At 40.2% G+C, this 143,391-nt stretch overlaps 10 protein-coding genes across 15 annotated transcripts in view; 7 read left to right on the forward strand and 3 right to left on the reverse strand.

Annotated features, from left to right (window-relative positions):
- The first annotated feature begins 1,153 nt into the window (after window positions 1-1,153).
- Window positions 1,154-45,344, forward strand: pitpnc1a (phosphatidylinositol transfer protein cytoplasmic 1a). The gene is made up of 9 exons (XM_029437712.1): window positions 1,154-1,542; window positions 29,384-29,532; window positions 32,228-32,316; window positions 33,599-33,606; window positions 37,379-37,450; window positions 39,066-39,161; window positions 41,177-41,332; window positions 41,906-41,969; window positions 44,045-45,344. Exons 1-9 carry the CDS (start codon window positions 1,495-1,497, stop codon window positions 44,353-44,355), a joined length of 993 nt encoding a protein of 330 aa, XP_029293572.1. The 5' UTR covers window positions 1,154-1,494; the 3' UTR covers window positions 44,356-45,344.
- An 837-nt stretch (window positions 45,345-46,181) lies between these two features.
- On the reverse strand, window positions 46,182-50,227 carry slc25a19 (solute carrier family 25 member 19). The gene is made up of 7 exons (XM_029437959.1): window positions 50,068-50,227; window positions 49,126-49,287; window positions 48,679-48,834; window positions 48,427-48,597; window positions 47,814-47,994; window positions 47,584-47,714; window positions 46,182-47,009 (listed from the first exon to the last, which is right to left on the reverse strand). Exons 2-7 carry the CDS (start codon window positions 49,255-49,257, stop codon window positions 46,794-46,796), a joined length of 987 nt encoding a protein of 328 aa, XP_029293819.1. The 5' UTR covers window positions 49,258-49,287; window positions 50,068-50,227; the 3' UTR covers window positions 46,182-46,793.
- Window positions 50,228-50,799: 572 nt separating this feature from the next.
- On the forward strand, window positions 50,800-56,172 carry mif4gdb (MIF4G domain containing b). Of its 3 annotated transcripts, XM_029437275.1 has the most exons (7): window positions 50,800-51,725; window positions 52,184-52,220; window positions 52,459-52,578; window positions 52,706-52,815; window positions 53,079-53,234; window positions 53,663-53,755; window positions 54,121-56,172. In XM_029437275.1, exons 3-7 carry the CDS (start codon window positions 52,500-52,502, stop codon window positions 54,346-54,348), a joined length of 666 nt encoding a protein of 221 aa, XP_029293135.1. In that variant the 5' UTR covers window positions 50,800-51,725; window positions 52,184-52,220; window positions 52,459-52,499; the 3' UTR covers window positions 54,349-56,172. The 3 variants fall into 3 exon arrangements, with proteins under 3 accessions (XP_029293135.1, XP_029293133.1, XP_029293132.1); XM_029437273.1 differs by lacking the exon at window positions 52,184-52,220; XM_029437272.1 differs by lacking the exon at window positions 52,184-52,220 and having other exon boundaries at window positions 50,800-51,695.
- Window positions 56,173-56,265: 93 nt separating this feature from the next.
- Window positions 56,266-59,074, reverse strand: mrps7 (mitochondrial ribosomal protein S7). Its single transcript, XM_029437271.1, has 5 exons — window positions 58,978-59,074; window positions 57,804-57,995; window positions 57,649-57,712; window positions 57,387-57,554; window positions 56,266-56,647 (listed from the first exon to the last, which is right to left on the reverse strand). The coding sequence occupies exons 1-5, from the start codon at window positions 59,019-59,021 to the stop codon at window positions 56,426-56,428; spliced, it is 690 nt and encodes a 229-aa protein (XP_029293131.1). The 5' UTR covers window positions 59,022-59,074; the 3' UTR covers window positions 56,266-56,425.
- Window positions 59,075-59,251: 177 nt separating this feature from the next.
- On the forward strand, window positions 59,252-70,387 carry gga3b (golgi associated, gamma adaptin ear containing, ARF binding protein 3b). The gene is made up of 17 exons (XM_029437270.1): window positions 59,252-59,312; window positions 61,261-61,345; window positions 61,449-61,524; window positions 61,599-61,697; window positions 61,790-61,913; window positions 61,991-62,094; window positions 62,354-62,434; window positions 62,973-63,110; window positions 63,682-63,763; window positions 63,859-63,978; window positions 64,110-64,358; window positions 65,186-65,268; window positions 65,375-65,514; window positions 67,300-67,586; window positions 67,695-67,864; window positions 68,328-68,438; window positions 68,655-70,387. Exons 1-17 carry the CDS (start codon window positions 59,273-59,275, stop codon window positions 68,763-68,765), a joined length of 2,100 nt encoding a protein of 699 aa, XP_029293130.1. The 5' UTR covers window positions 59,252-59,272; the 3' UTR covers window positions 68,766-70,387.
- A 48-nt stretch (window positions 70,388-70,435) lies between these two features.
- Window positions 70,436-80,044, reverse strand: nup85 (nucleoporin 85). Of its 2 annotated transcripts, XM_029437724.1 has the most exons (19): window positions 79,852-80,042; window positions 79,002-79,095; window positions 78,751-78,907; window positions 78,538-78,608; window positions 78,409-78,452; window positions 78,137-78,206; window positions 77,888-78,009; window positions 77,634-77,768; window positions 76,636-76,758; window positions 76,392-76,523; window positions 76,181-76,287; window positions 75,980-76,063; window positions 75,811-75,876; window positions 75,381-75,532; window positions 75,154-75,271; window positions 74,625-74,725; window positions 74,254-74,405; window positions 71,413-71,511; window positions 70,436-70,639 (listed from the first exon to the last, which is right to left on the reverse strand). In XM_029437724.1, exons 1-19 carry the CDS (start codon window positions 79,882-79,884, stop codon window positions 70,541-70,543), a joined length of 1,959 nt encoding a protein of 652 aa, XP_029293584.1. In that variant the 5' UTR covers window positions 79,885-80,042; the 3' UTR covers window positions 70,436-70,540. The 2 variants fall into 2 exon arrangements, with proteins under 2 accessions (XP_029293584.1, XP_029293585.1); XM_029437725.1 differs by lacking the exons at window positions 70,436-70,639; window positions 71,413-71,511 and adding an exon at window positions 71,521-72,512 and having other exon boundaries at window positions 79,852-80,044.
- A 667-nt stretch (window positions 80,045-80,711) lies between these two features.
- On the forward strand, window positions 80,712-85,902 carry LOC115012235 (small ubiquitin-related modifier 2-like). Its single transcript, XM_029437726.1, has 4 exons — window positions 80,712-80,847; window positions 81,564-81,695; window positions 83,945-84,016; window positions 85,182-85,902. Exons 1-4 carry the CDS (start codon window positions 80,827-80,829, stop codon window positions 85,242-85,244), a joined length of 288 nt encoding a protein of 95 aa, XP_029293586.1. The 5' UTR covers window positions 80,712-80,826; the 3' UTR covers window positions 85,245-85,902.
- Window positions 85,903-86,740: 838 nt separating this feature from the next.
- LOC115012397 (jupiter microtubule associated homolog 1-like) lies at window positions 86,741-95,812 on the forward strand. Its single transcript, XM_029438003.1, has 5 exons — window positions 86,741-86,933; window positions 89,355-89,494; window positions 92,615-92,763; window positions 93,475-93,505; window positions 95,248-95,812. The coding sequence occupies exons 1-5, from the start codon at window positions 86,878-86,880 to the stop codon at window positions 95,391-95,393; spliced, it is 522 nt and encodes a 173-aa protein (XP_029293863.1). The 5' UTR covers window positions 86,741-86,877; the 3' UTR covers window positions 95,394-95,812.
- Window positions 95,813-101,882: 6,070 nt separating this feature from the next.
- LOC115012459 (uncharacterized) lies at window positions 101,883-104,456 on the forward strand. Its single transcript, XM_029438082.1, has 4 exons — window positions 101,883-102,062; window positions 102,204-102,539; window positions 102,689-102,825; window positions 103,643-104,456. The coding sequence occupies exons 1-4, from the start codon at window positions 101,996-101,998 to the stop codon at window positions 103,727-103,729; spliced, it is 627 nt and encodes a 208-aa protein (XP_029293942.1). The 5' UTR covers window positions 101,883-101,995; the 3' UTR covers window positions 103,730-104,456.
- Window positions 104,457-126,033: 21,577 nt separating this feature from the next.
- The window catches only part of septin9a (septin 9a), a 70,535-nt gene continuing 53,177 nt past the window's right edge, over window positions 126,034-143,391 (forward strand). Inside the window, exons 1-2 of one of the 3 annotated variants that reach the window (XM_029437319.1) lie at window positions 126,034-126,152; window positions 141,287-142,051. In XM_029437319.1, the coding sequence (XP_029293179.1) occupies window positions 126,131-126,152; window positions 141,287-142,051 (787 nt within the window). In that variant the 5' untranslated portion in view covers window positions 126,034-126,130. Of the gene's footprint in view, window positions 126,153-132,882; window positions 133,198-140,379; window positions 140,638-141,286; window positions 142,052-143,391 lie in introns of those variants that run through there. The other 2 variants (XM_029437317.1, XM_029437318.1) reach the window with 2 other exon arrangements.

The following is a 143,391-nucleotide window of genomic DNA, read 5'->3' on the forward strand; positions in this document are numbered from 1 at the left end:
AGCTTCAGGGTTAACCCTGCAGGGTGTCCAGTTGGTGGTTCACATTTTACCGGGGTAGATCACCTTGGTAACTTATGCTGCACATATAACATGCTCAGGATAAGAGATCAACTCGTGTAAAAGCAGCGCCAGCTGACCAATCACATGTTATAGGCTATATAAAGTCATAATCCACTTTCAATCCATAATTTAAATTGACAAATGCAGGAAGAAGGTCTAATATCACTGCCCCACAGGCCTATAGGGCGTGTAACAGAATATGTATATTTTCATGGCGTGTATGACAATATTATAGTCTTATTTTTTAGCTAAGAACACATACAAAATAAAATAAGACTATAATTCAAAGCGGTCAATAGGTTTACTTTCATATCTAATAAACACCCACAGCATACATAAAAGTACCGAGAGCAAATTAACTTAAGGCAATGCATACAGCCTGCGGGACTGTAAGCGCACGACTCCGACGTGTCGCACTTATATCAAATCATATCATATATATTCACTTTGTGTCAGCTTCTTGAGCAATGTGTTGCTGTGTGACACGTCGGAGTCTTGTGCTTACAGTCGCACAGACTGTATGCAGTGTTTTAGTGTAGGCGTATGCCGCGGGTGATTATCAATATATGAAAGAAAGTCTGCTTACCGCTTTGAATTATGTTTAAAAAATAATAATAATTTGCTCCCACGTTCGTTTTACACCGCCGGAGTTGCAGCGGAAAGAATAATACTAAAGTATTATCATACACGTCATACTTTCCCCAATAGGATGAATGAAGCATCTACATACATTTAAAACAACACCTTCGTTTAATGGCATACACACATGTAATAATATTCAGATCTACTTGTGCCCTAGAAGGGCAGTGATATCATATATCTATAAATTTACACATTCACACATGTCGGATAATTTTTTGCCAGCTGTCTTTCCTTAATTTGACCGTTTAAAGTGTGTTACTTTTACCCTGGGCTATGTGTTTAACTTCCTTGTGTTTGTCTATTAAAGTAGTTTACTCTTCATTTGTAAAATATGACGCTCCGCTGACAGCACACGTGTCCATATTTGTGATTGGTCATATGCTGCAACCCCCGCCCCTTTAGTGTGAACGCGCTCATAGCCAGATTGAGAAACCCTGGGTTCACTCAGCGAGTTGATAACCACCTTCGCTTCGTAGGACCGTTTAGCGTGATCGTGGTTGTTAGGGTTAGTTAAGCCAGATAACACACAGATATCCTGGGTATGTTGAACTCGCTTCGTAGTACAAGCCTCTGGTGTGTAGAGACTCACGTGGGCAAAGCGGAGCGGTTGCAGAAGGAGCTGCTGATGCAGGTGCAGAAGTGGGGAAGGATTTAGTGAATTTGTCAAACTCAGTACTCTTGTTTCGGACAAATTATTTCTAATAAATAACTGACTTGCATCATCGCCCCCAAGACTGAAGCCAGACCACCGTACATCTTCCTCCGTGTTGCCATCACCATTGTGCAGGGACTATGCTGATGAAGGAGTACCGCATCTGCATGCCTCTTACAGTGGAGGAGGTAGGTGAAGTTGTTCCTGACTTGTTATTGACTTGCTTTGTGTCTGCTCTTCCATCATCAATGTGTGTATAACAGCCACATAGTTGCAGATCAGCACGTTTTGGTTGATTTACTGTGGAAACGATTATTGCAAAGTTGCCAGTGATGCGATTATCATTTTGCACCAAAGCACACTCCACCGCCGGGTGGAGCTGCTGTCGTCTCTTTTTAAGCCTACTGTTTTGTCTTCAAGAGAAGCCATGTCATTTAAAAGATTGTGATGGGAATTGTGTTATTATTTGTAGTGACGGACAAATCATGCATATATTTTACTTTTGGGTTTTTTGGATTGTGATTGCATGCTTGCTTGGTGGTTAAAAGTCATGTGTGTAGACACAAATGGCTTTCTATCTGTGTTCCCAGCTAATTTTCAGTTTCTTCTCCTCCAAACACGACTGCATTTGTATTAATATATCTTCACACATTATGAGGACTAATGTGTTGTTACTGTGTAATTTTGTGAATGCAGGAATTGGTGCATGCATTCTCTATTACTCTGTCTCAGAGCTAGATGACAAAAATGCAGGTTTAATGCACATTTCTTATCACGTTGTATCTGTAGAGACACATGCACGCACAGTATTTGTGTTTGCAGATGTGTAGTGTGAAATAAAAGTATGAGGGAGAGAAGCATCTGCTGGCTGGCATGGCCCGGGGTCACAGTGACACAGAAAACAGCCTCAAAATCAAGTAATGTTGCTGTGTTCTGGCAATTTAGGATGCAAATAAGATGCAACATTCAGTGCTCAGCTTAGTTGTGACTGTATTTATTTGATTCTTCGCTTGGTTCCACTCCTGTCTCTTCTTTACCCGCTGTAGTTTTACCTTTCTATGTGTTTCATGTCTGCACCTAAACAACAGATGTTCCAGCTGAAGTGTTTTATTGAGATTCACTGTGTCACAAAGGTTTTACATGCCATTTAAGCCAATTTATGATGTGACATGATACTGCCACTACTACTGGAGTCAGTGCACTTAATAAGTGTGTTATCATAGAGGTCCAGAGAGTCCCTACTATTAAATTGTATCTTAGTCAGCTGTGTTGTTTGTGAAGATTCAATCCTTCACTGCAGTCGAGCTAAGCCCCTTCATTTGTTGTGTTCTTAGGTTCGGTGAGGAGGAAATCTGTACATTTCATTAGAGAGCGGACTTAAACAGCCTCTCTTGAAGTGTATTGATCCTTATCTTGCTCGGTCTTCCCGCTTTGTTTCTGCGAGTTTCATATTTATAATTACCAGGATGCTGCTTTATCACACCATGTCCTAAGGCTGATTGGTTCTTCTCCTTTGCTTCGCTCCAGTGGTGATGGAAGACACTGTTGTCCTTTTTTGGCCAGCTGAAGGCTATCACAGCTGCTGTTGTAATAATAATGACGGGGTCCAACCGGATCTATTGACCTGTTATTGACTTGACGCAAGAACATTTGTAATCTATTCATTTTTGCTCCATGCAAGTACACGCCTGCACACACAAAGTCACATAAGTCATAGAGTCATCACTGTGTGTGTGTGTGTGTGTGTGTGTGTGTGTGTGTGTGTGTGTGTGTGTGTGTGTGTGTGTATGTGTGTGTGTGTGTGTGTGAGACTGCTATAATCTCAGAAGAGTTAAAACATATATGAACTCTTAACTCGAGTGGAAATGACAAAACAGTTATTTTAAATGGATCTCTGTCCTTCTGAAACAGATGCAAACCTAAAGTAAAACATATAGGTTTCTGCCATTTCCTAATTCAACGCAGCAGCAACCAGTGACATTTTGACACTTTCAGTGGTGCTGTCATCTGGACTGGTACACATTGTACTGCTATGTGCGCCATTGTTTCATAAAAGACATCTTAATCTCACAGTCAGTATAAAGGATACATTATACATGATGGGAAATAATTAATTCAGTGCTTTGGTGTCAAGGTTAAATCGTATGCATTGCTCACTCAACACATCATAACAGTCACAAATCCGAATCTCCTCAAAAGTCATTGCAGCATGAGGGAAAAAGGCTCCTTTTCAGATAAATATCAGTATGTTAGTGAAGTAGACAGCTTTGTTGCACAAGAACATGACTAGACAACCTAGGAATTGTATCACCAACAGTATTCAACAGGCTTCTTCATGAGGCGATTGAGTTCAAGCACTGCTGAGATACGGAGATGCTGTCATGATGATCTCCCCATCGTATAAGTGCAATTCAAGTGACTATTACAAAAAAATGATGTAACTGAAGAATAGCTGCTGTAGAAATGGAACAAAAATAGAAAGCTGCACAGCATTAGATGTTGGTTTGGAATTTGAACGTCAACGTTATGAATCGAGCTTCGAAGCTCCAAACTATTTGGTAATGCCCTACATTTAACTCTATAATGTTACATGCATACAACATAGGAATGTTATTTGTGAAATAGGCATATGATGCAGTTGATGAGGGGATTACATTTCCACAGTCACTTTAGATTGTGTCTAGTGTAGTGTAGGGATGGGAATTTTCAAGAATTTGGTAATAGGAAACATATCATCATACAGGGGTCACAATTCTGTATATTGCGATATATTGTGATACCGTAAGCAAGGCGGTAAATTGTGATTTATTAAAATGTAATAAAGAGTATAAAGAACACACCAACATATATGCATAACATCTGAAATAAAAGAAGATGAACCACTGTCTGCCTTGAATCTTTGCATGGTAACTATTAATTAAAAAATTCTATATTGTTTTTGAGAATCAAAACATAATATTGCGATGCTCAAGTGTATCTGTATCTTCTTTCCCCCCAAATGTAGTGTGTACGTAAGTGTAAGTGGATATGCTTTCTGGAGCTACACTGCATAGCAAACCATTCCTTTACCTAATATGAGGTCAAAATATTCAGTGCAGGTTCAGTGTGTTCTCAGAGCTACATTATCCATCACAGTTAAATTGAAAAGTTTTTTTTTGTCTCTGTTGTACAGTTAGTACATCGTGTCCAAGTTGAGTCTCATTAAAAATAACCTGCCTTTGATCAGAAAACATTTCAGACACTTTACTATGATTAGTGAGGCCAGGGGACGTATCTGTCACAAAGTCAACAAAGCAAACACAAACCCATTCTTTGTTGACATCCTTTGTGATCATGTCAGTCAAGTTGTAGCCACAGGAAGAAAACAAAAGTCTAGCAGTCCGTCAAAACATGTCACTTCACATCATTCATTGTCACATTCATTTCTAGTTGTGTTGGATGTCTTTGTTAGCTTGGAACCAACAAGCCAGGAACTTCAAAAAACGATGAAAATATGTCAATCCTAAAGAAATCTAATTAGATAGGGACTTCATTGAGCAAAATACTAAAGACATGTACAAAGCTTTCTCTATTTCCCTCTTCTTCTTTGTATTTCTGAGTGAAGTTTGGGCTGATTGTACGAAGCCACCGCTTCTCCTGCAGCATGAGAGACGGACACTTGTTTTGATTGAGGTGACATCATCCAGTCAGTGTAAGGTCAGTCTTCCATACGTTTGTTTGTGTCCCTGCATACTGAGATGCATACTGAGACACTAATAAACGCGCTATATCGGGAGCAGTAACTTTCCTAGAGTCTCCAATGGTTACCTGGCAACGCTCCCACCCACAAAATAGTGTGGCACATGTCCCCACGTAACACGTCAATTTGTCTAATTTCTTTCCATGTTGGTTTTTGTACTGATTAAACAAACAAGATGGTGAGTTTTAGATGTGCTGGTAGGTGGATTGTGTTCCCTTTGGACCGAGACACACTAGCTGTTTCCAGTTTCTAAAATAAGCTAAGCTAAGCTAGCCAGCTGCTAGCTCTGACTACGTAGGCTATTTACTATAAAGACTGCTATCGATATTGTCATCCCAGTAAGAAAACAAATAAGCGTATTTCCCAAGATTCCTTTAAGTCTTAGTTTAACAAAATGTATTACACTCTACTTCTCTGGTTTGGTGTACTGCTCCTACTGTAACTTGAATATGTCTGTTGTCAAGCGTTCTCTATTTTAGTTGCTTCTATTTGATTATTGTTATTCTATGCATCTTTTTCTAATATGCCTCAAAGCTAGTACACTGCAACTAGTTGCCCCATAGAGATACATTACTACACAAGATTGTTTTCTCATGATATCTTCAGTACCCCGTAAATCAACTATCACATAAAGCTATGGAAGATTCCTTCTCACATTCATTTTCAGAATAAGCTGAGCAGAGCTTTCACTGCCTCATCAATTACCACGCAGTTTCCTCTGCAATTAATTAACCATTCACTGGTAAAAGAGCGAAGAGTGTCTTTTCTGCACCTAAGCAGCAGTTGAATTACGCTTGCTTGATGGGCTCCTGAGTAACGAGCTTTGGAGAATGAGTTAAAGGGAACAAGAACACCTTCTTTGCTCTGTTAATAAATCTTACAATGTTGCCGGGTGGATTCAAATATTAAATGAAAGGAGAAAGAAAATGCATGACAAGAGTACAATGGATTGGTTCTCTGCCACCACTTTGGTAATTCCTTCTGTACTTTATGTTTTGTTTTATGTCACAAGTTGTATTAGTTGCTCTCTGTGGGACAGTCGGTTCTATATGGCTTTGTTACGTTCCGACTCCGGTTGTTACTGATAGAGATCAATCATTTTTGTTTTTTATCCGGATAGCATACCATTACTACATTCGTAGGACAGCACTGAATGAGTCATCGCTGTGGAGATGGTTGAAACCCTAGTGGTATTTTCGAGGTTGCAATCACAAACCTTGCCTAAGATTATGGCTTCTCTAATAAAGCTCATTTTCTGCGCTTCTACAGCTGAGAACCTTTCTTTCTGAGTCAGACTGTTCCTGTTTTCTCTGTAATACAATATGTTGTAATCCTGCAACATTGGCATTACATTCATCAGTGCATTACATTGTGGTTGTCTCGGCTAATCTTTCGGGGAACTATTAGCAATTGCAGACAATCAATGCAATATGGTTTGTATCCAAGCTCCTAAATAATCATTTTAAAGTGCTACATCACTGTGTGTGTGTGTGTGTGTGGTGTGTGTGTGTGTGTGTGTGTGTGTGTGTGAGAGAGAGAGAGAGAGAGAGAGAGAGAGAGAGAGAGAGAGAGAGAGAGAGAGAGAGAGAGAGAGAGAGAGAGAGAGCTGGCATACCCTTACATGCACTGGATGTCTGCTGTGTATCTTTGGTCTGTCTGACTCTTCTTAACAGTTTGTGTCTCTGTCTTTCTGTCTCTTCACATTTTAACCTGCAGACTTTATACCTTGCAAGCTTTTTCAACTACACAACTACAGATTTGAAAGGCAATAACTTCGCCAACTTGATTTAGCCAGTAAATGAATTGTGTAATGCAGTTTAAAACTGTAGCACTTGTTTTGTATAGGGCCATGTCTGTTAGTTCCAATGCTTGTGGTTGGAGTTTAGCCGGGCAACTCTTATGCGTCATTCTTCTGTCATGTTTTTTTCTCTGTTTTCCCAAAATTTGTATTTCCCTTAAATTATGATTCATTATCACTGCCTTCTTTGCTGATGGCCACGGGGAGGGTTCAGACTAGAGCTGACACCTTCTGGTCGGTCGGTCGATTGGTTGGTCGATATGCTCTTCTCCGACCAAATTTGCTTTAGTTGGACAATCTTGTTACTGTTATAAAGCGAAACACGCTTCTCAATCCATTATTCTCGGGGGTGGGAGGGACGTGTGTGTGTTTGTCAGAGTTCATGTCTTTAATGAAGAGTTACTTATTTTGCTGTTATTCAATAGAAAATAATAACTTTAAAGCGCTACTGTGGCTGAGGATTAAGAGAGTGCTCTGGACTGCTCCAGCTGTAGGAGCTCCGTTGGCGGTATGCGGGTCCTGATTGGTTGATTAATGCATATTTTTGCAGGTTGGGCGCTGTGGATTGGCTCGCATAACAGGTCGGGTGGCTCTGCGTGAATATAAAAAAAAAAAAAGGCTTTGAGTGTGAACATATGAGAATTGGCATGTTTCAATATGTTGGGTCAAATAAATATACTAATTGTTTTGTTCATAATATAACTGCTTCGGCAGGTCGTATCATTTAACTATAACATAATTAAGTTCAAAATAATTGAATATACTGCAAATAGCTTTTTATGTTTATTTAGACCAGGTAGAGTGCACAGCGCACTGTGGTCGATTTAGTTAATATAGTGTAAGAGACGGACCTTTTTTTTCCCCCATCGACCAATTGATTGGTTGAAGAGTAGGTAGAACTGCAGTCTTTGGTTCGATACAGCCCTCTTGTAGACAGACATGCATTGCCTTCATGACAAATAGTGTTGCCAGCTGCTTCTTTTCACCTGCCCGCCAGGAGCTGCATCGGACATGCAGGTTCCTCTAATCAAAGCAACACTTACGTAATCTTGGTAAAACATACGCAACTTTTGTAGCCTTTTCTTTAAACAGAGCGTGGTGGAGTAAATCACATACATTCCAGAGTAGACATGTCTGAAATAGTCACAGGGAAAGAAGGGGCGATAGAGCCACGGACGTTCAAGGACGCTGCAAGGCTCAGTTTCACATGTAGATACGGCAGGCAGAGTAAAGTTTATGAGGCAATTTACTGAGACAGCGTGGCATTAATGATCTGGTACAGGTCTAGGGTCAACAGTTTTCTATTTATAATAGCGAGCTAAGGACTAAATTAAGAGCAGTTGTGCAGGAACAGTTGGTCAGGTGACTGGAGGTTGTGGGAACCGGAGTGACAAGTGGACAGGTGAGAGGGGAGAGAGAGAGTCCGTGCATGTGCCACCATTACACAAGCACAAACATTTAAACATGATATTTAGCCTAGTTAGGCATGATGCAACCTTAAATACTGACGGGAACACAGTAGACCTATCATTATTTAAAGGCACACGATCAATAAAGGGCAGACACAAAGACAGGGTGATTAATCGGGTTATGTGCCAGAGCCAAACAACAAACACAGATGCAAAGATGCAGCAACTGGCGCACAAATGACCAAAGCAAGTCAATGACATGGTTAAGAAACACATCGAGCAGCCTCAAACACACACACAGAGCCAGAGAGTGTAGAACAGGGGTGTCAAACTCATTTTAGTTCAGGGGCCACATACAGCACACTTTGATCTCTAGTGGGCCGGACCAGTAAAATCACAGCATAATAACCTGTAAATAACGACAATCTTTTTACAAAACATTATGAACAACCTGACATTTCTTATGAAAAAAAGGTGCAATTTCAACAATAGTATTAGTTTATCATTTACACGTGTGTGTTACAACTTACAGATCTACGAAGGCACAAAACATTTTGTCACAGGTATCTGGAACAGTATTTTACTTTAAGATCAAAACATGTTTGACACCCCTGGTGTAGAACTTTAAGAAAGCTTGATTGACAAATTATCCAGTGGAGGAATATTTGTACCAAGGCACTATATAATTATTTTCTTCTCCTTAGTTTATTTTTCATTATCTAAATCTGTACCTGACAATTAAGAGCGGAAGACTGAGAAATAGGGGAGGATATCAATTTTGATTGATATCCATCCATTTATTAGCTATACCCTCTTATTTTTTAACAGGGAACTAAAGACAATATGATACAATATTGAGAAATAGAATTCCACAAGCACTGTTAACAACAACATCACTGCACCCCTAATGCTGGGGTTTTACAGCTGTTAAGCAAAATAACAGCAAACCAGGGTGTGGGATCTTTTTTTATTTATTGACAATTAAGATTCTAGAGAGGAATCGTCAGGGAGCCAGCAACTGTTGGTCCGAGGCCTAACCAATACAATTTTTGATTTAAAAGTAATAAATCAATGTTAAATAAGGGACAAGAGGATCACCAATGAGATAAACCAGTTGAAACAACAATGAAAAATGCATAAACTGATGCATGATTGTTGGGGAAAGTACATAAGCTGCAGTGACCAGAAAGCTATATTTGTGAACAATGTCTTTCAGAAACAGCACAGCAGTGCACAAAACGACACACACACAGATCCACCATACATTCACTTGAAAATGAACTCGCATCTGTAATCACGCCAGTAACTCTGCCCGCAGCCCGCATTATAACATTGCTTGACATCTGTTGTGCCCTGTTACTGCTGCCTCTGGCTCTGTGTTTGAAACTCCACACATTGCAGCACGGGGGTCCTGTGGGGTTAGAGAAGCAGTGTCACATTTGTAATGGTCCCCTGCACGCACGCACACACACACACACCCACACACACACACACACACACACACACACACACACACACACACACACACACACACACACACACACACACTGTACTGACACTTCTTAAGAACCTGGGTAAACCACTTTAATTCCAGTAAGAAGCAGCCTCATAGATGTTATTTATGTGTGCACCATCAGAATGCTGCTGAAATAGAGGCAAAGTGAGGATATTTGATCTCAGATCAGCGCTGCTCGCTTTGCTTGTACCTGGACAATGTGAGGACATTTCTTTCTTTAATATTCCCTTATACATAATGTCAAGTCCTTCTAAACATTACATATTACTACAAACGTATAGTAACACATTACTAACACCCCTAATTGCCCTACTTTACAGAAAAACACAGTAAAACCACCATAGAAATGTCTTTTCATATTAAGCGACAGAAAATGTTGTTATGGTTTGCTGAGGTTAGGGGACCTTAGTTGTCATGGCTACAGTAATGAACACTTGGCTAAGGTTCTGGGAACGATCGTTAAAGATTACCAAACATTGACTGTCAGTTTGAAACAGGAACTGGACAGCTGTCTCCCGTGTTAAAGTCCAATATTTTGTTGGCCCCCAATCCATCGACCCCAACCTCCGTACACAGACTTTGCTGCTCTACAATAACATCTCCTTATTTCCTCTTTTGCTCCCCTCATAATTACTGCGCCCGCTGGAGGGATTTGTCACTTGAACGTAAAAATATAGTCGTTTCAGACAAAAGTAACATTTTGATGACATTGTGTGGATTTACAGTCCCAGGATTGATTAGTTCCTGGTAAAAATGTACCTTTTTATGGTTCACTTTTAAAGATTCCTATTGGTTTGAACTACTTCTAAACTACAGATGACAACTCTTGCCTTCATAGTTCAGTTTGTTTGTTGTACCATGGCAGATAAGGATTAACTGACTGAAATCTAAATCTGCAATCTTAACAATATTAAGACACACTTTAATCTCCTTGCTGACAGTTATATGTCATAAATACAGCAGTTTTGCTTATATTGACGGCTGACCTTTTACAGGATACATTTCCGAGACACTTTTCAAAGGAATAATTCCACATATGGTGAAATACTCTCATTCGCTCTTTTGCTGAGTTGGATGATATTGATACCACTCGTTGGATTCAGAAGCCGGGTAGCTTAGTTTAGCACAAAGACTGAAAGGCTGACTTGGATTATATAGAAAATAATTTGGATTCAGATTTAGACAGTAAAGATGTAGACGTTGAAGCACTGTCAACACGGGTTACACATCTGTTCAGCATTACATTACGTTCATACCTGATTAACTGCTTGTTTAAATAGTGGGCTCCTAAAACATTTTAAGCTTGTCCACATAACCTGAGTTTGTAGCACTGGACAGATTAGTTAAGCTTGTATATTCTTTGTTGTAGCGTGGACGGTTAAATGTAAGCATGTCAAACTTCCTTGGACTCAAGTACCAATGATCAGAGATGCGAGTCACATTTGAGTTTAATGTTTGGGGGCTACATGCACGCTGCACTCCCACCAGTTTAATCGGACGTTATCATCATTCACTTTATCAGAACTGGAAACTCTTAATCGCTTGTCCCTCCATTTCTCCCTGTACCCCACCTCCTCTCTTCCTGTCCTCCTAAACCTTACTTACTGTCAACATCCTGTCAAAACAAGGAGAAACAATGGCTACTGAGAATAGAAGCTGTGCTGACACATTGTGAATGTGTCAGTAGAGTTATGGGACAGGTGGTAGGAAAGATGCAGCCTGAGAAGGGGAGCAGCTGGACATGTCACACTATAATGTGATCACAATGTATCATTGTGCAATCTGATTGGTTATGTATTGCATATGTGATGACTCATTATATGATAATTGGGAGTGATATTGGCTTTTTTTTAAATGACATTGATTCCCCCAAATGTGTTTGCAACAGGACATCCATTTTGCTCTCATATTCAATATCGTGTTAAAATGGGAAACCAACCAAAATGAACGCAGGTTGCACAGGCTCGCAAAGGGGCCGGCGCTTGGGAGTACATTAAAACATAGTACTACAACAAGTGCTCCATGTAGCAAAGTAATAAGAAAATAAATTACTCTTCTAGGCACTTAAAATCGCTACCCATCGTGTCATTGTCCCATCCATTTATGTTGATAAATCCATGTTCTGTTTGTTTTGCAGTTGTTACACTGTCACCGGGGTGTAATTGATTTCCTGATTTCTCTTTCTCCGCATTGTAGTTGATTGAACGTGACACTGCTTCCTAGCTGACACATGCATTATACCCCTATCCGTTAATTCACACAGATGCAGACACAAATCATTATAGCACTCTTATTCTGTTGAGTTGTGGTGAACTAATATGTTTGCCACTAATACAAATATTTCCTTTAGCAACTCAAAGCAAGAGATTCAACCGATACAGTTCATGAGCCAAATTATTATCGTCTGATCCTTTGAAAGTTTTATTTCAAAGTGTAATTAGGAGACTTTCCCCTCCAATGGGATAAACCCAATCATCTCCCATACTGGCCCTCACAAATGCAATTACAGTAACATGTGAATGTCTGCATGTGTCATTACCCTGAAGCGACTCTATAGATACTGTGTCAATGCCATAGCATGTCAACGGGCTGCCTCACAGTTTAACTGCCCTGCTCTTGGTAAATCGTGAAGCCTGCAGCGATACAGCATATAGCGAGTTTAATGAATCGACCATGACACACACCCACACAAACGTCCATATCCTTCTACAGTTTGTGGATGTGGGATGCATGTGTTCACACATACACGGTGTACAAACCAGAATAACAGGTACAAGTGGCCCTGGTTGCTATAGGAACATCAGAATATCACAACTGATTAAAAATGTCTGTGTGTGTGTGTGTGTGTGTGTGTGTGTGTGTGTGTGTGTGTGTGTGTGTGTGTGTGCGTGTGTGTGTGTGTGTGTGTTTTTTGAGAGTCAGATTCTTTGGAAACAGAGGAAGAGAGATGGCTGAAGGGCATTCATCTCACATTAAGTTATTGTAATTCAAATATTCACGCATCTTTTTAATGTGTTTTGAAAGAGCTTGAAAATCTGGTGAACAGCCGTTGAAAATAGGGCAGTGACTACAAACGTTCAGTGTTTCAACATGACAATAGAACATCATTTAACACACCAGATGGTCTGAGTTTGTATGTATTAATGTGGGTTTTCAGGGATTTTATAAGTTGTGGTGAGTGTGTCTGTGTGCTGTGTGCCTTTTCTGTATTTTAACACCCCCATATCAACTAGACAGGTACACCATCAGAAAAAACCTTTTTCTTTCTTTTTGAGGCGCTAAAGTAATTAATATCTTTAAGAAACACACGACCACACAAGGACATCATTTCCATCAAGTGGACGTGGACCTATTTTTCCTTCCATGTGTAATCATGAACATTGTTGATTTAACTCATAAGGATGTGCTAAAAGAGTTGTTTAAGTTATTTAAATGACTTTACATGACACTTTGTTTTTTAAACCACCCATTCAAAACAAATATAAATCCTCGAGGTGATTATGCCATTCTTCACGTTGTATGTCCTTTTGTATTTCCACAAACTTTCTGTCACACTATTTTATTTCTTGTTTATTTGTTCTTGCCTGGTTTCTCTGACTCAACCTTCCTGGGCAGTTAGTTAGTGCCATGGCTGCAGGTGGCCAGCAGCATGGATCCTCTTCTACCTCCCTCTGGCGTCTGTTGCTTTTGTCAACCGGCCCCCAGTGATCTTAAGTTGTTCTCTGTCCTCCAAACTGCTTTCTTAATTGCAGTGAAGTGACTTTTCCAAGAGCTGCTTTCAGTTCTATTTTTCTTGTTTTCTTTGCTTATCGCGAAGTGATCTACGGCTGAATGTTCATGTCTCACTGTAAACAAACATAAGACACGGTGACCTTCTGTCCAAAATCCTCCTGTGCTTGTAAAGTGTAGTTTAGTGTGTGCTGCACATGCATTCACAAAAAATTGCTTAGTATTCACATGCACATGTACATACTCAGTTTATGTTAGCTATTGTAGGCACAGAGGTCACGGCCATGCTCTCATAGTAATCATCATTGACTGCCTGCCTGTAAATACCATGTGAGGGAGAACCTTTCTGCAGCTGTTGTGACGTAAGCTTAATTTACACATGTACGTATTTATATCCACATCTCCCATGTTTCTCTCGTTCACATTACAGTTGACTTTGTGCTGTTAAACGTCATGAATATGATTTCCATTATCATTTATCATTGATTTTTACAGCTAGATGCTACAGTATATGCGTAACTGGGTTTCTAATTGGTTAGTGAGTGGATGAAAGCAGATAATTAGATGTAGCTATGCATTGTTTTATTTAAAGTACCCTCCATAGATTGTCAACTAAAACCGCAACTGTAGAATTCTGATTAAGCCTTTTACAGCCATTTTACAAACTTAACTCACTTCCAATATGTTATTTCTTTAGCGTAACATAAAGGATTTTCTCTCTCAGGGCCCTTTTATTTGACAGAGAGATCACTTCCAACTGAGAGTCTCTGAGAAATACGCTAATTGAGATGCTGTTGATTCAAACTTTATTTATTTTTATTTAGTGAAGTCACAACACTGTGCCAAGGCTGTGACTGTGCGGTGCTAGACATTTAAATTCATCCACTTCTGATGTGGAAAAACATCGCACAATGGAGGTCTTGACACCGTCCTTGAAGTAGTTTTATGATCCATTGACTGTAAAATATTTTTCTAATCCTTTTAGTGAAAAAAGTATATTGTTACAAAGAACTGTTTCAAAGAAGGGAAAAAATCGTGAATCGTTGTAATTTGGTTTAATTATACAAACACACATACACATTACCTCGGGCAATGCACACACATTTTGAATCTAGCAGCTGCTGAGTGCAGATCCAAAGAATAAACGCTTGGTGTGTCTTAACGGTTCATCTCCTCTCTCCTCTCCCATCAGTGTGTTCGCTGTGAGCGGGACAGGGCGTGCAAACTCATGTAATATGAAATAATTTTCGACAAACACAGATACATGTGCTTCTTGTTTTTAGTTCACCTCTCTCTCTGAGCTGCACCCATACTGTGTAAGTCTTCTCCCCTGGGTGCCTCCAGTGCCAGCCTCCAGCTGTGAAGGGAAGCATTTCAGTGCCGATGAGCCTCAATGAGCACCCTTCTTCTGTCATCGATTGTCATTGATCAGGTTGCACATTCTGAGCCAGACCATAAGTCCTGTATGGTCCACAGCCACACTTTGAATGAAAGAGGGCTGCAGGACTAAACCTTAAATAATCCCAATTATTTCTCATGATTATTGAATTGTTGATTTTGTCTGCTGCACATCATTTTGGATCAAATGTGTTGTGTGTAAAAACTGCATATAATTCACTTCGATGTTAATAGACATATGGACAAGCCTCCACTAAACAGACAATTCACATCTTCTGATCAAAATTATAATAATTATGATAATAACACATTGTTATTGCAGTTATGTGATTTATTGTGCACCTGGAGCCCTGTTCAATTGACACTATTTTCATAATATTTGTATTACATTGAGTAAGATTAAGTGAAGTGTAATAAAGCAATATTTCATTTTGGATGATTTATTAACTTTTTTTTAAAAAAGCATTTATAATAATATAAATATATCAAGAAGGAAATATGATCTTGATGACATTTTCACCTGTTCTGAATGAGGAAACTGCTCTGATGTATTAACCTGCCAAACAAAAGAACTGTGAAACTATGAGGGTGTGAAGAGGGAGATGTCAATCATGAGGAAGAAACCAAACAACGCTTTGTGTTTTATATAACAATAACATCTTTTTATAGTTAGAGATCAGGGATACACACAACCGGTTTTAGTGAGTAATACTGAATATATAACTTCTCCTCCCGACTTCCCCTTATTGGACTTAACCTTGTGATTTCTTTTGTTTGTTTTTGTCACACATTCCGATTATTTTTTAGATATGTGGAAGGTTGCGTCTAACACAGCCAACCTTGACAAGTCTCATCTTTCTCAAAGACTAACCACAGAGAACACGAGAGCTTTGACAGCGCACTTACGCACTGAAAGACATGTGCTTCAAAATGATACTTATTTTCTCTGGAGCCTTTTGCTTCTGTGCACAGAGTAAGTATGGCTATTTCCTGTTACTTTTGTATCTGGAAAAAATAGGAACCTAAATGACAGATTTACATGTTTATTTGTGAATCTTTGTATGAATTTGTTGCTGAATTGAAGTATGGTTTGTTACATTTATCTAGGAATTCATAAACTATGTCAAATCTATGGGTGCTTTGACTCAAGTGATACGCAGCTTTGTCTCACACTGGGTAATGACGAAGTCTACTATGCAGACTTTACTAAAGGAGATCTCGTTTGGGATAGCAGAATCCTTCTTGCTTTCCATGTGGCTTACACATTTGCAGTATATTACAGATATTTATGCAAATGCCATTTGAAAGCATATTGACAACTGATCACAGTTTATCAACTGTTGACAAAGATACAGCAGCATTTTAAAAGTATTCTTTACAAAAGTATGCACAATTGAAGTTATCTAACCCTCAGTGGCACCAGAAATCATCATTTACCCCAGAGATGAAGTGATAAAAGAGGAAGAGTATACCCTCCTCTGCCACATCAACCATTTCTTCCTATCAACATAAAGTGGACCATGAATGATATAGAAGTAACAGTGGAAGATCCTTTCATCAAATGCATACCCAATCCTGATGGGACGTTTCATGTTTTGTCCACCCTGGACTTTATCCCAAAAGAAGGAGACATCTACAGCTGCACTGTGGAACATGAGTCACTGGAGAAACCTCAGACCAAGTTTTGAGGTAAGAACAAAGTAGCTTTTAATCATTAATTTCCAATTATTCATATTCCCTTAAGATGGAGAGTATTTTAGATGTGCAAGTCAAAAGGAGAGTTTGAATGTGGAAGTCACTTGTGAAAGACTAACCATGTTTTTCCCCCCACCTGTCTTTTCAAAACAGTTCCTGCTGGTAACTGCTTCACCACGAGATAATAATGTAAGTTTTAAGCCAAGTTTAAAAGCAAACCATATTGGTGTGTATGTGGTTTTGTGTTAGCATTATTATTGTTTTCCTTTTCACTCAGCCAAAGGGCGGTGCTGCTCTTCATCATTGTGTCATTGTATTTATTTCCCTATACCTGTAAACTCATAAATACTGTGTGGTAGTGAGGCTTTGTTTTGTGGATTTCTATCTATGTAAAAACATGCACATTCCTAATTTTCTTTTTTGTATGCTTTTCTCTCCTCTGGGTCTGGGTGAGTAACATCACTCTTCTTTTTTAATGAACCAGTGAAATGTCAAGGTTTTCTTATTATTATGGTAAGTTTTACATGAATGTGTTTCTCTCCTTTTTATTACAGTTTTTATCTGAGGATAATTTTTTAGAATAATAATAATTTTAGCAATATTCAGGATGTTGTACTTTCAAAGGTCCAGGCTTAGAAGACGTAGAGAATGTGAATCGTGTCAACAACAAAGTATTTATAGAGTTCAACAGCACAAGAGGAAACTGGACCTATGCAATGGAAATGGCAGAAATGTTTAACACACTCTGAGTATGCAATAAGAAGAGCATTTGAAATGAAGGTGCTGTGCATAGACTACATAAGCTTTGTCAAACAAATACGTAAGTATTTTACTTACTTCATTACTGTTACTTCGAATGGACCAAAAACACAACTGTAAGACCCTGTAGTTCTTCCACAAGATCATTATTTGCAATACACCATTAAATATATTAGCTAACATAAGTAAAGACAACTCTTAGATTTTATAATGTGGTAATCAGATTATACGTTCAGGTTCACACAGCTTAAACTAATGTTGTCTAAAACAACAGTCCTTCATGAAGGTTATAATGTTTGTTTTAGAGAGATGTTGATTCAGTTGTATGATCATATTGGAGGATATAATTTGTGGTGCTGTTGAGCTGTACGCTGTTATGCTGACTAGGTTTATTTAATCTATTATTTTGTCCACCCCATTTATATCAATGAGGAGATATGCAGAGGTACAGCATATAGCGAGTTTAATGTATCGACCATGACACACACCCACACAAACGTCCATATCCTTCTACAGTTTGTGGATGTGGGATGCATGTGTTCACACATACACAGTGTACAAACCAGAATAACAGGTACAAGTGTCCCTGGTTGCTATAGGAACATCAGAATATCACAACTAATTAAAATGTGTGTGTGTGTGTATAAAATGTTTACTTCTTTTTTTTCCAGGTAATCTCACCTCTGTTCCCACAATCAAGCTGAATTCAGTGAAGCACCCATCTGTGCTTGTGTAGTGCCTATAACCTTTACCCAAAACAAATCCGAGTGACGTGGTTACAGAACGGGCAGGAAGTGACCTCAGCTGTCAGTTTTTCTGAAGTGATGCCTGATGGGGAATGGTACTACCAGGTTCATCCCTACCTGGAGCACACCCCGACTTTAGGAGAAAACATTACCTGCATGGTTGAGTCTCTCTGAGCCAATGTTTCAGGTCTGGGGTGAGTGGACCAGTGTGACGCTAGTTGTACTTACTGTAGGCTAAGAAAATGTAAGATGTAAAAATAAAAGCATTTTTTCCTGCTCAATTTTGTAGACCCCTCTCTTCCTGCGTCAGAGCAAATTAAAATAGTTATGGGAACACTTGTACTTGGTTTTCTCCTAATGAGCTCTGGATTCATCTACTACAAGAAGAAGTCTGGAGCACACGTCACTCTCTGCCAAGGTGAACCAATAATAAGATACAACATTTGTTGCAGTGTTATTAGTTGTACCCTAAGTATATATTTGCAACAGCAATAAATACTTCTCGTTCTTATGCTCATTTTTAACAGGAAGAAGTTTGGTTCCTGGGGAAGACCTCCCTGCAGCTGGAGCAATGTAGCAGTCAGAACTTAAATTGTATAAAATACAGTATGTGTAAAAGCTGGTGGGGGTGGGTGGTGTAATTTCTGATTGCAGCCTGTAGCCTGTGTTGTAGATACTCTGGGAAAATAGCTTCTGATGACTTTTCCTGCCTGAGCAACTGCTATGAGCTCCGTGTCAGAGTAGTTTTGGTAGTTGATGTTAAATCTTACCGATGGCCATCCTATAGACAGACTACATGTTTTGAGTTGGTAAGTTGGTCCAGTTGTGGTTCCTGGTCAACAACAATTACCATAAAATGATGTGCCCATCAGGGACATCAATCTTCATTTGTCCTTTACATTGGGTTATGACGCCCTCATGAAGCCATTCACATGGCTGTAGATCTCATGAGCCTATTCCTGTGTCAAAAACTAAACACAATTGAATCACAAGTCAAGGAGTGACCATTGCGTTTAAAATACTTTCAGTAAACCATTATATTGTTGGTTAAAGAAAAGACAACTTGTGACTCAGCAATGCACTTTCTTGACTGAAACAGACATTTATGAAGCCGTTTGGTACATTATTGATTATCTGATTCAGCTGATTAGTCCAGTACGTTTGATCCTCTGATTACAGCACTGCCTTCTTACTTTGTTGTGAATTATACAACTCTGAAAAATCTAAAAACTTGTGAAGAGTTGTCCTATTGCTGTCAATTCAAACTGTATCCCCCTCTGCTTAAAAAATCTGAGTACTAAACAAACTCATTGCACTCCATTACCTAAGTTTACACTTACAAAACAATGAGGACAAACAATCAATGTAATCCTTGGGTGTTGGCGTATTAGTACAATACCTTCTTTGTCTTAGCAGAGTGAAATGCAATAATATTGTGAGTATGTTTGGTAATATAGTTTTACTGTGTTTATTCAAAACATTGGAAAGTTCCTATTTATCAGGATTACACTTTAAAATCTGCCAAAGTCATCCATCAAAAAATGGCGGGAGTATCCGCTGCTCTTTCTGCCTTGAACCGAGGCTCCCAAACAGCTCTTTTTGACTGAGATGCCAAAACTTAAAGATCTAGATATAAATATAACTTCCGATTCTGATTATTCCACACCTCACAGTTTCTTTCATGCTACACTTCCTTCATATTCTGTTTCCCAAGAACAGAAAAACCTTACATTTGTAAATATATAAGCTCCACAACCATCTTCTGTTTCTCCCACAGCACCGCCCTACTCCAAAAACACATTGCTGCATCTGCATTACCCTTTCCCATCAACACTGGGCATGCACAACGTTCCCAAGTTACAGTATGCTCCACCGAGGCAGAGAAAATATGAGGGAGTAGAAAGTAGATGGAGAAGCTGATATTATATGCAAGACCAACCAAGATGACACTTATGGTCAATCCTTTTGTTCTCTCGTTCTTTCTCCCCTGCTCTACTTTTCGTGCTCACTTTTGTCTCTCTCTGTCTCACCAGGGCTGTATGAAATACACTGTGCTCTCTCTCTGTGCATAATATATTAGATGGTTTTCCACAAGCAACCGTACAATTCAAGTTGTACCAAAACAAAATACTTATGTAACTGTGAGGTAGAGTTGTTTATCAACCAACTGATTGAGGTCTGGGGAAAAATAATGGCCTGTTCTTGCTCAAGACTCAAGAAAGATTGACAAAAAATATTGTATGCTAGTAAAGTAAATGATGCAGTCAGCTACACATCAGTGCAGCTTCAAAATGAGTTGAAACAACATGTATAGTGTGTGTGTGTGTGTGTGTGTGTGTGTGTGTGTGTGTGTGTGTGTGTGTGTGTGTGTGTGTGTGTGTGTGTGTGTGTGTGTGTGAGAGAGACACAAATGAAGTCAATCAACAATCCCTTTGAATTCATCTTTGCTGGGAGTGAGATTAAACAAAGCCTGGATGGCAAAGTAAAGGACATTTACATTTGTTCTCAATTTAATTGCTCTATTCAACATGTGCGTTGACTCACATCATGTTCATCATGTCACAACTGTTCCAGAATGTGTGTACCTTTTATGATTTGTATGAGGAATAATATTGAATCCAGCATCACCATTTGACAGTGAATCAAAAATATTGCACCAAATAAATCAAGAAGGTGTGAACTAAGACATTTATTAGTTTCTAAAATCTGAGAAAGTACTATATCTACTATATCTCTGAACTAGCTCTTTAACCAAATATCACACAGTTATGCTATTCTATGTGATTTTCTTTTGATAACCAATGTAATATTTGTTCCCTTCCATTCACCAAGCCTCCCCTGAAACTATTAGGAGCCCTCCAGGGAGGTCCGCCTCCCACTTTGAAAACCAAAATAATCAGGATTCATCGACTGAGGACCATGAAGGGCTGTACTAAATGTTGTGCCAGTCCATGCCTGAAGATGAAAATGTTCAACCCTAATGGTGGCTCTAGATATAAAGACAGAGGTTCACCAAAGTCACGAGGATTCATTCTTTGGTCACCCTGAATTTGTACAAAATGTCTTTAGCAATCCATAAATTGCTGAGATGACATGGCTGAAAATCTAAAAGCCATAATAAAAATGTGTTTACACATTCTTCTAGTGGACGACAACCAACACATATAAATACTTAAACATGCACAACACTTACAGTAGGGAGGAATAATGAGAGAAGGTGAGAAAGCACATCATTAGAAAAACAAGATATCGCATATAAATTCATCGTATAAATGTGTATTGCATATACATGTTCACATAAACACACATTATGATACACAAATATTTCCTTGTTATGCATGCATAAGTATGCATGAGTAGGAGGGGGAAAAAACACTAGGATGAGAGAAATAGTTAGTAATTCAAAGCAAAAATAATGTCTGCAGAACAGCTTGAAGGAGAAAGTGACAGGCATCATGTGAATGAGAAGAGAAACAGGGTTGTGGGGAGGGAAAGAGAAACAGATGTCCTCAATCAAGTCCTTTTATGTAATAGCTCAACACTGTCAGTTTCCTGAACATCTTTCTTCAGCAGCACTGCCCTCTTTTTGCTGTCATTCCAGCTCATCATCTTTACCTCTCTTTGACACTCCACCTCAATCATATCCTCTCCCCACCCCCATGTTGGTACATGCATGCATATAAACACATAGCTTGAGTAGGCCATTCAGTGGGCTGCCAGGCAGGGAGTAAAAAATGATGCATAGTGGAGTGATCTGTAGAGAGTGATCTTGATGTTATATAACGTTTGGTTCAGTGACCTCAGACACTGCAGAGATGCAGGATGAGAAGACGAGTGGGGAGGAAGAGAGGGAGAAAGGGGTAGAGAGGAACGCGCGAAAGGAGAGTGCTCCCTCCCACCTGCAACGATCAGTATTCATAAATCACTCCTCTCCACATGTCTTTGAAGTAGTTTATGTTATGCAGCCTTTTGCTCCTGTCACTTGTCTTTAAGAGCACCTTTCTATACGCATCAGGACTGGTGTCGATTTCTTTTTCAATCCATTCATAATGGAAGTTGGACATTTTATTTGTTAACCACTACTAAAGTGCAAGGGATTTTCACCCAGTGTTGCTCATTTGAGAAAAAACGAATTAAACTCCTTTCTCCTTCATTGTAGTGAAGTGTAGGCAGAAATTGTATCTCAAAATCTGGTAACAGTAAACCAGTATCTGTACAAATGTAACATTGTTGCTGTGTGCATCAAAAAGGTAATCCTTGTACTTGTACTATAATATATGATATGTCGGGGAATACATGTCTCTTAAAGAAGCACAAACAATTAGTAAACTGCTAGTATATGTTGTGTTACATCCATATTTTACATTGACATGGAAACATGAGTACCTCTGCATAGTTTGTGTAAGAGCAATAGCATTTTTTTCAAGTGTCAATATTACAAAACAAGTTTGGCATTATGAATTCCTGCAGTTGTAGAAAATACAAGCGAACACAATTCAAAACGCAAAAGGCGTACTCTGGTCGAATCTGAACCTCCTATTCCAACGGAAGAAAAGGCACTGACACTCGCTAATCTTGCTCTCACACCTGTCACACTCCATTGCTCTCAGATCCTGCGCTGACTGACTGAGTTCTTGAGTAAGGCCATGAAATTAAAAAAGGCAATGTGTGGCACCGCATACAGCGGTGTTGAGCTGCCACGACACATGGCTTCCCTGAGCCAGCTGCCATCCATGGCATCCTCCTGCACTGCCCATATGAGCGACACTGCTGTGGCATGTGAATGTTTCAAACCGATACAGGGAGCTAACACTCACCTTCACATTCTGCTGAATCAGCGTGAATGGAGCATAAATGCAGTGACTCATAAGCACTCGCTCTCAACAGCATGCCCACGTTTCTGCTGAAACAGCAGTGTGTGATGTGTGTTGTACTTTTTATTTTTTTAGAGTTTGAGACTGAAGGATTTTTTGCAAAGTAAGGTTACCTTACTTGAGTTAAGGTTAGAAATATGTCGGGAGAAAGTACTCAGCTTAGACGTGTCGTCGTGAGGGTGAGAGACGGGTTAGGAAATTGATTTCTGTGTCCTTGTGAGTCCAAGTCGATGTGCATTTGTGTGAGTTCCTCTCTCGGACTGGCTGATTGTCTTGATTAAGTTGAGCTGGTGATATTAGCACTGTGTTTATTATTTATTAGATTCTATATAGTGGACTCGAAGTATTACAGAATGCATCGTGAAAAGTAGTGAATAACAGATGGTCACTAAACAAGCACTATATATTGATTGTATTGCTTTGATATATATATATTTATCTTACTTCAATTTCCAGAGAGCTTTCTGCATAATTGTGCAAACGTTGAATAATGTTTTTGCTCTTGACATGCTGTCTGCAGCTATGCACAGATTTATTCTCTTAAGATCTGACAAAGTCTCGTTGTCACTCCTTTTCTTTCGACAGGCTCTTCTCTCTCTTTCACTTTAACTTCCCTTAAATTTAACCAAATTAGACTTTCTTAAATCTTTCTGTAGATTCATCCTGTTTGCAAGTTTCTTCATCGCTGAGGTCTTGTGTGGGACTCCCACACTCCTGACACAGCTCTGCCTTGGAGCACAATGTCATGGGTGCATGAGCTCGTGTACCTCTGTGCCAGCCAGCAGGTGGTATTTCTAACGTCTTTCTATGATCTGTACGTATGATACTTAGCAGTTCTCTGTTCACAATGATGCTGGTTGGTTTCATCAAGTCTGTGAGATGAAGAAGTAAATGGAGGTTGCTCTCTCACACTGCCTGAAGGCACAATGCAGTGTTGCAGTAGGGTTTTTTTTTTTTATTTACCACATGACCTGGATCATGTTTTGTGTATTTCATCTGCTGGGGGATTTTTGAGTCAGTTTGTTCCATCTGAAATGATAGACGTGTGCTGTACACATTCAGGTCCAGTATACATTTAGATTATAGTTAGATTACAACCCACAATGTAATTCTTCACAATTTGTAGAGTAAAGCTTTTGTGTGCTGTGTACCAGTCCAGTATACAGATATACATGAAGGTACAAGATGTGAGTGGAAATAACTTTATTGTTTCAAGCTTAAATGGTGAATGTTTTTCAAATATTAATTATTTAATTAATTATGCTGCAGATTTATTCCATGTTTTGAATGTATTTGTAGTCCAAGTGTTAGAACATGTTTGTTAGCATATGGTTTGATACATTAGGATCAACATTTGCCAACTTAAACAAATATGGCTGTTAGCAATTTGCAAATGTTCATTTGGACACTGTTTGAGTGCATCTGCTGTGAGAAGCAGGGTGTTTATATCTCCGTGCGCCCTCTGATGTCAGAATAATTCATCCACCATATGGGCAGATGAGATAAAACAATATGGATGGATTTCACTAAGATATATCTTTGTGACAAGTCTGAAAGTCTGTGATATAAGGAAGTAAATGGAGGTTGTTTTTCTGTGTGAAATCCACTGCTATGGTACATAACACTTAACAAATGACCTGGGCCAATAACTGTGACAGTAAGTGAGACTTTATTGATCCCCCTTGTGATTGTACTGCGTTTGATTAAGGATGATCTGCCGATGCAGATAGACCATGTATTTCTCTCCCTCTCACTCATTCACACACACAACACTAAAACGCAGAAGCTATTTATGTCGATAGGAGCAAAGTCAATCATACAAGAATACAGAGCGTTCAAAGTAGTAATTACTCTGTCTGCGGTTGAATTTTAATTACATGTTAGCATTGGGCCCATTATTGTCTTATGTGCAAATGTGTGTATGTGTGTGCGCGCTCTGTCAGGATTCTTATCTTACACTCACACTAACACACTCCTTGGCTTTAGCACAATGACCACAGCTCCCCCACCACCTGCTGTTGTGTGAGAACAGAGAAGCAGAAAGACAGAAAGAGGCACAGTTTGATCCCAGTATTAGCTCAATGCTTTCATCTTGAAATGGTATTTTACTTTTCATATATGCATTTTAAGCCTTGTTGGTTCAGTGGCATGTTTTAGTTACAACTGGCATGTTTCTTGAATGCACTGTAGGTTTTTGCTTTTGTGTGGAAGACTACATTTAAATTCAACCAAGACATTGCTGCCATTACTGTGGACTGCAGCCAGAGGAGTTTCACAAAGGGATTGAAAGAAAGGATATAGAGGGACCAAAAGCAAGATGTATTTTTGGTTTCATTATTTTCTTTGGGTCAGTTCATTCTGACAGTGTCGCTCTGAAGAATGGTCTTTTAGCTCTCAAACTCCCGTATTAACTGGCACTACGAGGAGCTCCACGTACGATGATACTGAGCACAATGGAGGACTGAGTGCTGAAAGTGACTGAACTGTATGTGGCTTTAACAGACTTCACATAATGAGGTAACTGCAAAGTTTGGAGGCAGAAAGTGAGGAGTGCAGTTCACAAAAGGGACAGGTTCAGATTAGGCAGACACATAGAGGTCGTGAGAGGATAGAGAAGAATCAAGAAAGAAGGAAATAGAGGAAATGGTGGAAGAGAAATAACTACATCCGAACCTACGATAGAGCATCTTTTCAGCTTGCTTTCAGCCCTTGATCCTGCCCAACAGCTCTACTGTCGTTAGAGAGAAATGGAAAGAAGTAATAAAAGATTATTCATGGCCACTCTAACCTCAGCAAGGGCCACTGCTCCCTCCTCGTCATTAGAGCAAGATTTCCAAAGACAACAATGAAAACATCTTCTCATTCATCATCAGCAGCAGCCATCAGGTACACAGCAGACGGGGGCTGAATATAATGGCAGGTAGTAGGAACATAATAACAGCTGCCATGTTTACACAATCGGTCTGAGCCCTGAATGAGCCAAGGTAAACATGAAAGATGTTGCCTAATGTTAATACGCGGTTGCTAGCCATCAGTGTGATCAGAGTGGCACTCAGTGGTCCCACTCGATAGGCTATTCTGCCTTGATGCTTTTCATCTAGCAGGGAGATTTATGTATGCCGTTCATCGCCTTTCATCTCTGTTTTTCCCAAACAGGAATCTCTGGAAATGTAATTATTGATCTGTATGGCAACCTCATTCTTCTTCTTCTTTTAGCTGTCTGGATGTCATGAACTGCATCACTCTCCATCATAACGACAACAACAGTAAATATTAAATACGATGCATATGAATTAATCTAATGTAAATTTATTACACCAATTACTTTGCCTTTGAAATAACTCCCTTTTTGCAAACACAGTGAAAAAGTTGGTTCTTAGTTGTTTTGGATCAGTCGCTGATTTCTATGAAACTGCTTTAGACTGCTGCTGTATGTCCTTAGCATATCCCTGGTGGTTAGTTTCACCATGTGACTGCTATTCCTGTCTGTCGATGCTGTTTACACAATGATTTTTCTAGGTCAATGAACGTTGTAGTTTTGGAGGGATTACTTCAATCCAACATGACCCCCCTGCAGGAATATAGTAGATTTTATAATTGTTTAAACCTGCATTCATTTATTTCTTGGTAGCAGAACAAGCTGTAAACGCAACGTTGGCATATTATCACCCTATAAAGTTTATATGGAGAACATGTTCGCACGGTGGCTTATTAACACATCCAAGACATGGCGCAACAGTAGTATTCATTTAGGGTCCTTTTTGTGTTCACTCTCGTTTTATTTTGTTTTGGTCTCCAACTCCTGAAGGAAAGATCTGGCTCTTTAGCTGCTTAATGCTCTGCAATGTCTGTCTGCTGTTTGGTGCTGAGCAAGCTGCCTGCTTCTTCAGAAATCACTACAGTGAAACTGAACCAAAACAGTGATGGTTATCATAGGTAATCATTTGATGCATTAGTAATAGTAATATTGATTAGAGCGGCTTTAATTTGTGGAGATGAAGCACCTTTCATATGCTCAAATCATTCGTTTTGACTGATGCCACTGCGCCTTGTATGTCTGTCGTGTGTGACCACACAGGATTCTTCTCAATTATGCCCGGCCTGTGACTTGCAGTGGAAAAATGATGCTAGACTCCAACAGCTGTTCAGTCAGAAACACACGGCCATTAACATTCCAGCTGGGAATACTCTGTCTCAGCCTTTTGGTTTTTCTCTCTTGGTCGGCAGATGGAAAAATGTGTCATTGTGATATAAGAAGTTACACCATGAGCTTTACTGTTTACTGTTACATGTTGGCTCTGCTTTTTTTCCACAACACTATCAAATTTCCCTTCTCTCCATTCCTTGCTTTTTGTGGTTGGATTTACACTCACAAGTCAACATCCCAGGCAGACCTTGTTCTTTTTCCCCCCATTAGCTTAACACAGCTATCCTTGGTTTGTGTGTGTGACGGTTGAGACTTTTATGACCCCTTGGCATTCCAGCAGAGTGGAACAAGTCACCATCATGGCCGTATCCATTTACCCTAGCCCGGAAATAGGCCTACAAGCAGTCGGAAATCTCCGTCCAGGAGCACTCGCACTCCAATGCTGGATGTTTCCTAAATGTATGGAAAATAGTTGCAGTGTGATGATCCAGCCTGTCAAGGCGACCAAAAGTGACAATGTCATTGGGCCAAGTGGGTCATTCGGTGATGAGTTAAAGATGTGGGTGTTGACTGGTGTGCCACAAGGGGCCGTGGTATAGGGTCACTTCCCTGGCTGCTGCTGCTGTGACTATTGTTGTGCTGCTTGGACCTGATCTGATATGAGGCCTTTGTCACTATGCTGCGGACAGCTCATAATACCCCAGCTTTCTTTCGCTATGGCAACTGTCCCCAGGTGTCAGCACCATGCTGTGGTAGCAGTAATCCTGGTATTTTCCCTTCTGCGTTTATTTTTATGGTTGCTATAAAAATATACCGTTGAGTCTGTTGTTGGACTTCAAGCAAGCATTTTGTTTCCATTCAGTAGCCTTATCAGAATTGTAATAATAATAATAATAATAATAATAATAATAATAATAATAATAATAATAATAATAATAATAATAATAAGCTTTATTTGTATAGCACCTTTCATACAAGAATTGCAGCTAAAAAGTGCTTCACAGTGTGGATGTAAATGAGTCTGAAGTACCATTATAAAAATAGAAGAATTAAGATAGTGTGAAATAGCAGATGAAATAGCAGAAATGAAATAGTATAAAATAACATTGGCACACCATTCTTGTAAATGTTTTAAACTATCAGGGCCATATTTTGAAAGTATGAGATCAACAATGGGCCCTTGTGGCCCTTCAACTGGTTTACTCCCTTTGCTACCCATTATTTACGTTTACAGTGTCAACGTCTTTATTGACCTTTTAACGTATAAAACACAGACGTCTCCGTGAGTCCAGATTCTTTTGGCAAAATCTTGGTTAAAGCCCGCTTCATAAACAAACCCCTGTTTGTTAAGTTTTATGAAACCTATCAGTTAAAGCCAGTTTTTCTCCAATACATTCTTTAATCTTTCACTTTTCCACAAATTGTGTAAAGAACATGCAAACACATTTATCAGAGAAACTTCCTCTTTTTCGAGCTGGCTTGGCATTTGTAGTCACCGGTCTCTCCAGTGTGCCTCGGATTGGAGAGCCGGAACAGGTGCACACCAATCCTAGCTTGTCTTCATCAATGTGGGAGGAGGAGGTGTCGCATCTGCATACCTAAATAGGGACACAAGGTGCATGCATCCACAAAGTAATCCCCCGCAGATAAATAAGGCCGTGGCCGTAACAGTAACTATACAGGCTGTTCTCATTCACTGTATGTACTCATAATTACGAAAAAGTAATGCCCTCCTGTTTGTACAACCCATGTAATCGGGGGCCAGGAGGAAGAGCTGCATCTAAGGAAGTTGGGGGCTATAGTATAAAGAGCGACCAAAAAATGTTTACTTACTTTTGTTACGTACTTAATTAATGACAGATGCGTAAAGTTATGTAACAAATGTACGTCTTTCAACCCAAACCACAATATTTTCTTAACCCTAACCAAGTAGTTTTGTTGCCTAAACTGGTTCTGCATTGCAGGGGCTTGCGCAGGCACACCAATGGCTTTTGTTTCTGAACATTCGTAGAAGAAAAATTACAAATTAACTTTTTGTAGGATGTCATACAAACCGTTGTTTGAGGATACGTTGACCTATAAGGACAGTTTGTTGCTATAACAATGTTAATATGTCAGGGTGACCTCCTCCTCCTACCTTCATTATCTAACTAGATTCAATAAAACAATCAATCTAATATCAAGCTTCTCTGTTTGTTTGTCTCCTGTCTGTCTTTCAGTACCGGATTGGCCAGCTGTATATGATCAGTAAACACAGTCATGAACAGAGTGAACGTGGGGAGGGGGTGGAGGTGGTCCAGAACGAGCCTTATGAGGACCCCGAGCACGGATCAGGCCAGTTCACAGAGAAACGAATCTACCTCAACAAGTGAGTGTCTTCCTCTTGCCGTGTAAAATGTGTTCAACTTAATTGAATAAATGATTTACGATGTGTATAAATATGTGTTTTATATTATACTTCATTGCTGTTGTGTTTCAGGATTAAGCAAGGGGACAATGTAGCTCGGTGTCCCTTTTCATCTCTCTCCAAGCCTTTCTTCCTGTGATTTGTTGAACTTGATAGGCGTGATATTGAATTTAATTGTTGATGTTGATTATAATTGATTTAACTGCAGTGTGCAGTCTGAAGCATGGTCTCCTCATTCTCATTTGTGAATTTGCTCTGAATTTGACCCCTCATCACACTCCTTCATCATGTGTGTGTGTGTGTGTGTGTGTGTGTGTGTGTCTGTGTGTCTGTCTGTCTGTGTCTGTCTGTCTGTGTGTGTGTGTGTGTGTGTGTGTGTGTGTGTGTGTGTGTGTGTGTGTGTGTGTGTGTGTGCGCGTATGTGTGCATGCGTGCGTGCGTGCGTGCGTTCGTGTGCACACATGGATACTTATTATGCAGAATGACGTCATTGGACTGACAATCCTTTGTCATACATGACATTACACATTAATATGTGTAACAAATGAACACATTAGGTTAAGCCGGTCTCACACTACAGGAGTTTTACAACAAAAGCCAATGAGAGAGACGAGCTGGAGCAGCTGACGGTGTTGAAAAGCAACGGAAAACATTCTAGACCTTGAAGCTAATGTTAGCAAACTACTGTTGACAGATATTAAAACTGACGGGCTTCCGTAACAAACAGAATGGAAGCGTTGGATAAAATATAAAGCTCTGAAGTAAATGGATTTTAAAGAGTAGCCTGCAAGTCTATGTCAGGGATATATTTTGAATATTCTATACATCTTTATTAGGTACACCTCTACAATCTACTGTGATCTTATTAAGGCAACCTTGCCATAATGTTTATCTTCAAAAACCTCATAATGCTTTGTTGATATTGTCCAAAATGTTTATTACTGAGATCATAGTTAGTGGTGTGTTACCAGGACTATCACACTGTCAGAGAAAAAACTGACAACAAACAGCACTGTCGAGACTATACTTACACGAAAAACAGCTAGAGAGACAAAACAGGAAATATTAGTAATGTCCAAGTTGAAGTTATCATATGCACACCTATTACATAGAAGCCTTAGTCGATGGCTATATGGATATCCATTTTAGGTGCTAACTACGTATTGTGTGTTACGGCTATAGGGCAATGACATAACCCACCCTTATGATAAAGGGCCCTTTGGCTCCATTCGTCTTTATCTCTTCAAAGCTCAAATTGAAGAACGATATACGATGATGGTATTACTGATAAGATCCACTGAAAGTCCACATTAATCAGAATTTAATACTATCGCAGGCAACTGGGCCAGCTATTCCCAAAAAGTAAGACAATGAGACAGAGATGAAAAGAGAGCCTCATGGAGAATAGCACAGTGAGAGGCAGAGGGGTATGTTTTGTAGTCAAAAGTGACAAGTAAGTGGGCCTTTGGGAAATGTGAAGTGTCATTGACAAACTCAGAGGACAGAAAGGTTTAGTGTGTGTGTGTGTGTGTGTGTGTGTGTGTGTGTGTGTGTGTGTGTGTGTGTGTGTGTGTGTGTGTGTGTGTGTGTGCGTTTGCGTGTGTGATTACTGTATGTGTGGGCAGAGAGAGATGGGGTCAGTAATGGATAATTTGAGCAGTCACTGTCGGATGCCACGCCTGCCTCTCTCCACCCACAAACCACCTGTTACCATGTTATAGCTGCAGTCTGTGAGAGTGTGTGAGTGTGTGTGTGTGTGTGTGTGTGTGTGTGTGTGTGTGTGCGTGCATGCGGGCGGGCGGGCGTGTGTGTGTGTGGATGGTAGTGAAGTCATGTCACCAGTCTGCTGTGTCTACACACTCCCCTGGCTGATTGACAGTCAGTATAATCTCCACATTCAATTACAGCTGCTACACACAGAATAAGAAGGGAAGAGGGTGATAATGTGGGAGTTAGAATAATCAATGGCTGGTGTAAAATAGAATTACCCTGCGAGTGAGAATGGGTACAGCTTAATGTTGTCTTCATGTCCAATTATGGTGCAATTTGCCTTGCTTGATTGGCTGATATTCAGTGAGCAGAAATCTGGACCAACTGCACTCACTTTTTCTCTCTATTGCTAATCAGGACTTAATGTTCCATTGCTAAAAGTATCACTGTTTCAAAAAGAAATCAGTTTTTGTTACCTGTGAATTCATGCATTTCTCAAATATTTGGCCATGGCAATCTCCCTCCAGCTAAGCAAAGTTTGGTCCCTGCTGTTCCTCTTCCTCTGTATACATTTGCATTTTACTGGCCCGTGATAGGACATGGTTATCTGACTAATGTTCTGAATCTCTAACATTAGATAGCTAGCAATCTGAATATGTAAAGAGAAGCTGTACATACTTTGAGAAACTCCACTGCAGGGGGGAGCGTGTAATCAGTGTAATCAACTTCCCCAGAGGGCGTCATGACGGTCTTGTATGGCCTCCATTATGGCTTCACACAGCTGGATGCTTGTGATTGAATTTTCTGGGTGATACGGCCACTGAAAAGAGTGGAGCAACGTTTTAAGAGAGGGCTGCTTTGACTGTACAGCACACAAACTATTTATCTCATCAGTCCTCTAACTTTTCTGCCTTTTCTTTTTTTATTCTTTTTCTCTGTGTTTCAGCAAGCTGCCCAGTTGGGCCAGAGCAGTGGTCCCTAAAATCTTCTATGTCACAGAGAAGGCTTGGAACTATTACCCGTACACTATCACAGGTAACGCTTCAACGCTTTCCTCTTCAATGTACACTTAAAAAGTAAACACATTCATGAAATAGCATGTGTTTACATTCACATATGTCCCGCCATTATTACCTACAGGACATTACATTATGTAACAAATATTAACATTGGTTTCAAAAACTTAAAGAGCTCTCCCTCTGTAAAAGCATGGCTTTCTGCGGATTTTTACTAGAACGTGTATACACACATAAAACTCCCATTCTCTTGCATTGCTGTGCTATTAGTATTAGATTAATATTTGACTAAAGGGGTTAGCTTGAGTTATATAGTTTATCGTAATTAAATACAACTTATATCAACCCTTCGTGTGCATTTGAATTGTCCTACTGTTCCTACCACGTCTACCGGCATAAAAACAGGAAGGAAGTGGTAAAAACCCGCCTCTTGCTTCATTTGATTGGCTGTCTGGGCCAAGTGTGACATTGACGAACGGAGCGACTTTGCGCCTTGCGCTGAAAAGTTGAGGATATTTGATCTTTTATGCACGTCTAAACACAGCGCCATACCAAAGGAAAACAGTAGTTTTGCTGCTGACGTGTTTCTAGTGACCCGTCTCGGTGTGATCGAGGCTAACACAAGTTTTAAACACCCTAACGATGTGCTTTTTGATTGTAGTCTGTCTGACAACGATGTTTTGACTATTTTCTCAATAATTTGCATCACTATTTTGCTGCTATTACATTTAAGAGGGACACTTGAAGTACAGCAGTAGCTAGTGTATGACATGAACCATGCACATGAAAGTAACAGTTTATTATTTGCATTTTAGTTTACTACTCGTGTTCAGATTTGAAGGTTCCACAAGAAACTTGACACAAAGATGGAGTCAGTATTTGAAAAAGAACTGTTTTTGAAGTCATCCTGAATGTGTTGTGTAGAGCGATTCCTGTAAATTGTTTAAAGTTTTATTTAAAGTGTCATCATTACTGTCAACCACCTTTGAAAGTGTAACAATCGTTTAGAAGAAGCAGAACTGCCTAAATGTTACAAAAAATACTGACAGGTAATAAACCATTAGATATTACATTGCCTCATGGTTATGTTGAACTTTCAATAACTGGCAGTTCTCTTCACGTGCTGGGACTCAAGTGCGATTGTTTTGGCTCAATCGTCCTTTTTTCCATTTTGAACTAAATTGTTTTGTTCTTATCTCTCAAACATTTTCATTCCTTTGTTCTCTTCTACCTTTCTGCCCCCTCACTCACCTCCTATTTCTGTCCATTACACTGATGGTCTCTAATGGGAATACGGTCAGAGTACACGGTGAGTACTTTCAATGTGTCTGCACCCACGCACATGCACACACAAGATCACACGTGCAAAGAAAACAATTTTGATCCAAATTGAAATCTTTGTGTTCGAGGTTGAAGGTGAGAGTGGCTACAATTTCTGAATGGATTGCAAATGTGTGTGAAAATCTAGTCTCCTTTGAATTGTGACAAACAAATGTCTTACTGCAAGATCTGTCGCATTGTGCACATCTGTATGCAGCAACACACTATTGTACTGTGATAGCATTTCTTGCAATACACTAGCCCCAATATCACCTGAGCAGGTTTCCTTCTTCTAATTATTTTCCTTTCTTGAAAATGTTTCTGACAGTTCAGTCTTTTGAACATTTGGCAGCTGGTTGAATGTCAGACATGATACTGATACAGCTGAGAAGGTCATAAAACTCTATGAGAATGAAGTCACATATATGTAGAGGCAGGGTTTATGACTTTATAACTGACTGCTATTTAAAAAATAATATTTTTTAAAGGTGTGTGTGTGTTTGTCTGTGTGTTTGTATTTGCGTGCATGACTAAGAGAGAGAGAGAGAGAGAGAGAGAGAGAGAGAGAGAGAGAGAGAGAGAGAGAGAGAGAGAGAGAGACCTGTTTATGTGTTTGTGACATTATTCTGACCTTTATTTTATCAGATTTTGCCCACAGCAAATGACGTCTAATCCAAACAGTAACAACATCTCGTTTCAGATTTGAGCTTTTTCCATGCAGTGACATTCAACTACAACCATCCCATCTTTGAAACACGTGTAATTTCATATGAGTCAAAAATTGTGATCTGGAAAACTCGATTAAATCCAAACAGATTGCTTTATTTATTTATTATTTTTTTCTCCTAACTTTGCATTTTTCTGCATATATAAAGGGTACCCAAGACACAATAATAATCAACATCACCTATTCATTAATCTTCCACTGAATCTCAATGTGTTCCCAGGCCAAGTGTTAATACCTCCAGTGGGTTGTGGGTCTACCCTGGGGTCACCTCTCTGTTGGATATGCCTGGAATAACAGGGAGGAGTCCAGGATGAATCCTGATCAGAATTCTAATAAACTCTATTCTTCTTCTTTTTTAATGCAAGGTTGCCCCATTTCCACTCAAAGCTCCTTCTTGATAGCTCCTCACCATGTCCGTAAGGGTAAACAAACAAACAACAAGACAAAATAATTAATTTCAGCCACTTGTATCTGAAATTAAATTGTTTAATTGACTAACTCCGAACCGTATATGAAGGTTGGCATGTGAAATCGACCTGTAAGACCTTCAGGCGCAGATCTTTCTTCACCTTTGGTCTAACACCTGTATCCCTGCTGCACCGAGCTGCATTTCAATATAAACCAATCAAGATCATTTTCCTTTAAAAGAAATGTAATCCCAAAGCTCTCAGCGGTATATCTGTTTAATTGACTGTTGCCGAGAAAAAGCACTAATGATTTGCTCTGGGAGATTAGAGGAACATTAGCCAGCCCACCTTATGTTTAAGGCAGCTAGAAAACATCAATGAAGCACGAATACAATCAACAGTAGGCTGATCTTTTCCCCTAACACTGTACAAATACATGGAGCATCCGGATGTTTGAGGAAGGTAATGGTGATTTGAAAGTGAAAGAGTAACTTTTTCTGACATAACCTTAAGAACTTGCTGAAAATGAGCATCACTTTCCTGGAAAGATATGCTGTAGGTGTACAAAGCTGCTCACAGTATTCTCAGAGCAGCAATCCTCATGGGGCAGCAGTAGCTCAGTCTGTAGGGAACCGGAGGGTCGCCAGTTCATGTCCCAGAACAAACCAAGTACATGTGGACCTTGAGCAAGGCACCGGACCCCCACACTGCTGGATACAGCTGCCCACTGCTCCTAATACTAGGATGGGTTAAATGCAGAATGTATATTTGCTGTGTACATGTGTGACAATAAAAAGAGGCTTCAAAGTCCTCCATTTCAATTTAGACAAGTGCCGTCAACAAAACTGAGGTCCACTAGTTAAACAAGTATTCATACTCTGCGTTGATGATGCTTGTGAAGTCACGCTGCCTAATGGCCATGGAAATGTGTTTTTATGATTTGCCTAAGGTGGGTGTTGATGAGGATAATGATTGATAGTGGCATTGGCAATAGATTTGTTCTTCAAAATAAGCAATCATGTCACAAAGTCATGTTATACTTTCTTCTGTCTTCCCGCTCCCAACATAGTTGACATTTGGGGCTTTCAGAAAAATATCTTCATAACTATTTGATTGATTATCATTCATTTTGTACAGGTGTTCATGTCGCCCTCAGGGTGAATTGTAATCATCTTGGTTATAATCTGACTTTTCAACTAGCACCATCATCAGATCAAATCTAATACTTTGATTTATGACCAAATGCACATTATTTGCACATATAGTACTGTATAATTAAAGTTATAAGTACTCCTAAGTATTGATAATGCTTTATAAAAATAGTCATAACACATTATAAAGCATTTTATAATGACTTATAAGGTCAAGTATCATAATACTTCATACTTGCTGGTCACTCACTGACGTTTCTTTTTTGAAAAGATCATAGTGTATTATAAATCCCATAGTTTTAATACATTGTAATCTTTTTATAATGCATATAGTGTATGCAGTATAATCATATGTTATGGCGATTGGCTTGCAAAGAGTCAGTAAGTGACCAGCAGTTTGGAAGTATTGTGATGCTTGACCTCATAAATCATTATAAAAAGGCTTTTATCAGTGCTTATAACTATAATTATACAGTGTTATAAACAGATTATAATTAATTAAAGTATGTTTATAATGCATTATGGACATGTGCTTCACAGAAAACAGAACTTTTGTAAGTAAGTGTGCAAAAAGCACATCTCGGGCTCTACACACACTGCATGAAGTGTGTGGTTGCATACGTTACTATACTAATACGATGAAGAAATTAATAACAAAGACACAACCTGATGTCAAATAAAAGCAAATTCAGTCTTCTATGATTGACAATATGTTTTCCAGAATGAGTGTGTATCCTGTGCCTTCAGTCTCTTTCACACACAAACACACAAATGCGCACACACTTTTCTTGTTGTCTCCGCCAATAAGAGTCACAAGGCCAGTAAGACTCGGCAGCACCGACTTACTGCACTGTGCACAACAATTACCATAAGAAGAATGCCCCCCCACTCTCTCTCTCTCTGTCTTACGGACACACACACACACACACACACACACACACACACACACACACACACACACGCACACACACACACACACACACACACACACACAAGCACACACCTAAGCTTTCACCATGGGCTCCCAGCATCCAGCCCTGTAGCTCATTCTTTCCTCATCCCTCCTGCTGTCTTTGTCCTGCTGTGGCACACACACACACACACACACACACACACACACACACACACACACACACACACACACACACACACACAGCAGCTTGTACATCAACAGCTTATGTAACCAGAATTCCACCATTCTTTTTCGGGTTTGATTCTGATCAAACTGCTGTGTTTCAGAGCTGATGAACGGCCGTCAATATGGAGCAGCAAATTCACAAAACGAGAGAATAATCATTATTGCTCATCTGGTTTGGGTGATATGACACAGACGTAGAGACACACATCTCATCCTGTGAATAAGTCAACAGAAATATGTGTGATGTGATCCAAACCTAAGCTATGTATTTATCATCTGACAACTTGATCACTGTTCATATAAATTCTTCACCGTTTTGTATTTTCTATCCACTCCAGTGCTCCTTCCTGCCCAAGTTTTCCATCCACATAGAGACCAAGTACGAGGACAACAAAGGGAGCAATGATAATGTGAGTAGAGCTCAGAGTGTCGTGTGGTTGGGAGCGGATTGTGTGGGTAGATCTGACAAAGAAAAATAGGGATCTTAAAATGGCTTTTCAACAGATTTGTTATTAAGTGTTTACCTGAATATTCTTTCTTGTACTTTTTGATAGTCCCCCGTTGCACAACTGTTTGTCTATTTTATTGCCCATATTTTCACTGACCTTCTTGCTTCAAAGTCTCCAAATCAGAACTGGTGAATTCTACTGCATCATTGTGCCACCCTTTAATTCTGAGTTTTGCTCATAATTTAGAGGATTTTACTATGCTCTCAATCCTGCAGAGGTTTTACACATCAAGTCTTTGGGTACCATAATTATTTTTGCACATATTTGTTTCCTTCATTGACACAAGTGACACAGTTCTCTTTTTCACTTACACGCAGCTTATATCTTACAATGTCTAAAATCATGACGTTATGGCAACTAGCTGCAGTTAGGGCAAAACATCAAAAGCAAAAACTTAAAGAAATCACTAACAATCCACCGCCTGCCCTGTTGCTATAACTACATCACAATCACACAATCACAAAACCATTTAATCAGTTCATCTCAATATAATTATCTTTATTAGCTTGAAACTATTGAAACATTATTGCCAAAGCACGTAGGTACAGCACAAAGGCATATATATAAATCTAATACTAATGGTAATAATAGCTAAATGTTGTTGAGTCTTTCATTACTGCTAGAAGTACTTAGCTTGATACCCACCTCTCCCTCAGTACCACTTAACACTTTGCTGGGAGTAGGTGCAAGTCTGAAGGTTACGCAATACTGCCTCGATCCGTGCTGTAGCTGAAAACAAAAGCCGCTGCTCCCCTTAGTGGTGGCTCGTGGGAGTTGCAAACCCAGTATGATGGATTCACAGACCATCAGGTCATAATTTCACATTTGAAGCTGATCGTAACAACCGGGGGTGTTTGAGAAGCGAGGGCAGAAGAGTTAAATAGAAGTGTTTGCTCCGTCCACTCTCAAGTTTACACTTCCCCTCCGCCGCCTTCACCACTTGTACGGTCTTTAATTTGTCTTCTTCCATTCTCCTCCCTCGTCACTTTCAATAACCTTTTCATCCCTCTCGCTGCCCTTTCTTTATTCTGCTACACCTGTATAGAAGTTTAACGTAAGTATAAAGTACAATCAACTCTCTGTGACGCAGGAGAGGTGAAATTGTTCTGAAAGGAGCCGATGAATGGCCGACACTGTTTTGCAGTTCCTGCGTGAGTCAGACGCAGGAAGAAATCACTGACCACACGGAGTGAGTCACATTAGTCCTCACAGTTTGTTAAGTGTATTGTCTGAGGGTAAAGGCAAGGACATTGTATCATCTGTGCTAACAGCATATTATGTTTTTCAAACCACTAACCCCTTTTGTACCTCTGATTTCCTTTGAAATATTTCATTATTTCTTTCCCCTTCTGTAAGTACTAGGTGTGTGAAGCTGCCCCATCACTGCCTTACCAAGTGACAGGGGAAATCACATTGCCCAATCCCACTACATTTGTCAACCCGTAAAGCCTCTAAAGTGCATTATAGCTGTATCTGTCCTCCTCCTCACACTTTGACTTCCTCCCTTGATCCTCAGATCTTTAGCAGTGAGCCCAGAGACGGGGAAACAGAGGTTTGTTCCGTGGACATCGTCTATGATGAGATCCCCGAGCGCCACTACAAGGATTCAGAGGTGAGGGGAGACAAGTCACAGACCTCAGGACACACGTGTTTATGTTTGTATGAGTGTAGAGTAGCACAGAGCAAATGAAAACATGCACTCATGGCAGAGATAGAGGAAGGAAGGATGAAAAGGAGAGGGAGCAGAGAAGTTAACACATGATAAATGAGGAGAAGGGATGGCACGTGAGCAGATACACACAAGAGAGTGTTATCTTTCTCCAGCAGCACCGGCTCATTTCTGACCACCGGCCATCTGCCTCCTCAGAGTGATGCATGGTTATGTGAGGGGGAGGTGATGGACATTAGCTGTGGTGATTTGACATTTGTGTGTGTGTGTGTGTGTGTGTGTGTGTGTGTGTGTGTGTGTGTGTGTGTGTGTGTGTGTGTGTGTGTGTGTGTGTGTGTGTGTGTGTGTGTGTGTGTGGTCCGCCTATAAACGTGCAATGGTCATAAAAAGCTGAGCTATTAATAGTCAAGAGGGGTCATGGTGTTTTATTATTGACACCTCTACTTACACGCGCATACACACCTCCCACTGAGCTTTATGCTCTTCTTCTCTCAGAGCTAGAAATATCGCAGAGACACTGTCCAGAGCTAAAAGTGGATGTCACATGGTTGATGTAAATATCGTTTGATTTTAAAGACTGATGGGTTTCAGATAAATGAGAATCACACCCCACAATGCATCACAGAGACCAATTTCATTCATGGATGAAGTCAGACACCTCGAACTCATCAACGCACTAATAGCATGCGTGCTGTTGTTTTTTGCTTTACGTGTTGGACACATACATCACAACAGAGCTTTCTTGTTCAAATAAAACACAATGGTCACAGACATACTTCAAACTATGTACAGGCAAAATCTATATAAATAAGAAGAGGAAGAAAAAGAAACTTTATAAAGCAGCTGCTTAGCTTAGCTTAGCACAAACACTGGTAACAGGTGGAAACAGCTAGCCTGACTAGGTGACAAACCAGAACCTCTAACATGTTATATCTTGTTTGTTTAATCCTTACAAAAAGTGAAATGTAAAAACATGTTCTGGTTTTAACAGTGGTCGGGTGCCAGACTATTTCTTGGCCCTCATTTTCTGAAGCTTTGTCGTCTCTGTAAGGTTGCCAAGCAACCAGCAGAGACACCAGGAAGTTACTGCGCTGGGCTTATTATCCCCCGGAAAAAAAACAAAACACAACCTGCTGGTTGTTTCCCCTGATTCTAGACTTTATGCTGTGCTAAACGAACCAGCTGCTGCTAAGCTGATGTAGCTTCATAATTGGATTCATGATTCAAGTTGTTTACATTCATACTCACAACAATCACAGCAAAGCAGGCGTTGGCAATTAAATACCTATTATTAAAGATTTAACACCAGCATATTCATTCCAAAGAAAATGATTCAACACATCTGGAAGCTGTGAAGTTAAAATATAAGTTGACATGGTATTTTATAAAAACATTTTAAAAGGAACCAGCTCTCAATAACATTTCTCATATTGTCCCTCGTTGTCGGCCACTTTATGACACGTTTTATGCGCAGACAATTGCAACAGGCCTCTTCCACCTGCACTGCAAGTGTTTTCCCAGCAGGGATGGAGAGAGTTGTGTATCACCCCCGTACACGTTCTGTCACAGTCAGACACATGACATGAGCAATACAGCATAATTACTCCATAGGGAGCCGTGATTAATGCATGTGAAGCTTGTGATTAGGGAGTCCCTCCGTGCAGCCTGGCTGAACTCTGCATGAGGCTCGTAATGAATGCAGGTGATCCTGTCCTTAAGACAGGGAAGAGGAAATGTGTGTGTGTGCGTGTGTGCGTGTGCGTGTGAGTGTGTGTGTGTGTGTGCGTTTGAGAGAGAGAGACGGAATGAGGGGAAAACATTTTAATAAGGTCGAACGGCTTGTATGGGTTGAACAGTACTTTTGTTCTTCCCTTTTTGCAGATCTTAACAGAAATAATAACAGAAGATATTTGTTTCCCTGAGGAAGAATTATTAACTGGTGTCTCATGACCTTGCAGGACCTGCGGTATTTTAAGTCAAAGAAGACTAACCGAGGCCTCCTGAAGGAAGGATGGATCAACAACCAAGAGCCCATTATGTGCTCCTACAAACTGGTCACGGTGAAGTTTGAGGTCTGGGGCCTGCAAACACGTGTGGAGCAGTTTGTGCACAAGGTCGGGATAACATTTTTTATTTCCTCTCAGAAATACCCTTACTTTTTCCTTTTACTCCCACATCGATGTTAGTGCCTTAGGCGTTTCCTTTGCTTCTCTCAAAACATGTGGCACACGACCAGTGGACCATGAACCAAATAAGATGTTCCATTGCTTCTACAATATCTGCCGTATTCACATCCTACAGATTACCTTGTGCCACCGCCCTTTACCTTGGCTGCACAGTTTAAACTTCATATCTCCTATTTCCCAAATCCATTTGGCCTATAGCCCTTTACAGCATAAGTCCTTGTGTTCTCACACACATGTGCACACACACAGACAGGGCCATTACTCACATGGTAACACCGGGAGGGACTTATATTAATCACATCCCTCCAGGGTTGAACGGAAACATTTAGAATTGAAAGATGTTTTAAAACCTTAACGGCCTTCAGAGTTGACTCATTCTGATTCACATCCTCTCTCCTTCATCTCCCGCCCTGCTTCTTTCCCTCTTTCCCTTTCTTCCTCTGTGTTCTCGCTCCTCTTTTACACTTCCTCTTCTTCTCTTTTTTTTATAATTCTGCTCAGGTGATTCGAGATGTCCTGCTTTTAGGACACAGGCAGGCGTTTGCCTGGGTGGATGAGTGGATTGGTAAGTTTGTTAGAGATGGCAGTGCTCTTGAAACATGGGTTCGTTTTGTGTGACTCGTTTCAAGATTGCTGTCTGATAATGTGACCACTGCAGACAAATAGATGTATAGGCAGGGTGTCAGTGGAGCGTAAATCAGTATACCAACAAGTGGAATAAAGTGTACTTGCCGTTTTAGCCCAATCTCTATGACTGAAATTCAAAGTATATCTCATAGACAGTATTATAAAATGGATACAGCGAATGAGAACATGTCTTTTAAGGATCTATTATGTCCATCTTTAGATTGTAAGGCATCTTTGAGTATGCTTAAAATCACTATCGTTCAAATGTTTATACAATACAGAATAGGTTTTAGCTACCACACTGTTGTATACTGTACAAAGTGCACACTATTCACTTGTGTATGGCTTTAAACAATAATAATGATGGCAATCTCTGAATGAATAGAGGACTCTACAACGTTGTGTGCTGTTCTATAGCATTTAATCCTACAAAGACAAATACAACAAAGATAAAGAACCAAAATACCAAAACACATTTATGTTCAAATCCAGGGTTTTCTTCACCTGTTGCTTCAAGCTAACATTTTTATAATTACATTTGGGCTGTTGGACACAATTCATAGCTGAATCTGTACATGTTGTTTTTGGTAGTGTTGCTTTCTTTTGTATTTCATAACAGTGAAGCATCTTCACAATAAATGAGGCTGAATAAATGGCTTTTATTTTATTATTATTTTTAAAGTTTTCAACTGCGTGCCTTCTTTTCATCTCCACTATCTGATGATTTATTTCACGCCTCCTCTGAGCCATTATTATTTAATTTGCTTTTTAACCAGTGTGCTACAGGCAACCTCTCGTAAAAGTTTGGATTATTATCTCCGTGTTCATTTGATGGGTGTTGGTTTTGAAGCGCACAGTAGGAACCTTCTCTGATCTTTATACTCACAACAGTTTGATGCTATGAAGCTTCTAGGTTTATGTAGGTTTTAACAGAGATGTGAGAAGGATCACTGTAAACGCTGACTGAGTGTGTAGCAGATACTGTAAAGCTAATCGTCACTGCAATGGTGCTTTCAAGTGGTTTAGCACAAATATTTCAAAAGACTATACTGGTCTTCTTAAATGTTTCTTTGATTAGAAAACTTAACTTAACTTAAAGCAAGCAAGTCAATGTTTGGTTGCTTTGGTCAAGTTTGCATTTGTTCTACAACAACTTGCTGCAGATGCATTTATCAAATACTTATTGCTTTCTATTCCCACATTATTTATTCATTAGCATTACTTTTAGCAAACTATTTTAACCACTCTGCTTGTTTGCTAACTATTTCTCAAGCACGTTGCGGTGCATTGTTGGCTCAGCACAACACAAATATCATGAATACAAGTACTGCTGGTTGGGAATCACTGTTCTACAGTAGGACATCCACACTAAGCTAAGTTGTGTCATATCATCATATGGTCATATTTCTATCTCAAACAATATCCTCTTTCCCAGCTTTTCTTATTACTTGGCATGGAATTGATACAACAATTATTGAACTGTTTAAGTGTACTTCACTATAGCCAACGTCCATTTAATTTCCTGAGCAATTGACTATTTCTATGTAAATCACAAGACATTGGATAATGTTTCACTGACTTCTGATTAATGGTTCCTACTATCAAATTATACATTACATTTGGCAAGGATAAGATATGTCTCAAAGGGAAAACTCCCTCCATATAATACAATTTGGAAAACCCCTCATATCACACCTTGCACATAGAAGTTTCTGAGCCTAATCTTAGACACAGTTTAATTGTATTAAGTGGGTTGATGAGTGAGAGAAGGGTGGGGGACGGGGAAACAGGAGAGGTTTAGGAAGATAAGGAAGATAAAAGTAGAAATCAATGTTCCCAGACTGCCTTATCTTAGTTATTCATGTGTTCATATAAATGGAAATCAGCATTGACGCAACAATATTCTGTCTGTAAAAATCTTCTTCTGCTAAAATATAATTGTAAAATTATGAAGCATATTATTCTTTATTATCATGAACTCTTTCTAAGCATGTAATGCCTCCGTCCCAACAGACATGACCATGGAGGAAGTCAGAGAGTACGAGCGCGCCACACAAGAAGCCACCAACCTGAAGATTGGCACTTTCCCTCCTGCCATCTCCATCTCAGAGACCCCCCTGCCATCCTGCACCCGCAGCGGCCCTAACAGCGCCCCGACCACTCCCCTCTCCACAGAAGCCCCAGAGTTCCTGTCGGTGCCAAAGGAGCGTCCCAGGAAGAAGTCGGCTCCTGAGACCTTGACCCTGCCGGATCCGGGCCGCAGGGATTCACTCTTCAAGCTGCCGAACTTCTTCTCCTGGAACTCCAGTCCGCAGCCAGAATGAGAGCCAGGCTGCGCCACTGGTGAGCGCCCTCGACCCGTGGATCAGTGGAGGATGCCTACCCAGCACATCCCACAATGCCCCCTCAGCCAGCTGAAGTGAAGGAGAGTTTTCACTGTCCTGGTGATCCCAGCCCCCTCAGCAGACCCGCCGGTGTTACAGCAAAAGCCAACCGCTTTCAGACTGCCTTTACAGGTACAGACAGGCAGCCTGATCTCCATAGCAAAAAGTCCTGCGAGGTGTAAAGGTATAGTACGTCCCACTGAGAGCAACAAAAGCAGCTGGAGGCTCCTCATTCTTCTCTCCTCCTCAGAAAAGCCAGCACCATGCATCAGACAGTATTAGTCAGATTGAGTGTAGCGTACATTCCTGAAAATGTTTTATCCCACAGATTCTCGCCTGTGTTGACAAGATATGTTAATATTCCGTCACCGCACATCAACTTTACATGTACATAATTTGTTTATTTGTTCTTCTTTCAGCATCTGAGTCTCTGGCTTTGTTAACTGGAGGTTGTGGTTTGACGTATCTGTTTATGTGGTTGGGACTTTTTCGACAGATTCTTGTTGGCCACTGTATCAGTTGAGTATTATGGTTTTCACAGTCAGGTGTAAGGTGATTGTGTATTCTTGTATATACTGTATGAACATTATTTAACCGGTAAAATGTCAGTACTTAAAAAATAGTAATATATATCCAGTGATGATGCTGCTATGAAATTGCTCGTGTGTTTTAGGAACGTGACTCTCTATCATCTTTAGGTGTTTATTAAAGTGAGGTCTGTAAATGAATTATGTAACCGCATGATTTAAACTGCAGAGGCTGCTTTTAAATATTAAATGTTCTCTTTTATCTCCGTCATCTCGGTCTCACACTTGATGCTGTGTTTTAACAGACTGGTCTGTGGTTTGCATGTTGCTTTGCTGATTTATTCTTTTCAACTGTATTCTTTTTTTTTTTTGTCATACTGTTGATGAGTTTTGTATTCAGTAAATTTAATTAAAATCCAATTCTGTTATATCCATAATTGTGTGAGGAGTCTTTTTTAATACCATTTATTTGAATGGAATTAAACATAACCACTCAACACAAATAAACTCATTAACCAGATCTAATAGACAAGCTGTTCTATTTTACCCCATTTACCGATCGTGAATAGGGCTGGGCTTTATATTGATATTATATGGTTATCGTATAGAATTTTGGATATCGTAATAAGGCATGAGCGTTTTATCCTGGTTTCAAAGGCTGCATTACAGTAAAGTGAAGTCAGACCAGACTGTTTTAGCTGTTCTATTATTTACATTTTCCCACTTACTCATTACTGATGATTATTTATCAAAACTCTCATTGTGCATCTCATATTTTGTGAAAGCCCCAATAGTCAACCCTACAATGTTGTTGCAATATCAATATCGAGATATACCCAGCCCTAAATAAATGCTATAATCAAAATACATTACAGTAACTCTAACATTAAAGCCACATTTATCTGACTTAAATTCTTTATTTGCTTTCATTAATAGAATGACAATTGTTAAAAAAGAGAAGAAAAAACTTTAGAAATACATTTCATCTCTAGTTCAAGGTAAACATGTGCAAGTTAAGTCATAATGTACTTTTGCAAATGTAATGCTACCGCCATATAAAAAAGGGTTAGGGTTACTCACGTCGGTTCTGACTCAAGTCGAAGTTGTGTCACTTAGTCAGTAATGTAATGTATGCCAAAGCACTTGCAAAGGTAACACTTTTAAAACACATTAATCCTTTGGCTGATGTCCGGGATTCACAAACAATCATTCTTGTCAACAAACCACAAAGACCACACATTTTTTCATAATAACTTTTATATAAAAGAAAATATAGACCTGAAAGTGTTGGACAGACAACAACTTTAAAGAGTTTAACTCAGCATGACAAACTAACTCTAAACTCTTGATTAGCAGCCAAACGGTCCACAGGAAGCCGTTCTGCCCACCACAGGACATAATCGAATAAATATTACAGAGTTCATGTTTTTGTCTCAACACATACGACCACACTATCAAATCAAATGTCACTGAATAGTCCGCTCCAGTTTAATGACTCACATTTTCTAGAAATGTGAGTCAACAATGGCAAAATTATGAAAATCAGCTTAAAATGTGCAAAGTTCAGTTTGTTTTAATGTTTTAATAACATTTATCTTTTAAAAATAAAGAATCCAAACCCCGTATAAACCACCAACATATTAAACTGCATTTACAAAAAAAATGTTAATGCTTGTAAAACACAAGATGTAACGACAGCACAAAAAAAGAGGTCATGTTTTCCCATCCTTCTACGTAAACGCAATATAAACCCCCACCGAACATCGACACAGTTAATAAATGTGTTAAGTGCAAGTGAAGAGGGCGGCTTGAGTGTTTGTGATGTGCGTGATTGTGCCATTTTTCTCTTCACTATCTTCCCTCAAGGTCTTTGGTGAAGCCATTTGTTCGTCGTCTCTCCTTGAGGTTACGCATGGCATTGAGGAAAACTTCATACCAAAAGAAGATGAAGCCTGTTGACAGCGCAGCCTTCACAAGGCTGGGTGAGAGGCCTTTGAAGAAGCCTCGGACGCCCTCCTCTTTGGCTATTTGAGCCATGCAGTCCACCAGGCCTCTATACCGCCGCACCTGCACATGACAAACAGGAGACAATACTTACACATTAGACCCAAAATAATTTAAGCTTTTCAGAAAGGTTTCATTTTAGTTTTTATATATTAAGATTTAGTTTCACAGTAGTTCAACTTTGTGTTTTGTTAAGGCTAGGTATAACGTCTCAGAGGTATGTAGCTAAATATATTAGGGCTGTCGAATTAGCGCGTTAATTTATTTTAATTAATCACAGAAGAAATAACAAGACAAAAACATTAACGCAGATTAATCGCGCTCTTGTTATTTAATTCTACAAGACTAGCTTGCATGTAAAAAACAATGGGGATTAATTGTGAAGCAATTGCGACACAGCGCCATCTCCTGTAACGTCTGTTTAGTTTCTGTGGTTCGATGTCACAGGAGATGACGGAAATTCATGCGGTCTCCTTCTGAAGTTCTGTAGAGATATATTATAGCAAAAAAAAAAAAAAAAGAATTCAAATGAACTCATGTTCATTTTTGCTTTTCTTTAGTTTACTACAATATTTTTCACTGCTCATTTTCACTTTACGACAATAACCCTACATCAAAATATGTTGTAGAATCTTACCTGACCAAAGTGAGCTCTGGCGGCCTCAAAGCCGCCCACCTGCAGTCTCTTCTTGAAGAGGTCAAAGGGGTATGTGATTGTTTTGCTGATCATTCCAGCTCCACTGCCACAGAGCAGGCTTCCCAGGAGCCCTTGGAGGGAGACATACAAAGTAAAACAAGCTGTTCAAGCTGTGAACACTTCATGCGTGTGCTTAATGTGGTGCAATAAATGCCGTGATCTCCACTGACCTCCGGCGTTTCCAGATTTGGGTGGCGGAGTCAACAGTTTCTTAAAGACATTGTAGAAGAAGAACTGCAGCCCTGCGTAAGGAAACACCGCCAGTAGAGTTGGAGACAGGCCGCGGTAAAATGTCAGCACTCCCTCCGAGCGCCACATTGTAGACACAGCATGACGCAGGTTCCTGTACACCTGAGAAGACAGATGAATTATAATACAGGGTTTCTGCAGGGTTCACAGGTTAAATACCAAAGTGAGCAAACTTTATCCTTATTGTCAGTAGCCCCCAGAAGTAAATAACAATAGTTCCTTATGATATTATTTATTTCTTTAACGGGATCTAGATAAGAAGCAGAACATTAATAGATTAACCAATTGAACATAAATGAATATTGTGATAACGACTTAAGTACCATTAAAATAAATAATGAGATATTAAAGTCTGCTTAGTTCTGCTGCTTTTCAGTATACTGTTAAAACACAACAAAATGCTTGTGGAATAAAACAAAAGGAAAGGAAACTATAGGCAACAATAAACAATAAATACATTTAAATAGTTACATATTAACCCACTATCAAAAACTTTCTGACAGCTTCATGTACATCAGCAGTGGGACGTCCTACCCTAGTTTCTCCCTGAGCTGCAAAGCGTGTCCGCAGTATGTCCAGAGGCTGGCAGACCACTGTGGCAGAGCAGGCCGACACACCGCCACACATGAAGTGAACTCCTGCTGTCTGGCTGTCATACAGCGTCGACTTGTGGACCACCTCCGTCAGAAACTCAAAACTGGCAAACTGCAAAAAAAAAGCACATGCACACAATTAAGTAAATGTCGTAAATACAGGAAATTGTTTGGAAAAGTTCCCAGACTCTACCTGGACAGCCCCGAAGCAGATGGAGAGGAGCTGTGCGGGGACGTGGCCCTTCCAGAAAGCAGAGAGTCCCTCCTCTGAATAAATGCACCGGGCTGCCTGAAATAATCCTTGGTACTTCCCCTCGGGCCTCTTTGAAGACACACGCTCAATCTGCAGCTGCGGGGGAAATAAATACTGATAAACATACAGGATGCAAACAGCAAATATTACATTTCTACGACTGCTGAAATGTGACTGTGTTACCCTCTGAGCGTCACACGTCAAGCCAAAAACCAACGAGTGATGATACATGTGCAGTAAATTTAACTTTTTACTTTGTGTACTTTTTGAAAAATCATTTTGGTGCAATGTATTTTTGCTTTGATTCAAAATCAGCATGAATCCTCACTGAGCTTTCTTCCATCAGTACCTGGTTGTACATGGTAACATACTCAGACACATCATTACCTGAAATCGGATTTTAAGCACGTCCAAGGGGCTGATGAGGGCCCGGGTGACCATCCCCGCAGCTGACCCAGACAGAGCTGCCTCCTCTGGGGAGAGGGCTGCACCCTGAGCCCCGGGGTCATAACCCACCATGTCTCCACTGATGTCAGATTCCTGTTAACACTGCGGATAGAAAATTATGAAACATATGCGTTTTAATATCTTGTCAACAAAAATAATGGACATATTAAACATAATCATGGCACAGACCCATGTTATATATTGCTTATCCACAAGCCAAATATATTTAGTTTCACAGCTGAGAGCTGCTATTCTCCTTCTAGCTACGAGGTTGGCAGATTCAAAAATATTCAGCAGGAAAACCACAGCGTGAAAGTACTCCATTACAAGTGAAAGTGCTGCATTTTTACATTTTACTTAATTAAAGGTCTATTACTGATATATTATATATTTATATATAACTTATATATTTTGCTGTAGACATGAAGGTGTGGAAAGGATGATCTGCATTATTTTAAGCTTTTGTTTGCTTGATTATTGCACTTTTTGTTAGAAGCAGTATCCTGGATCTGGCTTGTATTTATTTGTGGTGTCAAGCCCAAAAGCTATACGCAAAACCCAATAGTATACTTCATTCATGCACATGTTTGCTTACGAGTCTGTGGCACATCTTCCTCGATGCACTTTTTAAAATACTGTTGTCAACCTTAAAGCATTGCTTAACAAAATTAGATCTAGAGAAAATCCAATTGTCATGACTATAACATAATATAAATATGAATCCAAACAACACGCATGAAACGCAAGGAGGACCAGGTAAAGTGACAGCATGCAGAGGACATGCAGTGGGACCTTGTGGCTAGCTAAGCGAAGCTAACAACAACAGAGCAGCTGTTAGCTTTGCACCGATGCACAAAGTGAGACAAGCAGACAGACACTTACCTTATAGTAAAAGTCCTTCATAAATGCAACTACAGCTACAGCGCTGAACCCGACACTTACTGTCCAACAGCGATGTAGAGGTTTCTACTTCACGCCACAAACTACTAGCATTACTTCCGGATCACATAAAAGGGACTCCACCTTTCAAAGCAGAAATATCGCTACAAGATGAATCAGTGCCTCACTTTAACAAGACAGGCCTGTCATAACATAAACCACCACGAGCATCATCGTTTTTTATTCCTCGTACCTAGTTAAACAATAATATCAAAATTACGTTGCTCATTTTGTCAACAGGTGCCATAAGATGTATGTCATCTATTTTGGTTGTGTTCACACCAAACATTTTGCAGACAGACTGGTACTAAGTACTTTTTGTTTTATATTTTCTTTTTTGTTGTTGTTTGTTATTGCTGTTTCATGTACGAATACAAGGTATTAAAAAATATCACTTTTCAATAGGATCAAAATGATATATATATTGATCTGTAGGCCTACAACGTGATCAATGATTAAATCTTTCTGTGTACACTTTCAAAATAAAACTCCCAAAATCGACGTTGTGTAGTTACGTTCTTTATCACTCGTGATGATAAACCCGTGAACTCACGATTACCTCATCTCATTAGCTTCAAGGCAGGTATAATGGCATTTCCGGTGAACATTTTCAGAATAAAAGTTTAAAATTATGCAGGAGCGTAAATACGCGTTGTGACCATGGATGAATAGGGACGTTACGGTCGATAGAGACGTAAATCGCCCACGTTTCTTCCGTGGTTTTGTTATTTTTGGTAGGGTGGTGAAATGCACAGATGCAATTTTCATCTTGGGAATCATACAGCCAACAATAACTGCCAGAAGCGACCTACTCATTGATTTTAAGAATAGTTGCTAAGACTTCACAAAGGTGGTGTAGATGTACGGTTTTGCTGGGTGCCAGCACGTGAGGGGGTTACAAGGTGCATTGCAAAAGGAAATAGCATTACCAGTTCCACTTGGAAAAGTGGAAAGAAAAGCATTGATTAACAAGAAAGGAATGGAAATATGGTAGAAAAAGTGGAAGGAATACCAGAAAGGAAGGGGGTACCACAAAATACAACAGTCCGTCCTAACAAAGAACTATAAAGAAAGAAACAGAAGGGAGGAAATCATCATAACTAGACTCAGATTGGATTACACAGGATTAAATGGCACTATGTATGTACTGGGGAAAAGGAACAGTGAAAAGTGTGAGAACTGTGGAGTTAAAGTGAATGTGGAACATGTCGTATTACCTTGCACCATGCATGGAATAGAAAGAGAAAAGCTAAATGGAGGGAGAGGGGGTAAGAGCTACCAGGAAGGCACTATTTACTTTCTTAAGTGACGCAAAGTTGGTGAGAAGAATTTAAAAAAGGTTAAATCATGGATTTCACATCCATGGGTAAAATGGTCAAACGACATGATGCTACATACTCTTGTACAGTAGGTGGCGGTATGCACCTTAAAGTTGTTTGAGAACTGTCAATAAACCGAGAGAACAAGAAGAAGAAGAAGAAGAGGCAGGGACTTATCTTGCCGTTACACCTCAGCTTTGAAAGTCTACGTCGAGTAACGCCTGCTTACATCTACCCAAGTGGTATGACCAGGTTAGATGCAAAGAATTGTGTACATTTTAGGTAATTTTTCCCATATTGTTTTCGAGAACTGATCTGGCTTTTCTGTCAACTTGATATGTAGTTAACGTTAACCCTTTTCTTTCTTTTGGCGGCCGGTTGTAACGTAAATGTAGGTTAGGTAACGTATAAAACTTGACGCTAACTCGTCTTAACATAAAACGCTAACGTTAGGTTTCTGCAATTGAGCAGAAGCACACAAGCTATTTCAATCAATATTAGTTAACGCTATTTGCCTATAAGGGTCTTTACAACAAGCAACAAAACTGTTAACGCTGCATTTGCTCTCCTTAACCCATCGATAAACCTAAATTACCTTACTCAAATTGGATTTTAGCTAACGTTAACTTGGATGTAACGTTAGCGTAAGTTACTTGTGAATGGCATGTGGTTAAATTATGGTGTTACTACTTCACTATGTAATAGAATACTTTGTGATTGTTTTAAATCTGTTGATTTAGGGTATTGGGTGACCTGTTGGGTGACCTGAGTGTCCAGGTAATCCCTCAGTGAATGCGCTGCGGGCAGCAGACAGTTTGATGACAGTACAGGAATTTTGCGTTTATTGTTGTCACGCAACTTGTTCTGCGGTCTCTGTCTGTAATGTATGTTGTGGAGCAGAACCTCAATGTGTGTGTGAAAAGCTTGCATTTCTTTTGAAAACACCAGATATATTTTTTGATCACTCTAAAATGCAGTAAAAAAATAAACTAGAAGTTTTGTCTGATCTTTACAGCGTGACAGCTCTCAGGTGTAATTTGGGTGCTACCATCTATAATGGAAAACACTTCTGATGACTACAAGATCCAGTCATTTGACCTGGACACACAGATGCTGCTGAAAACAGCTTTGAAAGGTTAGCATGTTACTGTCTTATTACTGCATCAGGTAAAAGTTGCAAAAATCTTAAACGATAAAAGCACTCGGCAAGCATCAAGTGTGCGAGTGATAAACCTCTCAAACTATCTTTTTGTTTATTTCAGATCCAAGTTCAGTGAACCTGGAGAAGGTATCCGATATCCTTGTGGATCAGTCTTTAAAGGACCAGGTGTTCAGCAAAGAGGCTGGACGCATCTGCTACACCATCGTGCAGGTCCATACTGTCTTTTTTTGTCCTCGTTAGTTTGACAAAGACACTGAGCACCATTGAGACAGAGGGATTTAAGAAACCAGAGCAGGGCTTAAACATCTGATTGATTCTTAATCCTCTTACTTTATCAATGCCTAACTGGTAGTTGACACTGGAGCAACAGGAGGCTCTTAAGCCAGCTTACCTACACCGCTATGTTTCCTGACTTTTTCTTTTTTCTTCCATACTTCATCTTCTATCTGTCTTCTCTCGGTCACCTCGTGCAGGCCGAGGCCAAGCAGAACAACGGAAATGTGTTCAGGAGGAGCTTGTTGAACCGCCTCCAGCAGGAGTTCAAGAGCCGCGAGGAGACGAGGGGCCGCTCGCTGCAGGAGTGGGTGTGCTTAGTCACGTTCATCTGTAACGTCTTCGACTACCTTAAAGTAAGTTGCAGGGTTTTTTTTTCCCCGTTAAGGAACGTCAAACTTCATCATGTTATCATATTGTCTTAATCATCAATATAGAGCGGCATTGTTACATTCGTCTGCATCAAAGCATCTGTAACATGGCTTTTCTTTCTGCTATCATGTGTGGTATATTTGACTACTTGTGTTACACTTGCTTGTACGACGCGGTAATAAAAGTGTTTAATAAGTCAGTGGTGAGCCTGGAAGGTTTGTCCCCACGTCACTTTCACAGGCATTGGCATTTTGCACAGGTCGACTCTTTCATGGTGACAGTCGGTGCTCATTTTTCATTTGTGTGAAAGGGAAGTTATTGTCACGAACTCAACAAAGTTACCTTCTTAATGAAAGTGTTTAACTTTGATAACAGCGGCTGTAAACACTCTCTGTTTGTCTTTGACATTTAGGTGAACAACATGCCGATGGTGGCTCTGGTCCATCCTGTGTTTGACTGCCTGATCAGGCTGGCCCAACCAGATGCTCTCATGAATGAGGAGGAGGTGAGGAAGAATGTGATGGGATATTAGTTTGGATGTTTATTTGGTATAAAAAAAAACATGTTTTGTGTTCTTTTTAAAAGAACAGTACTGATATTGATAGATATCAGACATTTTCCCCGTAGGTATTTAGGAGCAGTTCTGATTTCTTAGGCCATTACCTTGGGTCCCAGGAAAAGGGGTTAAGTTAATCATATAGGCTTTACAATCTGTACAGTTAACGATACCCTCTGTCTTTATAAACTCTCGTTTCACGGTCAGACAAATTAAAATGTTAATCCATATGACAAAATGATACTTGGATTTGAATAATTCATACTTCACAAGGGCTTTATTTTCATCCAAGTCGCTGACCTCTCGCTCTGCAGGTGGACTGCCTGGTGCTGCAGCTGCATCGCATCGGAGAGCAGCTGGAGAAAGTGAACGGCCCGCGGATGGACGAGCTGTTCTTCCTGCTGCGGGACGGCTTCCTGCTCCAGGAGGGCCTTACCTCCATGGCCCGTCTGCTGCTGCTGGAGATCCTGGAGTTCAGGGCTGGAGGCTGGGTGCTCAGCGGCACCGCCCACAAGTACTACTACAGTGAAGTCGCTGACTAGGGTCGCTGTGAGGACAAGGGTGCTGAGCAGCTGTTTTTGCAGGTGCGTTAGCAAACGTTCAAGCACCTTGGATACCGCTCTTTAGTCAACACTGATTATAAAACCAGCAGATTCATGAAGGACAGCGACATCTTCCAGGAAAACTGGAAGGTTTTGGTAAGATTCAACAAACTGTAAAAAGACGTTTTGATTTTGCTGGATTGTTCCCTGCGTTTGATAATATTTCCGAGACATGGTGCCGTGGATGTGGAATGTGCAATAGTTCAGAGTGTTGAATTTAAAATAACGAGGTTTAGCCACATTCAGGTACACTTTGTTTTCAAGTTTGATCACAGCTGAAGCTATTTTTTTTATTTGATTTTTTATTGATTGAGCATTCCTGTTTTGAGAAAGTCCAACTTGTTTTTTTACCAAATCCAAAGACTTGACATTCCCAATGCAAGCTGCTTTTGGTCTTTGCTTTGTTGTTGTGACCAAATTCAATTGAAAAATCTATATTTTAATAATTAAGTTGAATATTTTAGCGTAGAATTTACATTTGACAAAAGGTTTGAAATGCCGTTCAGAGGAGTTTGTCCTGTGGGATTCCTGTTACGTTACATGTCGTGAGGTCGTTTCCTCAGATGAAGCGTTAAGTCTTAAATCGGGGACCTTCCTTTCTTTTGTTGCAGCTCAACTTACATGTAAAAGACCAAGATATTGGTTAGTTTAAACTGTCTCTATAGATAAATCAATCAGATATTCAATACATTTCTGGAATCAAACGTTTCAGATGTTAAACAACTCGTGCCAATACAACAAGAGCAGCTTCCAATACTTCTTGACAAAGCCGAAGCTTTTAATTTGTAGTTGAGGTTCTGCAGGACAGTGGTGGCAGAAGTACTCGGATCAATCTCTGGAAGAAAAACAAAAGTAGCAATACCACAGTGAAGTAAAAGCACTCGTAATGCAGAATGACCCATTTCAAAATCATCCATATTATACGATTTGATTTTAATCATTGATGCATTAATGTGTATATCACTTTAAGTGTTGCAGCTGGTGAAGGCAGGGCTCCTTTTAATTACTCTGCTGGGTAGCTCGTGAATTTCCCCGCTGTGATCAATCAAGTTTTATCCTAATCAAACACAATTTATTTATTGATCATATTTTATATTATTAATCTGAATCTGCTAAATAACTAACTAAAGTTATTAAATACATGTATTGTAGTCAATATGTCCTTTAAGATTGTACTTATGTACTAAATGTGCTCAGTTACCTTCCACCACTGCTGGAGGAATAAGTTCAGTATCAGTTATGAGCATAAAGTATTTTTCCTCTGAATTCAGCACCACCAGCGCTGGCTACACGGCAGCATGTAGCTCAGTTTTACATTGTAGTCTGTTGTTGCCTTTGTTGATACTCAGTGACGGCTTTACAGTCTAACCAAAGCTGTGCCTTGGATTCAGACGCACAAGCAAAGGTGGCACATGTCATTCATGTGGTTAAAGCTGCACCTGTAATTATATGTAAATAGCTAAAAGCTTAATTAAGAGATCGGCAGACTACATTTCCTGTTAAATAATTTAAAAGCCCAGTTATGGTCAGGATTTAAGACATTTTGTATTATATTTCCCACCACGTTCAGACCAAGTTGATCAAACAAACAGTTTAATGATGTGAAACTTTAGTAACTAGTCCCGTAATGACAGGACACAGAACTGACTGCAATATCTGCCATATTTTACTACGCTATTGTAACATTTTTACATTATTCCATTTTTATGGTTGGGTTGTACATTTAATGCAAATGTATTTGTTCTAATAAATCTTTTGAAGTTTTTCCTTTTTATTGTGTTTGTTAGTTAACAGAACAGCTGAGCACGACTGCACTTTGAACACGATGCAACTTCTCAATACAAAAAGTGACAGTAGTCCATGTTACCCTTTTTAATATTTCACGGCGTAGTCCTTCCAATAAAGGATACTCACAGAGTTCACTATTTATAAAATCAACAAAATGTGTCATTGAATCTTCCACACGTCTGTCAATCCGAAAAAAAACATTTACATTTCAGTCCAGAAGGGTTTCGTTCTAAAACCAGCGGTAGTGAGCGTAGGCTCTGTTGGATTCGGCCATCTTGTGCAGTTCCACCTTCTTCTTGATGACGTTGCCGTCGTTCCCATAGGCTGACAGTAGTTCCTGGGAAAGTTTTTCATACATGCGGATTTGTTTGTCTCTGTTGTCCCTGCACTCTGTGATCATCCATTTCATGGCGATGTGGCGACGCCGGTTGGACGAAAGCGGGACCGGCACCTAAACAAAAAGAATATAATTCAACTTTGTTGGCGCCAAATCAACAACTGTTTCTGAAGAACTATTGATTACAAACTCAAAAGAAGATTGATGATGACGATAACACTTAGATCAAGTCTGAATTATTCATTAGTTATTATTATAATTATCATTTAGTCTGAAAACATGTTGACATTTTTGCATGAAATATTACTTTTAACAATTAAATCAACAAACTGGTTATTTTTCTGTTAATCAACTAAAAATAATAATCATCTACTCGATCTGGGATTAAGCTCCACAATTAATTTTAGGATTGACTGGTGCACAAAGGAGTGCTTCAGTCTAACCTTGTTAACTTGTGGAACTGTATCTTGGATAATTCATATTCGCTGTACAGGACGGAGGATATTTGGGGTCGGCCAGGATAAGTCAGTATCTCAAGGGTTTGACCTACAACCTTTGGTCAGATTATTTTATTTGGTGGAGCAGTTTTCTAAAGCGGTGGACAAATACTTGTACCATGTATTATTACAATACTGTAAAACTTATAATCACAGAAGTAAAACAATAAGATTGTGTCTACTAGCCCCAAAAGATGGCAGAGAAAAATACATTATTTGTTTTTGTAATTTTGCAGAAAGATTTAATATGGTCTTTCCAGGAGAGCAGATCATCATCATCATCATCATCATCATCATCAACCCCCCACCCAAGTGTTTTTATGAAAATACAAATGATGATCGGCCTCTTCACTCACCTGGTAGTACTTTCCACCTTTCTGAACGCTGGTCAGCCCAACGATAGGCTTACAGTTCTCCAGAGCCTGGTGAAAAATGGCGTAGGGGTTACACTCTATCTCTTCCTTCTTCCCTTCTGGAGCTTTGTGGTATTTCCCCACCTGTTTCCTCTTTATGGTCTCCAGGGTCTGGTGGCAGAGAGAGAAATTGTGGTAAATCGTATGCTATGAGACCAACAACCAATCTTTGAGCTCCACTTGGAGACTGTGTTTGCTTTCTTACCAGTGTTACGATCTCTCTGGCCACAATCTTTTTTCCATCCGTCATTAACATGTTGATGAATTTACTGAAAAGCAAACAGAAAAATGATGACCTGACATGAACTCTCAGATGCACAGCTTTGACTGACTCATGCGACACCTGTCTGATTGTTGTACCTGATGACGGGATCGTCGAAAACAGAGCTGGTGACTGAATTGCGTGCTGCCTTGATGGGTTGGAGCTTTTTGATCTCCCGCTGCTCCTTCTCCTCAGCACTCAGCTCCGTCTCTGTGTGGCTGTAGGCCTCCTTACTGACCTCTGGCTCAAGATAGTAAGGGTTGTATCTGCTCCACCTCACCAAGAACACTCTGAAAAACAAAGGACACATGAAATAGCAACATTTCACAAATTACTTACAGAGTTATGTGCGTGTGTGTGTGAGGACAGGAGATCCATTTCAAAATCAGCACTTGTCTGAATGAATGCTGAAAAAAATTAGCGATTAGTCAATCTACAGATAATTAATAAGCAACAATTCTGTAGTGATCATAAAGTGCCGAACATTCACTTGCTGCCAAATTGAGAATTTGCTTGTGTTTATTCATAGTAAATTACATTTCTTTCATATTTGGACTGTTGCTGTCGGACATAACAGGCAATTTGAATACTTGACTTTCGATGGGCATTTTTTACTATTTTCTGACATGTTTAGAAACCAATTAATACATTCAGTGATTGAGAACTATTCTGGACACCAATTGAAAAAGAATAACGTTAGTTGCAGCCCTAATAGATATCATTTTGACTTTTAGATCCAACTTCTGAGATTATTAGTTGAGCAACAGATAATTAGTTGGTAAATTGTTAATGAAGATCGGCTGCTTTTCTCAATTTTATATCTTTGTAAATACAATTACAATTTGAAGATTACCACTCGGTATTTTGCTGTTTTATAACATGTTATAGATTAAACGATTAAATAAAGGAACAAATAATCTACGGATCAATCGATGATGAAAATAATTGCAGACCCATTGAGACATTTTGCTCTGTTCTGTTATTGCATGAAGAGGAATACATCATTATTTTAGGACACTTTTTAAAGAGTCAATTATTAATTGACTGATAAAAAAAAGCTGTACAGAAATGACAATAGCGGATCAACAATGAAGATAATAGCTCACATTTGTGTCGACAGATATGTAACAGAGCCAGTTCGCTTAACCACGTTATTTACATTATTGTTTAGATTCTGAAATGCAGAACAAAATGCTCGTATAGCACAGTACAATTAACTAGACAGCTAACACCACATGCAAATTGTTTACGTCTTTATAAAATAATAATTACCTTGGTGTCCAAGGTTTTAATAATCCTGAGATGGAGGCAGCCATCTTGAAAATGTGAGTGAGTGTTAGGACCCCGGGTCAGTACCTCCTGAAGATGCCTGACAAAACAAAAAGCTGAATTCAAAATCACTGTTTTATGCGGCAGATTTTTTTTTAATTAAATGCCATGGTAAAATATGTATTCTACAATGGTAGATACTGTGTTTTCTATTTGACTATTTTCGCAAAATAATTATAATCAATAATTTTAGACTCTCGCGCACACACTGGTGACATCACGCGATGTTTTTAGTGCTATGGCGTACCAGGAAGGGGAGTCGCTTGAATCTTGGCTCAGTGAGTGATCAATCCTATTTTATGAATTAAATAATGTGTATAATTAGCTAGATAACTTGCTCCGTGTGACAGAGCAGTATATCCGTTAGTACAGAAGCTGTTAGCGCGCGCTAATAGCCGCTCTCCAGCGGATAGAGGGTCCTCCTGGTTGACAGTCAGCTGTCTGCATCATGAGCAGGATGGGTGGAGAGCTTTATGAAACATTGTCTGGGTCAGATTTACCAGTGACAGCTCAGTGATTGTTCAGAGAAGCAGGTTGTTGTCGCTCAGTACAGTTAATACTTGCAGCTGTTGAACAGAAATCAGGTTATCTCAGTAGGTCCCGAAGCTGTGAGGCACCAGATTCACTCCTTTGTCAACCTGTCTGTAAAATCTTCTGAAGATGCCATAAACGTGGGTGTGATTTCGGATGCTGATCTTCCAGAAGCACATATCTGATATCTCCCAAGACTTCCTTTTATATCATAATAGAAATATATGAGGATGATTTATTATATATCTGAAGTCAGAGGCTTCCTGTCACAGTCAGACTCTGACAAGCTGGTTCATGTATTTATTTTTATGATGCACTTTTTGCTGGACTGGCAAAGCATCTGTTAAATAAACTCCTGCTCATCCAGAATGCTGCAGCCATAGCCAAATCCCACTGTAGGGTTTGGGCGAAATTTAAAATGCCTTCATTTTACATGACAATATGTGTTTGACTGACCAACGCATTGACATGGGTCTTCGTCAGGGTCATTGTCAGTAGTAGCATGTATTTAAATGACTTATTGTTATTAAATCACTGACTACACAGTACACACCGGGCAGATTCACCTTCGATCATCAAGTATAGCTCCCCGCACTATTCTTCTCTCTGGAGAACACAATTACAACCACATGAACTAATGTCTGCTACAACAGTGTCTTCATGTATGGTTTAAAGTGTGTGGTTAAGGGGTAAAATTCTGACATTAGAATTATTATTATTAGTAGTAGTAGTAGTAGTAGTATTCCCTTTTCAATAATAATAATATCATTAATATTATTAGTATTGTTATTATTATTATTATTATTATTATTAGTATTAATAATAATATAACCTTAATATAACCTTCTTATGTTTTTATATATGTAATACTATCTTATATGTTCCTATTTTATATATTTCTTTATATGGAATACCATATCTTTTATGTTCTTATCTTATTTGTATTTCTATTTGCACTGCTAATACAATGAACACTACACCAGTAATTACAAAGAGGAAGAAGGACAACAGTTGCTGCATTGTTATGCTGACCACAAGACTCACAAGGAGCCATATTCACAGTAGGATGTGATGTGCATTCAGGTGTAGGTGAACACACCAGTCACTGTAAGTTAGTGTGTGTTAGTGTGTGTGTCCAACCGTAAAACTGGTGTGCAGTCAACCTTCATATCTCTCATTGACTGTGGGGATATTCTGCATTGTCAGGCTGCTCCGTCAACACTTCAGCTGTTAGACCCTGTGTCTCGTGGTGCATTACGCTTTGTCACAAATGACACATTTCAGGCTCGTCTTTGTTCTCAGTATCAAACGGTTGATTGGACCTCATTACAGACAAGAGGAAATAGCTAATCTCATGTTATTCATTTATGAAGCTCTAGATCTCTTCTCTCATTTAAATGTAGTAACTAGAAAACACGATTCAGTATCTGCTTAACCTTAAATGTCCCTCACGTACGCACTATTGTTGGCAGAACTGGTTTCAGGTACTATGCACCTTTTCAATCGAATGAACTGCAAACTGGAGTCTTCATTCCACTACTATTTGATGTTTTTCATGATTCTTGTAACTGTTCATTCCTTGTTATTGTGTTATTGTGAATGTTTCTCGTTCTTAGGTTTCTCTTGAAAAAGAGATTAATCTCAATGATACTGCCTGATAAAATAAAGATTCAACTAAATGTCTTTTTCTAACAGATAAAGCCACCCATCCCACAAACAGACAGGAGGACTGGGAGTACATCATAGGCTTCTGTGATCAGATCAACAAGGAACTGGAAGGGTATGTCTGCCATATATTTGCAAACCTTTTATTTTATTTTCATTTTCTATTGACGTTATCACCTCCCCAGATAAAGTTTCTCATCTGGAATTCCTTCCTGCAGTCCTCAGATAGCTGTGACTCTGCTCGTCCACAAAATCCACTCATCACAAGAATGGGAGGCTCTTCAGGCTCTGACCGTAAGTTGACCTAAATATCAACAAGCGTCTTTTTTCTCAACACTTTAGCTTTATCTTAACAATTCTGTGTGCAGGTATTGGAGGCATGTATGAAGAACTGCGGGAGAAGATTTCATAATGAAGTCGGGAAATACAGATTTTTGAATGAGCTGATTAAAGTTGTGTCTCCAAAGGTAAGCAGTCTCCAAATAGGTTTATATGAGAAGTATGCTGACTGTGTTTCCTACCAATCCAGCCTCTTTTGAATCCCCCCTCTTGTGTCCAGTACATGGGTGACAGTGCACCTGAGAAGGTGAAGATGAAGATTGTAGAGATGCTGTACAGCTGGACGGTGGCGTTTCCAAATGAGACCAAGATCGGTGAAGCCTACCAGACGCTGAGAAGACAAGGTGTGTTGAGATCAGTTAGACGGCAGGATTAACATAATGCATGCGAAAAGACATCTTATTACCCTCCCTCTCACCAGGCCTTGTGACACACGACCCGGAGTTACCGCTGGACAGGACTCTGATTCCCTCTCCTCCAACACGACCCAAACATCCAGTGTTTGACAACGAGGACATGGGCAAGGTGAGGCTGTTCTGTAATGTTGTGACTCAAACTAGGGCTGCACAATATATCGTTTCTTTTATCGCCATTGCAATGTCAACTTGCGCAATAAACACATTGCAAAAAACTGCAATATTGCACTTTAAAATGTAGCTATTATTATTTTTCTTACTGCTGCCTTTTGTGTTCAACATGCATTTGTTCAATAAGAAAATGTTGGAAAATAAATTCTTTTAAAATTCCGTGTGTGTGTTGTGTGTGTGTGTGTGTGTGTGTGTAGCTGCTTGCTGAGCTTCTCCGGAGTAAAAATCCAGAGGACCTTCAGGAAGCCAACAGATTAATCAAGAACATGGTGAAAGAGGTGAGCGCTGTACGGCTTGTTGAATGTTTAACACAGTCTGGCACTGCTTACTATTAATGGGTGTCATGAAATAAACTTACTGCAGTGTTTATCAAAGTCTTGAAAGTTATGTTTTCAAAGGAATATGCTTGAATTTGAATATACGCCTGGAAAAAAAAAGTTTTTTCAACATAATCTGGTGTTTTATCATTTGAAATGAAACAATGACATCATCATATTGTTTTGTTGTCTCGTGGCATCTCACAGCTGGTTAAGCATTAAATAATCTTGATCAAAGTAAATATGAACAGCTGGTAAAATAAACAAAGTGACTTGCTGTGGGTGTAAACTAATTCTGTAAACTTTTGTTTTTCTTAAATGCATTTATAGCAACAATTTAGATGTGACGGTAAAAGCTTCAAGTGTCTGGACATTTTTGGTTTAGGTACCTTGAAAGTGCTTGAAAAGTTTATGCCAAGGTTATACTACTATAATATTTTTATTATGTGACATGATCATGTTTTATGTGCAGCTCACAGTAACTGTTGTTTTTTGTCAGGATGAGGCGCGAGTGCATAAGGTTACGAAGCGAATACACACTCTGGATGAGGTGAACATCAATGTCAAGCTGCTGACGGAGATGCTGTCCCACTACAACAAAGACAGCTCCACTGACTCAGACAAGGATATCATTAAGGTGTGCGTCAAACAACCAGTTAAGCTTTAACTCCTCTTGAGAAAGTTCAACGGGAACACAATTCATTTCATCTATTATCCCTCCAGTGTCCTTTGCAACAAGGCCGTATCCTTGGAGTCAACATTTAAAACATTTCCTGACATTCTAAAATATTTAAAAGAATTCACAAACACATGGGACGGACTTTTTATTTATTCTATTACATTGTTTGTATTTTCCTTTTTTTTTTACCTTTTCATGTTTCATTGTATGTAATGGCAGAGATAAGAGATTAATAAACCATACAAACATAAATCTATGCATTGTTGTATGAGGAAGGGTTAGCAAATATCTGTTTTTATTTATATAATTACTCCTTTCACTTTCTCCTTTAGTCCTATATTCTCTTCTCCAGGTGCCCCCCCCCCCCCCCAATATATATCATAATTACAGCCTTGATTTGCAATAATGCAATCAAATTAATTAATATTACTACTTAAAATGTCAATAAACTACATTGTAATAACTCCTGAAATACTAACAAGACCAGCTGGTGTCACATCTGCAATTTAAACTTTGTATTTCCTCCCAGGAACTCTACGAGCGGTGTGACAAGCTGAGGCGCGCTGCCTTCAAAATGGCCACTGAGACGGAGGACAACGACACCAATTTAGGTTTGCTTGTTTGGTATTTTCCTTTATCTGAAGAAGCCCTGTCTTCACATTTTGATCATTTAATTGAGTATCATGTGTAACCTTTGGCTCCTCAGGTGACATCCTGCAGGCCAGCGATGACCTCTCCAGGGTCATCAACTCCTATAAGAAGATGGTTGAGGGGCAGTCCATCAACGGTGACAGCGAAGAGCCTCGATCTACAGCTGGTGACAGTGGTGAGACATTTAATAATTATGCACGTTTTTACAATTGACTTTAAAAAAACGTGATTATGCTCCAGATTTCCTGCCATTGTGTAATCAGTTCAGCTGCTGCAAAAAGTCTTCCTTTCCTCGTCACTCAACAGAGACCACAGATACACTGATCGACCTCGGGGGCCTCGACACTCCGAGCCCTCCTCAACCTGCCGTGCCTCACTTCCAGGCCTCAAATCTTGTCTCCATCAATCCCATTGCTTCCCCCATCCCCGTGCTGCCTCCTCCTCCCAAACGTCTGGCCGGTTCCCATGGCAGTCAGAGCAGCAGCCCAAGTCACCCCCCCCTCGACAAGGCCTCCACTGCACTCTCTCTCCTTGACGATGAGCTGCTGTCTCTAGGTATATATCCTCATGGTGACTTATTGAGTTTAGGGTAATACACTTGATTCCTGGCTCTCTAACAATCCGCCCACCAGCACCTTTAAAGCTCATTTAAGACATGTAGTATCTTGTTTGTTTAATGCGGGACAGTATCTCCGCTGAAGTCTCCCAGCCACTAAATGGGCCGGCATATAACTCCCCGTAAAACAGAGAATTTACGTTTTTATACTCCAGGTTTTGTATTAAGCAAACAAGACATAATGTTGTAATTATTGAGCTTTAAAGGTGCTGCAAGGTGGGTATTGTGAACTTTCCAGTGGTCAGGCTAAGCTAAGCACCTCCTCGCTGTAGCTTTATATTTAATGGACAAATATGAGAGTGGTATCAACCTTCTCATCGAACTAACGTTTCCTTGATTTGATTTGTAAGAATACTGAAAAGAAAACCATAGCTCTCAGCTTAGAAAAACATTCAGGCGAGACGCTGCAGACAAAAACATTTCTATTTCTTGCACTGGTCAATTTTGAGAGTTTTGGATATTTTGTCTTTTAGACTAGATGAAAGAATCATCAAAAATACACATGTAGGTGTTTATTTTACTGTCTATTTGCATTTGTAGATTTATCTTAAATTCACCAAAAGTTAGTCTTAGATAATGCCTCACTTGCTTATTTATTTAAACTAGTGGTACAGAACATTATTGTCTTGATTGAAGTAATCAGCTGTGAAATTGTCATGGTAATATGTATCACTTAAGAAAATGTGTCCTGTTCACCTGTAGTGTCCCCTTCAAGATAAAAGCTTTTCTCTCTTTTGATGATACAAATGTCTGTATCTTCGTTCAGGACTGAATGACCCCCCCACCTCTCTGAGCAGCCAATCAAAACCCAAGTTGAACGAATTGTCCAATCAGTGGACTTCCTTGCAGGTACATCTAAAATGGTTTGTGAGCAACTTGTACCAAACCACAGCTTGTAAGTCAATGTGTAATGGGAGAGTGTAAATTACCTTCTGTCACCTCATCTCCTCTGCAGGCTCCAGCTCCAGGTGTGGATATGTTTGGCAGTGCAGCTTGTTCAGGTCCAGCGGTGCCTCCAGCTGAGCCAGCTGCTGCCACACACAGTCTACAGAACCTGCAAGACCTGGCCATGATGGGCTTTTCAGATCACAAGAGGTGCAGAGTCATACACAGTGTTTGTCTTTGAATAATAGCAAACACAGTACAGGTACATCTCAATAAATTAGAATATCGTGGAAAAGTCAGTTAATTTCACTAATTCAATTCAAAAAAGTGAAACTCATATATTATATGGATTCATTACACACAAAGTGTAATATTTCAAGCCTTTATTTGTTTTAATCTTCATGATTACGGCTTACAGCTAATGAAAACCCAAAGATCAGTATCTCAGAAAATTTGAATATTACATAAGACCAATAAAAAAAGGATTGTTAATACAGAAATGTCAGCCTTCTGAAAAGTATGTTCATGTGTCTGCACTCAGTACTTGGTTGGGCCTCCTTTTGCATGAATTACTGCATCACTGCGGCGTGGCATGGAGGCGATGAGCCTGTGGCACCGCTGAGGGGTTATGGAAGCCCAGGTTGCTTCGATAGCGGCCTTCAGCTCGTCTGCATCGTTGGGTCTCGTGTCTCTCATCTTCCTCTTGACAATACCCCAGAGACTCTCTATAGGGTTCAGATCAGGCGAGTTTACAGGCCAATCAAGCACATTGATTCCATGGTCATTAAACCAGGTATCAGTACTTTTGGCAGTGTGGGCAGGTGCCAAGTCCTGCTGGAAAATGAAATCAGCATCTCCATAAAGCTTGTCAGAAGAAGGAAGCATGAAGTGCTCTAAAGCTTCCTGGTAGACGGCTGCGTTGACTTTGGACTTGAGATAACACAGTGGACCAACACCAGCAGATGATATGGCTCCCCAAATCATCACTGACTGTGGAAACTTCACACTGGACTTCAAGCAACTTGGATTCTGTGCCTCTCCGCTCTTCCTCCGGACTCTGGGACCTTGATTTCCAAATGAAATGCAAAATCTACTTTCATCTGAAAAGAGGACTTTGGACCACTGAGCAATAGACCGGTTCTTCTTCTCCTTAGCCCAGGTAAGACGCTTCTGACGTTGTCTCTGGTTCAGGAGTGGCTTGACATGAGGAACGTGACAGTTGTAGCCCATGTCCTGGATACGTCTGTGCGTGGAGGCTCTTCACTGACTCCGGCCTCAGTCCTTGTGAAGCTCCCCCAAATCTTTGAATGGCCTCTTCTTGACGATCCTCTCACGGCTGCGGTTATCCCTGTTGCTTGTGCACCTTTTCCTACCACACTTTTTCCTTCCACTCATCTTTCTCTGAATATGTTTGGATGCAGCACTCTGGGAACAGCCAGCTTCTTTAGCACGGACCTTTTGAAGCTTCCCCTCCTTGTGGAAAGTGTCAATGACTGACTTCTGGACAACTGTCAGGTCAGCAGTCTTCCCCATGATTGTGAAGCCTGCTGAGCCAGATTGAGACCATTTAACGGCTCAGGAAACCTTTGCAGGTGTTTTGAGTTCATTAGCTGATTGGAGTGTGACACCGTGAGTCAACAATATTTAACTTTCTCACAATATTCTAATTTTCTGAGATACTGATTTTTGGGTTTTCATTAGCTGTAAACCGTAATGATCAAGATTAAAACAAATAAAGGCTTGAAATATTTCACTTTGTGTGTAATGAATCTATATAATATATTAATTTAATTAATGAAATAAATGAACTTTTCCACGATATTCTAACTTATTGAGATGTACCTGTATATGTCCACAGAATTGTCCATTTCTAGACATTTTGACAGGTTTGAGGATTTATTTAGTCTAAAAAGTTTACTTAAGTAATGTTGTTCTTTTTACCAGTCTACAGAACTGTTAAGGTCTCATAGCGATCTATCACTGTGTGATTTTCAGTTTGTCCGTCCAGATGACGGCCAGAGGAAGCAGCTTTGGGATGCCTGCAGCAGCACCTATCCTCATATCTGGGCAGGGCTCTCCCTCCTCACCTTCTTTTCTCCAGGTTATGATGCCCAACTCTCCTGCTCTGTCCCATGCCAAGGCCCAGAGCCTGGGCTCAGCACCGGGCAGCCCGCTGTTCCGCTCTCTGTCCCCATGCCACCCTCCCCTCCAGGGCAGCCCGGCCAGAGCTACAGACGTCTCCCTGAGCAATGTGCACATCCCTCTGGAGGCGATCAGACTCAGTAAGGACAGGAGAGGAGGGAGGGATGGGCTTGACCGGTTAATGGACAAATGATTCAACAAAATATAGCTGAATGTAGACTGTATAGCTCATGTCTGTCTGTCCTCAGGTAAAGTGCTGCCTGTGACGGCCTACGATAAGGACGGTGTTCGCATGCTCCTCAACTTTGCATCTGACTGTCCCCCCGGCCGGCCTGACGTGTTGGTAATGGTGGTGTCCACGCTCAATACAGCACCCCTGCTTGTTCACAATGTGGTACTGCAAGCTGCTGTACCCAAGGTAGAGACATTTATTCACCAGACATTCATACGTTTTGTGTGTTCTTTTATTACCTCTGTTGGGAGATGAGGCCACATGTTGTCGTGGCTCAAAAGCTGACATCCATTGAAAAGCTTGGTCTTGAACTGGAGCCTCTGTAGATTAATATCATACCCAGTATGTTATGATCCACTAAAGTTAGGCACGATACAAGATGAATAAATCAGAGACAGTTGAGTGGGAGGGGAGAGAGAGACACACCTGACGGAGATCTACACTCTACTGAGTACATTTGTCTAGCTTGCTACACACCTAATATGAGGCTTCAGCAGTCTTAAACTCTTTTTCGTGCATATGTAACGTTTTGTGTTACTATCCCTCGGCCTCCCTCAGCAAGGAAACATAAAGATAGAAAATATTTGAATGTGTCCTTTAAATAAAGAATAGAAACACAGAGCTGACTGCTCCTTTCATCCTCCACCAGTCAATGAAGGTGAAGCTGCAGCCTCCATCAGCAACAGAACTGGCGCCATTTAACCCGATCCTACCTCCAGCCTCCATCACCCAGATCATGTTGCTGGCCAACCCAACAAATGTAGGTGACACAATAACACTTGAGCACATAAATAAACAAACAGTGAATTTTGGAGCCACACAAATGTAATGATAATGCTAAAAGATCTGTGTGTGTGTGTGTGTGTGTGTGTGTGTGTGTGTGTGTGTGTGTGTGTGTGTGTGTGTGTGTGTGTGTGTGTGTGTGTGTGTGTGTGTGTGTGTGTGTGTGTGTGTGTGTGTGTGTGTGTGTTCACAGGATAAGGTGCGTCTGCGCTTCAAGCTGGCGTTCACACTCGGAGATCGTCTGTGCAACGAGGTTGGAGAGGTCAACCAGTTCCCCCCACGAGAGACTTGGGGTCAACTATAGAAATGTGCACGCCTGCTACCTCTCAGCAGGGACCGGTTCGTACTCCATGAAGGGGCTGTGAAGTCACATCCATCCCAGAGAGAAAGCAGGGGAAGGTGGGGTCATTCAGCCGCACATTCCTTATAGCGGTTCATTTCTTTTGGCCATTGTTAATACTGGCAGTGAGAAGCTAACAGCAGACACTGAAGTTGTATTTAAACAGTGCTTGTATACTTTTCTGCAGATAGCTAACAAACTAAAGATTCACTGGCAAGTAAGAGAGCCGTGGTGTTTACAGGTCGATGGTATTAAGATAAATATTTTAATGGGTTTTCCCCCAAGGCGAATATTACAGGTTTGAATGTACTATAAATAATCAATGCATTAGAGCTCAGCCCCCGACAGACGTGATGGATTGCAGCAGGACAAAATAACTTTTAAAAGAAACTGACCTCTTAATTAAAGTGGCAATAGACAACATTACAGCGTCACCGACACCATTAAGCTTTATGCAAATGAGTGTTTGACATCAGCTAGCGACTCTGCTAGCTGCATTAATTGGAAAAAGAGTTGGCAACATTGCACATGACACACCGCATTTTGCGTCCCACGGCTTTGTGACATAAATCGCGCCTTCATGTTTTATGGGAGATCGTACCTGGTGGTGGAAAGCATTACATAGTGGAAGTGGCTTATAGGGATCTAAACGCTGATGGTGTAATTATTGTACATTACATTGTGCAATCAACATTTACTTCATAATTATAAGATAAAGCAACAAAAAGTTTCTATTGCTACTTTAACAGAGCCTGAGATACAAGTTGTGCTTACATGTATTTATTCCTCTGGATGAATGAGCACTTTCTAAGCCCACAGAAAATATACTTGAATATATCCATAAAGTTGAAAATGGGATCTAGTAGATGTCTTAGGATGGAGTTAAACTGAAAGATTCATCCCTTAAGTAAAAATACTTAAATGATTATTTCAGCCATTAAGATGTTTGAAATGGTTAAATAACCTGTGTTTATCAATGATACTAGTTAGTGTAGCCCTGTTTTAGATAAGTGGACCAACATTTCATTTTGTGCTGTAAAAGCAACCAACTGCACTTAAGAGGGTTCATTTTTTATTATGAATGTCGTTAAGACTCGAGTCCTGGTTTTATGTGATTTTAGCAGTCCTTATTTTTGTTCTGTATTTAAAGATCTTTACTCTTCTACCAGTGACAGTATTTGTCATATTTATTACTTTCTGTTCTGTTTACAGTATTTCAGTGCATCACTGAACCTAGAAAATGTGAACTGAAAACATTGAATTACATTTGGTAGCTCTAAAAGGCAAATCTGTCACCAGGCACACAACTTGTGTGTTCAGCCGTGGGAGAGCGGAACTGTGCTGTGAGGAACGTTTCATACATCAGTCCACCCTTAGGCCCCCCCCTCTCTGGTAGTCCTCAACTCGTCACATGTACGGAAGAAGTGAGTGTTTAATGTACAGAGTATGTAATGTACCTATTATTTGTTGTTTGACAAGTTACGTGAACATGTGACGTGTAGATTTTGGGAGAGTTAGGACTGTACATACTGTATGATGTGCCATTTGTTCGCCACATGACAAAATAAATATTTCTTTCAATGGTTGTCTGATGTTCGGAGGTTATTTTCCTTAATACAAAGTCAACAATGTTGCACATCATGAAAAGTGTTTTATTATCAAAGAGCACATTTTGATTACTTTAACTTTATATACAATACAAAAATGCAAAAGAAGAGCTTTCTTTTTAATGTCACCATTTATGTTTCCACGGTTCCCTCTTTGACTATAGCCATGGCCAGATTCCTGGCCAGCGCGAGTCTCAGTAGCTCCACCTTGGTCAGCTCTATGTCTTCATCCTGAAATGAAAAATATACTCGCATTAGGAAGTGTAGACTGCTGTAAGTCTTTAACAATGAGGCAGATCCTTGTATCGCAGCTGTAGAAGAAATGCACTTTACAGCACCAGAGTTTGAGCCTGTGAATTACAAGTCCAGCAAAGCATCATGGGTAAATTGTTCTGCAGGAGTTGAACAATAAGCCAATTGTGCCCAAAGGTTATTTTTAGTTCGATAAGGAAAAAAGGCCCCAACATTTGTTTTGTTTGGTCTTGAAATCTGGTCAAAATGCTAACATTGTGTTTAGTAAATGTTTCCATATAAAACATTTGTTTAAACTGCAGACGTGTGCATATCTTTGATATTCAATTATGAGTTCATAGAGACATTTTCTTATCATACTGTATTTATTCTTTGGGCACATGGGACTCCTGTTTGTTCCTTAAATATAATGAAATATATAGAAAACAAGACAAAATATAGTATAATAAGGAAAAACTCACTTTTCAGTCAAACGGTTTAAGAAATAAAATGTGCCCAGAGAACACTTCCTCCAAAGGAAAGTATAAATGTTATGCGGGCTCAAATGGGTTAATAACTTACCTGGTTTTACATACCTTCATTCAGACAGTAGCATCAAATTCATATCAACACCAAACAAATAATAACAAACTTTTTCTGGGGAAACGATATTGCACCAGCAACTGAAAACTAGTTTCTTATGCTAATCATGAGCAGCATCAGCGCCACACCACCAGCTGAGCGGGATTAAGGCCGTGTGAGGAGATGCGTACCTGCATGGACCCGTCTGTGCCGGGTGTGATGTTCAGGGAGGAGGTGAGCTCCTCTAAGCAGAACATCAGCTCGTGGGTTTGGTCTGCTGAGAAGATCACCTAAACATCGGACAAACAAAGCCACCTTTTAGTCAAACCAGTACACAGAACGTTGCAGTTTCTCTTTTGTTCATTCTTTCTTTGTCCCCATATCTAACATAATAAGTATAATTTATAAAAATGAGATTTGATCAAATGAAAGGAACATCCTCTCTAAAAAGGTCATGTGACCAGTAATTGAAAATGCATGATCAGGATCAGACAAATGAATTATCCAGTCACACACGTGTACTGAAGTAAATTGAGCAATGAATGAAGTTCTCTTACATTAAAACACAAGACAGGAATATGCTCAACATAAATTGATAAATTAATGCATTTGCTGTAAATCAGCCGTTTCAATTGTGCAACTAAAATGTGATCACACTGAAAATGTGTTTCATCCGTCTGATATCTATTTGAACTTGATGTGGACTTACACACTTTAATAACTGCCCGTCAAAATATTGGGATAGAATTTAGTATCGAGCTGCAACAGTTATTCTAGTGATCGACAGAAAGTGTATCTGCAACTACTTTTGATATAATAAATTAATATTATGTTATATTGTTTTTCAAATATTCTCTGGTTCCAACTTCTTAAATATGAATATATTTGCTGGTTTTCTTAAACTTCTAATAATAATACATTTTATTTAGAGGCGCCTTTTAGGACACCCAAGGTCGCCCTACAGTGCATTTAAAAGTTAAAACAGCTATAACAAAGCCTGGGCGCGGTGCAGCTAAAAGCCCTGGCTCCCATGGTGCTGAGGCGGGAGGTGGGGACAGTCAGGAGTCCAGCTGAGGATGAGTGCAGGGAGCGGGAGGGGGTGTATTCCTGGAGGAGGTTTGAGAGATAGGTGGGGGCGAGGTTGTTGAGGGCTTTGTATGTGAGCAGAAGGTTTTTGTAATCAATCCGGTGCTGAACAGGGAGCCAGTGAAGTTGGATGAGGATGGGGGTGATGTGGTCAGATTTGGTGCGGGTAATGATCCGGGCAGCCGAGTTGTGAATGATTTGGAGTCTGTTGAGTAGTTTTGTGGGTAGGCCAGAGAGGATAGCATTACAGTAGTCAATTCTATGACGGTAAACTGAATATCTTTGGATTTTGGACTGTTAGACAAAACAAGAGATTGTAATGGACGGTGTTTCCTGATGATGAAAGGAATAGGAAGATTAATCCATATTAAAAACAATCCTTACTTGCAGCACTTAGCACAGGGGTCGGGAACCTTTTTGGCATGGAGAGCCATAAAAGCCAAATATTTTTAAATGTATTTCCTTGAGAGCCATATATTTAATAAAATTGAGTTTTAAGTATATCACGTCTCAGAGTACTAAAAGTGCTATCAGTGTTTCCCCTACCATTGTCTGTAACCCCCCCACGGAACCCCGCTTATGTTATTTATCTAATTTATGTGCACGTTTCTGTGTCTACTGAACTGGTGTCAAACTCAAGGCCACAATTATATCCAGCCGCGAGAAAATATCATGTCTATCATAACTGGCCCGCTGGTTTTGGTAATTAAATCAATGCATGGCACAACCACGGGAAAATACATATTTGAGGAAGTATCTAAATGTGTTAGAAATTAAACTGCCCCGGGACAAACTGACGGGTCTGACGACAGACAGAGCCTGCGATGTGATGAAAAGAGCACCAGGATGCTCTGGAGATGGAACATGTAATAAGCACCGTAACACAGACAGGAAACTTTATAAGAGTCAATGTAAGTCTTTTCCTGAGGAGATACATTCTGAACATGGCGGTGTGATGGCTCACCACAGATCTCTGGGATGAAAAGTGTGGATGTGAGCTGGCCTGTTTGTGCGACATAACGAAGCATCTCACTGTTAAACCTCCAGCTTCAGGGCCGTGTGATCACAGACATGTATGATGCAGTGACAGCGTTCCAAGCCGAGCTGCCTGTGGGAGACTCTGATGCAGAAGGAAACTTTGGTCACTGCGTGTTTCCAAACACTGACAAACATCTCCCCCGCTGTGTTCCCGACTGCGCATGAACTGCTCAGCAATCCGTTTGCAGTTGACGTGGAAACAGCACATGTGAATATCCAAATGGAGCTGGTTGACCTTCAGTGTAACGACACACTCAAAGCAAAGTGTGACTCTGTGAGCGCTGCAGTTTCCAAGCTTCACCCCCGAAACGATGCCTTAATGTTGGCCCTCTCTGTGATTGAGTTTGACACCCCTGGTCTACTGCTTGCTTTGCGCAGTTTCTCCTCTGCTGTTTCGCAAAGTGCAGGGCTCCGCCCCCTACACACACTAAACGCACAGACACATACGCACACAGTTGTCAGAGACGGAGTGGAGGAAAGGAGAGGGGAGAACTAAAACAAAATCCGCTGCTAAATGTTTTACTCTAAATGACACAATATAATTATATATTACATGTTTAAAAATGTCAGCTCAAAATTGTCTGCGAGCCATATCTCGTCATCGAAAGAGCCATAGGTTCCCGACCCCTGACTTAGCATTATCATTTGTTGTCTCTGATGTTTTATGTGTTAATAAAATAGCATATTTTCATTATACATTATTAGTTTGTCTGAAGAAAGGGCAAACATTCTTGTACAAAGAAGGGATTATAATCTGACAAATGCAGAGGTTACTGTACCTGCCGCAAAACATTCATATCAGCTTGATATTTGAATGTTACTTCGTTAAATATTATCATCTTGTGATTATAATGAGACCAATTGTGTCTAAATCCACAGTCTACTGCACACAGTGCATGGTGACTGACCTCTTTCTGCTCCAGCAGCGGCAGAGCATCAGTCAGCAGAGTCATCCAGAAGCTTCGGGGGGCGATCTTGGCCGTCATGAGGGAGAGGAGCAGCTTGGCCGCCTCACTGAAGCGCTTCTCTCCGTACAGCTTGTGGAACTCACGGTACTTCCCTAGAGATGAAAAGACAGCAAAGAGTTCTGACTTGTCTCATGTGACCGCCTAAAAGGGACTATAAGGGAAGCTGTCCAGGAGACAGAATGTCCCCTCACTTTATGTGTGCAATTAACTTGTGAGTCATAAGTTGAGCTGTGTGTGTGTGTGTGTGTGTGTGTGTGTGTGTGTGTGTGTGTGTGTGTGTGTGTGTGTGTGTGTGTGTTCCTTAATCATACCAAGGAAAGTGAGCCTGTCGCTGAGCAGCATTGCTGGACCCAAGTTGTCTATCAGGTCCAAATCAGAGAAGGTCCCTCTGGCGCAGTAATCCTGTAGAAACCTGACACACACACACACACACACTTTTTAAACTTGAAAAGAAACAAACTGACGACGAAGTGCTTTCAGTCAGACCAGCGAGCCACAATTGATCTGAGACCTCAAATCCCAGACCACATGTTTCTGTTGCGTAAAAGGCCTCCCCATAACACAAGAAGCAGCCTAATAATGGCCAGATCGGACAAACGTAAAGCAACGGGAAGAAGGAGCTTTTTGTTGTCCTTACCTGTGATTAACTTGATCATCCCACAAGATTCATCATAACTAAGTTTTAGGAGGATACAAGTGCCATCGTTTGATTTTACAGAATCAACCTCCAAAAAGGTTGCTCTTTAGAGTCAATGGTGGAAACGGTGTTAAGGAGAAAAAGACAAACTAAGGCCTTTTACTGTATCTAGAAGAATAAGTGTGTCGTTAAGGGAAGCTAACCTCTCTGAAATGAGGGTGGCAAAGGCAGCATCTTTGGCCCTGATGCTCCAGGAGAGAGCTGAGCCAAGTCTGTTGTTCCTCAAGGCCCGCATAGCCATGATCTTACAGATGCTCCGCACTGGATGAGGACAAGAAATTAAAGGTTTTAAGTTCTTACTGCATTGGAAAATCACATGACTGTATTAATGTCTGTAAGAAAGGGGTATAATAGAGAAAGAAAGTGCTACCTTGCTCTGACATTTGCCTCTGCTCGCAGATCCTGAGCACCTTGAGGGCTTTGCGCTCCGTGTCTAAAGGAACGCGCTCGATCTGCAGCTCCAGGTAGACGCGACCAAACTCTGGGCAGTGGTCAAAGTAGTCCACAGCCAACTGCCACAGACTTAACACAAAAACACAAGCACACACAAAAGCATCCTATAAGATGAGGCATTTGTAGAGGCAAATTAAAATATCATGGCGCTGCTGTCTCGTGTTTCAACTGCGCTGACTCAGTTTATGAGGAATAATAAAAACGTTATTTAATTCAAAATCCAAAAGTTAGTGTTTCAAGACTAAACATGTTTTCATACTTTGTGTAAATCTAAACTTTTAAATGAACACAGTAACTAAATACACAAATTAACAGAATTAATAATTACCACACTTAGATAACCATACCTGTGATGAGTGAAGAGACCAGAAGCGTATTCCAACAGGAGAAACTCCCTCAAGTTGGAGCCAAAGCTGAACACACACAGTAAATATAAGATGAATAAAGTGTGAAATCTTGTTCTCTCCAGATTAAAAGTGTTTGCAAGTACAAACGCAGACAAACAAGAGTCCTTACTGCAAATTGTGAGACTGGAGGAGTTTGCAATGATCCAACAGATCTGTCAAATGTGCCACAAACCACCAGTTGTTGAGTGCAATGCTGAAGAGACAATTAGAAAAGAGTTGAAGTTCATGAACTCAACTGTAGGCATAAACACGTATGGCTTGTATGTACTGTATATTTGTATTTATACATCAATGTAATGCTGCATGTTACCTGCAGTCCTTGATGACCTGGTGGATGTCAAACTCAAAGGCAGCCAGCAAGATGTTGTCCAGGGGTTCCGGGACGTTCCTCGAGTCCAGAAACATCGTCATGCAGGACTGCAACGCACACGAAAACACGCAGACACACACAGTAAATTACAAGAATGTAGTAGCTGTGAACATGAATGTTGAGCGGTGCGGCAGCAGTTAGTGTAGTGTACCTGTGCATAGTAGTGCAACTCAGTGGGTTTGACTGTGGGGTGGCTGAAGAGCAGTCTCGTGACCAGGAAGTGATACCAGGTGCCCAGTAGTTCCTTGTGATCCAGCAACATGTCTTCATCCCCCACTAGGATCTAAAATGAAGTGAAATAAAATGATTTAATGTCCTAAACAGGACTTGTTGCATACAGGTTACTACAGATATCATTTTACATATTCTGTACAGTAGCTCAGGCTGACACTGACCCTGCAGATGATCTCCAGGTGTCGGTTGCTGGCAAACGAGTTGTCCTGCAGGCAGCGGTCCACCTCCTCATGCCAGTTTCTCCACTTCACATCAAACTCTGTCAGCGTCTGGGTGCCTCCAGGCTGATGATTATCAGAGAAAGTTCAAAAAGGAGAAAACCTTTATTGGTTGCTTTTAGAGCTGATATTGAGTTTGAATTGGGCAAAAGTCAACCCTGTGTTCTATGAATACATAAATAGTATGTTTGTAAAGTGTTATATAATATATATATATATATATATATATATATATATATATATATATATAAAACCCTCTCTCACACACTAGTTATATTACTTCAAACCCCTACATATGTTTGCTTATATTAAATATTTAAGGGGAATTTAAAGAACATAGATTTTAAAAACAGGTTGTATGTCAGCAGTCTTATTCATAGCGCAGTAGGTTAAAAATAAACAACAAATATGTTGGATGTCAGACTCAAAAGGTAGCTTGATATAGCCAATACACATTCTTTTACAGTGAAATTACAATATGCCTTTCAAAGCCACTGTACCAGCACTGCAGATCACCTTAGGACATCCCTAATTCTAATGACATCATAACGCCAACAGAATGCATCAAATAAAGATTATGGTAGACACGAATACCTGTGCACCATAAGGAATTCAATACAACAGCACTGCAATCAATACTAGTTTTGCAAAGCTTATAGTGTTCAATTTCAGAAGCTGGTTTGATTCTATGGTCATTTTAAATGCAGTTAATTGAGGTGTCATTCTGCTGAATTGCATTACACATGTAGATGTGACTTGTGCATATTAAGAAGAACCAAGTCACATTTCTGTGCCCTTTTTCCTCTTGGCAAATACAATTAATTACTTTAACAGCTGAGGTCAAACCATGTGTGAACTTATTCTGGCAATCAATAGATATTATCTTGCCAAGGCAGACTAAAACTACTCAATGACATAAACCACTGAGAAGATTATCTTACATTGTAGAAGGGCATCTTGGTCAGCAGAGTGTCCATCAGCTTGTACATGTTCCTGGCAGCAGGCTGTAGGGTGGCCTGCTTCACCAGCATCTGTCTGGCTTCTTCCAACCTGCCTTGCAGCACATAACTCACCACCTGCTCAGCCCAGACACAAAACATGAGATTTCACACTCATAATCAGGGCTAGGTGTGCATGTAGCTGGTATAGTTTTAAAGACATAAACGTGTGTGTGAGTGCGTGCGTGTGTACCTACCACATCCCAGTAGTCGTGATGCTCAGCAGGGCTCTCACTTTGCAGCACTTCTCTAGCCTTCTCATCAACGTCAGCCTTGTGTAACCTTACCCAGTCCAGGAGGTGGAGCAACAGGGAACCCGCTGAGGAGACAGACACACTGGTGACTTGTTTGTTTGGGTGCTTTCATAGCCTGAAAGTCACGTTATAAAATGTTTTCCAAAAACATACAAAGATGGATTAACTACAAGCACAAAGTCAAAGTCTAACCAGGAGCAGCATCAATGAACAGCACTTCACACAGATTCCAGATCAGTTCTATGGCCAACAGAATGGACACCTGTAACACCAGAAAGGCTGAGATTAGCAGAAGGGTAAATTACATTTAAGCAAATGTTAATACTGAATTATTTCCCAGCTCTACTCAGAAACTAAAACACAGATGTTATCCTGTTTGTGCATTAGTATACTTTACACATAAGGATGTAATGTTTCTGCATGATGTGGCACAGATACACATACTGTACAGTGATAGTACACACCTGATTTCCATATTGCATGGACACTTTTGCATCTTTTGTAGAAACTGCCAAAAGAGAAATGCAAGTTTGATTATCCCGAGGGATCACATTAAAGACTAAAATATTTAAATTATATTTCAAAATTCGGACCTGCAACTTGCTGAAGCTCCTCCATACAGGCTCGTATCACAGATCTATAGTTTTTACTGATGCTGACAAATCTAAGGAGCAAGACAGAGACAAATCATGATATGCAATTATTTCTGCAGGTGCTTCATCTGCCTTTTGTAACAAAGCTGTATGTCACTTAGAAGCGATACAGACAGTGACATGCACAGGAAGAGAGTCATCAGGTGGCCTTACTGGGGTTTTTTGTTCTTGTTAGGGAGGTCCTCTCTAATTGTCTGCAGACCAACAAAGATGTGATGTGACTCATTAAAGAGTTTGCGTAAAATGGGGGAATATATGTCCTCATCTTTCCTGACCTCATGGATGAAGGAGCAGCCTGATCCTTTGGCACCTGAAAATACAGGACAGAAATTGCAAAACAGCGTGACATTAGGTAAGAAAGAGAGGAAACATACAGAGAGGCTTGTATCAATATCTACACATACCTGATGATGCCTTGTAAAGGGTTTCATACGCAAGGATATCACCTGGACCCCATGCAAATCCCAAATGTTTTCCATCACTGGCTGCTGGAATATTCTGCATTTAAAGAAAAGAGACACTGAAATTATCCACTAAAACGGATCATGGAAAGATATAAATGTGGTCCGTCTTCCAAATACAACACCAGATGGTTGTGAGTTCAATACCGGGGCTGCCACTATTGCACCACTGAGCAAGGCACCAGTAATGTAATGCAATGTAAATTATTGACTCAACTTGTGTTTTGATTTGGGTTTTTTAAACTGAAAATGTCTCTCCTATTCATGATTCTACATTAAAGTATTAGACATGTTAGAATAGACATAATAAAATGGCCATTTTTTTCACAGTCAAGGCCAAATTTCTAACGTTTTATCAACTTAATTAGTACTTAAACAAAATAATGATATAGTAATTAATTAATCAGACCTGAAAACTTTAGAGTAGTGAAACTACAATGAGCTAACATCTTGTTTTGATTAACAAATAATATATTACTGAAATATAATCATGTTCATCGCTTTAATGTTGCAGGTGGCAAATGTGGAGCTAATTTTAATGTGTTAATAGATTGATAAAATAAAATAAATACTTAAGGAAAGTACAAGTACCTCAAATGTATTGTTCCACGGTTTAAGACATATTCATTTCTGTTTATAACCTTTTGATGACCAGACACACGTGTTGGCACTCTATATCATTATTTATTAATCTATATTAGACTGTAAGTAATGTTGTTGCGGTACAGTTAGCTTGTTAGCAATGCTATTCAGTGGGAGAAAAGAGGGAAACTAAGCTACAGCGGTAACTTACGGTGATTGCCGGCTCAACGTCTAACTCCTCCATCGGGGAACAATATTATCGATACAATAAAATGTAAATTACTAATCTATCCAGCTATAAACACTCCACGCCATGAACTACAAGAGCATTGCTGCTTACGCGCCTCACTCATTCATCCGAAAGCCCCCGGACGCAGGTGTAATGACGTCACGGAAGAGCTGCCCTTCCTCCTGCCTGTTTTTCCATCTGCTGTATTTGGATCTAATACATCCATGGTTTGGATTGTGATGTGGTTTTGATCCGACATACAGAAATATAACTAAAATGTACTTAATTAATCAATATATTAATACCGCAGATCTATATCTTAAGCTCCGGAACTGGGTTCAAATACAAGATTAATTATCAAAATGTGTTGTTATTCACATACAAATATACACATATTTTCTCCATGTTCTGTTAGGAATTAGTGTTTTGATTTTATTCATGCAAATACACACTCCCTTTATATGTACAAATATTAATTTAATATAGTTTCAGCGCATCATTCATAATCACACAGAAAAACAAGATGGCCGCTGATTTATAGGATTTAAAAAAACTGGGAAAAGTGCAAATATAACATTCCCAGTATGTGTAAAGTCCTGTGTGATGATGATGAATTAACACATGTAACACAGATGAGGGGTCAGCAGGGTGATGAGGTGCATGTTGAGGGGTAACTGCACCTACAAACCTCACAACAAAAGAAAAAAGAAAAAAACATCGTTGTGCGCGTGCATGTGGTTCTGAGGGTCACAGTAACGCGCATTGAGACTCTCCCGCCCATGCCCAGACCGCGCTTTCACCCACGTGATTACCTTCAGCCATTAAAAGCCCTGCATTGTGGACGCGCAATGGCGCGTGACCGCGCACGTTCGGTTCGAATCATTTAACCAGGAACGCGTACGTGCGCGTACCCGTATTCTTTGTGTGGCAGCGTAGAGAAGCGCCAAAAGAGTGACCATGGCTGATGAAAAACCAAAGGTGAGTGTTTCTACATTGTATCAAAATTATTTCACCTGATTTGTGGCATAAGGGCCCATAAAAAAAACCGGACATTTCAAATGTTCTGTTTTACCTTGATAAAGTTGTGAGCTAAAATTCAACTACCAGCTATAGCCTACCTACTTTGATAGACCGGAAGGTTTGTGAACGCGCATGTAGAGGCGCGCAGATCGCTTTCTGCTTGATCACACACAGCGAACCAGCTGGTGTCATCACCAGCGTGCCTCAATTTATTTACTTGTGAGAGAGAGAGAGAATAGAGAGAGAGAAATAGAGAGAGAGAGAGTGTGACAGAGAGAGAGAGAGCTTGTAATGTAAATTGTGTGTGTACACAAAGCAGTGGTATACTACCAACCAAACTACATGGTAATCTCTGTGTTTGCATAACCAAGTGAAATAATAATTTATTCACATTGATGCAAAAACCTTTCATATTAAAATGTGTAACATTTACAACAACGGCTTATAAGTCAACTAGAGGGATATCTACCTGTGTGTGTGTGTGTGTGTGTGTGTGTGTGTGTGTGTGTGTGTGTGTGTGTGTGTGTGTGTGTGTGTGTGTGTGTGTATATATATATATATATATCCGATGTCAACACTAATGATGATAACTGATAATGACAGACGAGTCCAAAGCTCTGGTTCACTGGAGGTCTGTGTTAACTATTTTTTTTCTCTCTGACTTTATCCTTCAGGAAGCAGTAAAGACAGAAAGCAATGAACACATAAACCTGAAGGTAGCAGGTCAGGATGGATCTATAGTGCAGTTCAAGATCAAAAAACACACCCCGCTCATCAAACTCATGAAGGCCTACTGCGATAGACAGGTGGGCATGGCATGATATCCGCACACAATTACATTACATTACAGTTCATTTAGCTGATGCTTTTGTCCAAAGCGACGTACAAAAAGTGCAAACAATCATGGAGATACAACTCCGAACAGCAAGAATCTTGTAAGTACAATAGCTTCAAATAGGTACAATCGTATAAGTGAACACAACAACCATAGCTGATTGTGAACATTGACGATGATGACCACATACAGCCATTGGACTATAATCTTCTATAACACGTGTAAAGGCCAATGAGTGTTCTCTTGTGCATACTGCCACCAGGTAATTTAAGATTCTTCTGTAATGAAGTGAATGATCCGAAGAAGGATAGCTTTGATGTAATCACCTGTGTAGCTTGTTATCAGCCACAAAGAAAAATATTTCAGGAGTAAAATTTCTTCCAGCTAAATATAATGCAGCCATTTTTGGATTTATTAATTACACTTTTCCTGCTATGACATGTCAAAATGTCTGCCATTAAAAAGGCTTATCAGAGTGGAATATTGTTGGCATACTGTAGCAGAGACGTTGTAGTATTCTCCTTCCAACTGTAAAAAGTTGGAAGATAATAGTAATTATTTTCAGCCTTTTCCAGCTTATCTCTCATCACATAGTGACATTTTGAGCTTTTGTTTTACAGTGGTTTTAACTGTGTTTTTTATTTGACATGAAGACTTTAGCTGACTACAGATATTTACCTTATTGTAAGGTCACAGTTCAGTATGTTGGGAGAAATCGAGATTGTATCCAAGAGACACATCACATACAAGCCATCTAAAGACATTATGCTAAAAGGTCAAACCTTAAAAATAAAAGCCAGATGATGCTCACTAAAGAGTTATTCATCATGGTAATGTTTTTTTTCCTGAAAGAGTTATTGTTCATAGTTTATTGGCTATAATCCAGCTCTGCTCTACGGCTCTCCTCTGACTCTACAGAGTCGATGCAAATCTTCCCTCAATAGCTGAAAACAACTTCACCTTTCTCTCATCGCCCCCAAACCAAACGTCCTTATCTACTTGTCTGTCTGCAACTCCATGTTAATCAAAAAAGCTCCTTCATCTTTTCCATCAGCAGTTATGAGCTTCACTTCTGAAGTTGTCCTTCGCCATGCTACTTGCTATAATGACATGCAGGAATGCTGACTTATTCTAATTAACAGTTAACGTGGGGATATGTGCCAGTTTAGTTCTTAAAATTATTCTGTAATCTTGATTGCGACTGTGATTGCATGGCTACAAAAACATTACTTTTACATTCTGAAGTATCCAAAAAGTTAAGAGAATATCCAATAAAACGCAAAGTCTGACATTCCTCTTCATCTGAAAGTCAAATGAGGGTTCAGCTCTCTGGAAGAATGAAGACTCAATGTTGTCTATTCATTAGACTGCCAGCAAAGCAAAAGAGACATGTTTGTCATGCAGCTCATTTTTAAAACTAGAATGAGAACCAGATGTTTTCATTATTACTTTATGTGTGTTTCAGACAGGATAGCTCAATATTTTTATATTCCCTCCAAACTACAGCAGACTTACAAAAACAAGGCAATGCATGCTTTTAATCGTTATAAATATAATTTTTATTTTCTAAGCTTTAAGAATAGAGATTTCCATGAAAAACTCTGCTTGTGCTGTATGCAGCAACTATAAAATACACAACAGATCCCATTTTTTAAATGTGGTTTGTGTAATTCATTCTGTTACATCTTTAGAGATCAAACCACTTTTTTCTTAATTGTCCAAAATATTACTTTTATTTAATGTTGTGGTATGTGTTTCCACTCCTTTATTTTCATTTTATGTTTTTCTCTGACTGTAAATCACTTGGTAACTTGGCTTTAAAATGTGCTACCCTATTAAATGTTTCTATATATATTGTTAGTAGTAGTCTATAAATGGTAGTGCTAACATTTAACTCCTTAATTGTTGAGAGACACTCAGCTATAGTATAAATCTCAGTAGTTTTATGCATTTACCACACAGTTTAATCTCTATTTTGGTGGATAAAATGTACCTTTCATTTATCAAATAGAAGTCACAGCCACTGACAAATCTTTATGGAAGTTGCAATCCTTCCCCTTACCCTGTTCTCCCGAACATATGATTTCTTTGCAAACCGTGTTTAATTGGCTCAGTCAGGCTGTGAAATGTGCAAAGAGCATTGTCTGTTTTACAATTTAAGGCAAAAAATGTGGATAATGAATCCTTTACAACAAATGGTGTATGTGTTTGTCTCTCCAGGGACTGTCAATGAGGCAAATCAGGTTCAGATTTGATGGACAGCCAATAAATGAGACAGACACACCATCACAGGTAAGTGTGAACCCTCGAGAAAACCCGTTTAGCTACCCAAAACAGACTGTGTGCTTGAACAATACACATCCACAGGATACACTGTTGCCTGGAGTATTATTTCCACATGTGTCATTACATGTGCTAATACATTTGTGCTATCCTTATCAAGTGAGGATCTAAGACATTCTTTTATATGTGGAAATATTAAAAACATGATAGAAATTAAGTAATAACAGCGTACAAACAACTCAAAATATGTCCAGTGCCTGACCAAGTCTTGATAAATGCAATTGTAGAACTTAGAGGCACTAACAGATAAAATAAAACAGTACAAATAGAAGTTCAATATAAATGAGATCACCCCACAGTGAGAAGTGTGTGGTAGGAATGTCTGTAGGCTGAAACCAGACACACACCAAGTCTTTGTGTTATCACAGTTGAGCACATGCTGACATGGGGAGCATGTAGAGTAGATGCCTCTGGCTGTCAGAACACAACAAACCAAATTTGAGTTGCGGTGCTCTCAAACTTGTTTTGAATATGACACAAGTGCCGATATACTTGATGCAGTTAATGGCTGGAGTAGACACAACTTGCATGCTATGGCATTTAATTGCAATGCTGTGCAAGCCTTGCTCTGCACACTGCGATCATCGAAGATAAAAACAATAGTTTCATTTTGCCTAGGCAAACAATAAGTTTGAGTTTAAACAGAGCATACAGTCAGCCTTGGAGCTCATAACATGTAACTGCAACATCTTGACACGACCTGTGCTCTTTCCCTTTCTCTCTCAATACACTGTTATCTTAGAAAATAAATGCAGACCAACTGGGTGTGATATAGATATAGAGTGCTGCAGGAATGAGTTCTAAAACTTGGGCGTTAGTTAGCATTTTTGCACTTCCAATACATCATCCCTGTAGCACTCTATTTGAGTTTGAACAGAGCATACTGTCAGCCATGGAGCTCATAACATGTAACCGCAACATCTTGACACGACCTGTGCTCTTCCCCTCTCTCTCTATTTTTATACTTTTTGCTTAATAAAGCTAATTTATCTCGGAAAATAAATACACAAAATGCAGACCGACTGGGTATGACATGTGGAACGTAGATTGCACAGAACTTCAGGCTTATCAAAGTCATGTGACACATGTTTATAATACTTTTTTCTCCTAACAGTTGGAAATGGAAGATGAAGATACAATTGATGTGTTTCAACAACAGACGGGAGGCCTCATTTAATCAACCACATGCTTCACCATTTTCTTTCTCAACACATCCAACCTTCCCGGCCTGCGAGACACAGCGGCTGCTTCTTTGCAACATGTCCTATTGTCTCAACAGAATTCCATGCAGAATAAGTTCTAGTTTCTCTGCTCCACAATACTGCTGTATAGTATTTTCAGTCTTGCCCTTGTTACGTTTCTGTTTTTGTACATAAACCACACCCAGGTTTTGTTTGTTCATGCTGTATTGTGGTAAATGTTAAGGACTTCCTCTTGCAAGGTTGCAGACAGATAGGACTGGTGATAGAATGAGACTAAATACAACTGACTTTACTGATCTAATGTCGTTGGGCTAGGCTTAGTTAGACTCCAGAAAATCTCATCTTAAACTGTACTATTTTGGGGCTGGATATCACCACTTGGGGAACGGTATACCCAGTTTGGGAATGGGGATGCATTGTCATTTGGTTTCTGTTATCTTCAGAACAACTATTTGATTTTATACATTTTTATATAGTAGTGGATGTGTAGAGAAATGTTTGATTAATCGTTTGACTAGGCCAAGCTTCAAATTTTGGGAAGCTTGAAGAGATGTCTCATGAAATAAACATCTGTATTGTCTTTTAAGATGCCTGTTCAAATAAAACTATTGTCTTTTTCCAAACTTCAACTAATTTTGTCTGGCTTCCCAATGTGATTGTTTGACCCTCTCTCTCCCGCCCTATCCAGGACAGAAGAAAAAGAAAAAGAGGAAGAAGACATACTTACATAATCCCTCAAGGGGAAATAGAAATACAATCAACTAAAAAATACATCTTTAGAGCTTTTGTAGACATTATCTAAAATTACACGATTGTAATTGTGTTGCCTAATTCAGATGTTCTCAATTTGTTTTCAATCAAGGACCCCTTTCAGATAGAGAATTTACAGGGTGACCCCCCTAATGTATGTCCCTTGGAATAATTTGACACACCTTATTTTTCACATGTCTTAGTAATGTGAAAGAATAAATAAATGTATTATTAGAAAGATGTAATATTAGCAGATCTAAGAGTAACGTAATATATTAACACACATTTAAACTATTAATCCTTTTGTAAAAAAAAGAATCTAATTATCATGAAATTTTAAATGAATAAATGACCTCATGGCAGAGTGCCACGGATCGCTCTGAGAATCACTGACCGGAATTTTAAGACTGAAGTTTAGACCTAAAATCTTCACCAGCTGGAGGTCAAAGTTCACCCACATTTTTCTTTTCCCTTATATTGCATTTTAAAACATTTTGCAGATTTTCATAATCAATGCTAATAGATTCGATAGCAGAGGAAAAAATAACCTCAGGGATGTGCACTCAACTGTCTGAAGCCAAGACCTGCCACCAACAAGAGAAGCGATCTTTGAGGTTCTGTCCAATGAGAGACGAGTTCTGCGGTGTTCTGTCCAATCAGAGCGGGCCGAACGCTGGTGGGCTGGGTCTGGTGGGCTGGCACCGCAGAACCAGCGGATCTTTTCTTCGTTATGTTTTTCAGTGTCGGGTGGAGTCTACATCCCGTAGCAGCTCTGCGGGGAAGGAGGAGGACTGATTTTTAGTAGTTTCTTCTCATTGACTATCTGTTACCGCTTAGGCATCGAAATACTCCATAAAGATGACGACAACAACCACCTTTAAAGGCATGGAGCCCGGTTCTAAAAGCAGTTCCAGGTAAAAAAAGAGCTAAAAACCGTTAACGAAGGGAACAAAAGAAGTGTGATGCGGGCGAGCCTCTCAGCTAGCAAACGCCTATTTTCTGCGTTTGCTCAAAGGGCAGCCTGCTACCTAACATTAGCCCGCGGGTGGCTGGATTTAGCTAAACTGTCACATAGTCTTGCTAATTAAGGTAATCTTATTGGGGGACTGGTGCACCATATAGCAGTTGGCTCCACTGCGTTAGTTAGGTTAGCCTGTCTAGGTTGTGTGGAATAGCGATGATTAGGCACGCGAGTTTGAGAAAGATAAGAGGCACGAAGGGGTGTTTTCCGTGTATATCTGTCGGGAGGAATGGTCAACCCTACCTACTGCTAGTCCATCCGCTTTAACTGTCTTTGGTCGACTACAAAATAACTTTTTTTGCTGTTCAAGTCACAGCTTGTGTCCTGCGGTGATTTTCTAAATGTGCTGTTATTCGAAGTCGCTAGCTAATGTACATATATCTAATATATTAGCTGTGTGGATTTTGTTGCATTTTTTTTCGATAGAGGAAGTAAGGTACAGCTCAGGAGCGAGAGTGCAGATATGAGATTGATTGCAGGAAGAATCCTAGACGAGACGTAGGTCTGCATATGTCATTATCACAGATATGGCTCATTGTTTGTTGGAGCCAATGGAAGTTTAGATAAACTCGGATAATGTCCATTTATAGGCCTAGTTTCAATAGACATGTCTATGCTGTTGTCTTTGTCTGACGAACAACATCTGTTAAATCTTTATTTCTGGTAAAGACCCCTTTTTATAAGAAGGCCACTCATCCGCCCAGTCATCGCTTCCTTGTAAGTGATGCGTCTGGATGTATTCCGGCCCCTCTGCAGTGAAAACAATTCAGAGAAAATGCCTTAAATGTATGATTGCCTCTATAATGGGTCGTGATTTTAGGTCATGTAAGAGGAAAACTAGGTCTATTATCTTTTTCATAGTGAGCATGTCAAATCTCGGTCAGTCATTAAGCGTTTTGAAGTCGCATGCTGTTTTCGGATGATGCGGGGACTTGGGTGGGGGCTTTGCGCAAGCTAAGCCTGTAAATCTTTCCTTAGCTCTTTGCTTTTGCTCCTTAAAGACTTTTTTTTACGAGCTGTTGGTCATTTATGATGCCGGCCAACCAAATGGATCCGTACAGCAGCTACTTGAGTAGAATGAGGCTAAAATCTTAGTAGGCCATCAAAAGCCTCCCACCCTGCCTTATCAGACATGCCATCTTTGGCCTTGGAGCTAAGCTATATCTGCCCTAGCTCCACCGGCCTGATGCTGCCCTCCAGCCTCTAATCATTAATGCCATTTCATTTCATTGATATTATTTGCAGTTTCATACTAGGGTGGGGTCTGCTGCCAGGCAAAAGCTTTTCCCCCATCACAATCCATGTGGAAAGCATGAGCTCATCCTCTCTGGCCGGGAGGTGAAGTCTGGTTTAGGCATTACTGTCACAGCCAAGTGTGACGAGCACTGTGGATACAAGAATTGATTAAAAAAAAATTCACGCGAATGCAGTCCAGACTGTGTGGCTTGTCCTACTGTAGTTGCTTTCTTTGTAGTTTTGCTTCAAGAGAGCTGAGTTGTTTTTGTACCCCATCTGCCTGCCTGGCCCTTGGACAGCTGCTCAGTGTGTCAGCTGGTGGCTTCAGGGACTCTGAGGAGAAGAGAGTTTGCAGGAAAAAGAGGGAGGGGTCCAGCAGGGGCATTGCAAACACACCAGTTTTTGTCGTCCACCCCGACTGTCTTTCAGCACGGCAAGGAAAAAGGCTTCCCCTCCTCATTATAGTGTTCCTTTTGTTTAGCTTGTGGTGGAAGGAATGTCGGGACGAAAAGCATTTGTTTACCATGCATTGGTCTGAATGCAGACTTTCTATATTGTTTCTGGAACAGTCCATTTATTAGGTGACCTATATTAGCTGCGGACATCAGACTTTTCACCTCTATTGTTTAATATTGACCCAAAGGGGGCATCACATTTGATCTACTAATTTTGCAATGGTTTAACAATGCTACCAGGAGCTGACACCAACCCATCGTGTGTCACTGCAAAGGAATCTATGCTGAGGAGAGGCTGCAGCCAGCTCACTCTTGATTATATGTGACTGGAGTCAGCTGCAGGGCAGAGATTGTGACTGTCTGTCTGACAGGATGACAGCCGGGGCTTAGAGAGTGGAGACCTTGCTGGTAGTGTGTGGGTGTGGGTGGAGTAGGGAGAAGGCTGTTAGTAGCTTGAGGCGTCCACATGTTATATTTGATTATTGATTTTGCACTGTGCAGCTGATCAGTGGCATGTGACAGGAAGGCCTTTGTGTTTTCGTTTTGCATAAAGAGTGGGGGATGGGGGAAAGGTAGCAGGATGTCAATTAAATGACATTATAATCATTTGTTGTGTCTTGCAGGGTCCTGCGGCCGCCGGGCGGGGCCTCCAGCATCTCCTTCGGTGCGGACGAAGACTCGACTCCCCGCAAGGACAAGATGGTCTCCAACATCTTCGCAGAACCTGACGACCCTCATGCTCATCGGAGGAACAATCCACCCAGTAAAACATCCCTCTTACCGATCTTACTTCCATGTCCATGTGACAATACCAAAGGAATAAAAAACAATAGGGTTTTGATTTACAAAGTAACATTAACAGCGGGAGGGTGTATAAGTTCTTCTGCATGGACGGGTTCAATCTTGTAAAAGTAGACAGAACTATCAGAAGCCTTATGTAAGCAAAAACCACCATGAACTTAATTCTTCTAACTTGAGCGAGGAAAAGATACAAACTAGAGTGGTGTTAAGTATTTTTCCATTTAGGTTGTCAGAACCTCCCAGATGTGTAAAAGCCAAAAAGCACTAGAGTACTAGGACAAGGGTAATATGAAGCTAGGCTTTGTTAGATGTGGATGAGCCCTCAACGGGAAAAAAATAGGTCAGTTTAAAAATGTGTCAATTGGAGAAATGTGTGGCCTTGTATAGACACGAGGGAGGTTTTATTTTGAGTGCACGAGGAGAGGCAGACCAATGCAGCAGTCGGGGATATGAGACCTGTGACTGGCTTTGAGTTCTCAAGGTCACTGAAAACATACAGCCACAGAGGCTCGAATAAAGAATTAATGTAGTCTGACAATATTGTGCCTGCCAGTGTGTTTATGATAATCCAGGTATAACTTTAGCAAAATATAATTTACTCTTTAGTATCTTGTATTACTTGTAGTTAAGTATAGTGCCCAGCTAGCCAGTGTTTGGTTAGGACTCAAAGATTTGTTAAAGCTTGTAAAGAGGAAGATTGAAGCCCCGCAGCAGTAGGATTCCGTTTCAGCTCGAGGCTGTGAAGTTACTCACAAGCCAGGGATCACATGGTTTCACACTGGCCACTTTGTGGGAAACGGTTAGTGTAGCAAATTTTCTGGATGTGTGGACAATGAAGAATGTACCCTAAAATCATAACTTCAGCTTCTGACCTTTATGGACAGCAGCTGCTGACAGTAAAATCCTTTCCCTGTTTGCATCGTTTCACTTGGGTTTAGGTCAAGTTCAGGGGAGCCTTCTCGTAGCATGGTTCCCACAGGTCCTTGAACATTTGTGAATTTGAGGGGGGGGGGGGGGTGTCATGGCCTTGAAAGTTTTTGAAAATAGATACGAGTCATTGAAAGTGGCTGAATTTGTGTTTTTAATGCACAAATAGAAATTGAAGTTATTTTTATATTTTGTTTTACTTAACGTAAGTAAGTAAGCTACGTTCCGCTGTCTGCATGCGTGTGTCCAGCAGCTGCGTCATTGTTTCAATCGCCACCTGGCTTGATGGAGTACAATGGTAATTAACTTTGATAGCTCAAACTTTGCCGTGTTGGGTCCTTGAATTTGAGGCAATTGGGCCTGAAAAGTCCTTATTTGGAGATTTAAGAAGGTGGACGAACCCTATCATATTCTTTCCTCTGCAACAGATACAACTGGATGAAGATATTTGTTTCAGCTTGAATAGATTTATTATTTTAACAGGTTTTATAAGCATTTGGCGATCTGTCTGGCCTGGGTATGACCTTCTAGTACAGTATAGATACAGGTTCCTTTGCTTTGGCATACCAGACTTAGTAGATCTTTTTTTTTAACATCCTCCACAGACTGTAAAAAGATCTTATATTGTTTGTGGTAATTTAGAATTAAAGTATCTATTTCTGTTTACCATGCATAATCTGTCGACTTCATTTTATTGGCTCAATTTCTTCTATTAAAAAGTATTTTCAATGAAAACTGTTCACAGCTAGTTCTGTGGATTATCCAGAGTGACCGAGGACATTAGTTCTAGAAAGACATGAAATTGGGGAGATGACTCAATATATGAGTAAATACACTTAAAAGTACAACATTTTCTGTGTGATCTTTCTTTTTAAGTGTGTGAATCTAATTCTTAAAGTTTTTTTTTTGTTTTTTTTAAGCTAATGAGAGTAATGCCTGTGTTGTGTCAGTTAAACTGTAGGGATGTGCTGACTATTATGTTTATGCTGACGCATAAGCATATTGTTATTCAGCCAGAGTCTTTGGCAGGTTGTTCGTCAGGATTTTAGGGTTTTCAGATACCAGAGCTTTTGGTTTGTTCAAGTGCCCTCAGCTTCTGGCCACATGAGGATCACTCTGTAATCAGAGAGGACGCCAAGACTACCAGCAGCAGCATGAGTGCTGTTCCTGCCTTCAAGCTTGTTGTACAGTGAAGTCAGTGTTGCCATACATTTATTTAATTGATGCACCCAGGAGATCTATAAGGTTGAGTAGAAGACTATGTGTTGTTGTGATAACATAATGCATCAGCCCATGAATCTGGTTTATTCATCCTCCATTTACTGTCCAGAGAATTGATCAGACATGTGGAGCCAGTAATGACGGAGCCCTTGTTGAGTGATTGAGGCAGTCAACACTGCTGATTCACTTCACTCCATCAACAACAATGGCCACTCCTACGCTTCTTCGGCAGCCGTTGTTCTCCTCATGACAAAGACGGTCTGTCCCCTCCCTGGCCCTCTGGGCTCGCGCTGTGCTGTTACCTTATGTGGGTTTAGTTCCCCAGAGTGGGCCAAACACTGGATGTAATGCTCTTTCTGCTAAAGGAGAATAGAGTCGCTACAGGGTTATGTGAGTTTTGGCTTTGATGTTGTCTGCCTGGAAGTGTTCCACTGCGTTTCTGGGTCTGTTGCAGACGCCCAAGCGGCTTTGGGGATGTTTCCTGTTGGTTGTCAGTGATTTTGTTTCATGTTATTTTGGTCAAATTCCCTCATAAAGCTCATGTTTTGTCAAATCTGAGAAGATTAATCTTATGATGAGCAGTGTTGCCACATGGGTTAGAAACATGTGGGGGGGGTGTAATTGGATTAGTGTCCATATGGTATGACTCTGCTGCTTTGAAGCCTGAGTCATGTTTTGTCATTGGTCTCTTGTGTTTCCTGTCTAGCTTCAATATAATCTATTGGCCAGGAAGGAAAATAATAAAATAGTAGGGGCAGCTACTGAATGTATGTTTTCCTCAATAAAGGGTTTTTTATATGCTGTACATATTGTAAAGCCCATTTAGGCTAATTTGTGATTTCTAGTATTTGGCTATATACATAAAATTGACTTCACTATTACACTCTGCTCAGTCTCTCAGCGTGTTGTTCTAATCTGACCGTCTCCTTCGCAGCTGGGGAAGCTGTAGGAACCCTGTGTGGAGAGCCCTCCGCGCCACTCAGGCGATGCCAGCAGCCTCTTCTCTTCCCCAAGAACCCTGAACCGGAACTGACCACCATCCACAACTCCGGGGCAGCCTTGGTCTGGAACCAGAGACGAGAGGTACCTCTCACTTATTATGACAGGCGCTGTTTCCAAAACAGAGCCACAGCCTAGCTCGGGGCTGAAAAGCGCAGTCTTAGATTAAGAATAATTCTAAACAGTTCAGTGGAAAATGCATTGGGGGATGGGTGCCTTAATCCATCTATTTGAAACTGACCCAGGATGTTGTTGGATCAATATTCTCCACGGACATTTGTAATCCCTGTAGAGGTTTAACCCTTGTGCCTCACTGGGGACATTTTTTTACTTTTGGCTGTGTATGTGGCAAACAGTTTGGCAACGTTGTGAGGGTTTTGTTTTTTGTATAATAGTTCTATAATAAACTGTGAAGCCAAAAGACCCTAAATAACAAATGTTCCCATTGAAACCATCATTTTTGATCCCACGGCATTTACAGCATACATTTCAGTATATATAATATAATATTCAGATTGAATCTTTTTCTCATGTTTGCTGCTCTATTATATGTTATGTTATGTATATATTATGTGTTAATCCATGTTCTTGCTAATCATTGACACATCCAGGACAGTCCAGTGACAGTATGTACACAAACTTTCAAAATGAATAAATATTTGGCAGTAACGATCAGGACTGAAGTTGGTAATATCAACACTTTGGTTTACACCGAGCAGCGATGATTCAGATATAGAAATACAGGAAGACCTCACTTTAGTTCACGACATCTGATGTCTTCTGCTTTCATTGTAGGTTGAGAATGGCCAAGAACAAGCAAATGATGGTAAGTATCCTGAACTCTTGAGCTTTTTATAAAGAGGCGTTTAAGTTTCTGTCACACTCACATGTCTAAACAGCAGTGCATGACTTGGATTACTCAGTGAATAGCTCCATGGTACATTAACATATCAGGTAATTTCACTCTCCCTGTATTTAAAGATACAGTACATGTTCTCCCTTTCTAAGTCAACATCACATGATCTCTTTGATGTGGTTGTTCCCTGTCATGATGTGTGATGGTCTGTCGTCGAGCAGCTGTTCTGTGATGGCAGGCTTCACTTAGTATGAAACACTTTTTATTAACCTCCAGGTGCATGTTTGTAAGGGAGTGGCTGGCTGCTCAGATAATGGAGGGTTTGACCGCACATCTCTCTGAGCGTTTAGAAATGGAAGCTCACTTATCTGACCTGCTTTTGAATGTGATTGTAATGCGTGTGCACTTTGAAGTGTATATTAAAATGTTGAAGGCTTCAGTTTATTAACAGTGTAACTAGTCTGTTCCTTCACATTTCTTCTGAAATGAGAAAATCTCAGAGAGAGAAGGGCAGCCAGACACAGAGGGCCAGATTTAATGACGCGGCGTATATGTACGCTGCAGTTTTGAGTTTGCAACCGCAATCGGTGTGTATTCAGACGCTGAATACACACTATGTCGCTACGAGTGAAGGCGAGCTCATTGGTGCCGATCAAGGTAGTGATCTTGATTACCAAATATGTAGTTTGGCCGTGAGAGAGAAACTGTTACTATTACTCCAAATATATCATAGAATGATATTATAATCATTAGCATATAATAAGTAATACATGATTTAATGAGACAAATCAAAGATGTACAAAATAGAAATAAACACAATGGTGAGGTAAATGGAGCCACTTAAATGTCGTAATGAAACAAAAGTTTAGTTGCACGCCGTAGTGATTTTACAGTTCATTCATGGGTTGAGTTTAAATTCAAGGTTCATGAACACCAACCACAATTTCCTGTCCATTATGCTTTGTGTAAAAGTAATCCGATACTTAATAAAGGCCTAACTTTTAGGGGTTAAAGGGCTTATGTACAACTAAGGTTTTAGTTATTCATAAGCCTGTATTTAATGCACGTTTATCTGACAATCGCAAATAGTGTGACCTCAGTAAATCCAGCAAAATGCATAATCATCCTCTGTTAACATGTTTCCTCGTATTTGCTTGAAATTTGTAAATTTCCCCATTGTGGGACCAATAAAAGATTTCTGATTGATCCTCCCTTAAATGCAATGAGAGAGGCGCGTACCTTGCAAACAGTCAAACAAATGACATGCAAACTGCTGCGGCAGCCTGGTGTGTATTTTTGATAAATACTGCACATGTTTTGTGTAGAATACGTCACATCTGCGCCTGATGAACTGGCCCAAACGCCTTCGTAAATCTGTCCCAGAGAGTTCTAATATGTGAGCTTCTGGATCTTCTGGACACTAGTTTTGTAAAACTATAATTTATGCAGTTGTCACAGCAGCCGTGCCACTCCTTCTGATGTCAAGATAAGAATATTTGAGTGTCCACTCTGCCTAGAAACAGATTTTAAAATCAGTGTTCTCCTTATTTGTGTCAATTAAGTTTGAAAGTCCACTTGAATTTTCACAATCTGCAGTAATTTAGGCACTAATGGACAACAAGAACCCAATGCTTCAGCACTTTTTCAAATGTTATGCGTTCGTCCAGAAATGCGTTTCGATATAATGGGTTGTCTTCCTGTTGCATCTGCAGAGTGTCCTGACAAGGTGGAGGTGGAGGGGGAGCAAGAGGTGCAGAAGGAGACGCCAGAGCCCTCTGCCCCGTCGGGAGTTGCCAACTCTGCCACTGGCGGCCGAAGAAACCCACCTGGTGGCAAGTCCAGCCTCATCCTGGGTTGAGACCACTTGTTTTTTGTTTTTTTTCATTCGAACGCTTTTTTTTTATTTTTTAAAGATAAATACCCCCACCACTCTCTTCCTCCTCATCAACTTGTCACCTTCTTCCCTACTTCACATGCACTCACGCGGTCACGTCCATGGACCCCCGTGTCCTCTCCCTCCAACCTCAAACCTTTTGTTTTGATCCTTTTTTCTATTAAAACAAGAAAACTGTTGACAAAAGCACTTTATGTATCTCTCTTCCCCTCTTCCATTTCAGCCCATCCTGTAGTGCATCGCGCCTGCTGGGAAAGGCATGACGTTTAGCTTGTCCCCCATTCTTCCCTGTTGTAAATGGTAAAGGAAAAAAATAATAAAAAAGATTTGATGCGTGGATTTCTAAATACAATAAAGATTGATATGAATTTGCTGAGGCTAAATTTCTCTTCTCTTTATTTTGTATGTAGTTGCAGTGAAGTAAATGTTGCCGTTCAGAAGGAACGTACAAATGTAGACATAAAATCGACTGTACTGCTGATTATCTTGTTTGCATATGCATAAATGTCTCAACATGTACAGTGAGCCTGGAGACTGGAACTCTGCCCAGCCCAAGTAATCACAAAAGCTGCCTCCAATTCTGCCAGAAGTCTTTTCATGACATACGCTGGATATTTGGCTCTTTACAGTGTTTCTGATTCAATGTAGGCGTTGCATTTTGATTCATGCAAGATGTAATGTTACTTATAAAACATTACTTAGAACACTCCTCAATGATGTCTTTATTTGGAAATGGTTGTCTTGGTCTGAGTTTATTTTCCTTAAGCAGCATTAGGAACATAGTAAGGAGATGCATTCTTTACACCACCTGTTTTATTTATCTTTGACATATCAGACTTACCCAAAAATGATCTCATTTCAGATTTTCACATCTGTAGCGAGCATAGTTGTCTACAGATTAAAAGTTATTTTATCGTGGAGGTATTCCCTGAATCAACAACTACACAACTGGTGGTAAATCCTGACTAATAATAAGCTTTATTAGTATAGCACCTTTCATACAAGAATTACAGCCCAAAGTGCTTTACAGCAAAAACATAAACATTAGTACAAAATGATTTACAGTACAATAATATGTTGATGTAAATGTGAAATAGAATACAAATAGTAAACGTGGAAACGACTAGTTAGATAAAATAGCTGCTTTAATAAAAGCATTTAAATTAGTTTAAAGTGGCATAAAGTAGCAGCATTAAAGATTGTATAAAATGTAAAGAGATATGTTTTTAGTTTACTTTTGAAAATATTGGGAGAGCTTGCCTCCCTAATGTCTGCAGGTAAAGTGTTTCATAGCTTTGGTGCATATAGATAAATATAATTTCTACAACCCTTTTTGACAAATAAGTAACCAACCAAATTTGTTTTGGTTACTTTATATCCAATTATGTGACAATTCAGGAATATTGTATTTGGAGAAGAGAGTTGTTCTCATGCCCTTATTGTGAAATATATAATGAACATTTTGAGCTATGGTCACCTATAGTTGGTGCAAGCCAGAGAGCAATTCCCCTACACAACTAACATGACAGATAACAGCATGTTGGCTATAATTGTGAAATTGACTAAATGGCAGAGATGAGAAAATAATGCTCATTTTAAATTTTCCAATTATCATAGAAATGGGTGCCAAAATTCAACCCCAGGAAGTAACTTTTGATCGTATATTTTCAAGATCTCAGTCCAGAATGAATCTCAAGATTGAAAACGAGGATCGAAAGATGAACTTGAGCTGTTTTCACTTGCTTACCCATGAGCCTTTTAATGGGAAATGCAAAAAGGGGCTCACAACTGATCTGTTAGCAGTGATAACACACACTCTTAAGAAATAACAGGGAATATCAAATGGCTGATTTGACAGGTCGTGTTGACCAAGTTTAGTATTTCCTGCAAGTCTTCATGCTGTGCTCACCATGGCCAGTATATTGTGCTGGTATCCATGCTCCATGTGGCTTTTCTGTCTTCCTCCTGAGCTACAACTCGAACACCTTCAGAGCCGAACCCTGAGCAGCCTGTGGCACAGCGGTGTGTTTAAGCCCTCATCTGCCATGAAAGGCATGGAGAGGTCACTTAAGATCAGGAAAATAACTTCCTGCCCTGGAGAAATGCCAGGATGTTGGAGGGCACTCAATGAATGCTTGTTTTCAGTAAGTGCTGTACCCACAGAGAACGTCCTGTGCCTTTTATTATACCGCAAGACAGAGTCAGAATGGATCTCGAGTGCTTTACTCAATATTTTTCTAATGTACATGCAAACATATGAGAAATGAGTGAATAGTATTTCCGCACAGGAAGCCAAAACCCCTAATTTCCTAGAAATATACCGAGGACCTCAGTGTCCTCAATTGTAGTTACCAGGAAAGTATATTTACTCAAGCACTGTACTTAAGTACAATTTTAAAGTACTGTACTTAGTATTTCAATCATATGCCACTTTACATTTCTACTTCACCACATTTCACAGGAAAATCTTGTTATTTCTACTCCACTGCATTTATTTGACAGCTTGACATTGTTACTTTGCAGGATTTAGGATTTTATTCAGATCATATCATATATATATATATATATATATATATATATATATATATATATATATATATATATATATATATATATATATCATATATCAGTTCACAAAACATAAAAACATGGCAACAGATAAGACACTTAAAGACAAAACAACTATACATTTAGATTTAGATTATTAGTACAACATATGAATCAACTAATAAAGTATGTATTATTATAGATTAAGCTACTCAACTGCAGTATTAGTGATGCTTGCACATAAATGCATCCCTGATAATAATCCAGTGATATAATATGTAACATTCTGCATATGAATAATTGTACTTTTGGTACTTTAAGTATATCTTGATGCTTATACATAGTAGTATTCTTACACTGTAGTATAGCTACTATTACTTAGATAACATATCTGAGTACTTCTTTCCCCTACTGGTGCAGCTTTCACTCAAGTTTAATAAGATTGAAATAAAATAAACAACCATTTTACAGAAGAAGAAAAGAGCAGGTGATGTACTAATATAAAAGTAACAATAACACACTGTAATGGAAATACTCAAGTAATTAAAAATTGTACTTAAGTACATTACTTGAATCTAAAAATATACTTTCTACTGCTAAACATGATTCAGCTATGAATAAGTCATTTCAGTATGTCAGTATGTTTGGTGTACAGTTGCATTTGTATTTCCTGTAGCAAACAAATGCGACACAGCAGTTTGCTCTTTCGTCCCGGTCAACAGCTAATCAGTAATACCACATTAGAAACAGACTCTCTTCTCTATCCCCCCTTGATCATCCTACTAATCTTTCTAGAGAGACGGGAGATTAACATTTTCCTCCCCCACCGCCATATGCCAAGTTATTTAACTGAAGTCTGGGATGAATGTGTAAGCACCCTTGCTCATTTGCAACTTCAATGTATCGACAGGACCAACATACCATGTGCAGCCCAGATGAGGCCGTGTGTGTTCCCGGGGGAGATCACTGGAGAGGAAGAGGATATGAGAGCGTGGAAGCGATTTGAGGAAACGAGGTGAGTCATCTCTGAGTGACATGGCGAGCAATCAGGCAATCAATGCTCCCATTCAGTCACACTGCACTGACTCAGCAACTAGACAGGAGGAGAAAGGAGAATTGTTGATACACTATTAATATGTTGCTCATCATCCCAGCACCCTGAGGAAGACAGCATTACTGCTCTCCTGAAATTAATGATGTTGTTATATTGAGAAAATAATCTAATGATTAAATAGATGATGTTCTATTATTGTTGTCTTCCTGTTCTCTGACCACAGACACAGCCTCCTGATTATCTTGCGGTCTCAAAAGATCTAGTGCTTTCCACCCACCAGAAGCCCCAAACAGGAAGCACTGGTTGGCAAATGGACAGAGCCGTGACAAAGGGAGCGTAAAAGCCCTCCTTGCAGTGTCTGTGCCAGCTCGCATTGGGCCTCCTTAACCGGATGAGACTGGAGGAGGGGGATTGATGGATGGAAGAACAGTGGGGTGAACGAGGACCTTTTTTTTTTTTTATCTGTCCCAGAGGGAGGCAGAGAGAGCAGGGAGTGGTTTTTGAATTTATCTCCAAAGACGGTGAAAGCCTTTATTGATGTTATTGATGTTGATGTTTACAATTCTCTCGGGACAGTGACAACTTAATGGAGTTTGTCGAGGTCATTTCAGCTGCAAACTGCAATGGTAATCATCTTATATCACTGTAAAACCTTGTGAGCAATAGGTACATGATCCTTATTATACCTACATATATGGTTGGATATTTTGTTTACAGTTGATGCACAAATAAAATAAAATTTGTCACCAACTACTCTACATGATTTTACAATTGAGATATGGCTCATGGATCATTTGCCTGACTGAATATAAGAGACACATTTACAATGTATGCCGCACACTTTTCCTAATAGTTCGTCTTAGATCCCATTTCTCTTTGTTCCTTTACTATTCTTTATTTTGGAATTAAGCGTGAACAGGTTATCTTTAAGGATATGTTCCTGTTGAAATTGATGAATGTAATTTTCTTTAATGCTGCGAGCACCAACAATAAAATGTCATTAATTATTTTTTTTTACCAACACTTTATTTGTCTTCATATAACTTAATATTATTTTATGTCATACTTTGAGATGTACTAATCCAGCAATGTAGTTTATCCACTTATGAATCTTAAATATATAATTGTCTATTTCTCTGTCGTCGTCTCTTTATTATTATTATATATCCGTGTATCCTATTATATTGAACACCGGTAACACTTTCCTTTAATCCCCTCTATTTAGAAAACACAAGCACTTTATTAATACAAATGGTTTGTAACATACTATAATGTAGTTTGTAATATACAGTATATGTAATGTATATATAAACAGTTATAGCCTCTCCTACGAAAACACATTTTATATTATTACAACTGTGTTTTACTATATTGTCATTCATTATTTGTTTACACACCAGCCTCCACTTATTGTTGCCCACAGAAGGAGTTATGGCTGTTGACATATACAAATAACAAACAGTAAAACTACATTATAGTGTGTTGAAAACCATTTCTCAATTGTTTAAATCGATGTTTAAACTGTGGGGGTTAAAGTAATATGTGACCCCTCTATCCTGCTCTTTGTTTTTTTTGTTTTTTTTTACATAGAACTTTATTTCATCTAAAATGGTTAACACTCAGACATGTTTGTTCTTCTGCCACAAGAGGGCAATGCAAAACAGAGACATCCTCTGCTAACACAAAACCTCTTGACCTACTTCCAGTGTGAAATATGCATTGACACCCTAACCCTGTAGTGCAAGCTGTCAAAAACAAATCAACCAGTGCTAATGTTTTCCTTTTGTCTGATGATTTAAACAAATGAAGAAACAATCTAACTTCCCTTTCAGCATGAGCCATGTGACTTTGTGAATTTGTAAATGAGAATTTTTCAATTTTGAGAAAGTGAATCTGTTTTTTGTCAAGCTGATAGGATATTTCATGCTATGCGTTTATATTATTGATGCAGTCACTATAGCTGTTAATCTCACTTTGCAATGTACTTTATATTAACTGTCTGTCTGGATTTCAGAATTTAGTTAAAACGTTTTTTCGCATGTAGACTTTTGGTCAAGATTCCTGAGACGTAAACACATTATAACGCTTGCATTATCTCTAATGCTCCTCTTTAATGTCATGGCTATCAATACACTTCCTGTCTAAAGATGTAAATGTCTGTGACAGCTAGCTTAAGTGGAGACAAATCAAAGGAATAGGTTAAACATTTTAACCAATAGATATCACGTGAAACTTCCCAAGTTGATTACTTGCTTTAAAACAAAACGTTTTTGTATTGTAAAATTCCATATATTTTTCAAGACACTACATGTGAATAGGGTAAATAATGTAACCAATAGATATCACCAAGAACCTTCCTCCAGTTTATTATCATTTACTTTCCTATATTGTATACTGAAATGTTTAGATTAAATATGCAAATGAGGCATTATCTAATGTTAACTTTTGGTGAATTTAAGAGAAATCTACGTGCAATTAGACACAGTAAAAAAAATAAAAAAACACTTAAATGTGTATTTTATATGTTTTCGTTCCACTAGTCCAAAAGAAGACATGTTATGGAAGCAAAGCCCAAACTCTCAAAATTGACCAGTGCATTAAAAAACAATGTCTTTGCCTGTGTGAGACGCCTTAAATAAAAGCTCTTCTTTTTACAATAGTAAAATAGTTGGTTTTCAAACACTCTGGTTATCCTCAGACATATTTTCTTATTATTATTATTTTTACTTCTTCTGCTAACATTGCACCAGAGCATAACCAGGCATACAAACAGTTTAAAGTTCATATTCACTTCCGGCACTGTTGAATACGTCTGTCTGATTCCACACCTTCTCGCCCACATCAAACTCTTTCATGTAGGTCATGTGTTGCTGTTAGTAGATGCATTTGTTGATATGGGTGAAACAACATTTCCTACCGAAGAGTTAGAATTCATGTGAACCTTTGTGTGATAGTCACTGTCGGCATGTCTGCTGTCTGCTTGAAGCTCATAACCATCCTCTGTCTCTCCTGCACAGCCCTGAGTGGCCCAGGTAAGACCGATGATATGTTGCCTAAGAAAGACACAAATGTGTTTTGTAATAATAATGTAAGGCAGGATTAATTCATAAAGCTTTATGAAATGTGAAGTAAGATGAAACAGCTGTGCATGTTTTTTGCGTCTCTCTATGTAGTGAGCAGTGGAGTGGAATGGAGAGATTTTGGAGGAGCCGTCACTATCCAGTGCCGACTATCCGAAGAAAGCCAAGATTCTCTGAATCTGAGGAAGGGTCTCAGTGAGGAGTTTGAAGTTTTTTACAAAGATGTCAAATCAGGAAAAAATACCATTGGCGAAGAGTTCAAGGGCAGACTTCAGTTAGATGGAGTATTCCCCAACATCGACATCCTCATCAAAAACTTGACCTCTAAGGACACGGGACCGTACTGGTGCGTGTACAAGAAGTTTGATCAGAAGTCCAGTCAAAACAAAAAGACGAAAGGCGCAGGATCTTTGCTCCTGGTGGTGGCAGGTGAGCCCCATCAATTTATGTATACTGACAAAACCTTCACTACAATATATTGTCACAATAGTTTAATACAGAAGTGACAGGTATAAGATAAATCTTAAGTACAATATTTGTTTAGGTGTTAAGTTTAAATATCAACAATATTTCTCCAGAATCGCAGACTCATCCTTCAACAGATAGTACAGTGCAGCAGTGTTACCCTTCAAACCAGAGCCTGGTGTATGTTTTGATCTGTGGTGCAGTGCTGCTTGGCATCATCATGTGTTTCCTCATATGGATCATCCTCAAGGTACCCATGTGTTTCACTCTGTGTGTGTGTGTGTGTGTGTGTGTGTGTGTGTGTGTGTGTGTGTGTGTGTGTGTGTGTTTCTTTCTTTCTTTTTAATTGTGTTTGGCTATGACTCACAAACCTTGATGGAATGTCAGGGGTTTCCATGTTCCTGTTATTCTCCACTCGTCTGACAATCACTCATAGTGGAATTATTTGTCGTATTTATTCCTTCAGTTTGACAGCTGAGGTTTATGGTCCGTGTCACTTTTCACACGATAGAAGGGTAGCTGCATGGGAGCAAGGTATTTCATAGCAAAATGTTGAATTTGGAATTTTTATATATAAATGTGTGTGTACATATATTCACAACAACATTTTGTCTGCAGTGTGTGGTGCTGTTGAATTGTATTGTATTATACTCACAATTGTTTCTATTATTCTGTCCTCCCTATTTATATCAATAGGAGGACAAAATAACAGAAGTGCATCTTTGTATAATACAATACAGTGTATACATAAATGTTTATATGTATAACTACACACACACACATACATACACACATATATATATATATATATATATATATATATATATATATATATATATATATACACATTTATATAAATAGTTATATATGATGATATCATTTAAAAAAGTAAAGTATATCTTTGAAATGTTACTTTAAAGCTGTCCCTTTTTATACAACTTGTCATATTGGAAAGATAAACTATGATCTAAGAAAAAAGTCTCAGTGAAAAGAAGTAGCAAAAAGTGCATTGAACAATAATCCTCCCCTAAATCTAACATGCTGACAACACTATCTGTTGTTACCAGGACAAGTCTTTGCGCACCAAAAAGAAACCGAGAAGCGTCGCCACCAATGATGTTTACGAGGACATGCGTGGACAACTCAGTCGCTGAAGATGTCAGCCTGCAAGCGAGCAACCTCAAAACGCCTCATCTTCACCGCTAAGACACAAGTGGTGCATGTGAAGCAATGTTGCAACTCTGCATGTTCTCCAACATCCCTTCAGGCATTGTGTGTGTCTGGGTGAAAGACAGTTAAAACAATGCGTCCCATGAATTGCTAAAAGGTACAACATGGGAACAGCTGCATTGTCAATAAACATTTTGACTTAATGTATGAAAATACATAACACAACTCTGTTTGAAAGTAGTGGAGAAGCATAGATGTCACAGTTTGTCCTGTATTTCTTTGGCAAGAACTGGATTGTACCCTGACATGTATTCTTTATGTAAATATATCTTCTTCAATTTCAGATTTTCTTTCATGGTTTTGTACAGAGTTGATACATTTTTTGCATATGATTTATTGTATTGATACAGGCAGGGATAATTTGCCATTTAAAGATATATACAATGTATAGTAACATTAATAACAACTGTAATGTCCCATCTACATAACCACATGACCTTTGTATAATTCTTATATTTTTGTTGTATTGTGCTTTAATTCAAGTCCAAATAAATGAGAAGGAAATACCAGGTTAACCAGAAATGAGGAAAGTATTTCTTTTGTAATATTTCCTGAGTGGGGGCGGAGGCAGTCTCTCCATGTTAGGAGAGAAATGACTGTCTATGAGATTTACATATCTAAATATGATTATCAATAAAAATCTGACGACAACACTGACCCTCTGTTTACTCTGTATGGTCAATGTGATAACCAGACACATGGTTTGGGTGTGAGCATAAAAACATTTACTCTACATTTTGTAGTAATGCTAGACTTATGAGTTTACTCATTCTGAGTGGGAAAACTTGAAGTTTCACAGACTTATCTCAGCTGCAACCTGACACTTTGGTGATTGATGAGCAACGCTGGAATTATGTGGATTACTGAAAAAGAGAACAGATGACATGAGTCAGTAACATTTATTTTTATTTTTTTTAACCTTTATTTTACCAGGATAGGTCTCATTGAGATTAAAAATCTCTTTTTCAAAAGCCAAGATAGGCAGCAGCACAGTTACAGACACAAAAAACAAAACAAAAATCACAACATTAATTTAAATATTTACAGACACAGCGGTCTGCTTCAATGTCTTTAAGAGTTGCTTTAAGTCTGTTCAGAGAGACCAGCTCTCTGAGTTTCAGCTCATTCTGCAGCTGGTTCCAGGCAGCCGGAGCAGCGTAACTAAAAGCCCTTTTCCCAAGTTCTGTACGGACCTTTGGGACAGTTAAAGTCCTCGGAGCGAAGCCGATATGGTCCATTACATTTCCAACTAATGTAGATCTTTAGTATTGTGGAAGAGTACCCAGAATAGCTTTATAAATAAGGATGTGCCAGTGTTTCAGTCCACGGGTGGTCAGGGAAGACCATCCAATACGAGCATATAAGGTGCAGTGATGCGTCAGGGTTTTGAGGTTTGTTATGAATCTCAGTGCCCCGTGGTAGACGGTATCCAGAGAGCTGAGGCACTGAGACGATGCATTCATATAAACAACATCTCCATAGTCCAGCACAGATAGAAACGTTGCAGAGACTAATCTCTTTCTGGCCTCGAAAGAAAAACAGGACTTGTTTCTAAAATAAAAACCTAATTTAATTCTTAATTTTTTCAAAAGTTCTAAAATGTGAGGTTTAATAGAATCATCAATGATAATGCCAAGATATTTGAACTGAGACACAGATTCAATCTGGGAACCCTGTAAAGTGGTGATAGGAGGGAGGGTACCGTAAACTTGCACTTACACGGATTTACTGTCAAAGAGAAAACATCAAAACAAAGAACAAGCTACATTGATAAAACATCTACTGCTTTCATAATTATTTTTGCAACCAACATCTGACGTAATATCCATTTGTCACTCTGATGTCTGTGTGACACACAGGAGAATTCAGTGTTTTTGAAATTGAATAGAATCCTTTTCATTTTCTCAACAAGTCAAAGTAAATGTTGAACCACACAAGAAGAAAGAAACCTTTTGAAAAACAGCACAATAATTTATTAGCGGTGCCAGGTCGAGCCGAGTGCATGTTTTCACTAATGCAAACATGGCATCTTTAAACACTGTAAATCAAGGAACAGTTCAAACTAGTGAAGACAAGTTTCATCAACACTCGAGCCCAAGAATACACTGTATGAGTCAACATTAAAATGTCACACAGAATCAAAAAGAAAAAATCTCATCTTGTGGCAGCTTGCAAGAATGTTTACTTGTGCGGTCACAAGCTGTGACTCTTTCTCCTGCACCGAGGAGCCGAAGAAGTGTGAAGTGTGTGTTTACGCCTGTATGTGGGACATGTGTCATGGTGTAGTGGAGTGAGTATGCACCTGTGTGTGTGTGTGCAAAGCAGGGAAATGTTTAACACCTTGTAAAAAGTCTAGCGAGACATTGAAACTGCGCATTGAGTGGTAGCACACAAACGGAAACAGGGCCCCTTCTTACAAGAAAGACATCATAAGCGCATAGACAACAAGACGCCAAGAGCATCTACACCACAAGGCCAAAGTTACTTTAAGGCCAATTTTTTTAACCCAGCAGAGGTTCCATTTTATCTACCGATTCGTATCAACTCAGACACCGTTTTGTACGTAAGTGAAGAAAACTCCTGATTGTGCAACTGCATCAGTTTCTATACATGTCATAACTTGTAACAGGAAACACCAAATTACAAGGTATGAACCTGAAGTACAAAAGTACTGTACCGCACAGTAAAAGATAATAATCTGCCACAGTTTTACACAGCCAATATGAGCTGTTGTGCATGTTTACAAAACCAGAGGATATGATATTTTTACTTCCAAGCCACATTGAGGCCTCAGCATCAGTTCTGATTATCCACACACACACACACACACACACACACACACACACACACACACACACATGCACACACACACACACACACACACACACACACACACACACACACACACACACAGGTGCTGTTGTTCAAGGTTGAGTAATAAAACCGTTCTTCTGAGCTTTTTTTCTGTCAGAAGCTGTTTTCTTTATCAGATGTACTGTAAGAGCGGAAACTATGACATTCACTAGGTGCTTTTAGAGGTGTATGTAGATGGGTGAAAACATTTTTTTGATCCAAAGTGTCTGGTTTCAAACTCCATCTGACAAGTGTTTTCCATGCAAGTCATAAAATGTTTAAAAGTTTGAGAGCTCTTGTGTAGCTAGCTTGCACCTATATGGTTTTCTGGTTAGAGCTTGTATGAGTTAACAGTAACAGGATGTGGTTATGGCCCTGCATATATCGTAAATATGTCAGAGGCCCCTTCACAAATACAATGTCAGTCTTTTTAGTTAAATGTAACATAATAACATTCATATATTTATCCGTAATCTGAATGGACTTTCGTATCATTTTATTGATAATTTTTGATAAGGGGTATCAACATACGTACAGTATATCCACATAGTTACATGAATAGGAGTTTTGTTGTGATGTGATTTCTTGGAGATTACTTTGTGGAGGAAATTAGGTTAAGTTAAAAACATTATTGTCCACAATGTGGAAAAGTGTCTTTGACTTCACCACGATCAACATGAATTCCAAGTAAGGCAATAGTAAAAAAAAACCAGTACAAACAATGGGAGAACTTCAAGTTCATTCATGTGCAATAAAATACAGTTTAGTAGGCCTATTACAAAAAGTACATTGTGCAAATTCCGCAAACACAAAACAAATGTGCAGATTTAACAAGAGTTAAACATTCAACAGGTGACCCTGTATGTTTTTTTTATGTATTTACCAATTTAACTGCGCTTGGGACAAATTATTTCTTGTCGACATTTTTGGTGCTTCATGGCAGTTCCTGAGGGAAGCTATTCCAAATATGGGCACAATAAATGGGACGAGCTTTCTTTTCTTTTACCATCTGTGGTTTCCCTGAAACTTTACTGGCCGTGGTAACCGCTCGACAGTTTCCCTTTACATTTGACCTTCAAGTGTTCGTACCGAGCGATCATGTTAAAAGACAAGATGCTTTCTGCCAGATTTGTGTACACCACTTAAAGAATATTCTTGTCACGGTAAGCGAAAAGGTGAGGACTTAAATGCAAGACGGTAGACGAGGAGATTAACAAAAAGAGGGCTTTATTCCAAAAAGCTTACAAAATGACCAAAATACAAAAGGTAAACAGTAAACTGAAAAGACAAACCAGGATGACACAGGGAGCACGAGGAAGCATGAGGGAGCACGAGGGAGCACGAGGAAGCACGAGGGAGCACGAGGGAGCACGAGGGAGCACGAGGAAGCACGAGGAAGCACGAGGAAGCACGAGGAGACATCTGCAAGGGTGACACTTAGATGACGATCTGACAAGGAACACTGGGAAAGACAGGGATATATACACACAGACACTACAGAGGGGAACAAGACACAGCTGGGGAGAGAGGCTAAAACACAAGGGCAAGGTGAACGGACACAGGAGGAACAAATCAACAATCACAGAGAAGAAACACACAGACAGGAAGTACAACTAGACATGACATAAGGGGGAGTGAATACTTCAAAATAAAACAGGATATACAAAAATCAAGACTGTGACAATTCTGACTCACCCCAAAGTCATTAAGCTTCATAAATAGGTGTCACATTTGCATAGCTATTATAAAAAACATAATATGTTATCTATAAAATAAAAGTGGCTATCTACATAAGTTCCTAAGCATTTAAAATAGCTAACCTTTTGAACAGGGTGCCCTATGATCATGAGGGGTTGGCAGTCTGGAATGTTTACTGGACATCAACACGTTTTTCAAATGCAAATGCCAGTACAAATTGACCCAGTGGTGTTTTAGGATTCCCCTTTTACTTATATGCCTGACTTGCTGTAGCTGATGATGATACCCACGTCTTGTGCATGTAGCAGTTACAGCAGCCATTCTGAATGACCGGCCCCTAGGCGAAGTCTGCGTAACCTTCAAACTAATGTTAACATTAGAGGACTTGGTGTTAATGTTAGTAGTTGGGTTACAATCATCATGTGCGTGGCTTGATTAACACTAAGTATGTAGCTTAATTTATTCATTTACATATACAACATTATGGAATGCACAATGGTTTGCTTTGTTTGTACTTCTCATTCATCTAGAATGAATCTGGGCTAAAGCGTCTCCACAGAACATTGGATTAACTTTCCTTGGTACGAATGTTACACATGTTTGGGACCCTCACTCTGCTGCAGAGATCTGACACCATGTCAGACCACAGAGTCCATCATTTGATGTTTTAGATGTGCAGCATGGCAACTTTTGGAGCTGTTCCATAAGTTCCAGTTTAGACAATGAGTAAAAGAAACATTAAATTATGCTTAGATGACAATTGTTTTATGTAAATAACAATAGAACATTTTAAAATATTAATATTAACATAAAAGCATTATTAACTGTGAATATTAACAGCAGCCTCACAATGCGAGACAATCCAGTCAGCTGGATAACTGCTGGGAGTAAAAGTCTGAACGGCTCTCCATAAGCATGTTTTTAGGTTTTACTCATCAGTACTTAGATCATTTAATAACCCTGCATTGTGAGATGGCACCCTGGAGAGTTATGTGGCCGCTTCTTGCAGCCACCAATGTGTGATCCATCTGGAACACAGAGACACTGAGCCTCTGAATCAGCAGTTAAGGATATTATTCTGTTCCTGCAGATGTTCCTGATAATGTTTCTGGCTGCTGCTGGTAAGCAGTGGGCCATGCTGACGTTGTAATCCAGAGCATCCCATTTGAAGTATTACAGAACTAAAAAAAAACTGACTCAGCAATGTCTAAGCTTTGAGTTAAATATATTTTAAAGGTGGCATGACATTATTATAATTTTCTTATTCAGATTTTACTTTTTTGGTGCTTGTCCAACCACTCAGTAACTACTTAAACCCTCTCGATAGAGGCCTCAAAACACTTCAACATAAGTGCAATCACTAATAAAGACTTCAAATTATTAATTCATCCTCAGAGGGATTCAGTGAGCCTAAAGCTTCCAATCTTCAGCATAGCAGTGCTGCGTCAACCTTTTAAGTAAAAAAAACAAACGCTCAATAGCTTTTAAATGTAGGTTGGTAAGGGAAGTTCCACAAAAAAGTCAAGTGCGTCATCTCAGTTCTTAGAAACCAAATGAATGTGTGTGATGTGTATGGACCAGAATGTAACATCCCATCACGTGTGTTTGATTGTTGCCACCTGTTTCCCACAAACGGAATCGGAGTTTCGGGCTTCCGGTGGAATCGCAATGCATGCTGGGGTGGCAAGCCTAGAAAAGTGAGCACCAACTCTACAAGGGCCGCCATATTGGATTTCTTCTCTACGTGTTTACATTGTATTTAGTTTATTCTTCAAGCGTGTTGTAAACAAACCTACTACTCTACAATGAGTTCTGAACTCCTTTCTTATGATGAGGTTCAGATGTGGAAAGTCGAAGCTTTGAAAGTATGCCGCAAGCGGAATTGAAAGGTTTCAGGAACAAAACTGGAGCTTATTGCCAGGGTGTTTGCTGCATCAGAGATGGGCATTGAGGAGCAACCAACAGCTAACGAAAGACTTTCAATCACAGAAAAATAAAAGACTAAGCTTTTGGTTATGCCTAGTGGCGTTTCAGTGCCTGATCCCTTGACATTGCAGGATGGCTGGGTCAATGAAAACAACAGCATGACTCCTCAGCGATATAACAATGTCAATATATAAATCAAGTAGATAGACTACATACCCCAGGTCGAGTTCAGGATCAGGGAATTCATTTGCTGGTTTTCCTTGCATGAAATGCTCACTGCAAATCCGCGAAGATTTCTTGGGCTCCCAAGACTTCCCATTGTAATCCTGTCTCTTTACAGCTTTGGTCCATGCTAGCCTTCTGTCATTGTTCTTTAGTGCTGTTGGAAATGGAAATAATTTGAACGGGGGATTGCAATATAAACACACTTGAAGAATAAGCTAAATACAATGTAAACACATAGAGAAGAAATCCAATATGGCGGCCCTTGTAGAGTTGGTGCTCACTTTTCTAGTCTTGCAACACCAGCATGCATTGCGATTCCACCGGAAGCCCGAAACTCCGATTCCGTCTATTACCTATAAATTGTAGTCTATCCCCCACTGATTACACCCCAAAGAAGGAACGTGCTTTCAATGAACTTAAATAATTTGAGCTACTTTACCTGAATAAATGATTGAGGTATCAGAGTTGGACATGCCAGATAATATGGATATCTGCTGTGTCAATGCTGTTGTTGAGCTGTTGAACACAGACCAGAGATCAGAGTGCTGAGAGGACGAGAGCAGGCAGCAGCCACAAGAGGTCTCTGCAGCTCAGAAGTGCAGCTCTTTTTGGCATTGAATTATAGATCTTATGAACATGAAGCAGGTTGCCACAGTTTGACATGTAGAATAAAAGAAAAGGTTAAAGGCCTGGGCACAGCTGAATGTTTGAACATATGTGGGTTAACTCAACTACGTGGCCCCACCCAGCCACAAAGTTTATACTAGAAACAACACACACGCGCACACACACACACACACACACACACACACACACACACACACACACACACACACACACACACACACAGAGGGAGAGCAACCTTCTATGTATCTATTTCAAATTGTGGTTAACACGTTTTATAATGTGTTGGTTTATTTTATGATGCACGCATGTCTGCTTTAACTGTTGCGCAACAGACCAGACCAGTTTAATTTCCGGATTACTGAGCTGTCTAATTAATCATTTACTTCACATAGTCCTCCTCAAACTCTAAGACTACATCAGATACTATTTAAATGCCTTTATTCCACCTCTGAGCTCTGATACGTGAAAATCCCCACAGTTACAGTAAACCACTCCCGCCCCTGCACTGGGCGTGCGTCAGGAGCGCAGGTGGGATTGTATCCATTCCCAACAGACTGTCTCCCCAAGTGGTTCGCGGTGGAAATTAAGACAGGATTAAGTTCAGGAAATTCAATAAGAAGTGAATTTACCTGCGTGCCCAGGTGCGTTTGAAAAGCTGACCGTCCAGGAGTGGCATTGGAAAGAGAGGCACAGAGAGAGAGAGAGGAGCGCACAAAAAGAAACAACCGGGAAAAGTTACGGATGCAAACCTCCTCTTGACGCACACTGAGAAACCGGAGCGACTCATCAACTGGTTTCAAACTGAAATTAACTAATAAGAGAGGAAACAGCTACAATCATGAAGAAATATTCATATCCAGGTAAGCGTGTTGCTCTTGGACAACGTGGTAATGGATTTTCTTTTAATATTAGCCTGATTAAAGTAAAAAGAAAAGCTCCAATTTGTAAAGTATTGGTGTGTGCGTGCAGGATGGGGCCCAGAGATCTTAATATATATATTTTTTTATCACTGCTCATTCAGAGAAGTAAACATTTTGAACCACTCTTCTTTTTAATTTCCCCTTTGCAAAAAAAAGGCCCTCACATGGATCTGTGGGTGTGGTTGTAAACCATTTCAAGGCCAGATGATCTCTTATTGTAGCCTTACACATATGACATCATGACAGAAAGGTGAGCTCATTCTTCTAAAAGTCTTCAGGCAAAATGTGAGTTTACTGAAGAACACAACAAAGAGGGTTAATGTACCACTTATGGCCTGCATGGAGTGCACACAGTTTGTGCAGGATTAATTTATTGTCGGAAGAAAAAAAGTAAATTATTACCATGCCATGCTGTTTACTCTAATCATGAGACAGTTAGTTGTTAATCTGTTTTGATGGACAGTTTTACAGTGCAGTTCATTCACTCCACCCCACTAAAACAGTGCAGAATGATTTGATTTATACATCTGCATCAAATCTACACAAGCCTGTTTATTCTGGGACTGGCTGGATGTGATTGTAGTTATTGCAAAATAGTTTCTTATAAGATGTGGAGGTTATTGTAACTGGGTATTAGACAGGTTATGCAGTTTATCAAAGATGTTTGGAAGACAAGTGTGCAGGTAAAGTATGTTACTGTCTGGCTCAAAGGCCTTTCAGCAGAGAAATGTTTGCCACCTTGCTGTTTGTTCGATGGATAGAGTCAGAGGGCTGCGATATGCGTCCTCACTGATACTTTTGACGTCCCTCTTTCTCCTTCTTCCCACCTTACTTTCTTTCTCATCTCCTCTAATTCCTCCTTTCTCCCTACTTCTCTCCAGTAGGGCTGCAACTAGCATTCATTTCATTATTGATTATTCTGCAGATTATTTGCCACATTAATTGATAATCGTCTTGTCAAAAAAATGTGAAATATATCCATCCCAGCTTCTAAAAGTCCAAAGTGATGTTTTTAAATGTCTTATTTTGTCAAGTCGAAAACCCAAAGATAGTCAGCTTAATATGATTTAAAACCGAGAAAAACAGGAAATCGCCATATTTGAGAGGCTGGAAACTATTTTTGCATAAAGAAATGACTTTAACGATTGATTATCAAAATAGATGGCGAACATTTTACTATTGATTAATCTATTAGTTGCAGATTTACTCTTCAGCACTGCTTACTATCACTTCCATCATCTTCTGAGCCTCCTTTGCCCCCCTCTCTCCTCCCCTCTAAGCTCCGGCTCAGTTCAGTGTACACAACTCTATCCCACGGAATGCCAGTTTTCATGGCTCCTCTTTCCCGAGTCTTTGTGCGATGGAGCGTCCGACAGTTTTCCATCGGAGCCAAGTGCATGTTGGGTCATGCCGCCTCTCCTCCTCCTGTGTGTGTGTTCTCCCTCTGCCGTGCGACGTGTGTGGAGCTGTCACATTCTTTGTCAGAGCTCTACTCGGGGAATTGTCTAATAACAAAGTGTGTGTGTAGTCTGATTTGTGTGTGTGTGTTGTAAAAGTTCCTCCTCTCTAACATGTAGGGGTGTTTAGACAAACATCAGAGAGGTGGAGGGGTGACTTTGAGAGAGGAAGGTCGGCCTGTGTGTCAGCATGTGTGTGTATGTTTTGTACGCAAATACCCTCACACACAATGTGAAAGATTGTGTATCTGACACATGAGAAGTTTCAGTTTTAGACCTTATGCATAAAAATGTGTGTAAATGTCGTTTTTTGAGGGGGGGTTTTATACACTACATGTGTGTGTGTGTGTGTGTGTGTGTGTGTGTGTGTGTGTGTGTGTGTGTATGTGTATGTGTGTGTGTGTGTGTGTGTGTGTGTGTGTGTGTGTGTGTGTGTGTGTGTGTCTGTGTTCACTCATACAACCCCTCACAGCTGCTTGTGGAGCCGATCCCCGCCTTGTACACCACTCCCTCAAGTCGTCTGGATCAATGAGTAACCTGTATGAATAACAGCCCTCTACAACACACACAGAGTCATTATTTTTTCAAGTACACTCCACCTGGTATGTGCTTTTATGTTTTGCTCAAAAACACACGCATACACACCTAATTCCACTACTTGTACCTGTGTGACAAACGCCTCACGCCGCGCTGCATTACGGCTTTTAGCCTGTTTATACTGGAGAGTCAGCAGGGCTTTGATTCGGAGCCTACAGCTATTGTTAGATGGTAACTTGAAAGTCAAGCTATAAACTGTGTTGAGACATATTTGCCCTGTCATCTAGCAGAGCATGCCATTGATGGTGTAGCCATCAATTTGGCTTACCTAGAAGCCTGTCAATAATGGAATAATAAGGTATTGGAGCACGTGGACATGCACATACAGTATGGTATGATCTGAAATAGTGCTGTCATGGTCACAGGTTCAACTTTGGGACATAACTTTGAAAACAGGACACATCAGTTTACTCAAACCAAATCCTCCGCCATCGTCTTGTCAGTCAACTTGCCTTACTCTCGTCCTGTCAATGAAATCCGACTCCTGCAACTCTGCTGAGACTCTGGTGACAAAATAAACGGCCACCTATGACTGAAATCAAGGACACATTGTTAAAAAAATTACCAATCATTTTGAGCGTTAAATCTGCTCATTTTCATTGTAAACTTATAACGAGAATATAAAGATTGACAAGTGTTGCATCGGTAACAAAGGAGGCGTGATTTAGTGTTTACTGTCAATTTGGCCATTTGGCCATTTGTGTAACAGGTTTTTCTTTAGAGATAGATAGTAAAGCAAAAACATATGTGGTTGTGCACAGGGCTTAAATGCATGTAACTTATTCATAACTAACTTGCAGTGTCTTGTCTCTGCTGTGTATGGTCCTCCCCTCTCAGCCGTGTGGAGCCTGCTGTCCACTCTGCTCTATGTTTATTATCTGCAGCCAAGAATGCAGCTCTGTGATGCTGCTGCTGCTGATGGGGGTGTCAACTGATACAACAGACTGCCTGTACTGTAGGCCTGAGGCCAGGAGAGAGCCTGTAAAAAGATAATGGCAGGCTCAGAGAGGTTCTGATGTGTAGTGCAACATGTGCATTAGAATGATAAAGTGTTTGGACAGGCTAACATACATTTTATTTCAAATAGCTGTATTAATTAAAGTACTTTAGTAGGTGACCTTAAATTCAAGTCATCTGATTAACTTATAGACTTGATTAGAAAGATTTTTACCACTAACGTTGAAGGGAAATGACCATAAAAAGGAACTGTGGAAATTACTTCACCTGCAGGCCGCAGAGCCCACGCAAGAGACAATAACTCCACTGTTTTGGCAAGAGCAACGTTGTCTTGTCATGACACGAAAGAATATTTTATTGCAAACACTTTAAGTGTTAGTGATTCAAATCTGTGAGCTTACTGGAGCGGAGACTTTGAAAGATAATGGTGTGTTAGCTGCGTGCAAGCCTTGTTTTTGGCAGCACACAAACTCTTTATATTACTTATAGCAAAGTAGTGTCCGAGATAATCTCTCTTTATAACGTTACAACCACCTGGGAGTGGATCAAACATTATTTTAACTGGCTGAACTCTACTGAGGGTGTCATGCTTCATTTTCAGTTTCAGCTTGACCAACTTTATTATACATGTGATTACATACAGTACAGGCAATAAACATATCAATTAGGTAATGATGGAATATAGAAACTTGTCTGGTCCTATCTGTCATTAATGTATGTCACAATTATAATGCTACTGTGATGTCCATATAAAATAAAATAAAATAAACTATCATGGTTCTTTCATGCACAACACATGCATTGCTCACCCTACTATCTTTATTGCTATAGTGATAAAATGGCTTGGCGAGGGTTTAGACGTCACCACTTGTGTCCTCCTGAAATTCGAGGATTCAAAGGTTAATTTACAAAACACAAAACAAAACAGCAGTGCATTCCTGTAGTGCATTTTTTCAATTTGTACCAAGAGGAATGTAAACAGCAGCATCAAAAACAATGGTGAATTATTTGGGCAGATAATATAGCCGGCATCTTAAATCTCGTTCTCTCTGTCTTTCTCACATTTCTTAACACACACATACACACAAACGATCACCCACTCAGTTGATCACCCATGATATACAGTAACTACATGTTTCCTGGGGGAGTTTCAACCCATAAAGCTCTTTGGACTATTTAACGGACTCAGTGGCTTTTAACAGCCTCTCAAGAAGGAAGGCCAATCCTTATCTGCCACACCAGTATTGTTTTATAGACCGCAGTATCCTGTCTAACCCTGACTTAAAAACACTTTTATATGATGTGATTTGTGTGACTTGTGTTTGCAATGTGAAGAGTACAGAAAGGTGACTGTGTGTTTGTCAAAGCGTAGTTTTCAATGAGCGTGGTGAGTGAGGAATAGGATCGTGTTGAAGGTAGGAAAAGGTGTTGTCGGTTAATACCTTTGGCGGCAGAACAACGGCTATTCATTTGGGAGGAGTGCAGTTCAGGGTCATGGCCATCTTTCCTCGCTGTGTGACCACATGTGTGCATGAGTCTGTCGGTGTGTGTGTGTGTGTGTGTTTGGTGTGGTCCTTACTTATTAAGAATGCATCCAGGTAAAGTCCTTATCTGGGGCAGTAAAAACAATCTTGAAAAATGGCTGTTTCCCCATTCAGTCTGTCTTGCTTTCTTTCTTTTTTTCCACTCACTCTATGTCTTTGCACCCATCCATCCGCTCCCAGCTCTTTCACAGGCAGAGTTGTGAAACGGTGTGTTTGCAGTGCACTCTTAACATGTGTAATGAGGGCCATAAAAGCACAATGGAACAGATGGGTGAGCAGAGAGATGGAAGAGGAAGGGAATTAGGGATGAATGATGTTAACATTTTCACGTTGTGATTTTGACAGAACAAATAATTGTGATATATGATAATGGTCAATAAAGCATTTTCAAATTCCGTAATATGACATGTTTCCAAGTGAACCTATTAATGTGGGTGAGGTATATTTACGAGAGGGATTTATATCAGATCCTTTAAATTTGATTGGATCGCTAAAAAGGGACTTTGAAAATATGGCGTGACACGTATTTGTAGGGAGATAAAGACCTGAGGAGGACAGTTGACCTCATCAAAAATATGTCAACATTTTACAGGAAGAAAAAAAAAGATTTAAAAAAGATAAATTCACAGTAAACACAGAGACACAGGATCAGAACTTATGAATTAGTTCACTGTCTTTAAATAATAGAAAAAACATATATTATTTGATTTGTACTTTTGACATTTGAATCTTAAGCATATCGATTTCTCGTGACTTTAAATAAATTATCATGGCTTTCTATATAAATCAGCTTATGTTGGAGCAAACTGCACGCACACACACAACTTGACAGGAGGGGTGGGTGATGTGTGTAAAATCCTCTATCACTTTATAAGTCATTTTATATTGTGCTATTGATATATATTTTATATTTCATCAAGATCAATTTAGTAATTGTGAATTGATAATTAACCAGACAGGAACGTCTGTTTTTGGCTAATTCAATAAATTAAATAATGTTAGAAAAACGTAGTTTTACAAAATATGTCTTCATATCACCCTAGTTTAATAAAAAAAAAAGTTTTAAACCCACCAAAAAGGCAAGTTAAAGTAATGGCTCACTTACAAGTTAACCAAAAGGTGTGGCAGAGCACAGTCTTTAGTGATGGTAGCTTTATAACTGTGGGCAGAATGCAATAACAGCAGTTATTATTAAATAAGTGTAAAAGAAAACGCCTCATAATGTTGTGGCTACACTTCAATAATGTCTGCCACACAGTTGATTTATGTCTGAATCAAAACGCCACCTAGCCCTAAAGGGAAAGGTGGAAGTAAAAGAAGACAGGAAAAGGGAGAGAAAGAAGAAGGTAAAGATTCTTCACATCCTGCTCAAATAAGACGCCACTTGGCCTCCTTTTGCAAACACAGAAATCTCAGAGACAGAGCATGCATTTGGCAAATCCCTCCATCCTTGTATGTGTATCTGTTTGCAGGTCTTCATTCATGTGTGTGTGTCTGCGCGTATGATAGCTCTTGTATTTCAAGTACGTTAAAGTGCTGCACCCTCTGCCCTCTGTTTACCTTCTCTAGTCATCTGAGACCAATAACTAATCAGTTGACATGTTTGTTCAGGCATAGCTGCGCACTTGACCGGTCATGTTACACACACACAGACACACAGACACACATACACGGCTACACTAAGCAGTGCAATTGACATCCATCAGTTGAGGCCTATAGCAAATACACAGGCAGCAATGCAATAACTTAGGTTCACAATATGACTCGCGGCATTGCTCGAAGTAGGTTTTTGTTCCTTTAGAATAAACACTGGTTTCATTCTTTTCATGTGTCATGTGCACGTAATGACCTCCGTTGTACATGGCAGTGTCATAAGGCAAATATGACCTCAAAGATTACAAGTTGCCTTGAGGGGAAAAAAAGACATAGAGCTGAGTGTTGGAGGGGTTTTATGAAACCTGTTCAAGCTGTGATATGTGCTTTGTGTGTTTTTTGTGGGCTCAGACAAGACTGAGCAGGTACTTGCACGCGCGCGCGCGCACACATGCGCGTGCACACCTTTGTGCCAACATACAGTTGAACTTTTCAGGTGTCACTCCTTTAGTTTGTATTTAAGCTCACTACGATTGGTTAATACATATTTGCTAGCTTTATGTCTGTCAGTACTTTGCCCTCACTTTAAACCATGCAGCTACAGGCAGTGTTGGAATATATCACTTAAATGCCAAATATCATTTTATCAACACAACTTTGTGGTGTGTTATTATGGTCTCTGTGCTACATTGTTTTTGTTGTATCGGTAAACTTTGGTCAATTTGAAGAACATTGTGTAGTAAGGGTGTGTGGGAGTTTGTGTGTGTTCACCTCACCTCTCTCAATCTGTATTTCCAGCTAGAAGAGTAAATAGGTACAGGCATGCTTTTTGGCAGCTATGCTTGAAAAGATTTGGCTGCCTCTTATTTGTTCCATCATGTTTCCATAAGGATCTAAGACACACGTAGATATGTACACACTCGCAAATCAGACCGATGGTGATATCACAGGGCTCATGGGAGATTAATGATTTGCAGTTAAAACAGGAAAAAGGGGTTGACTCTTTGGCTATTGCACCTTTGGCAGTCTGAACGCCCAGTTAGTAATTAAAAAAGTCCATGCTTCCTCTCCGAATCAACAATGAAGCCAGAAGTTGCTCGGTTACTGACGTTTACGACGCCCATTTTAGATTAATACTTACTGTAAAACAGTTAATAATAATGCTGAAATTTGGAGTCAGAGTTACCTAAGGACATTTCTTAGTTCGTATGATGTGTTGTCTGACCTCAACGGGAAGCAAAATAGTTGTTCCATCTGGCCTATGATGGGGTGAAGAGGGTGTGAACGTCTGATTGTCTTTTTCGGAAAGTTACATACATTTTCGGAGTCAGAAAAGTTTGGGGAAGCGCCTTTCTGATGTTGTTCGACTATCTGAAAAGCATCACTTAGCCTCATATTTCTCTCACTCAAGATGCAGCGTAATAAAATCTGAGTTTGCATTAGTTTGGTCTCAGCTCTACATATATCGTCTGTCTTGTGGCGCTGGTAGTGGCAGAAATTGTAAGGGTCGCTGGAACCGACAGACCTGAACCCAAAAGCACGACACAGAGACAGGCAGAATACAATATAGTTCAGTTTACTCAGTAATCCAGCCAGGGTCAAATACCAGTAAATCAGTCCAAAAGGCAAACAAATCCAGTAAGGGGCAGGCAGAAGAATCAGAGTCCAGAAACAGGCAGGGTCAAAACGGGGTGGTCAGGAAAACAGGTAAACTAGACGATCGCTGGAGAGCTTGGCAGGAAAACACAAGACAATCTGGCAGGGAACAAGTGGGAGAGACCTGGTATATATCCTCTGAGAGAACTAATGAGGGAATGAGAAGCAGGTGAGGAGAAGGGCTGTGGAAAACAGGTGAGGGGTAAAACCAAATGAAAATAAACTAATAGTGGGTGGAACGCGTGACAGAAATAGTAGGATGCTGATCTCGCGCACGCACGCACGCACGCACGCACGCACGCACGCACGCACGCACGCACATTACATAAGCTTTACTCACATCTTCCAGTCATATAGCGGCACATTCACTCCCTTTCCCTCAGACCCACTGTCTTTGAGTTGAAACCAGTGACAACACTGAACACTACCATGTTGGTTGCATTATTGGCAGAAAATGAATGTCTTGCGGTAGGAAGTATCTCTAAGAATTTCAAAACAGACTGGGACAACTGACTCACCAGCCACCGGACGAACTTACCTCATTTGTACAGCACTGACTGGGTTGATGCAGAGAGGAACAGAAGACGGTGGAAGTGGGGAAAAGAAAAGAACAAGTGTGTGGTTGATCTTAGAGAGCTGCAACATCTTTTCATCGGGCCATCCCCTGTTACAGGAACAGGAAACCATGAATGCGAACATCACGCTAGAGGAGAAGTAAGGGGAACATCAAAGTCATTAGGGTTTATTGTGTGTGGCCCATGAATATTTGTACAAGATTTTTTTGTGGCAATCCAGCCAACAATTGCAGATATATTTTCATCTGAAACAAAGAGATGGAAAGGTCAACCAAAAATGGAGCTGAATCACCCATCGTACAACAACAGTTGTGTCCTTGTTTGGCTCGTCCTCCACTCATGCAATGGCTGGTGATTCAGCAGAACTGAACACACACACACACACACACACACACACACACACACACACACACACAGTGCCGATCAATGAGAGATTACCCGGAGCATTCCAACAGTGTCAGGGAGCAGACCATCAGCCAAGAGGAAGAGGTATTCCTCTAAACCCTAAAACCACAAGCGTCGTGTTGGTCCTGGCTGTTGGCACTGGGAGCTGTTAGATAAACATGAATGAGGATATTGCAAAATGACCAGAACAGCTGGTTAGTGTAACTAAAACAGTGTCAGGTATCGGAGGCCATCATCGTGACATACAGTATCTGTCTGTCTCTAATCCTCAGTTGTTTCCTGCAATTGTCAATCAATAGAAGATAACTGTGTCATTTTTTACAACATTTCCTGATTGTTCTAAACTTTTATTGGTCCTTACTGTGATAAGCACTTGCACTTTTTAGCTTAAAGAGACAATGACTAGGGTTTGTTGGTCACGGTTTGTCTCCGGGTCAACAAGGGTTAAGGTGCCCACCAACCCCAGATACATTTTCTCTTGGATAGTCTTTACAATCTGCCTCCTGGGCGCTACGTTTTTATAAAGGTTTACGCTCAGCAACATCCCGAACACAGCAAAATGAAAAGAAATCCAGGCAGTGGGTAGCAGGGTCTCTGCAGATATAGACACAGCCACACACTGCTCAAGGGTCATAAGTAATGATTGAGAGAGATTGTTTTTGTATGAGTTTATATGTTGTTTTTTAAGAAAATCCTGCTCATTGTGTGTTAAACTTACCTGATGATGTTTATTTACGCTTTGTCTATTTTCCTCTCACTTTCCCTTTTGACAAATGTGTTATAGACTGATATAGATATAGATTTATTTTAAATTAGTGGCTCATTAATCATAACATGTGTATTGCTTGAGTACTTTTCACATGATGGTATCTGCCAAAGCCTCATACAATATTTAGGTTTCTGTATTAGCACAATGTTACTTTACTGATGTGCAAAAATGCAAAAAAATGTGACCTGCTGCAAACACACCAAAAAGGTTTTATAGTTGAAGAGTTGTCACACGGTGTCATGCAGTTTTATTACTATCCTATTCATCCTATCCATGCATTTTTTCCATCATGCAAGTTTGGTCTGAGTTATTTCCACAGCATCCTCACAGTTATAAAAATATAACAAGCCACAAATGAAATTGAGAAAAATGTCTGGCTTTCCTTCAGTAACCAAATGTAAATTTCTCGGCGGTTAAGCAATAATAGCAATCTTTCAAATATCGGCTGACTTTGTTTTTCCACATGACAACTGTAGAGTATTTTGGCCTCGAGGAGAATGTGAAGTAACTGTTTTCCACTTGGCGCTTATGCATGTTTTGTTGCATTGTTAAGTCCAGAGTGTTCGCTAAAAAGCTCATTCATGGGATAGCCAAAAACCAAACCTGCCACTCAAGCTGGTCCTCTGTAAGTTTTCTTTGAGTCTTTATCTTAAATTATGTATCAGAGCATGTGAAGTAGTACTTTCCTAATGCTGAGCCCCTTGTAGATGAATGTGTAATGACACATCTGTTGATTTGTAGTACATTTTCTCTTGACTTTCCAGGAGATGTTACTAATTTGTCCTTCTGCCCTTGTCCCCATTTACAGCGAGATCAGCCAGCGCTCGGACAAGGAGAACAGAAAGAGAGGGATCTGGCATCACCAGTCCCAGTAAGTACACTGCACCACTGTCACTTCTACGTATTCACCCATACATCTGACAATTCCCCCTTTAATCCATACATTCAGCACATGCATCTTGCCCACTGACAGATCCATGTACATGTCTTTGTCATCCATCCATATTTGATTATAAGTCATACTCTGCCCTCACCAGTTTCCATGTAATCCCTTCCTGTTCCTGTAAAGCATTATGTAAGTCACTGTCATTGACCCTCAGCAGAGGGATGTGGGGGGATAACACTCAGGGAATAGCAGGTACTGATCCCTGCACAGATAACAGCTGATAGCAGGTACACAGTAGATCACAGGCGCAGTGATAAAGACAGAGGGATGGCACAGTGTCCTACAAAGAACAGAAGACATGTGTGTCTCGGTGCACATCCTGATGTCTGAGTGATGTTTACAGAGGAACTTTAAAAAGATGTTCCTGAAAAGCCATGAAAAGAAAATTGGATTTTTGAAAAATGATTATGTGTTCCTGTCAACTAGAACAGAAGCCTCTGTATTCACCCACTGTGTCACGTCTTTCTATTATTTTTGGGCTCGTGGTGTAACTTTTTTTTTGCAATATTCATTAACAATATTTTTGCAATCATTTCTTAAAATCACGTTTTCATTTTTTACTGATGTTTCTAATTTTTCAAAATGTACATAAAAGCAAGTGGACCTACATTTGTTCACTTCTGTGTTTTTGCATCCACATGCGAGTGTGTGTGTGTGTGTGCGCGCGCGCGCGTGTGTGTGTGTGTGTGTGGGTGTGTGTGTGTGTGTGTGTGTGTGTGTGTATGTGTGTGTGTGCGTGTGTGTGCAAGTAGCTCTACTCAGTATTGGCATGCAGGCTAAAACTGTGGCTGTGGCTCACCACTGAAGCATCTTCTACCAGTGGGGAGAGCGATCGCCTTCTGCAGCATCAGCACATAGAGAGGAGCACACACACACACACACGCACACACGCACACAAGGTTTCCACACACAGTTTGTAGACATTATGTGATGGCACGCACTCAAAATGTGTCGTAGCCATTTTTCATTTCCTTTCGTGTTAATTTTGACACTAAAATAAAAGAGTCATCCCTCAGACAGCTGACAGGCGAATGAGACAGCAGTCACACTTGTATTGAATGGTGATTGTGTGTGTTTCTGCGTATACTTATGTGTGCACACAGATGAGTATCCGGAGGTCATTAAATATAAAAAGTTGAGGTTTTGAGAGCAAATAAGGACAGCAACATGAGTGTCATAAATGTTCTGAGGAAACAAGAGGAATTTGATTGTTAAATGTAAGTGAGCACTTCCTACTCCCCAGTCTAGGCTATAGAAACAACTGTGAAATACAATATGACCCAAACAGCAGAATCTCAAATTCTCTGCTTAAATACCTGGAGAAAATTGTAAGGGCAAATAATTATACTGAGTGTACACAACATACAAAAAGGTTTATCGGTTTTATTCCACTTTAATTTTTGTCAGCCTGTTTTAGTTTTCAGCTTTCTGACTTCCTTATAGCTTCTCTGTACATCAGAGACAAACAGACAGGCTAGAAGTGTGCAGATATGCATAAGCGGATACATACAGGTTGTTGGGAAGTGCTTAAGGGTGAGGATAAGGCCCTGCTTGTCAGCAGACCTCCCTGGCGTTGATGCAGTTGCCACAGGGTGTGTATGTGTGAGATACTCCATACAAAACATCTGCCAACAGGGCAGATTTACGAGCCAGCAGGCGAGTGTTTGGGAGGATTCTTCACTGTAACGTTAGTTCATGACACACACAAACACACACAGGTCCAACACTGTGCCTATTGTTGATCTATGTGTAGTTCATTCCCATCTGGCATTCAGCAGATCCTGCTGCATTGGACACACACAATTAGAGCTGATCACAGTCAGAGGTGTGCATGTCTTCAAGGTGAGATAACATCCTCTTTTTTTTTTACGTTTATCTTTTTATTTCTTCAAACAGTGATGAAATAATGTCAAATTATTACTATTGTAACATTTAATAAAGACCCAGCAAGCCATACGTTCACTCTCACCTCATCTAATTTGGCTGAATATTTTCTTTCATTTTGAATGTTTCATTTGATTGTCTTTGATCCGCAATAACCAAGATTTTATGTCAAAGTGTGTTCACCTTGTTATCTGAGATCTAAAAGAAGAATGTAGAACATCCTGTCCACCTTTAGTGAGACTTCACAACTTCACTTTATTTGGCAAATTGGCAGCGAAAGTATGATTTGAATGTGAGAAAGTATTTCTTAAACCGGAGGGAGTCGCTGTATTTTCTGATGTGAAGCATCACAGACTGCCTGAGTTGGAAACTAAACCCTCCATTTTTGTTTAGCTATCAGGACTGTGCCCCTAATTAGTCCCCACACCTCGTGCATGGTTTGTGAGAGCCATCAGAGTTACATGTTTTGACCATTTGGGGCCGCTATTGCGCACATTATCCTTATTTTATCACCCATTGCATAAACATTAGGCATATAAAAGAAAAACAAGTACACTAAATGTTAACATGAATACACAAAAACATTGTACACACATGCAATGCACAACAAGGGCAGATGAGGGATGTGTGTTGCACAAGACGTCAGACTGACATGTCTGAGTGTGCTTGATCTCTCTATCAGAGCTCAGACGCTTGCCATGTGACCTCTGACCCCCGGCACAGTGTGAGGGACGTGCCAAAGGTCAGAGGTCATCTGAGTTTCCTGAATGCAGAGCCGGGTCTACACCAAGCCACATTTTAGAGCGAGGGCTGGGGTTTCTCTAATCTTCACAACACACACTTTTTTCTGTCTCTTTCTCAAATAGTCACTCTTGCTCTCATTTTTCCTCACACTGCCGAGAGGCATTAACCCTTGAATTATTTTTTAGCAAGTGTGTTTTCATAGAGTCCCCCCTTGCTTCCACCCTGTATTGTTTTTGAATGTCAGTATTATTTCAAGAGGCTATCATCCTTCCACACGTTTACAAAGGCAGAGCTGTATCCGATTCATTGTGAGGAAGTCTAGACGTAGTTCAGGGAACGTCTTTCATTCCAGCTTGACAGGATTGCTGTTGGTATCAAATGAATAAAGGCCAAACGCACACACACACTGACACGGAACATTATAAGTGAGCTGACGGAAGAGTTTGCAAGTCCAGTGGGTTATTTTAGTTTGCAAGGAGCCTGTGCATGTCACATGGCGGAGCTAATGGTTTCTATTTTCAAGATACAATGCTGCTTCAGTCTTTTGGTCTCATCAGAGGGAAGAGAGAGAGAGAGAGAGAGAGAGAGAGAGAGAGAGAGAGAGAGAGAGAGAGAGAGAGAGAGAGAGAGAGAGAGAGAGAGAGAGAGAGAGAGAGAGAGAGAGAGCTGTGAATGCAACATATGATAAGCACATGGGGATGTCGTAATTCTGAATTCATTAGCAAGACACACTGAAGGAATCAAACTGGGGAGAGGGAGGGAGAACAGAGAGCCCGAAAGGAAAGAGAGAGTAAGAAGAGGAAGAAGAGGAACAGAGGGAGTGAGGGAGGGAGGGAGGGAGAGAGGGACGAGAGAAAGGGAAGTCCAAAAAAAGAGAGAGAGAGAGAGAGAGAGAGCGTGGAGTCAAAGAGCAGACACTACATGTGGCTGTGGAGGGAGTGATCTGGTTATGGAGGGGGACAAATTCTCAGGTAAGACAAACTCTCCGGAAACTCTAAGCCCACATGCTTCTATTCTGAATGGAAAACCAAGTGTAGTTTAAGGTTCTTCAATCAGCATTTTTTGTACTGTGATTGGGTGTCTATTCTGTAAGAGCCTGCCTCTATTTTCCCCTCTATGGTATTTTCCACTCTCTCATTCTGTCCAGTTTGCTGACTGCATGTTTTCTTTGGGGTTTGGAGCTGGAGCTCTGCAGGGATTGTGTAGCAGCTTAGCGGACTTGCTTTGGTGTATCTGTCTTTATCTGTCTCTGTGTCTGTTATGTTTGTTCTGTCTCTGTTTGCGCCCACACCATCTCCACCCTCTCTGTCCCATTGTTCCCACTTAAATGTTTTTGTCTTTACAGGTTGTCGCTCAGTCGACATCTCTTTTCGTCGTCTCCGTCTGCCCTGTCTTTACACATTTTCACGTTCACGTTCACAAGACTATCATTCCAGGGAACTTTTTGAAGACACAGAAACAGCACTTCTTTCTTAAAAAAATTCTCTCTCTTTTTTTTCCTACTCCATCTGCATTCTTCCATTCTTCTTTGGTGTGAAAACAGGAAAGAGCTGTGTTTAAACAGTACTACTCTTGTCCCTTGTGGCTCTGATCCCGAGTCGGCCATCAGTCAGTCCCTCCTTTAACTAACAGGAGAGAGAAAGCCCTGCTTCATCCCACTATCAAAGAGTAAGCTGAATTGGCAAATTAAAATACAATACGTTTTCCAAACTGCGCCTTTGACATTGTTTTCCCCGTTGGATGCTGTAAACAACTTACATATTGAATTGATAAGAGTTTGTCTCGATGCGTGTGTGTTGTACATTATGCTAAAGTCATTAGTGAGGCAATGCTGTCTGCTTCTTAATGGTATTTTTATGAGCGTTGGTGTGTGCTGTTAAAAAGCTCATTGGCATGAAAAAAAAGCGAGTGGAAATGGTGGAGCGGCTTCAGCAGCATGTGTGAGTTTGTGACCTAGCATAGCTTGTAGTACCTACACGGTGTGTGAAATCTGGATGTAGGTGAGACCATTGACAAGTGTGTGTGTATGATGGAGGTATCACCCTCCCTCCTCTTCTCTTTCTCTCTCGTTGTGGCTCCAGGTGCTTCCTCCAGGGAGTTGTAAAAGCTTCAGCGGGACATACTTTGTGTATGTCTAGAGAATATTCACTGTTGTAGTGTTTAGGCATTACAACTTTCTAGTGTTTGGATGTGTATTTATGTCTGTGAGTTAATGTGATAGAATATAGGAGATATGCCCGATTGTGTATGTCTAAAGGCTGTGTGCTCTATGTGTGTGTGTGTGTGTGTGTGTGTGTGTGTGTGTGTGTGTGTGTGTGTGTGTGTGTGTGTGTGTGTGTGTGTTCCACTCATCTCCCTAAGACAAATCAATTCAATTTCCTTCTTCTTGCTAATATCCCTCCCACTGTGGTGTGGATGCTGATGTGCAATGCTCTCTTTGTTTCCTGTTTATTCTTCCAACATGAATCAACAGTGATGACGCTCTCAACGGAAACTGTCCGTCAGCCACACAGAGGCTGAGAATGGAGCATTAAAGGGTCTGACATGCCCCATTCATTACAGTCACAGCGAGGTCATCTGTTGATGTTTCATGAAAGTCTGTGTGACACAGCCACAGTCGGCTCTGACTCGTGACTTAGAGAGTAGAGCCGCCTCGGCTAGCTTAGCTGACCCTCATACGAAGCTTTTAACACATTCAGGGAAAGTCATCTTGAATCTGTGTTGAAGGTTGTGTGTTTAATGTGTAATATTCGCTCCGCCCGCCAGGTGGAGGTGTTGAGTAGAATGATCCAGAAATACTTTTTATTTCTCCCTCTCTCAGTTGTGAACACTCACACAAGTGTTGTTTTCTTTGCCACAGTATACTTGTTTTGAATATCACCCTGTTTAGGTTTACAGAGTAATTTTATAAGGGAATTGTGGCCATGCTGCTTCCCATTGGTGTTGTTGGGTGAGTTGCCATGGCAATGTGCTGAGCAGAACAATATGTAGGAGAGGATGGCGATCACAATGCTGCCTTGTTGACGTGCTAAACAGTGTTATTACCCTGTGGAGAGATGGAGCAGAGGGCGGAGGTGGGAGAGAGAGAGAGAGAGGCCCATTGAGAGTTATCTGTGATGGAGGACAGCTGCTCTCTCTATTTACCAAGCCATCCCATGCATGAGGGAATACGCCACATACACACACATGCAGGCAGCACAAGTGTGCAGACAGCCGATGCACTCACACACATGCACAGGCTCACTGCGAGGAGAACCATTAAGGGGATATTCCAGTGTGTGTGTGCGTGTGCGTGCGTGTGTGTGTGTGTGTGTGTGTGTGTGTGTGTGTGTGTGTGTGTGTGTGTGTGTGTGTGTGTGTGTGTGTGTGTGTGCACTGTGTGTGTGCGCATGCAGTGAAGTCGAGCCATGTTTCCAACAGGTGCTGCATTTGATTAAAGTTAGCAGAGCCTGGCTGGGTGCTGCTGTTTAACATTTGGTTAAGGGCAGCTGCTGCCACTACAGCTGTGCATATACTTTATATAAAGCTGCTTCACCACGTGGGCTCTGGGGCCACACAAGGGTTTTTTATGTGTGTGTCGATAATATTGTGAAATTGTAAGGCCTGCTGTCCCATATCTTTGCGACATTTACAATTCACCCAATAATACAGACTGAGTAACATAATGTGTGGACTGATCAACTTCAGCTGTGAAAATGTTAAGTGTTCTTTTCTTTGAAAACATTTTTGACAGTCAGCTATCCTCACTGCAGCGCTCTCCCTTGCGACTCATTCCCACGTTTAGCTGTGAGCACAGTATTGTACTGTACAGTGCTGCACTGTGCTGTCCTGTACTGAAAGTCAGGCACTTTTTCTGGTTATGTTTACACTACCAGTGCTGCTGTTCCCATTAGTCCCATCACTCTCTTTCTTTGTCTCTCTGTTCTTCTTTCTGTCTTTCTCAAATCTTCCTTCTTCCTAGTTTCCATTAAAGCTTGTGGGGGTTCTCTCTCTGCCTGGGGAGAGAACTGGCACACCTTTCCCCTCCTCTCTTTCTTGTCTAGTCCATCTCTCCTCTCCCTCTCTCCCTTCTGAAGTCTTGAGCGAGGTAAAGCTGCTTATTATGGAGGTTGCCATGTAAACAGAGCTGCGGTAACTAACCAGTCACATCCAAAATATACACAAATGTACAAATCAATGCATGCAGTGCAGACGCTCACCAATGAGCACAAATTCTCCTTCATCCAGATGGCTGATTTGATATAGCCTGACTCATAGATGAGTTGTCTGCATCTAGGCCAACAAAGCTTTTGTTGTTTTAGGATGAGCTCAGCAGGAAGCATGGGGTTTCCTCTGCAGCTGATACTGGTAATGTTTAAAATAACAATGACTGTTTAAACCTGGCCTAAAATGAAACATGTATCATCATTCATGCAGGCATGTGCTGGTCATAATTGAATTTCCCTTGACACACAACTTTCAACAGATATAATGTTATTAAACTGTAAATTCATTTTTGCACAATGACTTTACATCAATCCAATCTTTTAAATCACCTGGAAACCTATTTTTTTTTAACTTATGATCTGACTAAGTCTTAGTTCTTCCACAATTTTCAGGCATGTGTGGTTAGATTTTGATGGTGAGCCAGAATCTGGTATTTGCAGAAGTTGTAAGAAGTTGCATTTGTTTGCAGCTATTAATAAAACAGTCCAGGTGTTTCCCTGCATCCCACGACCCAGTGTGGGTTTTGTTACCATCAAATCACCGAGGCATGTGGACTTGTTGCTTTCTTTCTTTATGTGTGTGCATGCGCAGATCGACCGCTGACATTTGCAACCTGCCGTTGTCCTGGCATCGCCCTAGCAACTGCCACGACAGCTTGGCATCCATTTATAGAAGTTATCCTCTTCTCCTCCCACTCTGCTCCTCTCATTTGTCAGCTCTCATGAGGGCAGTGCCCACTTAAGAGTGGTGGTGGTCTGGGTTTCTTTAAGCAGTAGGCGTCTCTGTCTCTGTCTCTCTTCATCTGTATGCTGCAATGCAACATAACACCAGCAGCTAACCTTCCTCATTCCAATACACACATTTACAGGAAGCCTGAGGCCCCAAGAGATTCATTATTTACGGACATTAATTATCATCACTCATCATAGACCATTTTTAAAACTTCTTTTCGAATCAGAATAGAAAAGTTCCTTATGATGAATTATTTCATGGGATAAGAATGTGTATGTTAACTCAAATCAACTTTATTTATTTATATATAAAAGTCAATATAATAACATGGAAATAAACATCCAAAACAATATGTAAAAACTATGAATTAAAGCTTAAAAACTAAGGCTATAACATTAACACAGTTAATCATGATACAGGTAGCCAGTGCAGTGTCTTTAGCAGTTACTGTTAGACCTACTGTCTTACTTCTTTATCTTATCTTGTTGAACCTCAGTGATGACAAGATCATTTAGTTGTTTAGCATCAGGACGCAGCAATTAGGTTTCCCAGAAAGAAGAGTCGGTGTAATGGAATTCACACCATCAGAGGCTAAAGATATCAGCACTGACATATGGAAACAACATGACCTTGTATAACCTTTCACAACTCAAGAAAACATTTAGGCCATTGCATACATATTGCATATGTTATCTTAAAACTTTTTTTCAGAGCAGTGTATTGCACACTGCGTCACTGTGACTGCTTTGATATGAATGAGGTTCTTTACAGATTAGGTAGAAAAACATTGTAGCCTTCTGTGCGTAGCCTGGTGTGACAGTTGTTACAGCAGATTGATATAGTGCTGTCTGGGCTTGCTGGGGCTTGCAAGGAAATGCAGTGTGTGTGTGTGTGTGTGTGTCTGTGTGTGTGTGTGTGTGTGTGTGTGTGTGTGTGTGTGTGTGTGTGTGTGTGTGTGTGTGTGTGTGTGTGCACATGCATCTTAGTGTGTGTCTGAATATGTGTGTGCCAGGGAGTGGAGGAATCTGACACACACATGTGTTGGGCAGGACACACTGTGTGGGTTGAGGGTGTGTCTTGAGCAGGATTCTCCACATGTGTCCATCTTTATCTATTTCCATATCACATTACTGTATGCTAGTGACACTGCTACCCCTAACACTGTTGTACATAGCGACAGGTTTTATTTATAGGAGCAACACTGACCCCTGCTGGAGAAGGTGACACATATATTGTGGCGTTCATAAGGAAAGAAGTATGCTCATATTATCCTATAGATGTGTGTATATCAGTACTTATACACACCTGTCCTTGTCCTAAGTTTTGCTTTTAAAATTTCCAGGCAAACTTCCAGTTTTCATGTTAGCCAGACATATTTAGTGACGATTAGAGAGTTTTCTCTCACGTGTTGTGGGTTACATACTTTGCATGGTTCAATTGCAGGGAAATGTGGTGTAAGATTAAAATCAGATTGCAGGTTTTGGTACAGTAAAGCCTCATATTTGTTTTTTAATCTGTTTGTTAGTGTGTGTTTGTTCACTTGTGCACATCTGTGTTTATGATCGGTAAACATGCCTAAATCAACAGAAAATGCAAACTCTGATTCCAATATAAGCAACACATTGCTTTATGTATAAGCTTGCCAGACATGCAAGATTTCAGTCCCAAACACTTTATGATAAATCACACATGGGACAACAACGATTGAGGGATTTCTTTCTGCCGCTTTACAGCCGGAATAATTTATTACAACTTAAATACAAATTTTTTCCCATACGTCTTTACTTTGTATCATCTCTACAAACTCATTTTTGATACATTTTTAATTCTGGTAACATTCTGGTAAATGGAAGTGACTTTACATCGACATTTACTGTGGGACAGCAGTTTTTATGTTTTGTCCAGAACTCTTTTGGAAGCAAGAAGTGCTTGGGCATCATCATCTCTACCAAGACAATCCAGAGGACAAGTTAATCTTGGCATGCATTTATTGGACAACCACATACACAAATCCAGATGCAGAAATTCACATAAACGGATACAAATATACCCACATGCAGATAATGACATCCCAAAACTGCAACATCAACTTTTTTCTTCCAAGCACATGCACACATTTACACACTGACCGACGCCCCTGTTCTCCCTCCCCCTCCCCCCTCCCCCCACACACAGAGGCTCATTCACATGGTCATTAAGTCATTAGGCTACTTATTTATTGATGTCAGCCTCCAGAGCCACTGAGCATGTCAGACGATCCTCTAACCGCCTGCGTGAGCCTGTTCTGACCATATTAGTCCAAAGTATGATTCTTTCTCCACTCTGGATTTATTTATCAATCTATTGTGACTTTTCACTCTATCTAATGTAAGATTATTATTTTTCTATGTGTCAGTGATTGATGTTCTTATCGGATGCTGCTTTTGGCATAATTAAGAGTATGGCTTTTTGAAAAGATCTCAGTAAAAGCTATCTGTGTGTTTCATCAGTTGCCCGGAGTGTGTTAGTCATGTGATCAAGCATACACAGGAAGTGTGTTTGAATGTAGCATGTGTATAATTTGACCCGCTTAGTCAAAAATGAGAGCTTTCACAGAAAGGAGCCAGTCTGAGAGGAAGGCTGCAGAAGGGGAGGGAGGTTTGGAGGGAAGGAGAAAAGGGGGGGAGGGAAGACAGTGAGCTAGAGAGAGAGAGAGAGAGAGAGAGAGAGAGAGAGAGAGAGAGAGAGAGAGAGAGGGGGGTTGTCATCGCTTGCTCATTCCAAGCTGTGGAAGTTGAGAAGGAGGAGAAGAGAAAAATAAGTTTCTGCTTTAGGAAAGAGAGGAGAGATAGAAAGGGGGTTTGGATCTGTGAGCTTCTCAACTTCTTTTCTCCCCTCCTCTCTCTTGCACGGGCTCCTAATTTGGGATTTGTTTAAAGGAGGACTGCGCCTCAGGAAGACTTTTCCTTGCTGGGGAAAGGGAACCCTGCTTCCTCTCTCTCTCGCATTATACACAACAACACATACGCACTTGCTTTTCAAAAATGTCTGATTCTGCTGTCAACGCTCACTTGGAAGGGATCATATCAGACTTTGAAGGTTAGTTCCTGTCTCTCTTGAGCTCTGCTCCTCCACCGCCGCTTTTTCTTCTAGTTGTCATTCCCTGGAGCGAGGCACTCTTTAACCCTGCCATGAGGACACTATAGATGGTTTCCACATGTTTGATTGGAACTGAGCGGATCTGGAAAAAAAACAGAGAGAGTGTGAAGGGCTCGTTGACATCTGCGGTGAGCTGTGGTGTTTTGAAAGGGAAATCATGCCTAAAGCGTTGCTTTTAACGGCTCTTTAACTTTTGTTGAGATGCATGAGTGTGTGTGGATGTCATGTATATATCTGAGTCTGAGATGTGTCAGAGAGAAACTGTGCAACTGAGTTAGCCTCCCTTAGGAACACGCTGCATGATAGAGAGGCCTTACTGTACATTGAGCTCTCAGGAGACAGCAACTGACCATACGGCTGTGAGGGGAACACCTGGCTCACCTCCCCCTCTGTTCCCTCTTCTCCTCTTCCTTTTCATCTTGCTGCCCCTGGCCTACAGATTCCCCCTGTCATCCCTCCCCTCCCACTCTTCCTCCTCCTCCACCTCTTCGTCCAACGGCTGTGCTTCCCCTTTTCCTCTCTCAGCAGCTTGTCCATCCTCAGCCGCTCTCCCCTTGGCCTGGCTGCTGGTGGATGTGAGGAGAGTGGTTGGGGGTTTGACAGGCCGACACCTCTCCCCCAACCCGTCTGTCTATCTGACTATCTGTCTCCTGTCTCTCACAAACACATAGCCATTAGGAACGCATCCGCACTTGTCCCGGGCTGCTTCTCTGTCAACACCAGTTTGCTTGTGGTATGTATTGTGAATCTCTCTGCCTCTCCGTCCCTGTTCCTCTGTCTATAGGTCTTTAAACCGCTGGCTTACACAGTGCAACAGAGCAGAAAGATAAGTGGCATTCAGAAAAGAGAGGCATCAGGGGCGATAAAGTGTGCGTTAACCATGTGGCTGGAAGTCATGCTCTTAGACATCCCTTGCTCATGTGTAACACCAACATAATGGGTCACTGTTGTGATTGTCAATGGTGTGTGTTGCCCTGTGTTGAGCTGAGTGGGTGGTAATACCTTTGTGTCACCACCATGCACCATGACGTATGACCCTGTGTGGCTCAGAGAGGACAGCATGGCACAGATGCAGCAGGGCGTGAGTCCTGCAAGTTGATACGAATCAGTTGTTAGAAAGTACATTTTTGACATTACAGAAACAGATTAGCTCTGTTGTGTGCTTTTTCTTTCTTTAAATAATCAAACTCCACTTTCACCAGATTAGACAATATGAAATAATTAATGAAACTACTTTTAAAAAGGCAAGAATCACAGGGTATGTGATATATAGCCTACATTGAATTTGTTAATGACAGTAGGAAGGTTTTTCATGCAACAGTGTATATTTGACTTGTCATGGTGATTCACTCTGTCATGCTCTTGGCTGTTGACGCCAGTGAGAGGCTGAGATAGACAGGGGACAAGACTTTCTTGCCCATGAGGCTGATGACCTAAGCTGTGACTTCAACTTCACAGACCATTCAAATCATTGACCACGGCCACTGGGATTTCCGCTCAGTAGAATGAACACACACATTCATACAGTGTCATTTTTTTTACAGCTCATTGAAAGCGGTGTGTTGTCTTGTAAACAGTCTTTTTGGTTTCCCTCTGAAATTAAAAAAAGCTTTATTAGTGAGTAGTAAGTATTTTAATATCCCTGACCACTGCCGCTAGTCTTTTTTCTTCCACTTGATTTCTTTCCCTCTCTTTCTCTCTGTATATCTAAACTGCATGGTAAGGGCATTCACTGGTCCAGTGAGAGGAAATTCCGCAGGAGTAGATTTCTGTGGTTGGTGAAAATGTTGTGGTAGGCAGTAGAGGAGTGGATCTGAGCACAGCCGGGCCACTCTTTACAGATCTGCATGGGGCGCGGCCTGCATGGCACTCACCAACCCATCACAATTACACAAGTTTTGACAGTCACTGATAGGATAAAGTAAAACAATGTTTTAATCACCTAAGAAGTTAATGGAGACATTGAATAGAAAGTATTGAAGAATACAGATGGAACACGTTCATGAGTCCAGTTTAGAGCTGTTATTCGTAAAATGTGTTTTTCTATTCATTTGTATTTATTTTTCATTGGTGCTTTTGAATTATTCTTATTTCTAAAAAGGCCAGATAAAACCTTTCACCCTGAAACCTTTTTAAAACTAACACTAATTGCTCTTTAACCATATACAGAACAAGAGATGAGGGTTCATGGTAGGATCTCAAACGCCTTTCAAAAGGAAAACTGTTATTATAAGCTAACTGCCATTTAGCTGTGGTTTTGGATTTTTTCAGGCTCTCTGTTAAGTTAGTTGGTGCTCTGTAACCCATAGTACACTGAAACTGTGCTATTAAGGAGCTTTGATGTACTTCTTTCTTTTTGCCAAAGAACACAAGTATTGCTCTTAACCATTAAAGTTTGTGGTCAGACTTGTGAGAAAACGACACGAGGAGCATCACAGACAGAGCTTGTGTGTTAGAGGGAGGAAGTGTCTCCTGACAGAGGCTGATGATCGCCGTCCCCAGGAGTTTCCATCCTTATCAGCATTATCAGGACGCTCTGTGGGGACAGGTTTCCTGCTAATGACGCCAACGGCATCGAAGCTGGTGGGAAGCACCAAGGGTCACTCTGAGGTAGAGCGAACACAGCAGGTCTTTGTTAGGCTTTAAAGTTACTCCTTGTTGTGTTTCTCCCTGTTGGACACGTGGAGTTAAACCTGCACCGGTGCAAATCCTTAGGCAAGAACCCAGAGTTATCAACAGGCTCCATGCTACAGCTAACAACAAATAGCCTGCGATGAAAGACTTTTCTTTTGTAGAAATAGAAAGGGGTTTTTTTCTGCAGGGAATGGAAAGTGTGTTTGACAACTGAAATAGACACCTCCAGGAAAGAGAGTGCGGCTTTAAGACTATATTTAAGGGCCAAATGCTCTTATTCCACTGATCCAAAGCACATTCTGACATACAGAGCCTGCTACTGTAGTAAACTGCAGAATCTTTTTTGAGAAAGCGACTGAGAGTGACTTCAGTTGTGTGTGTTCAAAATGTGAAACTGGCTAAGATGCAGAATTTTGAATCCTAGGCCTGATTTTTCGACACCCGTGGCACTGGTGTCCATGGTAATCGCAAGTGTGGTTCAATACTTCAGAAAACGTTGTGCAGTTATTTTATTAGATGAGCAACTGGTGTTTCTGTTTACAGTGCAGCCAAACTGGTTGGTTACCTTTCAGAGGAGTTGGAGGTGTGCAGTCTGTCATCTGCAGCTCTTCATCTTACAGCTCATTGTCCTCAAGTGTTCCTTCTTTTTTTCCATTGTATCGGAAATGGTCACGGTAAGCCTTGCGACACTGCTTCACAATAAAAGCCATCCCGTGTTTCGCCAGTTGAATGCTTTTTATGTGAAGCAGCGGCAGTGGGAAATGTTGCGTTTGCATCAGCAGGAACTTAATAGAGCACTAATAGGGTTGTGTGCGAGTGAACAGTAAACTGTGAGGCTTGTTATGAAATAAAAACTACAAACAGTAAAACTATTACATAAATGCGGGCCTCATGTCCTGGGAATCCCTCATTATTTTGAACCTACCTGTATCCGCCATTAACAATGAAAACTACTATAGAGAGAAGTAATTTACAAAATGATAAATACATCAAATGGCTATCGCTAAAAGACAACTACAAATAGTATCACATGTCTATTCATAATAATCTTAAGAGCAATATACCAGAATATAAAGAATGTGTTGTTTGAGGGCTGCTGGTGAGAGAAGGTACAGTTAGTTTAAATAGTAGTTTGACAGAATTCCTGCTTATACTGTAACAACCCTCAGTTTCCAGCACTACATCTCGTTGACCCGTCCAGCTCATCTACTGTCATGCTCAGAGAGGCACAGAGAATGTCCATGTGGCGCCCATCCAGTAATGCTACAGTGGAGAACAGAGTAGCATCATCATGTGATTTTCTGGCAGTTTAACAATGTTTCAATACATGTTAGTTGAAAAACATCACGCTTTGCTGCAATGTCTTCCTTATTTGGCACTTCAGTCTGCTAGTAAGTTTACAGTTTATCACTGACAACGGAGTCCAAGGTTAACAGGGTTTCAATTCTAGGTCAAAAGAGAGGCAAAGAGAAGTAGGGAGAGCTAACAGAGAGAGCCAAAGAGAGAGGACTAATGTTGACATTTGGTTCACATTGGTGCTCATTAGTATTATCTCAGCTTTGTTGGAAGGGCTGCGATCCCTGCTATCGTCTCAGAGCAGCAGCATGCAGCAGCTTGGATACATCAAATGGTTTTATCCTTGATGGCACACACACACACACACACACACACACACACACACACACACACACACACACACACACACACACACACACACACACACACACACAGGCAAGTAATGGTACCATCTCGTTCACATAAGGTCTTTAACGATGATTTTAGATCTTACACAATTATGGAGGCCGAAAGAATTCACAATAATGATATTATCACGGTATCTGTATAACATATCAGTCAAATTCATCTTTAGCTTTGTTTATTGTGTGCTTTGTCTCTTTTTTGGTAAATGAATTACACTCATGTGTGTGAGAGGTTGGGTAATGGAGACAAAGCAAGGACAGAAAGAAATGGAAATGATTTAAAAGGCGCCTGAATAATTGCACGATATTATGATTTGTGTATTATTTACATTATATCAATATTTTTTTTAAACGCCAATACTGGTATATTGCACCACCCCACATACATACACAAAAAGAGATTTATTTGTGACCTCCCCATCACACAGATCCCAGGATGCAGTGCGCTATGACATTAACAGAGGCAGAGAGTTTAACTCCAACCAGGCTGTGTTTGCTTTACTCTACAGCTGTGTTTAAACTCACACACATACAGAGAGAGAGAGAGATGGAAACATAACTGACAGGGCCTCTGTCTCCACTGTGTCTGTGAGGACTTCACTGTGTTGGGCTTTTCTGTCACCACAGAGCAGGCACACACCACCACGCAGTTAGCACAATTCAAGGCAAAGAAGTCATTATATCAAAATCACATTCAAACACAGTTTTAAGTGGTCTGTGGCACTTTGAATATGTCTTTGCATATTATATGGACTTATATACACTGCTCAAGCTCTTGCCATTAAAGGGATGGTTCAGATTGTTTGAAGTGGGGTTGTATTATCCATAGTCAGTGTATTAGTTATAGTAGATGGCGGTGGCCACGCCCCACGTTCTGGGAAGCAGACAGGTACTAAAATCCAACCAGTATTTAATAAAACCCCACTTCAAAACATCCAAACTATCCCTTTAAAAGTTGAGCGTCACATATCCATCAACAATGCAAATAATATTCACTAAAGGCTGGACGGAGGACTAGCTACAGTAAATTAGCTGCTTTATTCGTGGTACATTCTATTCCATGTCGTAGGCTTTTACCACTGCATCCAATGAATTTTACATATAACTTCATTGTGACCAGTGTGTCGTTTCGGCGCTTATTTATTCTACTTAAAGAAGAACAGAGCACACAGACAGCCCTGTCTTCCAGGGAAATTTCAAGGCCAGTTTTCTCTGTTGAAATTACATTATTCCATGTGAGCAGCACAAAGAGCTTAGTGTCAGAGAAAGATGAAACTGTGATGGTGGACATGCATACTACACAAACATACAATAAGAGTTTTCACAATTAACTCACAATGTTTTTGTCATCGCCTCTCTTTCTATTTGTCATTCTCAGTGGTGTCATGAATAACTGCCAAAATTGCCACATACAGTTAACACACAGGAATGTATTTTTATGGTTTGTTGTATTCCAGAGGACTTACCAAGGCAAATCAACAACAAACATTTGAGGACACCAGGGTTTTATATACAAAGGGCAAAAGTGCAATCAATGGGATTGATTACTCAGTATGTTGTTAAAGTGTGTATTCAGGTAGTGTGGGAAACAGTGTGTCTGCACATATAGAAGGAATTATTGTGAGTGATTTACAGTGTGCTCATTAAAGGTTGGCTGCATTGGTGATTAGGATTGCTACCTGTAATTCGAACTTGTCAGAAACTGCTGTCCTATATTGACATAAACTTGCTAAAGGTGAGAAAAGTCAACAGCAAGTGAATATTTTCTACATTTTATAATCAAAGTTTTACAAAGATTGGAAAGGTTACTCTCACTGACTCAGATGCCCAGTTAAAACAATGTTTCACATTTGCACCCAGTGGATAGTACTGTGAACCACCATCAGCTGCCAGCTTCTCAGCAGACCCTCTGATATCAGACAGAAAAACCTGCTGAAACATATCAATGATGTGAAAATAGTGAGTTCCAGGAAGAAGTTATTCTCCCATGCTGATGCTTGGCTTGTCAGCCTTGCAGCAAGCCAGACGCCTGCGCACGCTCAGGTGTTTATCTGGGACAGAGTGGGACAGAGTTGCTCCAGGGCTTGTAGCCGCTCCGGTCTCTGGGTCGAGCTAAGATGAGCCCGGTGGTGCCACAATCACAGCTGACATGGAGCTTACCATGGCCAGAGAAAAAGCATTTTATCAAACATTAAAAAGTAAAAAAACAAAAGGCTGGTGATGGAATATTGGCACAATAAATTGAAAGAGGGAGAGAGGGGGTTAGTGTGGGAATGGTTTTGATAAAATGGTTGGTGTGATTTCTGTGACACTTAATATAAAAGAAAGCAATGTTATGTATGTAGCAAATTATATTGATGTAAAACAATATAGGCCTTACTTCATTTGTAAATTGATTCTTTTATTTTATTTTGCTTTGCTTTTCAAGGGTTGTCCTCTTAAAAGCAGCAGCATATTGAATGTGACATTTACTGTGAACGAATTACAAACAAAGCCTAATGTGAAGTTAAAATAGTCAAATAAAAACACAAGCTACAAAAACAGAATAAGCTATTTTGCTTCAAAAGCCGAAGTCCACTATCAAACCAGCCTAATTATATTATTACATATTTTCATTTACTTAAACAAACACCAGCAGCATTTTATTATCTGCAAAATAATAGATAGAGCAACAATAAGACAACAATCGTTTGATAGAGCAACAATACAAAACGTCCCCATATTTTCTTATTCAGTCACTCAGAAATGATGATTGATTTGGTCCCTCGTGAAGGATCGAGCGATCAATTACAGCGCTCGCGAGGCGTGGTCAGTCCGATGATAGTCGTCATGTCAACAGGTGTGCGAGATGTCAAGTTAACGTGACATATCTAGAAAAAGATATCCGTGTAAAAGACAGCTTCTTTCCATTTAATGGTAGATGTGTGTTTGTACCTGACGATATTATTAAAACCTACTTGGTGAGAATAGAGAAATATTGTTCTTCCGAGTCAATTAGAAAGTACCAACGCCATGCTATCGAGCTACGTGAAGCGTGTCAAAACCGGTAAGACTTACGTGCTCAATTGTGTTTATTTGGGGCGATGTATTGGCTACAGCAATGTGTAATATGATATTAACTGCATATCTCCCTGACGTATTGTGTGATGCTCGTTGTGGTAAAGTGTGTTTGTAGTTTTTAGGTGTCCTGTCTGTCAGTTTGAATAGAGCCACATTACATTTTTGAATGCTAGCATGTAATTTGTTCATGCTAACATGCTAACATGGCATTACAGTTCAGGTCATTTTGTGTTGTGTTCATAGCGTGGTATTGCTGCCAGTTGTGGCGCTGACTGCGTTTTATCTTTAGCTCCTACATTAAAACAAGTTTTTAAATTGCTAAATATAGCAGATGTTGGAGACATTCCTTCTCTGATAAAAAGGTTGCACCACCCTCTGAAGAAGCCCAGTGTTTTTATGGAGTATCATTGACTTTCTGTCTGTACACTACCAACACTGAATGAAAAAGCAGTTGCTGCTTTGTTTCACCGAAGGTCATGAGAAGTATCGCCGCTTCAGGCCCTCATGTTTTCTGATTTGTTTTGCATACTAATAATAAGATGCTTTACTAATGAGATACAGTGAGATAGGATGGAGATGCTAGTGCTGCAACTCAAGATTCTTCTGTCTAATCACAAATGTTCTGTCTTTTCCAGCGCTGAAACGGTCGTTTGAGGTGGAGGAGACAGATTCATCCACAAACCCTTCGCCCCTGTCTCGTCGGAACACCAACCCCCTCCGCTCGTCCACCTCCTCTACATCTAGCCAGCGGAGCTATGACCTGAGCTCCCGTAGCTCTGAGTACTCCTCTTCCAGATCCTCCCCATCCGAGTCCTCCAATCCACGTTCCCCAAAGACCGGCATGAGACGCATTGAGTTATCAGGGGGTCGTAATCCTGACGCAGCCTCATCCCGCCGCACAGAAATGTCCATTGAGGTCTCCTCTAAGCAGGTTGACAACTCAACCAGTGCTGGCATCGCCCGCTTTGGCCTCAAGCGACCTGAGGTCAGTCTGAGCAATAGAAGTACTCCCCTGGACAGCTCCTCCAACTCCACCTCCACAAACAGGCGGGCAGAGCTCAGCATTACAAGGCCCCATGAGCCCCCCGCCCCTCCCAAGAGGATGGATGCCCAGCTGTCCTCGCCCCCGGTCTCAAGGATCCCTGAGCCCCCTCAGAGAAGAGCTGAGCCCCCATCTCCGATCATCAGCCCAGTTGAGGCGGCCTCCAGGCGGCCAGAGATGCCGGTCTTCAGACAGCCGGACGATTTGGTGCCAAGCAGTGCAGTGGAGAACAACCACCCGCCTCCTGCACCTAGTGCTCCCCTGCCCTCCCTGGCAGAGCCACGGGTGGAGAGGGTGGAGAGGGTGGAGAGGGTGCAGTCCCCTGTCACAGAGCCACCCCCGGCTCGACCAACAGAAAGTGAGTAGCTGCTCAGTTCAGCATATTTTCTACTATAAATATAAACTAACTTGTGTGTAAAGCAGTTGCCAAGGGTGTTTTTAAGTGAACATCTCAAAGAGATATTTTAGCCTGTTTACCAGTACAACCCATACATTAAGTGCCACTTGACTGTATTAATTTAGTTTGTAAACTATTTCAGCATGGCCTATCTTTCTAAATCCAATGACTCCCAACTGTTTGGCAGCAACTACGCTGTGATGATATCATCTCTTTTCTGTTTACGACCATTTCATTTTAACCTCATCTTGCAACAAACTCGTACCGTCTTGTTGAGTCACTTAAAGATGCAGGCATATGTATGCAGGCACACATGCATAATTGTTTATCACATTTAAATATATTTCTACCATGACCCTTTTCTAAAACCATTATTTAGTCACATCCACAGTGTAATTCAGTATGACGTGCATTTAAACTGATTTTACTGACTTTATTTTCTTTTAATCAGGATTTCTGTACTTTTTGTTCCAACTAAAAGGCAGTAAGGAAGTAACAATACCAACCATAAAGAGCACACGCATGAGTCCTTGTGAGCTTGTCAGTCTAGACTAACTGTGAATGTAGGTCAGGGAGGGTGATGATGAGAATCCCAGGGCTGCTCCCCCGACAGCACTTAAAAAAATAACTCATACAGACGAGCAACTGAATAGCCCAGCTCACTTGAATCAGCCACTGGATAAAATTGTTCATTGTTTTCACTTTTGTAGCATAAGAAGTTAAATACTTATTTTTTTTCATGAAGTAAATTAATGCAAAATCTATCCAAAATGTAAACCGTGCAGAAGTGGCAGGGTTTGTCCATCCAACATGTTTTGTCTACAGTCAAGATATCCTTAAATGACCTGACTTAGTTTGGATATTCTTATTTCCAAGAAAGTGCTTCCTGATCATTATTTATTTTTTATTTTTATAACGCCACTAATCTTAGCTCTGGAGCAACACCGTGGTGAACGACAAGGTATCTCACATTTAATAGCTGGATTTCCATGAATTATGCTGTGGATATTTCACATCTTTAGTGAATGAAAACCTAATGTGTATATATATTAAAAGAAAAAAAAGTTACTCCATGACCTTTCTTTTAGCGCCACCCTCAGGACAAACACTGCATTTTTAGCTTTATTACTGGCAAACTTCTGTCTAAATTGTCAGTGTTTATTTCCTCTGTTTCTTTGTTGCCGTGGGGTGTAATGAATTGCAGCCTCTAGGGCAGTTAGCAGGCCTCTAAGCTTTGAGTCTTGTTTTCATTTTTGGTTTAGTAGAACTGAATGTGCAAGGCTGGGTTATGGAGCATAGGT

This window comes from Cottoperca gobio, chromosome 8 (genome assembly GCF_900634415.1).
Source record: "Cottoperca gobio chromosome 8, fCotGob3.1, whole genome shotgun sequence".
Classification (NCBI taxonomy): domain Eukaryota; kingdom Metazoa; phylum Chordata; class Actinopteri; order Perciformes; family Bovichtidae; genus Cottoperca; species Cottoperca gobio.

Coding starts and splice junctions, on each gene's coding strand:
- nup85 (XM_029437724.1), bottom strand. CDS start 79,884: ATGGAGGAGTTAGACGTTGAGCCGGCAATCACC. Junction 75,272..75,380: donor GAGGCAAATGTCAGAGCAAG/GTAGCACTTTCT, acceptor GTCCTCATCCAG/TGCGGAGCATCTGTAAGATC. Junction 74,406..74,624: donor CGACAGGCTCACTTTCCTTG/GTATGATTAAGG, acceptor TTTCATCTCTAG/GGAAGTACCGTGAGTTCCAC.
- LOC115012397 (XM_029438003.1), top strand. CDS start 86,878: ATGACGACAACAACCACCTTTAAAGGCATGGAGCCCGGTTCTAAAAGC. Junction 86,934..89,354: donor GGTTCTAAAAGCAGTTCCAG/GTAAAAAAAGAG, acceptor TGTGTCTTGCAG/GGTCCTGCGGCCGCCGGGCG. Junction 89,495..92,614: donor TCGGAGGAACAATCCACCCA/GTAAAACATCCC, acceptor TCTCCTTCGCAG/CTGGGGAAGCTGTAGGAACC.
- LOC115012235 (XM_029437726.1), top strand. CDS start 80,827: ATGGCTGATGAAAAACCAAAG. Junction 81,696..83,944: donor AGGCCTACTGCGATAGACAG/GTGGGCATGGCA, acceptor TTGTCTCTCCAG/GGACTGTCAATGAGGCAAAT. Junction 84,017..85,181: donor AGACAGACACACCATCACAG/GTAAGTGTGAAC, acceptor TTCTCCTAACAG/TTGGAAATGGAAGATGAAGA.
- LOC115012459 (XM_029438082.1), top strand. CDS start 101,996: ATGTCTGCTGTCTGCTTGAAGCTCATAACCATCCTCTGTCTCTCCTGC. Junction 102,063..102,203: donor CACAGCCCTGAGTGGCCCAG/GTAAGACCGATG, acceptor CTCTCTATGTAG/TGAGCAGTGGAGTGGAATGG. Junction 102,540..102,688: donor TTTGCTCCTGGTGGTGGCAG/GTGAGCCCCATC, acceptor ATATTTCTCCAG/AATCGCAGACTCATCCTTCA.
- mrps7 (XM_029437271.1), bottom strand. CDS start 59,021: ATGGCTGCCTCCATCTCAGGATTATTAAAACCTTGGACACCAAG. Junction 57,713..57,803: donor TTCGACGATCCCGTCATCAG/GTACAACAATCA, acceptor TTTGCTTTTCAG/TAAATTCATCAACATGTTAA. Junction 56,648..57,386: donor AAGGTGGAAAGTACTACCAG/GTGAGTGAAGAG, acceptor CTTTTTGTTTAG/GTGCCGGTCCCGCTTTCGTC.
- pitpnc1a (XM_029437712.1), top strand. CDS start 1,495: ATGCTGATGAAGGAGTACCGCATCTGCATGCCTCTTACAGTGGAGGAG. Junction 29,533..32,227: donor AAACGAATCTACCTCAACAA/GTGAGTGTCTTC, acceptor TCTGTGTTTCAG/CAAGCTGCCCAGTTGGGCCA. Junction 41,970..44,044: donor CTGGGTGGATGAGTGGATTG/GTAAGTTTGTTA, acceptor CCGTCCCAACAG/ACATGACCATGGAGGAAGTC.
- slc25a19 (XM_029437959.1), bottom strand. CDS start 49,257: ATGGTGGGTTATGACCCCGGGGCTCAGGGTGCAGCCCTCTCCCCAGAG. Junction 47,995..48,426: donor CAGCTCAGGGAGAAACTAGG/GTAGGACGTCCC, acceptor CTGTCTTCTCAG/GTGTACAGGAACCTGCGTCA. Junction 47,715..47,813: donor CAAATCTGGAAACGCCGGAG/GTCAGTGGAGAT, acceptor TCTCCCTCCAAG/GGCTCCTGGGAAGCCTGCTC.
- gga3b (XM_029437270.1), top strand. CDS start 59,273: ATGGCGTACCAGGAAGGGGAGTCGCTTGAATCTTGGCTCA. Junction 64,359..65,185: donor CGATGAGCTGCTGTCTCTAG/GTATATATCCTC, acceptor ATCTTCGTTCAG/GACTGAATGACCCCCCCACC. Junction 65,515..67,299: donor GGCTTTTCAGATCACAAGAG/GTGCAGAGTCAT, acceptor TGTGATTTTCAG/TTTGTCCGTCCAGATGACGG.
- mif4gdb (XM_029437275.1), top strand. CDS start 52,500: ATGGAAAACACTTCTGATGACTACAAGATCCAGTCATTTGACCTGGAC. Junction 53,235..53,662: donor ACGTCTTCGACTACCTTAAA/GTAAGTTGCAGG, acceptor TTTGACATTTAG/GTGAACAACATGCCGATGGT. Junction 53,756..54,120: donor CTCTCATGAATGAGGAGGAG/GTGAGGAAGAAT, acceptor CTCGCTCTGCAG/GTGGACTGCCTGGTGCTGCA.